Consider the following 144179-nt stretch of genomic DNA (forward strand, 5'->3'; position numbering starts at 1 on the left):
CCTTTAGGAACCCTGGAGACGCACCACGAGGTGATAAACGGTGATCATATGAAACAGCTGAAACCCAGACTCAAGAGGATCTCAGAGATCTGAAACATCAGGGTGACAAGAGAAAACGAACCGTGTTCTCAAATGGGAACCCTAGTAGAGCAGATGCTTGAGAACGGCAGGCCTTGGTTTGCCATAGTGTTGCGACTCACAAGGTCAACTGTCAGGCAGGTGGGTATTTACTTACTGAAAATGATGGAAGGTGCCCCCAGGTGATGCTTGTTTGCCACTTAGTCTTCTGAATGGTGCTGAAATGCGTAGGACGAGCATGGATCTTCTTAACTATTGATACCAGTAAAACATTTCTAGAGATGAAAGAATCCAGGATGACAGAGTCCCAAGACGCCAGGGCCTGGCAGCTTAGGACCTCAGGGTAACCAAATCTGTGTCTCAGTGGCAACCCGGCCTAGGCCCCCTACCCTAGAGTCATGCCCAGAGCACAGGGCCAGAGGGGCGTGATCCTGCAGGGGGCACGGTCAGTTCAGGGCCTCCCAACCAGAGAAGTCTGGCGGGATCTGCTTCCTCGGTCGTGCTCTTCATCCCGCCTCGCGAGGTGAACAACGAAGCGGTTGCGGACCAGAGCGCAGCTGCGTGGGACGCTGCGCGTGCAGACCCGCGCGGACCGGTGCGGCACGGTGGAACCTTCGCAGTTCCACTGAGCCTGCAAGCTCCCAGGATAAGGGTGGGGTAGTGGGCTGACAGTGGGCGGCATTTCTATACCACCCTTCCCCCGACTGTGCCAGCATCCTACTCTGTCCTTGGACCTGGTACTCCCTGGGGCAAGAGGCCGTGCTTGACGTTGCCTGCTGGCTGATAATTCTGCAGACACCTTTTTGAAGAAGCGCCATCACGGAAGCTCCCTGCCACCGAGAATGTTCTACATGCTGTAGTGGGCGCAACACCGGGGAAGAATAATTAGCTTCTTTGGTCTTCAGTTACTCAACAGAGAGGAGATAACACCTGCTCAGGTACCTCATAGGCTCATGCTACAGAACTTTGAATACCGAAGTTATTGTGTAATCTACCAGTGTAATTACTATTTCGTTTTATTCTGCTTAAGTAAAAACCACGAGTCAGATACTGAATTCTCCTAAAGAGTGATTTTCATTTAGGCAGAGATTTTGTCCGATTCCTTGACCTCCGTGTCTACTACCTGCCTCCCTCATTCACCCCTTACACTCTAACCCTTGGCAATGAACTATGACCAGTGTATACCACTGTGCCTGGCACATGGTAAGAGGGAATGAATGAGTGAATGCACGAATGAACTTCAGAGCCTTTTTTTTGGTCTTGCCTGGGATGCCAATACTGAAAGATGTTTGCCTGGGATGTCAATACTGAAAGATGTTTGTTCACTTTCTCTTTCTGCATTTGGACAGCATTTGGTGGTGTCTTCTAAATGCATCTTATGTGGGTCATAGCTGTGGTTCCAGCCCCTGGAGTTTTCCTGAGTGAAATAATTCTGTAACTTAAGACAACCAGATCTAAACTGAGAAAACTTTACACTCAACATCCTCATATAGAAAGCATAAACCAGAGCCATCCATTTTAATGTTTATTTACAGAATGAGAAGAAACAAACATTGAGATGAAGTTTTCTAAAATATGTTTCTAGAAAGCCACTTGAAAAAAAATGGTGATATTCTTCCTTCATTTATCATTAAACTTTTTCATTCTGGACTGAGACCCGATGGTTCTGTTCTTTGGTATGTAAGAAAAGGACGCTCTGGTATCATGGACCTGAGATAAGTGGTATTGGTAAACTGATTATTAATACACTTTAAAAAGTACCCTTATTCTAAGTCATTGAATTTTTCTACTAAATGACTTTCCAAGTTCTTCCCAATTAAATATCTATTCTGACATGGTAGGTGACTTGGTGAGAGAGCATGCAGGGACTCAGAGAAAGGACACAGTCATGTTAAAAGAAACATTACTCATCTCAGCATTTTCATTTTCAGTTTATTCTTGAGTGAGGGTATTAATTCTTTTCTTTTCTTTTTTTTTTTTTTTCATTTTTCTGAAGCTGGAAACAGGGAGAGACAGTCAGACAGACTCCCGCATGCGCCCGACCGGGAACCACCCGGCACGCCCACCAGGGGCGACACTCTGCCCACCAGGGGGCGATGCTCTGCCCATCCTGGGCATCGCCATGTTGCGACCAGAGCCACTCTAGCGCCTGAGGCAGGGGCCACAGAGCCATCCCCAGCGCCTGGGCCATCTTTGCTCCAATGGAGCCTTGGCTGCAGGAGGGGAAGAGAGAGACAGAGAGGAAAGCGCGGCGGAGGGGTGGAGAAGCAAATGGGCGCTTCTCCTGTGTGCCCTGGCCAGGAATCGAACCCAGGTTCTCCGCATGCTAGGCCGAGAGGATATTAATTCTTACTCGGACTCTGAGTCTCTAAACCAGTTCTTGAGTTATCTCATCTCTGGGCAGATAAATCTTCTCTAAAAAGCTGATAAGAGAGGACTGTGTATGTGAGACCCCACGATTTTTGGTGGTGATTTTGGAAAAGAAGTTAATGGGAATTCCCTCCTCCCTTCTCCTTAACCCACACATCTCCGGAATCAACACATATTTTTTTAGTGTTTTTCTTTTTCTTTTTTCCACTTAGGTTAAAAACTAACAACCATCCTTAGTAAACACTAAAAGCCTTGACTAAATATACATAACTGTTTAGTTTTTTAGACAAACTAACCAAATTTAAACTGTTAAGAATTAATGCTAGGCCCTGGCCAGTTGGCTCAGCAGTAGAGCATTGGCCTGGCATGTGGATGTCCCAGGTTTGATTCCCGGACAGGGCACACAGGAGAAGCACCCATCTCCTTCTCCACCCTTCCCCCTCTCCTTCCTCTCTCTCTCTTTCCCTCCCGCAGCCAAGGCTCCATTGGACCAAAGTTGGCCTGGGCACTGAGGATAGCTTCATGGCCTCTACCTCAGGCACTAGAATCTGGTTGCAACAGAGCAATGCCACAGATGGGCAGAGCTTCGCCCCCTAGTGGGCATACCAGGTGAATCCCGGTGGGGTGCATGCGCAAGTCTGTTTCTCTGCCTCCCACTTCTCACTTCAGAAAATAAATTTAAAAAATATATATATATACACACACAGAGACACACTCATATATTATGTATATCTGAAACTGAACCCATCATCTCACACACAAAATAATTCTCTTGTTGTATTTTTCTACTTAAGAACACCATCATCACCCAAATGCCTTGGCTGGGGAGCTGAGAAGCACTTTCAAATGAAAAAAAAAAATCTGGGAATCCTTTTGATATTAACTAAATACATTTAAGTTAGGTTCTCGTTTTCTCCATCTCTTTCTCCACCTCTTACAATTAAAGTTTAGACAGGCAACATTTATAGCATGAGAGCCTCATATTATAACATGGCATTCATTGGCATTCATTTCTATAGTAATTTAATCCCAATCTAGTTTCTTTTTGTGTGTGTGAGAGACACACACACATAAAGAGAGAGAGAGAGACAGAGACAGATAAGGACAGACAGGAAGGGAGAGAGATGAGAAGCATCAATTCTTCATTGCAGCACCTTAGTTGTTCATTGATTGCTTTCTCATATGTGCCTCGACCCGGGGGGAGGGGCTATAACAGTCCAAGTAACCCCTTGCTCAAGCAAGCAACCTTGGGTTCAAGCTGGTGAACTGTACTCAAACCAGATGAGCCCGTGCTCAAGCTGGCGACCTTCGGGTTTCGAACCTGGGTCCTCTTCATCCCAGTCTGACACTCTATCCACTGCGCCACCACGTGGTCAGGGCCAATCCAGTTTCTTGACCCCCATTTTTCACCACTCACTTTCAGAAAAACTGTGGTCCAGCATCATTAATTTACTTACCATTCTGTATTTAGTTTACCATATTAATCTGCAGATTGCTTTGCTTAAATAATCTTTATTTTGAATAAATCTGATAAAATTAAGACTACAGAGGGAATTACCAGAAAAATGTTTTCTTTTAGGTTTTCTACTTTCTCTTGATACTCAGAGACTGCATCTTCTTTTGTACTACAAAAGACCTTTTCTTTTAAAAATGTGCACGCTAGAATTCATTCCAGAGAAACTAAGGTATTGGAAGCCTGATATCTGGATCACTGATTGCCTTTCAGTAAACTTTCTGTAAGTTTTTTCTCTCCATTGCTAGTTTTTGAGATCCTAAAAAACACAATTTTTGGAATTTTTCCCATCTTCTGGTGTTGTATAATTTCTATCATCTTATATTCCACACAATGACATGTTTGCTAGGAGTAAAACCCAATTGTCTTTGGGTTTTAAATGCTTGGATTTATCCATATCCTTTCTGCCTCACCTCATAGCTTGGACCTAAACTTTCCTTGGACTTCCTCTATTCTTCATGTAAGAAGAGCAAAATGTATTTGGACATTTTGCTCTTATTTCCATTCTCTTATTGAAGGAACCGTGTGACTTCATTGTAGTCATTTGTACTTTATTATGAATGAGTTTCAATGGTTATTCCTAACAGATGCTTGAAGTAGAGAAACATATTAACAGGGTATCAATGGCTTCATTCAGGTATGCATGAAGTCCTAGAACCAGGAATATCTGAGAACAGAATCTGTCAGCATCTCCTTTCTCCTTTTCTCTCAATTCTACTCTTTTTCTACTCTAAGACTCCCAGACCCTAGACTTTCTTATCCTTTCTTGTTATTTCCTAAATCTCCCTATGTGTCTGCTCTGGGATGTATGGTTAAATCACTCTCTCAGAATTTCATGCTAACTCTGTGCTCCTTCTAAGCTGTTCTCATGGTTTGCATTGATTCTTAAGGCTGGGTCTGTTGTGAGGGTATAGGTTGGAGAGGGAAGATGTACTTTTCACCAAAATTCTGTGCTTCAGTGATGTTGAGGTCAACTGAAGATAAAGTTCCTTTAGTCATGAAGTAGTAAGTGTAGAGGAAGGGAAAATAGCTTTGCTGAAAATGACTTTTACCATCTTTCCCAATTTCTCACACCAAAATCATGGTTTCTAAAAACACTAAATGTCCTATGCTTTGATATTCAACTTGATCTCTTAAATTTTGACAATTAAAGGTATGAGACTTCAGCATTCCCATATTCTTGTGCCTTTAACAATCTCCCCAGTTTATTGTTTTTAGGGGACTATCTGTTGAATTAAAAGACCTGATTCAGGAAATCATATGCAGAGGCGGATTGAACTGTAGGCGCACTGGGCACGTGCCCTGGGCCCTGACATCTGAAGGGCCCCACAAAACCCCAACCTTATACTATACATATACTACGCTGTATAGGACTGCACAGCTGCGGCCAGGGTCTCAACTGACGTTCATCCGCCTCTGATCATATGCCTTCCATTTATTCTCTTATGGAGTATAAACATAAAAAATCCTGTAATAAAAAACATCTTTGTCTAGGGCAAATTATTTACCTTTAATTGTATAGAAATCCATATAGTGCACAATAGTTAGTGCAGAGGGTTTTCAGCTACCTAGGATCACAGCTTAGAGAAGACATGATTTACACTTAATTCTTATCAAAGTCTTAGTTCTCCACAGGGTTCACTATAGAACCCAGTGTCTTCTGGTTCACCAGGGGAGAAACGAGATACTCACCACATCTTCATTATCTTTCATGCCTTGCTTTTTGTCCCCAGTGGATCACTAAACATGAGACAATCAACTCCAAGGTGATGAATAGGAAGAAATACAGTGAAAGAAGTTTACTACTTCTCTGTTTCCAAAAAGAAAAAAACACATTCCTTAGAAATCTTTATATGTTAACACTAAAAATAAAGGTATAGAAAAATTGCAGGAAAAGAAAATGAAAAATAGAAAAGAAAAACTACTTAGTATATTCCCCACCCCCAACAACTATGGTTATTTATATTATTTGTTGATCATAATGCTAACTGATAATTATTGAGGATCTTTATAAACTGATAAATTTCTGACTAATGGATAATGAATGTCATTGATGTGTTTGTTTTTGTGGATAAGTCCAGCAAATTTTCTTTGAGGCCAATGAACCTCTGGAAAAGATGGAATTGGAATACTCTTGAGGTTCAGTTTTATAGAACTCACTTAATAGAGAGATGTTCACCTGTTGTTGGGAAAGGGCCCAGAAAGGAACTCACTGTGAAAGAAGAGGAAATTTGGGTTTGTGATGTAGGCTCAGCACAAGGGCTTATGTGTCTTGGGGGGTAAGCAGTTTCCTCCTGGGACTGCCCCATTAGACTCATATCCTTGCAGGATACTTGGGTTGGGAACAAGAATACAGAATCTGTAATATTGAAAACCCTAGTCTGAAGGACCCAAAGCACTTTTGTGACAAGGACACCATGAGTTATCTGGATCAGTTGTCATATTGATATCATTTTAGTGACTGAAACCATGACAGTGGAAATGATGGGCATGTTGGTGAGCTGCTGAGATGTTCTAGGGTTCTATCAACTAGAGAGATTTGGAGTCAGTATTGAACCTTTGATTCCCAAATTTTCTGAATAATTTTACAGGGACAACAAGGAAGGGGCCTCAAGAGAAAGCTTGAATTTCTTGGTAATATAAACACTGGTGGTTCAAGAGATGAATTGGATAAATGAGAAAGATTATAATTATACACCAATCCAGTAAAAGGAGACATTCTTATTATGCAAATATACTTTTAAGTAATATCTGGGGGTTTATATTTAAGATTTCACTTAAAGGTACCTTTCAGGGTATGTGTCATAAAATAGTAGCATCCACTATAGTAAAATATGGTTCTTTGATGTGTCATTTACTTGCTTCATTAGGTTTCAATTTTGTGTAGCAAAATAATTTGAAATTTGGACCACCCTCAATTAGAATAAACATTCTGCAAGTGAAGAGCCCTGTGACTATTTCTTTCCTTGAAGATCAAAACTTGCTATAATAAACTTGATCTTTTAAGGCCTAAGAGAACTGGCCTCAGACAAGCAGGTACCTGGAAACAACAGAGCTATCATAAAATATCTTGGTTACCAGGGGGGGGTCAGAATTGAATCTAATGCTAACTCATTCAATATACACCTATTAATATTGATGATACACTTCATTTGGTTACTTGAGGTTTTTGGTGATCTTAGCTTTAGGAATGTAACTTGCAGTTTGAACTACATTTGTAGGAGGTACAGATGCCAAACACTAAACTAATAATGAAGGTACTACCATATCTTGCATGATACTTAAATACTTTGATCATTCACCAAAGAATTTAAAATGTAATTCTAAATCTGTGATGAAATTCTCCTAGAAATCTGGTACTTACGTGTGGCCAAAGGGTACTAGTTGAAATCAAATCGAATAGGAGAAACTCAACAAATAGAAAAAACAGGCCAATTACTGAAACGCAGGCACTCAGGATGTTCACTGCTATAGTACAGAACAACTGGAATAGACAAAAGGAGTCACCTGGTCACCGAAAGTTATCCATATGCATCACTGGCAAGAATATTCAAATAGAAGATTTATATAAAATTCATTCATTTTTTCTTTTTCTTTTTTTTGTATTTTTCTGAAGTTAGAAGCGGGGAGGTAGTCAGACAGACTCCCACTTGCGCCTGACTGGAATCCACCCAGCATGCCCACCAGGGGGCAATGCTCTGCCCATCTGGGGCATTGCTCCTTTGCAGCAGGAGCCATTCTAGTCCCTGAGGCGGAGGCCATGCAGCCGTCTTCAGTGCCCGGGCCAACTTTGCTCCAATGGAGCCTTGGCTGCAGGAGGGGAAGAGAAAGATAGAGAGAAAGGAGAAGGGGAAGAGTGGAGAAGCAGATGGGTGCTTCTCCTGTGTGCCCTGACTGGGAATTGAACCTGGGACTTCCACACGCCGGACTGATGCTCTACCGCTGAGCCAACCAGCCAGCAGCCAAATTCTGTTCTTTTCAGAATTGTAAGGTCATTCTGACTGTCAGAACTGCAGGTTTGTTGAGATCCCAACAGGACTGAACAATTTTGGAGAAAATAAAACGTGTAGCACACGTTAGCTGTCTTTAGTCCTTCACTGGAAGATTATTGCATGTTTATTCTGTACCATGCAAGCTATGCTCCATGTTAGTAGATAAAGAAGCAGAAAGAAAATGGTTTTAGCACTCAAGGGGCTTTTAGACTATTGAACAAACAAATGTAAATAGAGTGTTAAAAATGTTAAAGAATATGTAGGCAAATTCATAGTGCCATACAAGGTCAGATAGCCAGAGCTAATATTCCAGATGTTTGCTATGGTTCATTTTAGAATGCAAGGAGAGGGCTCTAGGGAATTTTGTTGGAAAGGTGCTATCTAGATAGATATTTAGGATTTTACCTTGAAGATAGCAGAGATTTACTTTGCTGGAGGTGCCTACTCTATTTTCAGGTCACACCCTTGTCAGGCTATGTACCCAAACCATGCATATATATATGCACATATATAAAATATTGCTGCATAATTACACTTTGTCCATATGTGAGATCAGGGAGGTAATAAACTATATGATGTTGCTATTGGAAAATCCTTCTCTTATACCTCCTTGTCTTCATTTGCATAGGTAAAATTCTTTCTATCTTATAGGAATTAGATAGTAAATGTGAAAAATTCAACTACTGGATTTCAACTATCTCACTGGGTACATTGTATATTCATATAAATTGCTATTCATTGTTGTATAGTAACCTTAGTTTATTCTTTGGGGACAAATCTCCTGTAAAGAAAGATAACCACATTAAAATAAAATGTTACAGCCTGACCTATGGTGGCGCAGTAGATAAAGCGTCGACCTGGAAATGCTGAGGTCGCTGGTTCAAAACCCTGGGCTTGCCTGGTCAAGGCACATATGGGAGTTGATGCTTCCAGCTCCCCCCCCCCCTCTGTCTCTCCTCCCTCTCTCTCTCTCTCTCTCTCTAAAATGAATAAATAAATAAATAATTTTTAAAAATGTTACATAAGCACGCAACATTATTGTTTAATAATGCAATGCAGTCTTTAAAATGATGGATTTTCAGTTGTATGAACAAATGATTAATTCACAATACATTTTTACTTGGAAGAAGAACCACCTTTGTTGAGGAAAGACATTGATAAGGCCACTTGCAGTAGGAGTTTTTTTTACTGGCAAAGGCTTGTCTGGTAAGACAGAGTACTTGTTCCGGTGCCTCGTCTAGGTTGGGGTGTGTTGGAGTACAGCGCAAGCGAGTAAAGGTGTGGAGGGAATGCAACCCTCATCAGCAGGTGAGCGGGAATGTGATATGGCACAACCACTTTGCAAAACAAGTTGGTGGGTTCCCCCCAAATTAAACATACACATACCACGTGATTCAGGTATATACCCAAGAAAAATAAAAGCACATGTCCATATAAAAACTTATAGAATCTCAGAGTAGCTTTTTTTGGTAAGAGTTCAAAACTGAAAACAGTGCTAATTCCATCAACAACTGACTTGAAAAACAAAATGTGGCAATCCGAAATAAAGAGGAATTAATTATTGCTATACATGGATGAATCTCAAAATAATCCTGCTGCAACAGGATTAAGAACCCTGAAGCCAGACAAGAAAGAGTACATACTGTGTGATTCCATTTCTATAAAACTCTAGAAAACGTTTGATTACATTTATATGAAATTCTAAAAAATGCAAACTAATCAACAGTGACCAAAAGTAGATGAGTGGTTGCCTGGACACAAGGAACTGTGGGAAGGGACCCGTGGGAGGGTACAAGGTTATTGAGAGTGACGGTTATTTCGCTACTGGTGATAGTTATGTTTACTTGAAATCTGTGGAGTTTATTGTTTAATGCATATCAATTATACCTCAATAAGGCCATTAAAAAATGAAAGAAAACCGTGAAAGGCACTATGTGGAAGCCAGAGATGGTGGTAAGAAAAAGCATTAGGCATGAAATAAGCTACTCCCTGTGATCCTGCCATCTACAAAAAAGTGTTGTTGTTTTTTAGTAATGTTTAAAAATAGAGAATGTATAAGTATTTTTAAAAAACACTTGTACTTTTATTGCATTCACAGAAAAGTATTAACCATTGATCTTTACTAAAAGTTCTAGGCTTCCCCTTTTTTCTAAAAAAACTAAAACATTTTAGATAAATGTTTCCTAACGTTTAGTCCAATTTCAGTATAAATATATTAATTCACACACTAATATTGTCAGCTTTCTGTCTCCTCCTCCCTCTCAAACTCTAGTAATTCTGATATTGTTCTTTTGTGGTTTCCCATTGATCATGTTGGTTTAGTTTGCTTTTTTTAATTCTTTTTTTTTTTCTTTGTGCTCCTTTGATTTGGGTAGTTCAAAATTCCTGGCCTCTAACTCACTAACTCACTAGTTCTACCTTCTGTTTCAATCTCCTTGTGTTTGTCACAGTTTTCATTTCATTCAGTGAATTCTTCAGCTCCAGATTTTCTTTTTGGTTCTCTTTCTATTTCTTTGTTAAACTTCTAATTTTGCTCAGGTATTATTTTCCTGATTTTATTGAGTTGTCTTTCTGTGATTTCTTCTAGCTCATTGAATTTCCTCACAGCTATCAACTATCTTGAATTCTTCATCAGGTGAAAATCACAGAATCCCAAGCCTTTTGGTTAGATTACTGAACAGCTTTTGTGATCTTTTAATGATATCTTATTTCCTTGATTCTTCATGTTCCTTGAAGTTTTGTGTTGCTGTTTTCATATTTGGAAAAAGCAGTCACCTCCTCTGATCTTTGCTAGTTGTTTTCAGGTGGGAGACCCATTTTTGGGGCATAAATTTTATTTATTTTTAATTTTATTTAGAAAATTAACTTTAACAGGGTGATATTGATCAATAAGAGTACATAGGTTTCAGGTGAACATTTCTATAGCATTTGAACTGTTGATTATGTTTTATACCCTTCACTCAAAGTCAAATCATTTTTTGTCACTTTACATTTGTCCATCTTTACACCCTTCCTCCCACCCCCTCCCCCATGGGGGACCTTCTTCATTTGTCTTGCTGGGCTTTCTCCTACCTCGTATGGATACACCTGTTCCATGCTTCCTGCTCCTTCTTGTGGCAGGATTCTTTAACTTGTATGTCTCCTCTTGATCTTGCAACTCACCAGGTTGACTGCTGGAAACTTCTTTTTTGTTTTCCCAAAGGTGAGGCTATATCTCAAATTTATGGTTTCTCCCTTGCCATAGACCTTGACCTGTTTTCTGTTGCCATTCCGGTCTACTGGAGCTCAATCTCTCATCACCATTGGGCACATAAAGAGTGTACCTCAGAGTGGGGGAGGCGTGGATTTGCATTTCAGGTGTTGGGATATCTATGGGCCAGATTAGGGAATCTTTCGGTGAAGTTTGGTTAATATCCAGTGTTCTGAAATCATAAATTTTAGTGGGTTTTTTTGGCATTTTCCTTTTTTGTGGAGGGATGAGCCCATGGAGTTGCTCACTCTGCCGTTCCAGAAGTCAATCTCTTAGCATTAACATTCAAAATTACTCTAACTACTTATCCTTCCATTTCACTACCTGTCAACATAAAACTCAACACTCTCTGAAAGAAGTTGACATGACCCAGACTCTACAATATCTCATACCCACTGTCCACTATATAATCAAAAGTTTCTAGACATGTGAAGAGGGAAGAAGAAATAAAGAAGGTAATAACAGATCCTAGGTCATTTCAAAATATTCAAATTTACATGTACCAACATTTGTTTTGCATTAAATGATTTATTATATGGGAATTTAATTTCATGATTAACTTCATACTTCCTGAATGATTTTTATGACTAATGAAACATAACAAAAACTTTTTGAAGTGGCTCCCTTTCTTTTTTTGATAAAAATGCAGTAGAAACTTAAATTTACTCTCTGGCCTGACCAGGCAGTGGCATAGTGGATAGAGTGTTAAACTGGGATGCAGAGGACCCAGGTTCAAAACCCTGAGGTCGCCACATGAGCATGGGCTCACCAGCTTGAGCACAGGGTCACTGGCTTGAGCGTGGGATCATAGACATGACCTCAGGGTTGCTCGATTGAATGCAAAGGTCACTGGCTTGAAGCCCAAAGTCACTGGCTTGAGCCCAAGGTCACTGGCTTGAGCAAGGAATCACTCTTTCTACTGTAGTCCCCTAGTCAAGGCACATATGAGAAAGCAATCAATGAACAACTAAGGTGCCTCAACAAAGAATTGATGCTTCTCATCTCTCTCCCTTCCTGCCTGTCTTGTTTCTATTTGTCCCTCTCTCTGTCTCTGTCACACACAAACACAAAAAATTACCCTCTGAAAATCTGGGTTTCTAGTGACTCAGAGACAAAGCCACCTCTTTATTCTACTTCTTTTGGCAAATGAAATTGTTATCTCTAGAGTTACTGCCAAATTCTGACTTACCAATGACCTTGTACGTATCTTCTCTAACAATACTGTAAAGATTCCTGAGAGGACAAACTAGAAACAAAAATTATATTCATTAATACCCATTCATTATATTTACAGAAATACTTAACGAATAAGAGAATTCTGCAATGCTGTAACATATAAAGAATATCATCTTAATGCTTTAAGGGGATCATTGAGAAAATCATGTAGAAAATAATTCAATGGTTCTCTATTACAGAGATGGGAAAATGCATGAAATCTCTGGTCACTAATGTAACACATATATTGGACATGAAATCTGTGGGCACCTTGGGGTGACTTTGTGGAACAAAACCAGTGTCAAATTTTAATTAGTTTTTGTCAATTTTAATTTATTTATTCCATATGTGAATTATAAGAAAATAGAGCCAGTTAATAAATACTTTTAATATAATGTTAAAACATTTTATTAGTAAAAACCATCATTCTGAAAACATTTAAGCTGCATTTTGCATATTTAAATATGAGAATCACATAATGGCTTTCATGAATAGCTTGTTCTGAGACCTTCCATCATTTTTTAAAACTTGAAAGATGGCAGTTATAGTGTATATCACTAACTTATTTTTTCACTGATGAAACTTTTATGCATTCATGGACTTCCCACAGCATTAAAAAAATTAACTGTTAAGTTAGTAGTAGAGAGAATGAATGTTCTTTCTTTAGAGAAATGAAGCCACTAACATGTCAACATTAATACTTAAGTCAGATTACTTAACTACCATATTTTGTCATGTATAAAGTGCTCCCATGTATAAGATGCACCTTAATTTTGGAGCCCAAAATTAAAAAAAAAAAGTATTACATAATGTTATTGAACTCAAGTTTTATTCATCATAAAATTCATACAACTCTTCATCACTGTCAAAACTCCCATCCATTAGCTTGTCCTTATCTGTGTCTGATAATGAATCACTGTCTTCAACAGCGAGCACAAAAACAAGCGCGAAAAAGCAGGAAATGCAAGTAAAAAAAAATCTACAACCACTGTATAAGACACACCCAGGTTTTAGACCCCAAATTCTTTGAAAAAGGGTGCGTCTTATACATGGGGAAATACGGTATGTTCACAAAACACTGTAATAGCTCCAATTTCACTTAAAAGCCAAAGTTCCTAGAATGACTAATAAAAGCCTGTGTTATCTGCCCCTCTCCCCTTATTTTCTGACCTCTTTTCTGCTGCTCCTGCTCTTTTCCCTCTGCTTCAGCGATCCTGGCCATGCTCTTCTAGGATCTCTGCAGGCCTACCACACAGTGAGGACTTCTTTCTCGCTGCTTCCTCACCTATCCGGTCTTTCTCCACAGTGGGCCCAAACTCCACCTTTGTCAAGTCCTTGCTCAAATGTTACTATGGTAGTTTGAACTACTGGTCACAGTTCTTTACTTCCAGATAATATTATACTTCCATACTCTTGCCACAGTCCCATGGTGCTTGGACTATGTTTCTCTGCCCCTAAACTTAGAGCCAGATAACTTTCTTTGCTTTGGCTGGGATGGTAGCAGACATGAGCCAAACCAAAGCTTGAAATGTTCTTCAGTGACCTCTTGTGTTGCTGCTTTTTATTGTGAGAAGACCATGCCTGCAGTAGCCTCTAGTCAAAGGAGGATATGGAACAGATCTAGACCTGACCTGTAGCTTAAAGCCAAGCCTGGCTAGTCTCAGCCTAGATCAGCTGACTCTCTACTAACTTACAGACATGTAAGTAAGAAATAAATGTAGTGGCCTACTTTCACCATCAAATTTAAAATAATAACCCATATTACTTTCCCAGAAAGTCCACACTCCCTTACCCTACTCCATTTTTTCTTTTTTTACTTCTATAGCCTTATCATCTTCTAACATACTACCCTCTGATATAATAAACTTCCCCAGAACTGAGGGCTTTGTTTCATTTGCTGATATATCTCAGATTCCTAGAACAAGCACCTGACACATTGAAAGTACCCAGTAAGTACTGGTTGAATAATCAAATTTCAAACTTATTATTATTATCATCATCATCATGAAAAGAGTCTCAGATTTTGTGGGGACAATGGCATGTCACCCATCATACTTCCAAACACAGTAAATTTTTTTTTTTTTTTGTATTTTTCTGAAGCTGGAAACGGGGAGAGACAGTCAGACAGATTCCCGCATGCGCCTGACCAGGATCCACCCAGCACGCCCACCAGGGGCGACGCTCTGCCCACCAGGGGGCGATGCTCTGCCCCTCCGGGGTGTCGCTCTGTGCGACCAGAGCCACTCTAGCACCTGGGGCAGAGGCCAAGGAGCCATCCCCAGCACCCGGGCCATCTTTGCTCCAATGGAGCCTTGGCTGCGGGAGGGAAAGAGAGAGACAGAGAGGAAGGAGGGGGGGTGGAGAAGCAAATGGGCGCTTCTCCTGTGTGCCCTGGCCGGGAATCAAACCCGGGTCCCCCGCACGCCAGGCCGACGCTCTACCACTGAGCCAACCGGCCAGGGCCAGTAAAATTTAATTTAGGAACCTCTGTTAAATGCTACCAAATTATTTTGGGGATGATGGTACTGAAATATTTCATTTTTCTTTTCCTACACAAGTTCCATATACCCACTACTTCCTTCGCCTTGGCATTGCTTCATCTCGTGGGCCCCGCTTACACAAGAAATGCCCAAGGGGAAGACGAACAGTCACCAACCATTTGCTGTTTTTCCAAAATGCTCCTTGGGTCTCTTGCATTTTCGGTGACCCAGAGACATGTATTATGAAAGAATACTACTGATGAGAACCTAGGTGTAGTTATCAACTTAAGAATGAGTTCCTTGAGAACAGGGAGTGTGCATGTTTAGTGTTCTATCCCTGGCACACTGCCCGGCTCACACATAGGCATTAAATGTAGTGAGTGAATTAATGAGACACAAGCAAGGAGTCGATTATTTACTCACAAATGGAGCTGACCATAATGTGTATCCTACTTGTGGTAGCATAGGAAGATAAGATTTTCCAAATGCAGGATTTTGTGTGAGGAACAAATACGTCCAGATCAGTCCCAGACAGCTACAGATCAGACCAGTCATCGTTTGGATGACCTGGGAGGAAAGAACACTATTAATTACTTACTACTATTCCAGCCCAACCATCGAAAAGAACGCACATCAAGAAAAAGCCAACATAGAGAAGGACGGTAATGGCCTAACATTACTCAAGGATTCTCAACCTTTGACTCAGATGAGAAGAGCTTATCATTTCACAACAGTTTGCAGAAACAATGACTATTTTACATCCAATTAAATTGTACTAGGAGCCTGTTTGTCTACTTGACTCAGGAGGTCATATGCCATTAACTTTGGAGCCCTGAAAGAATTGACATCCCTCAGTACTACGTGGTTAACAACCACTCACCGGCGGAGGATTGCAGATGATTTCTGATCACAGAAGCTAGGTCAGCCAGGAGAGTTTCTGAGCCAAAGGAAGAGAAAAATTCTGAGTTTGCTATGTAGACCCCTCCAGCATCTCACTGCAGGGTCTTTTCGTTGGTTTTCAGATAGGTGTTTTCAGGCATGTATCCTTCTGCTATAGCTGAGTGAGCCACCCTCCCTGGTCCCCACAACCCCCAAGCACAGGTTAAGTCTGAAAAAAACGAAGGAGTTTTATCGAAGTTTGCAACCTAGCATCTCTTGCCTTACCTCAACTCATATTTCCATGCTGCCTGGGACAATGTCAATCCTTTTTCTCATAGAGCCTCTTAAACAGGGTAACTTTGACTTGAAGTTTGCAATAAGCTTGGTATGGGATTATGAGGAAAGCCAAGGATAACTGGTGTACCTCTCTCACTTGGAGAGCCCAATACAAAACTCTTCACTTAGTGGCACTTCTGACAGGCTGTGGCAGAGGAAGGAGGCAAGGAGACACTGCGGTAGATAGACTTTTCCCAGCACTGCAATGGTGTCGATTTCTGTTCCTTGCTGGTCCTAGGATACACTGACTTTCTCAGAGGTCTGAGTTTAGTGAAGACTCTGCATCCTGAACCTGGATTCTCCCAATGGTTACATCTTATGCAACCATAGTACAATATCAGAATGAGGAAAGTGACCTTGGTATGATGTGTGCTTAGAGTTCTGTGCCATTTTTTCATGTGTGTGTATTTGTGAACCCATCACTGTAACCAGGACACAGAACTATTCCATCACTACAAAGATATTCTCTGTGCTATACTTTTATAGTCACTCTCCCCTCAATGTCCTTGTCCCCTGATAGTCACTAATGTGTTTTTCATTGCTATATTTTCATCATCTTTAGGCTTTTCTATAAACTGAATAATTCAGCATAGAGCTCTGGAGATTGGTTTTTTATTTAGCTAATGACCTTGAGATCCATCTACGTTGTTGCATGTATCGATGCAGTTCATTCTCTTTTATTTACAGGAAGTATTCCATGTTATAGATGACCATAGTTTACCTATTCATCTATTGCGGGACATTTTGATAGTTTTCAGGTAGTTTTAGATAGTTTTGGGGGATATCATAAATAAAGTTGCTATGAACATTCATGTATAAGTCATGCAGATATCAGCTTTCAGTTCTCCGGGGTAGATCCTAGGAGTACACTTGCTGGGTTCAATAGTAAGCATATGTTTAGTATTTAAATAAACTGTTAAACTAGTGACTGTACCACTTTTTATATTTATATTAATAATGTAAGAGAGATCCAGTTTCTTTGCATCATTGCCAGCACTTAGTGTTGTCACTTTTTCTTATTTTAGTTGTTCCAACACATGTGTAGTGATGATCTCCTTGTGATCTTAGCTTGATTTCTCTAATAGCTAATCATGTTGAACATCTTTACATATACTGGCATATTTGTCATCTGTGTATCTTCTTCAGGAAAATGGCTCTTCATGTCTTTTGTCCATGTTAAATTGGATTACTTGGCTTTTTTATTTTGAGTTTTGAGAATTTAAAAAATATATTGTAGATATAAATCCTTTGTCAGATATGTGGTTTGTATTTTCTCCCACTCGGTAGTTTGTCACTCCATCTTCTTACCAGGGTCTTCCACAGAAAAAAGTTTTAAATTTTGATGAAGGCTAATATATTGATTTCTTTTTCCTATATGGATCATGGTTTTGGTCTAAGAATCCTTCATTGAGTCCTAAGTACCAAAGATTTTCTCTTATGCTTCTTTCTAAAAGTTGTTATATATACTTTTACATGTTATATTGAAATCTATAATCCACTTTAAATTAATTTTTGTATAAGGTGGCACAGTTCATTTGAAGTTCTCCTATTTTTGTTTTGTCTACGGCTACCCAATTGTTCCAGCAATATTTATTGAGAAGACTTCCTTCTTCCACGGAATTACTTTTAACAAAAAACCAGTCAGCTTTACTTGCGTGGATGTATTTCTGGATTGTGTGTTCTGTTCTATTGACCCATGTATCTGTTACATGCCAATATGACAGTCTTGATTACTGTAGCTATGTATATAGTCAGGTAGCATGATTCCTCCTACTTAACTTTTTTCAAAAATTTATTCTAGTTCTTTTGCTTTTTCATACAAAGTTTAGAATAGGCTTGTGAGAGTCAGGGCAATAGCTGTGTCCCTTGATTCCCTATCTTTTTTTTTTTTTTGATTCCCTATCTTTATGCTGCTGAGTGTCTCAGCAGGGCTTCCCGGTCTGGCATATCAAGCAACAGGCCCTCCTGGTTGAGCATTTAAATGTATTAAAGCCTGGGGCAGTACTTGAGTCTACCTAGACAAGGGGTTTTACTTGTTAGTAAAATAATTTGTTGCTTTCATGTTCCATTTCTCCTTTTTATTAACCCGGTTTCTTGTGGGTGATAGGGGAGATGGCACTTCCATTCAATGTCATGTTCTTTTGCCCAGTCTTGTATAGCATGACCTTTGAAATGTGACCTCAATCATTATTTGTTTGATGAGGGCATCTGTATATAGTACACACTTTCATTAAACTCGAATGGCAGTGACCTGGTTTGTGCGGTGCCAAAGGAAAGCTTGAGTTAGGCCCGATGCTGTGTCCAAAACACCAGGCCATATTTAGAGCCTTCATTTGCAGGGAGGGGGGTCAGCATAATCAATTTGCTAATCCCTTATCAGTTGGGGACTCCAGTGGATAACCTTAGATTCCTTTGAAATTTGTCTTGGATGTTGTTTAGAATATACATGACATGTTGTTATTGCATTAACCAAGTCATTGCAGTTCAAGGGCAGTCCAGTAACATTGGTAATATGCCATCTCTTCTGGGTACTGTAGTGGCAATTTTTTCTGTCTGGGTTGATATCAAGAAGATAGCACCATTATGATCATTGCCCACAAGCTCTAAGGTCTACACCTTCTCCTAAATACAGTTTCTACACTCTGACCATCTCTTAGGGACTGTGTCATTATCAGTGTAGCTTTAAATAATGTATAGATGTCAAAAAAGGATTTTATACCTATTTACAGACTCAGAGTATATTTTCTAGGAGTATTACTAGGTTGTAGTGGTTTGGGGTTATTTAAATATAGCCGATAGACTCATAATTTCTGCTTTAGCTAACTTTAGCCTGATACGCAGTTAGTATGTTCTGACTGCTAGTAAAAAGTGCAGATATCCATAACCATTTCATTAACCTTCTTTCATTTGGAGAATTCATAATAGAGGTGGTTAAAGTCTCCTCCTTTTTATATTTAAAAATCGCAACACTACAGTCATTGATTCATGCAAGTAGCATTTAGTTCTTACCCCCAAAACTCTTGTTTCCTTTTTTATCCTTAGGAGCACTGCTGGCATTTTCCCACTAGAATGCAATAAGAAAATGAGAAGATAAATGTGTTTCTTTCCTGTAGAGAATATGGAGACAGATTAATATTAATTATTTTCCAGGGTAAGATACTTACAATTGAGAGGGAAATTTAATCCTAGAGCTGCAGTATTTCACTGGTTTTAGTCCCCTAAGAGATGTTTTTCATCAAACTATCAATATCACTATCTTGAAAATATCCTATAACTATTTTTCAAATAGTTATGTTCATTTGCCAAACTTAAATTGGGCAGTATTAAATAGTATGCAGTATGTGCCCCATCCATCAAATCCCACTAGAAATTACCCTGTCCCACTTTCGTGAAGTCAGGAAAATTGGACTTTGGCTTGCTATACTCATTCTCTTACTCTGTGTTATTTTCTTCCAAGTTAAGTCTGGTACAGGGGAGCCTGACTGTCAGGGCCCAAACCACATGCCCACATCAGCTGCACAGGAAGCTGAAAAATAAAGTGCTATATATTCTCCTTAAAGAAGTTGATGATAGATAGATAAGACAAATGAAACTCACAGATAGCTATTATTAAAATTGAGGATAAGCCTGACCAGGCGGTGGCACAGTGGATAGAGCATCGAACTAGGATGTGGAAGGACCCAGGTTCGAGACCCCGAGGTTGCCAGCTTGAGCGTGGGCTCATCTGGTTTGAGAAAAAGCTCACCAGCTTGGACCCAAGGTCGCTGGCTCGAGAAGAGGTCACTCAGTCTGCTGAAGGCCCACGGTTAAGGCACATATGAGAAAGCAATCAATGAACTAAGGTGTCGCAACGAAAAACTAATGATTTATGCTTCCCATCTCTCTCCGTTCCTGTCTGTCTGTCCCTATCTATCCCTCTCTCTGACTCTCTCTGTCCCTGTAAAAAAAAATTGTGGATAACCTTTGGGATTTTGGTATAATTCATATCAGTCCTCCTAGATGCTATGTTTAACATCCATGAGAATTTTTCCTTGAACTTAGCTAATGGGACAAAGGTAAGCATCTAACTTAAGCTGGGTCCATAATACACTCTGAGGTTGTTTGGGCTTGTCTCTTGAAAAGATCTAAAACCCTAAGAGTGGTGGGATTACCATGATTGCCACAGTTTACCCTAATGGACAGAATTGTAGGGAACTGAGTTTGAGAGCGAAGGGCGTAGATAGTAACATCTAAGAAAAGCAGAGATGAGGCTCACCCCTGCCCGCGGTGTCGAGGCTTGCAGCCCCACCTGTGGTGGCAGGGCAAAAGCTGAGGATTATAGACCCGGCATGTGAACACAGCCCCTCCTGTGTGGAGAGGCAGAAACCACAGTGACAGCCACAGCCGGCGGGCCCAGGCAATGCCCATACCCGAATGTGTGAGGCAGCGGCAGAAGGGGTGGCGGGCCTGCAGACAGACCCCACATAAGAGAACACAGAGTCCAGTGGCCACAACCTTCTTATACACAGACAAAATGGGAAGGCAGAGAAATACAACCCAATTGAATCAAGAGAAATCCCCAGAAAAGGACTTGAATGAGTCAATATAACCAAATTACCAGATGCAGAGTTTAAAATAATGATTGTTAGGATGCTCAAAGATCTTAGAACAACAATAGATGATCATAACAACAATTAAATAAAGAAATAGCAAGTATAAAAAAGGACATTGAAATAATAAAAATGAATTAGTCAGGAATGACAAATACAATGTCAGAAATGAAGACCACAATGGAAGGAATTAAAAGCAGGATGAATGAAGCTGAGGATCAAATCAGCGAATTAGAGGACAATATAAACAAATGCACAGAAGCAAGGCAGCAAAAAGAGACTCAAAAAATCTGAGGAAACTCTAAGAGAGCTCTGTGACAATATTAAGAGAAATAACATCCGCATCACAGGGGTTCCTGAAGAAGAGAAAGAACAAGGGATAGAGACTTTGTTCAATCAAATCATAGCTGAAAACTTCCCTAAATTGATGTAGGGAAAAGTCACACAAGTTCAAGAAACACAGAGAATTCCATTAAAGAGAAAACCAAAGAAATCTACACCAAGGCACATCATAATTAAAATACCAAAGCTAAGTAAGTGATAAAGAGAAAATATTAAAAGCTGCTAGAAAAAAAAAAGCTATCACCTACAAAGGAGCCCCCATAAGAATGACATCTGACTTCTCAACAGAAACACTTGAGGCCAGAAGGGAATGGCAAGAAATATTCAAAGTAATGCAGAAAAAGAGCCTACAACCAAGATTACTTTATCCAGAAAAGCTATCATTTAAAATTGAAGGAGAAATAAAAAGCTTCCCAGACAAAAAAAACAAAAACAAAAACCCAAAAAACCCCCCAAAACAACAACAACAAAACAAACCTCAAGGAATTCATTACAACCAAACCAATGCTACAAGAAATGTTAAGGGGCCTATAGTAAACAGATCAAAGTGGGAAAAGAATATAGCAAAAGAGGAATACAGTTTTAAAGAATAAAATGGCAATAAACAATTACATATCAATAACCTTAAATGTAAATAAATTAAATGATCTAACCAAAAGACATAGGGTAGCTGTGTGGATAAGAAAACAGGATCCATACATATGCTGTCTACAAGAGACACACCTTAAAACAAAAGATGCACATAAACTGAAGGTAAAAGGATGGAAAAAATTATTTCATACAAATGGAAATGAAAAAAAAGCTGGGGTAGTAATACTTATATCAGACAAAATGGACTTTAAAACAAAGGCTATAGTAAGAGATAAAGAAGGTCACTACATAATGATAAAGGGAGCAATCCAAAAGGAAGATATAACCATTATAAACATCTACACACCTAACATAGGAGCACCAAAATATATAAAGCACACTTTGATGGATATAAAGGGTGAGATCAACAGCAATACTGTAATAGTAGGGAATTTCAATACCCCACCAACATCACTAGATAGATCCTCAAGAAAGAAAATTAATAAAGAAACAGAAGACTTAAAGGACACACTAGATTAACTTGATTTAGTAGATATCTTCAGAACCTTTCACCCTAAAGCAGCAGATTATACATTCTTTTCAAGTGCTCATGGTACATTCTCTAGGATAGACCACATGTTAGGGCACAAAAGCAGTATCAACAAATTTAAGAAGATTGAAATCATGCACTTTCTCTGATCACAATGACATGAAACTAGAAATCAACCAGAACAGAAAAACTGAAAAATATTCAAACACTTGGAAACTAAATAGCATGTTATTAAATAACGAATGAGTTAATAATGAGATCAAAGAAGAAATAAAAAAATTCCTAGAAATGAATGATAATGAGCATACAACAACTCAAAATTTATGGGACACAGCAAAAGCAATACTGAGAAGGAAGTTCATAGCATTACAGGCATACCTTAAGAAGTTAGAAAAAGCTCAAATAAATAACTTAACCCTGAATCTAAAAGAACTAGAAAAAGAACAGCAAGTAAAGCCAAGAGCTAGTAGAAGGGAAAAAATAATAATGATCAGAGCAGAAATAAATGACATAGAGGCTAAAGAAACAATACAGAGGATCAATGAAACAAGAAGCTGGTTCTTTGAAAAGGTAAACAAGATCAATGAACCTTTAACCAGACTCACCAAGAAAAAAAGAGAGAGGACTCAAATAAATAAAATTAGAAACGAGAGTGGAGAAATAACAACTGATACAACAGAAATACAAAGGATTATAAGAAAATAAATACTATGAAGAACTGTATGCCAAAAAATTAGATAACCTAGATGAAATGGAAAAATTCCTTGAACATAATCTTTTAAAAATCAATCTGGAAGAATCAGAAAACCTAAACAGACTGATTACAACAAATGAGATCTAAACAGTTATCAAAAAACTCCCAACAAACAAAAGCCCTGGGCCGGATGAATTCACAAGTGAATTCTACCAAATATTCAAAGAAGAACTAACTCCTATCCTTCTTAAGTTATTTCAAAAAATTCAAGAGGAAGGAAGACTTCCAAGCTCCTTTGATGAGGCGAGCATAATTCTGATTCCAAAACCAGGCAAAGACAACACACACACACACAAAATTATAGGCCAATATCCTTGATGAATCTAGATGCTAAAATTCTCAACAAAATATTAGCCAACCAGATGTAGCAATATATCAAAAAAATCATACACCATGATCAAGTGGGATTTATTCTGGGAAGGCAAGGCTGGTACAATATTTGCAAATCAATCAATGTGATTCATCACATAAACAAAAGGAAGGAGAAAAACCACATGATAATTTCAATAGATGCAGAAAAAGCATTTGATAAAATCCAGCACCCATTCATGATCAAAACTCTCAGCAAAGTGGGAATACAGGGAACATACCTCAGCATGATAAAGGCCATCTATGACAAACCCACAGTCAACATCATACTCAATGGGCAAAAATTAAAAGCAATCCCCTTAAGATCAGGAACAAGGCAGGAGTGCCCCCTTTCACCACTTTAATTCGACATAGCCCTGAAAGTCCTAGACACAGCAATCAGACAAGAAGAAGAAATAAAAGGCATCCAAATTGGAAAAGAAGAAGTAAAACTATTATTATTTGCAGATATGATATGATATTGTATATAGAAAACCCTAAAGTCTCAGTCAAAAAACTACTGGACCTTCCTGACCAGGCAGTGGCGCAGTGGATAGAGCGTTGGACTGGGATGCAGAGGACCCAGGTTTGAGCCCCGAGGTTGCCAGTTTAAGTGCGGGCTCATCTGGTTTGAGCAAAGCTCACCAGCTTGGACCCAAGGTTGCTGGCTCAAGCAAGGGGTATTTGGTCTGCTGTAGCCCCCCTGTCAAGGCACATATGAGAAAGAAATCAATGAACAACTAAGGTGTCGCAACGAAAAACTAATGATTGATGCTTCTCATCTCTCTTTGTTCCTGTCTGTCTGTCCCTATCTATCCCTCTCTCTGACTCTCTCTGTCTCTTTAAAAAACAAACAAACAAAAAACTACTGGACCTGATAAATGAATTCAGCAAGGTGGCAGGATATAAAATACTCAGAAATCAGAGGCATTTTTATACACCAACAATGAACTGTCAGAAAGAGAAATTAAGGAAACTATCCCCTTCATTATTGCAACCAAAATATAAAGTACCTAGGAGTAAATTTAACCTAGAAGATTAAAGACTTGTACTCGGAAAATTATAAAACATTGATAAAAGAAATCAAGGAAGATACAAACAAGTGGAAGCATTTACCATGCTCATGGTTAGGAAGAATAAACATCATTAAAATGTCTATATTACCAAAAACAATTTATAAATTCAATGCAATACTAGTTAAAATACCAATGACATACTTCAAAGATATAGAACACATATTCCAAAAATTTATATGGAACCAAAAAAGAACAAGAATAGCCTCAGCAATCTTACAAAGGAAAAATAAAGTGGGAGGTATCACACTTCCAGATATCAAGTTATACTACAAGCCCATTGTACTCAAAACAGCCTGGTACTGGCAGAAGAACAGGCATATAGATCAATGGAACAGAACTGAGAACCCAGAAATAAACTCACACCTTTATGGACAACTGATATGTGACAAAGGAGGTAAGAACATACAATGGAGTAAAGACAGCCTCTTCAACAAATGGTGTTGGGAAAATTGGACAGCTACCTGCAAAAAAATGAAACTAGATCACCAACTTACACCATTCACAAAAATAAACTCAAAATGGATAAAAGATTTAAATGTAAGCAGTGAAACCATAAGCATCTTGGAAGAAAACATAGGCAGTAAGCTCTCTGACATCTCTCGCAGCAATATATTTGCTGATTTGTCTCCACAGGCAAGTGAAATAAAAGACAGGATAAACAAATGGGACTATATCAAACTAAAAAGCTTTTGCACAGCTAAAGACAATAAGAACAGAATAAAAAGACAAACTACACAATGGGAGAACATATTCAACAATATAGCTGATAAGGGGTTAATAACCCAAATTTATAAAGAACTTGTAAAACTCAACACCAGGAAGATAAACAATCCAATCAAAAATTAGGCGAAAGAAATGAATAGGCACTTCTCTAAAAAGGACATACAGATAGCCAATAGGCATATGAAAAAATGCTCTACATCACTAATCATTAGAGAAATGCAAATTAAAACCACAATGAGATATCACCTCACACCAGACAGAATGGTGCTCATCAACAAAAAAACACAGAATAAGTGCTGGCGAGGATGTGGAGAAAAGGGGACCCTCCTGCTGCTGGTGGGAATGCAGACTGGTGCAGCCACTGTGGAAAACAGTATGGAGATTCCTCAAAAAATTAAAAATCAAACTGCCTTTTGAACCAGCTATCCCACTTTTAGAAATATACCCCAATAACACCACAGCACTGTTTCAAAAGGAGAAATGTAACCCCATGTTTATGGCAGCATTGTTCACAATAGTGAAGATCTGGAAACAGCTCAGTGTCTGTCAGTGGACGAGTGGATTAAAAAGCTGTGGTATGTATATACGATGGAATACTATGGGGCCATGAAAAAGAAGGAAATCTTAACTTTTGCGACAACATGGTGGACATGGAAACTATTATGTTAAGTGTAATAAGCCAGGCAGAAAAAGAAAAATATTATATGACCTCACTCATTTGGAGAATCCAATAAACAATGTGAACTGAGGGACGGAATTTAGACAGAGGAGAGATTAAAGGGACCAGAGGAAAAGAGAAGAGAGGAAAAGGGGATGATAGGATGGATAAAGCTGAAGGAAAGGGGGGAGGGCGCTATGGGAAGGGGGACAAGGGACATGTTGAGGGGTATACGGGGGAGGGGCGATGCATTTGGGGCAACACTAGAATCAATGTAAACAAAATAAATTAAAATCAATTAAAAAAAAAGAAAGAAAAGCAGGGATGAGAAGGAACAGAACTTTCTGAGTTCCTAGTGGTTTTCAATTATTTAGTTCCCGGTTTTGGAAACCTGGCTGATTTCTTGCCTTTCCATTATGTAAACATATCTGTTCATATGTGATAATAATGTATTTTTCTTTTGGTGAAACTAATGAAAGTTTGTTTTTTGCAACCAAAATTTCCTTCCTTCCTTCTTCCCTCCCTCCCTCCTTTCCTCCCTTCCTCCCCTCCCCTTCTCACAGGGAATCTCCAATGTCTCGTGGGCTTCTTATTTATAGCCATATCTGAAGTCTGAGATCTTATCTTCAGACTCTCCACTTATAAACTTTCCTTCTTTTTACATAAACCAAGAACTCTTACGTCTGGGTTGCCCCTGGGACGGCCTACTGATGCTTGACATTCAGAAACTGTAGCGAGATACAGTGGAAAGAGTCAAACTTGAGTTTATGTCCTTACTGGTTACCATGTGACCTGGCTCATATCCTTTGTTCTTTCGAAAGCTGTGTCCTCAGCAATAAAAAAAAAAAAAACCCGTAGGAGGGTATTGGGGGACGTGTAAAAGAAACTGGTTCAAAATTGAAACTCAAAACAAGAGCTCTACGTTCTACGTTGGGAACGCCCAGCCCACAATGCGACCCCTACCGACCATGGATCTATCTCTACGTTCACGTGATCACAGCACTACAGGGATCTAATCCAGCAGGTGACGCCCCTACTTCCGGACCCTTCTGCTGCAGGGGGTCCTGGCAGCAGCCCTTGGACCTCATCCCTGCTCTCACCGCCCCTACGCCTCCGGACGACGCTGCAGCTGTGGCCGATAGTGCGACTGGGTGGGGGGAGGGTTCGGACGCTGCGTGAAGAGCCCCGCGTGGACACCTCTGCAGTTGGGACCTCGAAGCTCTACTGGGTCTCCAGGCTCCCAGGACAAAGACAGGGAGTAAGAGAGCTGACACAGACGAGGGTAGAAAAATATATATATAATCTTTATTGAATAACTCTGCACCCGGTTTTCTTGGGCTAATACCTGATGTTTCCATTCCCTAACACTAAAACGTCAGATTTTTGAAGACATTAAAATATCTCGCAAAATTTTTTAATTTTTAAATTAAATTAAATTTTTTTTTTTTTTTTTTTGTATACAGCAAAGTATAAAATATAATGCCCACAGATTTTGATGTCCTTACTCCTGTGCCTGGAGATGACACCCCAAATGTCTTTGGTCTCAGGGAATATATATTGAATAAAACAGATCTGAGACAGAAAATCATACCTCTTACCTCTATTTTCTTAGGCTATAGAAAACAAACTTTCTAATTTATGCACAGTTTTGTGTAGGAGTTTTTTTTAAACACTCAAGTTATTAGCCAAACAAGCAAACAAACAAACATAAAAAGAATCCACTTACCCCAGAATTTTTCAGCTTCCCAGGAAAACTGTTTAGGGGGAACATTTTCAACTTTCTAACTCTGTCAATATTCTAGCGTTTCATAGTGGATTTATGTCCTGATTTACCAGAAAGAAATAAAATGCTGACTCTAACAGTACCAGATGATTAAAATGTTGCCTTTAATGGCCAGTGAGATTCTGTGCTCCAAGATGCTGAATAGGAATAAATTATTTTTCCACAGCCTGAAAATTTATAATACTGCACATATATTTTAAGTATAAACAATAATGTGAAGTTACAGGAAGTTTATAAAAGAAAGCACCCATAATAACATGACAAAATTATGAATTATTAATAGGTACTATATATTATGTGAGATTTAAACTTAAAAACAGGTGTTTAATGTATCAGAACTGAAACTACTTTCAGCACAGTGGAACTGTGTACCATTTCTTGGTGTAAGTGGATGTAAAACGTAATTTTGGTGTGTAATTATCTTTTTTGGATTCTTCTCTGCCCACATATGTGGCTACCCAAATTTAAGGAGATTGGTGTCTAATGTACAAAGGGAAAAATGTGAAAGAACTTTTTTTGGTGGGGAGCATGGTGGGGGCTTGACAAACGATGCTTTACATAGTACTGTTGGCAGTCGAGGTGGCTGTTGAAATAAGGGGAGAGAATTTGTATAGAAGGAAAGAGGCTGAAATGGTCCCACATTCCCTTTGAGTTATGGTTACTAGAACCTTCCTGACACACTGACATGATCCCAAATTAGGTGTGCTGTCAAGAAATGTTTCAACTTTCTTTCTGAGATTTTTCATTGCTGGTGTATAGACACATAACTTATTTTTGTATGTGTTGGTCATGAACCTCGCAAATTTGCTGAGTTCACTTAATAGCTTTAGTAGCTTTCCTTTGGCTTCCTTCATATCAGGGGTCCCCAAACTTTTTACACAAGGGGCCAGTTCACTATCCCTCAGACCATTGGAGGGCCGGACTATAAAAAAAAAAACTATGAATAAATCCCTATGCACACTGCACATATCTTATTTTAAAGTAAAAAAAACAAAAACAAAACGGGAACAAATACAATATTTAAAATAAAGACCAAGTAAATTTAAATCAACAAACTGACCAGTATTTCAATAGGAACTAGGCTCCTCTCACTGACCACCAATGAAAGAGGTGCCCCTTCTGAAGTGCAGCAGGGGCCGGATAGATGGCCTCAGGGGGCCGCATGTGGCCCGCGGGCCGTAGTTTGGGGACCCCTGCTTCATATGTTCTGTTTAGAAGATCATGTTATCTGTGAACAAAGACAGTTTTTCCATTTTATATGCAATTTGAATGGCTTTTTTTCCTTTCTCTTGTTTAATAGCTCAGCTAAAACTTCCAGCACAATGTGGAATAACAGAGGTAGAAGAGGGCATCCTTGCTTTAATCTTAGGGGAAAAGTTTTTAGTCTTTCACCATTGAGTATGATGTTGTCTGGTTTTTCATAACTACCCTTTATCATGTTAAATATTTTTTTCTATTCTTAGTTTTCTGAAAGTCTTTCTCCTTCAATTTCATTGAGGAATAATTGATGAATATAACTGAATATATTTAAAGTGTACAACGTGAAGATTTAACACACATACAATTTGTGGTATAAGTACCAAGATCGAGACAATTAACACATCCATCACTGCATAATTAACTTTCTGTGTGTGGTGAGAATGCTTAAGATTTACTCTCGGCAACTTTAAAGTATGCAACACCATTTTACTAACTCAGCCACCAAGCTATATGTTAGAGCCTCAGATCTTATTCTTATAACTGAAATAATATACTTTGACCTACATCTTCCCATTTCCTCTTCCCCTCAGTTCTTGGCTATCATCATTCTATCCTCTGTTTCTATGAAATCAACTTGAAAAACAATTCCACTTATAAGTGAGAACAGATAATATTTGTATTTATCTGTTTGGCTTATTTCATTTATCATAATGTCCTCCAGGTTTATGTAGGTTGTCACAAATAGAAGGATTTCTTTTTTTAAAAAAATAGATGAATAATATTCCACTATATATATTTACATATCACATTTTCTTTATTTGTGAAATGACATTTAGGTTGTTTCCATATCTTGGTTATTGTGAATAATGTTGCAATAAACATGGGTGTACAAATATCTCTTCGAGGTCCTGATTTCACTTCTTTTGGATAAGTACCCCAGAGTGGGATTACTGGATCATATAGTACAGCAGTTCTCAACCTGTGGGTCGCGACCCCGGTGGGGGTCGAACGACCAAAACACAGCGATGACCCCTGTGTTTTGGTCGTTCGACCCCCACTGGGGTCACGACCCACAGGTCGAGAATGGCTGATATAGTAGTTCATTTTATTTTAAGTTTTTTAAAAACCACCATATTATTTTTCATAATGGCTATATCAAATTACATTTTCACTAACCATGTATGAGTCCTTTTTCTCAACCTCCTCACCAACTTTGTCATCACTTGTCTTTTTAAAAAATATATTATTCATTCTAAGAGGTGTGAAGTGATAGCTATTATAATTATAATTTTGATTTTCCCTGATAATTAGTTATGTTGAGCATCATTTCATACACCTGTTGGACAGTTGAATGTCTTCTTTGGAAAAATGTCTATTCAGGTCCTTTGACCATTTTAAAATCAGCTTGTTTGTCTTTCTGCTATTGAGTTATATGAGTTTTTACATACTCTGGATACTAACCCCTATCAGATACAGAGGGTCCTTGGGTTATGATACAGTTTCATTCCTATGACAGTGAAATAACCCGAATTTTGGTGTAAGTTGAAACACACTCTAGCCTAAGTCACTTACCTATCCTAACACAGTTGTAAAATCATAGTCTAGAACATAAAAACACAAACACACCACATTACTTCGTATTCTCCCACTGCGCAGAAGCAAACTAGCTCACCCACATAGTCCATAAGTATGACGCTAACAGGGTAAGCCAAGACACTTATGTCTCCCAACCCCACATATGTAGATATTTTTAACAGCCTAACACACCTCTACTTTAATGTCACTGTTATCTCAAGCTCAACTTATTCATAACAGAATTATTTTATTCAATCCTGCTTGTCTTCTACATTTTCTATCTATGCAGGTGTCACCCAAACCAGACACTGGGGAGTTATTTTAGATATTTTTTATCTCCATACCTTATGTTTAATCAGCCAACAACAAGTTTTATTCCCTCCCTTTTCCCAACAGAAGGGTCATTCTCTTTTCTGTGCTATTTCAGTTTTTTTATACTTCTGCTGATATATGTATCACACTGCAGAGTCTTCATTTCTTACCTGTTTTCTCCCCTAAAATAAAAAGTTTTTGCAGTAAGGTACCTTATTAAGCTTTGCTACTCCACAGTTTAATAGATTCATTGGCACACCGTAGACCTTGTGTAGAACTGATAGACATGAGCTAAGAACTGAAATTATGAGGTGCGTGAAATTTTATTATATTAAGATAACAATTGATGAAGTGTCTTGAGAAACAAGGAAGAAAACAAATGAAAAATAGAAGCATATTTTAAAGAGAGCTATATGTACCCACTGGCTTGATTGATGTTGCTGAGCAAGGCTTTGTAAAGTTCTCCACATTAGAAGAGAGGGTGGTGAGTCTGCATTCAGAACTTACCGTTGGATAATTATCATTGTGGAAAAAGAGCCTGTCTGCTTTGAAAAGCAATTGAACAGATGACCCAAGCAATGATTAAAAACAAAACAAAACAAAAAAACCCCAAAACAAGAAGCAAGGGGAATGAAAGGGAAGAAAGACAGTAGAGACTTTCAGGCCAGAAAGAAACTTTAATGAGAGAAATCAAAGGACAATGAATGGACTATAAATTGGATGTCTTTTTATTCTTTCTTTGTTCAGGTAGAAGCTAGTTCAGGTAGAAGAACTGAGCCTATAATGTACTCTTCACTTGTGGGGGCATAAATTATTGAAATTTTTCTTGAGACTTATGCAATCTCCTGCTCTCAAGTATTGAGGGCCTGCACTTTGGGGACAGTCATGGATCTTCTACGGTGTCTTACACAAGGCTCGCCTAGCGAGAAGTGACAGCTCTTCAGAGTACTGAGAAAGGAAGTTCTTCCTTGTAATCATATCATATTTAAGTAACAAAAAGCTTCCCATTGGGGCCTACAAAAATATGTGCAGAGAAATTTCTTGAATACTGCAAAGAAAAAAACCCCAGTTTGTTTTGTATTTTCATTTGCACAAAATCTGTGGGCTTTGTAGTAACTTTGTTAAACAGATATCATCAGGTCTGGCAGCAGAAAAAAGCTCACATTTCCAAAGTTTTTATCATTTGCTCTGAATTTCCTCTGAAACAGTTGAAATGTCTTCACTACTACCACGACTCTGAAAAAAAATTAATCTTTTATAAATCATGTTTCCTAAAATTATACTTGCAATAAATACTAAGTTTTTTAAAAATACAGTACAAGCAATCTGATATTTATAGAAGAAAATGTCAAAACTGCCCTCTTTCTGTCTGACCTCTAACACAACCCATTCTCATAATTCCTGTTGGGCTACTTGTAACTTTTGGTTTACTTCCATACTTTTATAATAAAAAGTATTCATGGTCTTCCTGAACATGAACAGTTGCCAATATTCCAAAAGTCACCTTGTCATGACATTTCCCAATTATTAGCTATTTCTTCTCTCCAAAACTAACTGTCATTTTGACTCTTAAATGATTATTCTTTTCTTTTCTTTCTAGTTTTACCAACTCCCTTGGATTCTTCCCTGAAAATTATAGTGCAGTTTTGCCTGGTTTCAAACTTCATATGCATGGAATCATAAAGTATGCATTCTTTTGAGTTTGCCTTCTTATACTCAACATTATATATATGAGATTCATTTATGTTGTTAAATGTTGAATGTTGGTATAGTTCATTTTAATTATTATGTAGAATTTTAGTAAAGCAATAAACCTCAATATATTCACCATTATTCCATTTGCATTTTTCCACTTTGGGGCCATTTTGTGTAATGCTGATATTATATATATATTTACTGGAAGAATATCTTGGTGATATGTACACACATTTCTGTCGGGTGTATACTAAGGACTGAAATTATTGATAAGGTATGCATGTCTTAACTTTTAGTAAATAATGCAAAAATGTTTTCAAAATGGTTGCAAAAATTAATATTCCAACTATGAGTGTATGAGAGATTTCTTTTATCTAGTCATTACCATCACTTAGAATTTAATTTTGAAATTTAGTCATTCCGTTAGGTGCTTAGTATTTCATTGTAGTTTTATTTTCATATTATTATTTAAATGATTATTTATTTTAATAACTTATATTTGTTTTCTTGATATCTCATATTATTTTATGTTCTTCCTTTAACTGTTTTTTAAAAATTACTTTCTGGGTACCATCTTAATTTTTTGTTGATTTTTATTATAATTTTTTAAAAGTTTTCTTAGTTATTGGTCTAGGGATTCAATATACATCTTAGTTTACTAGAATTTGCTTCAGATGAATGCTAATTTAATTTCAGTAAAATATAGAAACTTTGTTCTCATATAACTCTATTCCTTCTCCCTTCCTTTGTGCTATTATTTTCCTTTGTGCTATATGTTATTGTCCTGTGTATTATACCAACATATATTATATACACAACACATTGTTATGGTTATTGCTTTTGTAATATTATCTCTCTTAAAATTTCATAGAAGGAGAAAAAATATGTCTATAGAATAGGATGACAAACTATGACATCTGGATGGACCAATTTGGGTCACCACTTGTTTGATAAGAGTTTTATTGGAACAAAGACATATCCATCATTCGTTTATGTATCATCTATGGCTGCTTTCATGCTACAAGGGAGAGTTGAGTATTTGTGATAGATAGAATTAAGGTTGATAATAACATGACTTTAAAATAAAGAGATTGAGATTATCTGGGTGAGCCCAGTATAATTTATGCAACTGTCATTGAAATGAGTTAAGGAAAGAAAGCACAAAAGATACACTTACACTATTTTTATAGCCATCTACATAATTACCTTTACTGATGCTCTTTATTTCTTCATGTGTATTTGTGTTCCATCTGATATCACTTCCTTTCATATTAAAGAACTTGCTTTAGTGATTCTTATAAATCATTTCTACTAGCAACAGTATCTGTCTTTTTCCTCCATGTTTATCTTTAACCTTCATTTTTGAGGGTAGTTTTAAAGCATATAAAATTCATGCTTGACTGTTTGTTCCTCCAGCACTTTAATGTGCTATCCCACTACTTTTAGGGCTTCATTCTTTCTGACAAAAAATCAGCTGTTAAACTTATTGTGGTTACATTGTACATGAAGAGTAATTTTTTTCTTGTTTTCAAGATTTTTTCTCTCATTTTTTTTTATCAGTTTGGCTTTGAGCTGTTGAAGAGTGAATCTCTTTGTGCTTATTGTAACTGGAGATTATTGAGTTTCTTATAGAGTACTACTTTTAATTAAATTTGGGAAATTTTGGGGAGAGACAAGATGGCGCTGGAGTAGGCGGACGTACCAACACCCACATCCCAGAACCAAAATGGATTTTAAACTAATTTTAAGAACTATCATCTGGAAAAACCAACTTTGGACTAAACTAAGAGGACTGTTCAACCAAGGAACACTGAAGAAGCCACACCAAGACTGGTAGGAAAAGCAGAAACACAGAGAAGTACTGCCCAGCTCCCCGGAGTGAACGGCAGCTGGGAGAGACTCGCGTGGCGGGAAGTGAGTTTAGCAGAGAGGGGAGGGTCCTGAGCCCCAGGAACAAAGTCCCAGCCTGCAGTCTCAGAGCCCAGAAGAGGTGTATGGACAGTATTTAGCTGGAAACAAGTCAGGATACTGTTTGTGAGAAAGAGACTGATTTCTCAGACCCAGGATTCTTCTTAAAGGGACCATGCAGAACACCTCTCTCACAACCACACACCTGGGGCTCCAGGGGACTGGGAGAGAGGAGAGGACCAGAGTGGCAGGAAGAGAGTGTAATCTAGGAGGCACAGGGAGAAACATTTTGGGAGACAGCCACCCTAACCCCTGGGTCGAGTCACTCCCCAAATCTTAAGTGAACATTTCCCCTGGAAACAGCAATACCAGCAAAGGGAAGAAGGAGAGCAGCCAAACAAGCTCCCCCATGGCACTCAGAGCAGAGTTGCTTAGAAGGAGGGAGCTTTCGGGCAACAGTAGTGAGTGTTAGGGTCTGAGCTGCAGCACCCGCACCCTACATGGCCTCGCTGGAGGGCAGGCGGCAGCAGGACGCAGAGGGGTGGTTCTGTCGGCAGGGGCGGAAGCCTGCTGGCCGCCACTGGGCTCACGTGTGAGCTCAGTCTTGCCCGGCTCGGGAGGAGTAGGCATGCAAAAGCAGTCAAGCCCAGTTGCCGGCAGCCTGTAATCCAGCCTGCAGGAGAAGGGCGGGAATCCCTGAAAGGGTGGAGACCAGCCCTTGAGCAAGGGGGCAGGAGCACAGCCCTGCCTCGCCCATGGAACCGAGGCTTGTGGCCTGTCTTGGGAGCCGGCTCCTCCCACGAGGGTGGAGCCAAAAGCCCAGAACAGGCGGAGTTCTGCTACTGAGCTGAGCATGGGCACACAGTCCTGCCGGCCAGCAGAGCCAAGGCTAGCAGCTGTTCCACGAGCAGGCTCCTTCTGCAACGGCAGGGTGAAAGTCTGGAAACAGGCGGAGACCTGCAGCTGAGCAGAGGTGCTCGCCAGTGCCCTCAGGACCGAGCATAATGCCACCCATAGGGGCGGGGCAATGGCCAAGGCCACCAAGGCTTGTACACCCGAGCATGTGAGCACAGCCACTCCCGTGAAAAAGAGGTGGAAACCACAGCAACAGCCCCAGTGGGCAGGCACCAGCAATGCCCAAACCCAAAAGCCCTAGGCAGCAACAGAGGAGGGGGTGGCGGGCCTGCAGACAGACCATACCTAGGGAACAGAGGCCATACCCAGTGGACTCCAGGAGCCAAGACCTTCCTTTACACAGAGAAAATGCAGAGGCAGAGAAATGCAACACAAATGAACCAAGAGAAATTCCCAGAAAAGGACCTAAATGAATCAGATATAACCAAATTACCAGATGCAGAGTTTAAAATAACAATTGCTAGGATGCTCAAAGATATTAGAACAACAATAGATGGTCATTACGAAAACCTAAATAAAGAGACAACAAATATAAAAAAGGACATTGAAATAATAAAAAAGAATCAGTCAGAAATGACAAATACAATATCTGAAATAAAGAACACAATGGAAAGAATTAAAAGCAGGATGGATGAAGCAGAGAATCGAATCAGCAAGTTAGAGGACACGATAAATAAAGGCATGGAAGCAGAGCAAAAAAAAGAAAAGAGACTCAAAAAGTCTGAGGAAACTCTTAGAGAGCTCAGTGACAACATAAAGAGAAATAACATCCGCATCATAGGGGTTCCTGAAGAAGAGAAAGAACAAGGGATAGAGACATTGTTCAAGCATATCATAGCTGAAAACTTCCTCAATTAAGGCAGGAAAACATCTCACATGTTCAGGAAGCACAGAGAACTCCATTAAGGAGAAACCCAAAGAAATCAACACCAAGACACATCATAATTAAAATACCAAAGCTAAGTGATAAAGAGAAAATATTAAAAGCTGCTAGAGAAAAAAAGAATATCACCTACAAAGGAGCCCCCATAAGGATGACTTCTGACTTCTCAACAGAAACACTTGAGGCCAGAAGGGAATGGCAAGAAATATTCAAAGTAATGCAGAACAAGAGCCTACAACCAAGACTGCTTTATCCAGCAAGGCTATCATTTAAAATTGAAGGAGAAATAAAAAGCTTTACAGACAAAAAAAAAAAAACCCAAGGAATTCACTAAAACCAAACCAAGGCTGCAAGAAATGCTAAGGGACCTGTTGTAAACAGATCAAAGGGGAAAAAGAATATAGCAAAAGAGGAATACAGTTTTAAAGAATAAAATGGCAATAAACAATTACATATCAATAATAACCTTAAATGTAAATGGATTAAATGATCCGATCAAAAGACATAGGGTAGCTGTGTGGATAAGAAAACAGGACCCATACATATGCTGTCTAAAAGAGACACACCTTAAATCAAAAGATGCACATAGACTGAAGATAAAAGGGTGGAAAAAATATTTTATACAAATAGAAATGAAAAAAAAGCTGGGGTAACAATACTTATATCAGACAAAATGGACTTTAAAACAAAGACTATAGTTAGAGATAAAGAAGGTCACTACATAATGATAAAGGGAGCAATCCAAAAGGAAGATATAACCGTTATAAATATCTACGCACCTAATATAGGAACACCTAAATATATAAAGCAGACTTTGATGAATTTAAAGGGAGAGATCAACAGCAATACTATAATAGTAGGGGATTTTAATACCCTATTAACATCACTAGATAGATCCTCAAGAAAGAAAATTAACAAAGAAACAGCAGAATTAAAGGACATATTAGATCAACTTGATTTAATAGATATCTTCAGAACCTTTCACCCTAAAACAGCAGAATATATATTCTTTTCAAGCGCTCATGGTACATTCTCTAGAATAGACCACATGTTAGAGCACAAAAGCGGCCTCAACAAATTTAAGAAGATTGAAATCAGATCAAGCACTTTCTCTGATCACAATGGCATTAAACTAGAAATCAACCACAACAGAAAAACTGAAAAATACTCAAACACTTGGAAACTAAATAGCATGTTATTAAATAATGAATGGGTAAACAATGAGATCAAAGAAGAAATTAAAAAATTCCTAGAAACAAACGATAATGAGCATACAACAACTCAAAATTTATGGGACACAAGCAAAAGCAGTCCTGAGAGGGAAGTTCATAGCATTACAGGCATACCTCAAGAAGCTAGAAAAAGCTCAAATAAACAACTTGACCCTACATCTAAAAGAACTAGAAAAAGAACAGCAAGTAAAGCCCAGAGCTAGTAGAAGGAAGGAAATAATAAAGATCAGAGCAGAAATAAATGACATAGAGGCTAAAGAAACAATACAGAGGATCAATGAAACCAGGAGCTGGTTCTTTGAAAAGATAAACAAGATTGATGAACCTTTAACCAGACTCACCAAGAAAAAAAGAGAGAGGACTCAAATAAATAAAATTAGAAATGAGAGTGGAGAAATAACACCTGACACAACAGAAATACAACATATTGTAAGAAAATACTATAAAGAATTGTACACCAAAAAACTAGACAACCTAGATGAAATGGACAAATTCCTTGAAACATACAATCTTCCAAAAATTAATCTGGAAGAATCAGAAAACCTAAACAGACCAATTACAACAAATGAGATTGAAACAGTTATAAAAAAACTTCCAAAAAAGAAAAGTCCTGGGCCTGATGGCTTCACAAGTGAATTCTTCCAAATATTCAAAGAAGAACTAACTCCTATCCTTCTCAAGCTATTTGAAAAAATTCAAGAGGAAGGAAGACTTCCAAGCTCCTTTTATGAGGCGAGCATAATTCTGATTCCAACACCAGGCAAAGACAACACAAAAAAAGAAAATTATAGGCCAATACCCCTGATGAATTTAGATGCAAAAATCCTCAACAAAATATTAGCAAACCAGATCCAGCAATATATGAAAAAAATCATACACCATGATCAAGTGGGATTTATTCTTGGGAGGCAAGGCTGGTACAATATTCGCAAATCAATCAATGTGATTCATCACATAAACAAACGGAAGGAGAAAAACCAAATAATAATTTCAATAGATGCAGAAAAAGCATTTGATAAAATCCAGCACCCATTCATGATCAAGACTCTCAGAAAAGTGGGAATACCAGGAACATACCTCAACATGATAAAGGCCATCTATGACAAACCCACAGCCAACATCATACTCAATGGGCAAAAAGTAAAAGCAATCCCTTTAAGATCAGGAACAAGGCAGGGGTGCCCCCTTTCACCACTCTTATTCAACATAGTTCTGGAAGTCCTAGCCACAGCAATCAGACAAGAAAAAGAAATAAAAGGCATCCAAATTGGAAAAGAAGAAGTAAAACTATCATTATTTGCAGATGATATGATATTGTATATAGAAAACCCTAAAGTCGCAGTCAAAAAACTACTAGACCTGATAAATGAACTCAGCAAGGTGGCAGGATATAAAATAAATACTCAGAAATCAGAGGCATTTTTATACACTAACAATGAACTGTCAGAAAGAGAAATTAAGGAATCAACCCCCTTTACCATTGCAACCAAAAAAATAAAGTACCTAGGAATAAATTTAACCAGGGAGATTAAAGACTTGTACTCAGAAAATTATAAAACATTGATAAAAGAAATCAGGGAAGATACAAACAAGTGGAGGCATTTCTGTGCTCATGGTTAGGAAGAATAAACATCATTAAAATGTCTATATTACCGAAAGTAATTTATAAATTCAATGCAATACCGATTAAAATACCAATAACTTACTTCAAAGATATAGAACACATATTCTAAAAATTTATATGGAACCAAAAGAGAAGACGAATAGCCTCAGCAATCTTGAAAAGGAAAAGTAAAGTGGGAGGTATCACACTTCCGGATATCAAGTTATATTATAAGGCCATTGTACTCAAAACAGCCTGGTACTGGCATAAGAACAGGCATATAGATCAATGGAACAGAACTGAGAACCCAGAAATAAACCCACACTTTTATAGACAACTGATATTTGACAAAGGAGGTAAGAGCATACATTGGAGTAAAGACAGCCTCTTCAACAAATGGTGTTGGGAAAATTGGACAGCTACCTGCAAAAAAATGAAACTAGACCACCAACTTACACCATTCACAAAAATAAACTCAAAATGGATAAAAGACTTAAATGTAAGCCGTAAAACCAAAAGCATCTTGGAAGAAAACATAGGCAGTAAGCTCTCTGACATCTCTCGCAACAATATATTTGCTGATTTGTCTCCACAGGCAAGTGAAATAAAAGACAGGATAAACAAATGGGACTTTATCAAACTAAAAAGCTTCTGCACAGCTAAAGACAATAAGAACAGAATAAAAAGACAAACTACACAATAGGAGAATATATTTGATAATGCATCTAATAAAGGGTTAATAACCAAAATTTATAAAGAACTTGTAAAACTTAATACCAGGAAGACAAACAATCCAATCCAAAAATGGGCAAAAGAAATGAATAGACACTTCTCCAAAGAGGACATACAGATGGCCAATAGGCATATGAAGAAATGCTCAACATCACTAATTATCAGAGAAATGCAAATTAAAACCACAATGAGATATCACCTCACACCAGTCAGAATGGCACTCATCAATAAAACAACACAGAATAAGTGCTGGCGAGGATGTGGAGAAAAGGGAACCCTCCTGCACTGCTGGTGGGAATGCAGAGTGGTGCAACCTCTGTGGAAAACAGTATGGAGATTCCTCAAGAAATTAAAAATCGAACTGCCTTTTGACCCAGCTATACCACTGTTAGGAATATACCCCAAGAACACCATAGCACTGTTTGAAAAGAAGAAATGCACCCTCATGTTTATGGCAGCATTATTCACAGTAGCAAAGATCTGGAAACAGCCCAAGTGTCCATCAGGGGATGAGTGGATTAAAAAGCTTTGGTACATATATACTATGGAATACTATTCAGCCATACAAAATGATGACATCGGAACTTTTACAACAACATGGATGGACCTTGATAACATTATACTGAGCGAAATAAGTAAATCAGAAAAAAACAAGAACTGCAGGATTCCATACATTGGTGGGACATAAAAATGAGACTAATAGACATGGACAAGAGTGTGGTGGTTACAGGGGGCGGGGGGAGGGAAGGAGGGAGAGAGGAAGGGGGTGGTGGAGGGGCACAAAGAAAACTAGATAGAAGGTAACGGAGGACAATCTGACTTTGGGTGATGGGTATGCAACAGAATTGAATGACATGATAAGCTGGACATGTTTTCTTTGAATATATGTACCCTGATTTATTGATGTCACTCCATTAAAATAAAAATTTATTTATAAAAAAAAAATTTGGGAAATTTTTGGAAATTATTATTTCAAGGTTTTTTTCCCCTGTCCCATTGTTTTCTGGGATTCTTATTATGCATATGTAGGTGTAATACATGGTGTACCAAAAATCTCTTGTTCTCTTCTTTCTCATTTTTCAGATTAGAGAGTTTATATTGTCCTATTATGTTTGCTGATTTTGTCTTTTGTCAACTCTAATCTGTTGAGCTCCTCTAATGAATTTTTCATTTCAGCAACTCCATTTTTAAACTTCAGGATTTCCATTTGTTTTTTTTTCTTTATTAATTTCTATCTCTTTTTATTTATATTCTTATTTTAAAAATTAAACAGCTTTATTAAGGTGTAAACTGATATGCAAAGAACTGCACATATTTAATGTGTACAATTTGATAAATTCAGACATATGCAAACACTGTGATACTATCTTCACAATCAAGGTAATGACATTGATATTATTTGATGTATTAATTTTTTAAGGATATTTTCCTTTAGTTCTTTGAAGTTTTTCTTTGTAAAGTTCAACATTTGTCTTCCCTTCCTTCTAAGACTGCTTTTTACAAGTGTGTAGGTCACTATTTCCTGTTCTTTGCCTGTCATATTTTGTTATTGTTGCTGAAAAATGGATATTTTAGATAGTACATTGTAGCAACTTTGCATTCTAATTGCTTCTACTTACTTCAGGAGTAGTTGTTATTGTCTTTTGTGACTTGCTTATACTAATTTTTTGGAGCTTATGTCCCTTGCAGTGGGTGAGAGCTGACTTCTACCCTTTGTCAATGAATCAGTTTAGTTTAAGGAATATATTCAAAGTATAGGCCATTTGTAAATCTGCCCACATGTGTTTGCAAGACCTCTTATTCAGCCAGGTGTGAAAAGCTTACTAGGACACTCTCCAGTCTCCTTAATCTTTTGGACCACAGGGATAAGTAGGATATTATCAAGGCCTATGTTGGCCCTTTTGTTCTCAGAATCTCTCTTTAATCTTCTAGCTGGTTGCCAGTTAATTTCTTTTTCTTTTTTTTTTGTATTTTTCTGAAGGTGGAAATGGGGAGAGACAGTCAGACAGACTCCCGCATGCGCCCGACCGGGATCCACCCAGCACGCCCACCAGGGGCGACGCTCTGCCCACCAGGGGGCAATGCTCTGCCGTGACCAGAGCCACTCTAGCGCCTGGGGCAGAGGCCAAGGAGCCATCCCCAGTGCCTGGGCCATCTTTGCTCCAATGGAGCCTTGGCTGCGGGAGGGGAAGAGAGAGACAGAGAGGAAGGAGGGGGGGGGTGGAGAAGCAAATGGGTACTTCTCCTATGTGCCCTGGCCGGGAATTGAACCCGGGTCCCCCGCATGCCAGGCTGACGCTCTACCGTTGAGCCAACCAGCCAGGGCGCCAGTTAATTTCTTGAATCAACAAGTGATTGTGATCTCAATTAAGTTATGTGTTATACTGGCTTTTCCAGTTTGTCACTGAGATCACTATTGTTATAATAACACTGCTGGTCATGGAACTTTCTGTGCTCTGCTCCAAATAAAATCAGCCCTTTCCAGTAGTGAGGTTGCTGGTCCTCACAGTTGACTCACCCAGGTAAACTTCTATAAAATAGAACCTGGGTGGGAATGGGTGCAGAATGGGAAAAATTAGAGCAGCACCAAGCTGAAATGTCAGACACCCCTTGTTTTTATTGAGGTTCAGTAATTTTTCTTCAACACTTCTCAACTGGTGTATTTACTGGTAAATGTCTGGGATATTTAAAGGATTGTTTATTCACATTTCTAACCAGTTTTTTCACTTCTTTTGGGGGACATCTGCCATATCCTCACTCCAGAATTCTGTAGTATCAGAGTTACTTTCGCATTTTAGTTAGTCCCACTCATAGAGCTTTCCCCTACCATCCTGTGTAAAATAATCTTTGCCTTATCTCCTTACTCTGCTTTATTTTACTTCATAACACTTTTCCATTTCCTAAAATTATTTTTTTTTTAATTTATTTTTCTGAAGTTGGAAACGGGGAGGCAGTCAGACAGACTCCCACATGCGCCTGACTGGGATCCACCCGGCATGCCCACCAGGGGGCAATGCTCTACCCATCTGGGGCGTTGCTCTGTTGCAACCAGGGCCATTCTAGTGCCTGAGGCAGAGGCCACAGAGCCATCCTCAGTGCCCAGGCCAACTTTGCTCCAATGGAGCCTTGGCTGCAGGAGGGAAAGGGAGAGACAGAGAGGAAGAAGAGGGGGAGGGGTGGAGAAGCAGATGGGCGCTTCTCCTGTGTGCCCTGGCCGGGAATTGAACCTGGCACTCCTGCACGCCAGGCCGACACTCTACCACTGAGCCAACCGGCCAGGGCCTAAAATTACTCTTTGTGTGTATTTATTGTCTTTCTCTTCCAGTGGAATGCAGGATCCCTGAGAATAGGGATGCTGTCTTGTTAATCACTGCATCCTTAGTGTCTATTATAATGTCTAGTATATGGTAGGCCTACCATAAATATTTGTGAAAGAACAAATGGTAGATATCTAGTCTTTTTTCCCCCTAGATTTTATTTATTCATTTTGGAGAGGAGGTAGAGAGAAGGGGGGAGGAGCAGGAAGCATCAACTCCCATATGTGCCTTGACCAGGCAAGCCCAGGGTCTCAAACCAGCCACCTCAGCATTCCAGGTTGATGCTTTATCCACTGCGCCACCACAGGTCAGGCTGACATCTAGTCTTTTTAAGTTGTGAGGAAATCATCATTTTGTGGTACTGTGAAGTATTACAGCTATTTGGGATGTTATTAAACTTACAATTATAGTTGACACTTAAACAACACAGGTTTATATTACAATTTTTTTTTTCAATAAATATATTGGAGGCTCTGGTTGGTTAGCTCAGTGGTAGAGCGTTGGCTCGACATGTAAATGTCCCAGGTTTGATTCCTGGTCAGGGCACATGGGAGAAGTGCCCATCTGCTTCTCCACCCCCTCCCTCTTGCTTTTCTCTCTTATCTCTTTCTCTGTCTCTCTCTTCTCTGCCCCTCCTGCAGCCATGGCTGGATTAGAGCCAGATGGCCCTGGGCACTGAAAATGGCTTCACGGCCTCCGCCTCAGGTGCTAAAAAATGGCTCCAGTTACAATGGAGCAAAGGCCCCAGATGGGCAGAGCATTGCACCCTAGTGGGCTTGCTAGGTGGATCTCGGTCAGGGTGCATATGGGAGTCTGTATCTGCCTCCCCTACTCTAAATAAAAATAAATAAATAAACTAACGAACAAATAAATAAATATTGAAACATTTTTGGACATTTGTGAAGATTTGAAAAAACTTACAGATAAACTGCAGAGTAGAAATATTGAAAAAGTTAAGAAAAAGTTTGGTATGTCATAAATGCATAAAATATATGTAACTACCAGTCTATTTTATCATTTACTACCATAAAATATGCACAAGTCTATTATGATAAATTTAAGTATATCATAACTTATGCCACAGACTGTACATGGTGCCATTCACAGTTGAGAGAAGTAAAAAAACATAAAGATGTTGTATTAGATCTTAATTGCATGCAATTAACTGTAGTACAAACTATACTACTGTAATAATTTTGTAGTCACATCCCAGTGTCATTGTGATGAGTTCAAATGTTGCGAGTATCCTCTGAAAATGTCATGTGATGTTAATCAACTCCTTGTAAGTTTGTCTCTCCAAGAAATTGCATATTGCAGTAAAAAGTGATCTTCTGAACTTTTCACATATTTTTCTTCATGTTTGGTGTAATACTGTAAACTATGAATAGCACTATTGGACCCTATAAAGTGCCACTACTGATGCCGGAAGTGCTCCCAAGAAGCAAGAAAACTCAAGACATTCCAGGAAAAAGCTGAATTGCTTGATATCCATCATAGATTGAGGTGTGAAGCTGTGGCTTCCCACCATTTCAAGAAAAACGATTCCAGTGTAGGGAGCATTGCAGAAAAGGAAGCTTGTGAATCTGTCGCTGCAGCTATGCTAGCAGGCACGAAACCTTGTACTTCTTGCAAAATACTTTATCATTTATTGAAAATGCAGCTTTTTTGTGGGTGCAAGATTTCTATAGGAAATGCATACCTATAGTCTCTACTATGATTCAAGTGAAAGCAAAGTCATCATAGGACAAATTAAAGCAAAAGGCAGGCAGTGGATCTAAAGCTGGAGACTTAAATGTCTGCAAAGGATGGTTTGATCATTTGAGAAAGAGGTTTGGCTTAACAAAGATCAAGAAAACAAGAGAAGAATCTTCTACTGATCAAAAGAAAGATGAATTCCCAGATGTCATTAAGAAAATAATTAGCCTGACTAGGCAGTGGCGCAGTGGATAGAGCATCGGACTGGAATGTGGAGGACCCAGGTTCAAGACCTCAAGGTCGCCAGCTTGAGCGCAGGCTCATCTGGTTTGAGCAAGGCTCACCAGCTTGAGCCCAAGGTCACTGGCTTGAGCAAGGGGTCACTCGGTCTGCTGTAGACCCCGGGTCAAGGCACATATGAGAAATTAATCAATGAACAACTAATGTTTCTCATCTCTCTCCCTTCCTGTCTGTCTGTACCTATCTGTCCCTCTCTCTAACTCTGTCTCTGCCACAAAAAAATAAAAAAAATAATAAAAAAAGAAAATAATTAAGGAGAAAGGATACCTGCCTGAACAGGAATTAATGTTGAAAAAAGTCCCCTATTCTTGGGGGGAAATGCCACAGAGGACCAGGAAGAAAAGCGAGCGCCAGGATTTAGGGCAGGAAGGAATAGGCTAACTCTACTGTATTGTGCAAATGCAGCCAGGTTTATGATCAGGACCCCTTATCTATAAAACAGTTCACACCGAGCTTTGAAGGGAAAAGAGAAATACCAGCTGTTAGTCTTTTAGATGTGCGACAAGAAGGCCTGGACACTGACAACCCTTTTCCTGAATGGCTTCATGTGCTTTTCCCAGAAGTCATAAGTACCTAGCCAGCAAGAGACTTCCCTTTAAAGTGCTTTTGATATTGACAATGCCATTGGTCACCCAGAACCCCATGAGTTCAACACTGAAGGTGTTGAAGTGATCTACTTGCCCCCAAACATGTTGTCTCTGATTCAGCCTCTAGATCAGGAAGTCACAAGGACCTTTAAAGATCATCATTACACCTGGCAACATGGTACTCTATGGAAAGGCCTGTCAGTGTTGTGGAAGAGAACCCTCATAGAGAGGACATCATCAACATCTGGAATGGTTACAACACTGTCATTACAGAATTACATTACCTTACAGTATGCCTCTCTCTCTCTCATAATTGGAGAAACTGCATATCAGCCTATCATCATAGGTAAATACTTTTTTAAAAATGTGGCTCTGGCCGGTTAGCTCAGTGGTAGAGCGTTGGCCTGGCGTGCAGGAGTCCTGGGTTCAATTCCCGGCCAGGGCACACAGAAGAGGTGCCCATCTGCTTCTCCATCCCTCCCCTTCTCCTTTCACTCTGTCTCTCTCTTCCTCTCCTTGCAGCCAGGGCTCCACTGGAGCAAAGTTGGGCCGGGCGCTGAGGATGGCTCTGTGGCCTCTGCCTCAGGCACTAGAATGGCTCTGGTTGCAACAGAGTGATGCCCCAGATGGGCAGAGCATCACCCCCTGGTGGGCGTGCCGGGTGGATCCCGGTTGGGCGCATGCGGGAGTCTGTGTGACTGCCTCCCCATTTCCAACTTCAGAGAAATACAGGAAAAAGAAAAAGGAAAAAAGAAAAAGAAAAAAAATGTAACAATGTGGCCCTGGCCAGTTGGCTCAGCAGTAGAGCATCAGCCCGGCGTGTGGAAGTCCTGGGCTCGATTCCTAGTCAGGGCACACAGGAGAAGCGCCCATTTGCTTCTCCACCCTTCCCCCTCTCCTTCCTCTCTGCCTCTCTCTTCCCCTCCCGCAGCCAAGGCTTCACTGGAGCAAAGTTGGCCCAGGTGCTGAGGATGGCTCTATGGCCTCCACCTCAGGTGCTAGAATGGCTCCAGCAGCAATGGAACAACACCCCAGATGGGCAGAGCATCGCCCCCTGGTGGGCATGCTGGGTGGATTCTGTCTGACTGCCTCCCTGCTTCTAACTTCGGAAAAATACAAAAAAAAAAGTAACAATGTTTCCAATACTGTATTATGAATATGACTGTAATACTGTAATGAATAATAACTTATTCATTAGTGTATAGGCTAGGTTACTCTGTAGCAATCACATCAATTACACAAGGCCACCATAAAGCTATCGTATTGTTGCTTTTCATTACCAACACATGAATCCTTAAACCTGTACATAAATAGGAATTTTTCACATGACTTTTTCCTTTTTGATGTCATGACAGTAATATGCAGAACCTGTAAGACTATACTGATGCAGGTGCTCACAGACAGACCATTCATCTTGTAAGCAGATGACATCAACTTACGGTATTGATAAATACAGTATTATAAATGTATTTTATCTTCCTTATGATTGTCTTAATAGCACTTTTTTTCTCTAGCTTTATTATAAGATTACATTATATAATATATAAAATATCTGTTAATCAACTATTTAAGTTATCAGTAAGGCTTCTGGTCAATAGGAGGCTATTAGTAGTTAAGTTTTGGGGGAGTAAAATCTATGTGCAGGTTTTGTCTGTATGGGGGTGATTAGTACCCCTAATCCTTGTGTTGCTCAAAGGTCAACTGTACACTTCTAGAAATCAACTACCTACAGAAATACTGGTCTTATTTGCAAAGATATATGTATTGGGATGTTCACTGCATAATTGTTTATAATTCAGAAAATTGGAAAAAAACTAAGTATGCAGCAATAAAGGAATGTTAAATTCTAAGTAAAGGTATGATGCTATTAAAAAGGCATTGTGTAAGTTTGTTTTATAATGAAAAGGTTTCTATGACGGTTGAGAAACATGCATGTGACCAAACAATATGAGTATGATCACACAATTAGTAACAAAAAAACGTGTGTGTGTGTGTGTGTGTGTGTGTGTGTGTCTATGCCTTTTTGTGCAGATTTGCATGTGAGGGTATGATGGTCACATTGATGACAATAGTTTTTTATTCTATAATTTTTTTCACTTTTTATTAGTTTCACATATTCCTTTTGTAATTTTATAAACAAAAAATAAAGAGAAAATTAAAAAGGGAATATTATCACATAGCCCATTTTATTAATTCTAAACAAATTGTACCAGTGCATTTCATCTCCTCATAAAATTCGCTTACTAAAATGAACAGTTGTTGATATGCCAGAGTAGATAATCACTTACCAAATCAACACAGCCGAAGATTGTGTATGTTAATGCAATAACTATTTCCAAGGGGTAGGAGAGCAGTAAAGTACGTGCAACTTCCCTCCCAAGTTTCTGAAAATAGGGAGAAATCTGCATTATTATTTTAGTAAGGGCAGCTGTGTTCAGGAGGGGCTCCCAGATGAGAGGAAAACGGGAAGAATAAACGAGCTTCTTCGCCCTTTGATCTCCCTGGGCATCTCCACTCCTCTGCCTTCTGCTCCAGTTTCCTAGCTTCATTCCCCGAATTCAGTGTTTACACTCTCGATCTTGATCTTCACCACTCCCTCTTTTTTTTTTTTTTTTTTACAGAGACAGAGAGAAAGAGAGTCAGAGAGAGGGAGAGATAGGGACAGACAGACAGGATCGGAGAGAGATGAGAAGCATCACCTTAGTTGTTCATTGATTGCTCTCTCATATGTGCCTTGACCGTGGGGCTACAGCAGAACCCCTTGCTCGAGCCAGCGACCTGGGTACAAGATATTGAGCTTTGCTCAAACCGGATGAGCCCACGCTCAAGCTGGCGACCTTGGGGTCTCGAACCTGGGTCCTCCGCATCCCAGTCCGACGCTCTACCCACTGCACCACCGCCTGGTCTCTCCACCACTCCCTATTCTTGTCTCACTTTCTACAACTCTTCATTTTCATTATTCTCTTCACTACAGATTCCCTGGCACCACTCACTATCCAAATTCTTCTGTCAGTATTTGACTTTCCTGTCTCCAAAGATAAGATGGCAACCGAAAGATTTTACCAAACAATCCTCAGGTATTTTTTTTAAGTGATTTTTAAAAAATTTTTTATTCATTTTTTTAGAGAGGAGAGGGAGAGACAGAGAGAGAAAGAGGAGAGACAGAGAGAGAAGAGGGGGAGGAGCTGGAAGCATCAACTCCCATATGTGCCTTGACCAGGCAAGCCCAGGGTTTCGAACTGGCGACCTCAGCATTTCCAGGTCGACGCTTTATCCACTGCGCCACCACAGGTCAGGCCCAATCCTTAGGTATTAAAACCACTATTCTTAATTACAAACCTACTTAAATTTACATGTGTGATAATAAAAATCACAGAGAAATTGCTTTAATAGTATATGGAAGGGAGAGTAAATTAAGAGTTTAAAGAACAGTATTTCACTGGGAAGTTTTAGGTGTCTCTGATTGCTGGTATATATAAAGCAGACCCTTTCTGTTGCTAGCTGAAAGGTTATTTTCAACTCCATATCAGGATGAATGACATTGGTACTACTCCTGAAAATAAATGGAGTTTTTGTATTGGCTCTGGAAAAACAAGAATGATAGACCTAGAAACAATAACATCATAATTCCCTCTTCTTCAATTCCTTCTCTTCTTTTGTTATTATTTAATACCTTTAAATGAAATAAACTATGAGGTCGTAGGAATTAGATGACAAGAATGAAATGACAAAATATTTCTGTTTTCTCAAGGTTTATATTAAAGACAGAAAGATAATATAAGGTAGCATATGTTAAATATGTCAAAGTGGATAACAATGACAGGGGCCAGGAGGTTCACCACGAGCCACCGTCCATATCCAAGAGGGCTTCATACAAAGGCGGGGCCTCTGAAATAAAAGCAGGACTGAGAAAAATGAAGTGTGGAAGAAGCATTCTAGGCAGCTTTAATTTATTTGTTTCTTTATAAACTTTCTTGTTCCTGAAAGAATTTAATAGCAAAAATTAAAAGGGTGACAAAATAATTAAGAAATGAAGACATAAAATAGAACCAACCAATAAAGCTAAAATATGTATCACATAATCTATGGTTTGATAATGTGAGCAAAAGACTGAATGCAAAAATGAACATGGGGCCCTGGCCAGTTGGCTCAGCGGTAGAGCGTCTGCCTGGCGTGCGGGGGACCCGGGTTCGATTCCCGGCCAGGGCACATAGGAGAAGCGCCCATTTGCTTCTCCACCCCCCCCTTCCTCTCTGTCTCTCTCTTCCCCTCCCACAGCCAAGGCTCCATTGGAGCAAAGATGGCCCGGGCGCTGGGGATGGCTCCTTGGCCCCTGCCCCAGGCGCTAGAGTGGCTCTGGTCGCGGCAGAGCGACACCCCAGAGGGGCAGAGCATCGCCCCCTGGTGGGCAGAGCATCGCCCCTGGTGGGCATGCCGGGTGGATCCCGGTCGGGCGCATGCAGGAGTCTGTCTGAACATGGCCTATTGAGAAAATGATAAAATAAGTTTAACTCAGGCATAGTGTTCATTCGTGTATGCTACGAAAACAAGATAAAGACTGTTGAGCATCAGCCTGGTGTGTGGAAGTTCCAGGTTCTATTCCCAGTCAGGGCACACAGGAGAAGCGACCTTATGCTTCTCCATCCTTTTTCCTCATCTCTCTTTCTCTCTCTTCCCCTCCTGCAGCCCAGGCTCAACTGGCTCAAGTGCATCAGCCCTGGGTAGAGCGTCTGCCTGGCGTGCAGGGGACCCGGGTTCGATTCCCGGCCAGGGCACATAGGAGAAGCGCCCATTTGCTTCTCCACCCCCCCCTTCCTCTCTGTCTCTCTCTTCCCCTCCCGCAGCCAAGGCTCCATTGGAGCAAAGATGGCCCGGGCGCTGGGGATGGCTCCTTGGCCCCTGCCCCAGGCGCTTGAGCAGCCCAGGCTCAACTGGCTCAAGTGCATCAGCCCTGGGCACTGAGAATGGCTCTGTGGAGTTTCCTCCTCAGGCACTAAAAATAGCTTGGTTGCGAGCATGGCCCCAGATGGGAGTTGCCAGGTGGATCCCGGTTGGGGTTCATGTGGGAGTCTATCTCTCGATTTACCCTGCTCTCACTTGGAAAAGAAGAAAAAAAAGAAAAGAAAAAGAAAGACTGTAGGGGGCTTGAAATGGCAAGGTGAAGAATTCTGATTTAATTTTGTTGGCAGAAACACCATTGTACATTTAAGCTGGAAAATACTAGAGACCTCTTAGCAGGTAAGACTGTAAAAAGTTATTTCGCCCAAATTTCTTTATTTTTGTTCATATTATTCTCAAGCTCTCTTCCTGGAAGTGGCAAGATGTCTGACCAAGAAGTTCAAGTAGGAAAACAACAGGGTGACTGAGTCCTAAACACAGGATTTAAGCTTCTGAATCCTGCTCAAGTCATTAAGTGCCCTTTTTGGCTTAAGTCACTTTGGGTTGCATTTCCTGTCACTCACAACCACAGGAGTCCTAATCAACAAAAAGTTAAGTAAGTAATAAACAATATTTGGCAATTGGGAAGATAGCGGAAAGAGAAGGAGGAAGGGTTACAGAAAAGTTTTGAGTTTAGGAGATTGACAGAAGGGAGTTTTAAAGTACAATATTTTTGAGGAGATAAATATCTTTCATTTGCTATCTGTTGAGTTTGTGAGACAGACAAAGCAGTTAACAAATAGGTTGTGTTAACATTTTCTCCGTTTACACAGAAAGAAACTAAGGAACAAGGAAGTTACATGGAGGATGGTGTCTGGATAAAGGCGGTATGGTTCGGGATTTATGCTATTCAGCATTTTGCTACATGAGGACTCTATTTTGCGGCATGCATTTTTGGGGCTGGCTGAACCTATCTGCAAACACTGAGAACTTGATTAGTTTGCAGATTTAGCCAAGCCACTTGCTTATGTTGGCATATGGAAAGTCTTGTAAAATGCTGGCTGCTTTAGTAAATGTAGGTCTATAATACTGTAACATTTCTAAGGAAAGACCGCAGGTTGAGATGCAGGTCTGTCTAAAATACAAGTTCGTTTTGTGTGATGATCATACACAGCAAATAAAGCTGAAATGTATGTTTGGGAGATTGTGAAACTGATCATTAATACTGAATTCAGGTCAGATGGATACAGTCTGCAATGGTTTGAAATAGTGTTTGCTAAAGGTAGGTCCTGGCAATGATGCTGTATTATCTTAAACTGATGATTACAAGCTTATGAATAGGTGTGGTAAGCTAAAATAACTTAAAATAACTCTATACTTATACCTCCTTCCTTATCTTTGGCTCCAAAATTAGAATTAAAGATTTCTAGATTGAATTTCCAGGGCAAGTAGGGAATTTTCTTACAATTTAGAGGGAAAATTCATCACTCATTACACAATCTATTTTGAAGTATTATTGCATCTTCTCTCAACATCTTGTCCTCTAAGCTTCTGTTCCCTGTGCCTGGAGTCCTTCCACCGATAGTCCTATGGAGTGGGGGTGTATGGCGGAAGTAGGAAGTTTATCCCTCACCTACAATAACTCTTCTTCTCATTAGAAATATATTTTAAATTAAAACTTTCAAATTCTTTGTTTTGCTGTGTTGCCCAGGGAACACAGAGGAGCCCCACTCCAATTTGCTATAATTTTAAATGGAAGATCTTTTAAAGTATTGCAGCACTAACAATTGTGATTCTGAATTTAAAGCCAACACAACTGAAAAAAATCTACTGTGATATCAGTAAGGATATTTACATTTATTTAGTATTTCAGGACTTAAAGCAAAATGCATGTGAGATACAAAAATGTGCATTAAATGCTACATGTTAAACCAGGAATTACTAGGTGTCTACAATCCCAACTATATACATCAATAGCAGAATTCTTTTGTGGATTATGGGAATCTAGGTTTATATTTTTCTTTAAGAACATCATCAGTGGTCCCATGCATAATGCAGATACACTTACCACTGAAGCCTTCATTTTATTTACTTGTTTTATTTTAATTGGGCATGTCAAGAACTCAAACACTCTTGTGAGATTTACAAAAAATCATGCTAGAATTATTTTTGAGTTAGAACTTTAAATCAAGAGTTTATTTTTAAATCAGAGAGCTTTGTGAGGACCAATAAAAGCCTTATTTTACCTCTTAAAGCCTCAAAACGTCTGAAAAGAATCATTTTGAAATTGAGATGTTCCTATAGAACTGTCACTTACCGCTTGTCCATAATTCCTATATGACACAGAGTGAAACTGAGACAGTTCAAATACTGTTAAAAATGTTGCAACAACTGAAATAACTATACAGATGATGTTCAAGGTCAAAGCACATATGACCTGTAACAAAGATATAGGGCAAATTTATTATAATCAGAGTAAACACTTTGGTTAGGCAGTATGCTAAAAAAAAATCATCTAGTTAAAACTTTGATCTAGTTTCTGAAGCTTTATAAATGTTGGCATGCTTAAGTAAAATACTTTGGCCCAGGCTGGTTGTCTCATTGGTAGAGCATCAGCCCAGTGTGTGGAAGTCTGGGGTTCGATTCCTGGTCAGGGCACACAAGAGAAGTGCCCATCTGCTTTTCCCCTCCGTTCTCACTTCTCTCTCTCTCTCTCTCTCTCTCCTCCCCCTCTCCTGCAGCCATGGCTCAATTGGAGTAAGTTGGCTGCAGGCACTGAGGATGGCTCCATGGCCTCCAACTCAGGTGCTAAAAAATGGCTCCAGTTGCAACGGAGCAAGGGCCCCAGATGGGCAGAGCATCGCCCCCTAGTGGGCTTGCCAGGTGGATCCCAGTTGGAGCACATGCAGGAGTCTGTCTCTGCCTTCCCTCCTCTCATTAAAATATGAATAAATAAATAAATACTGTAAATCAGAGTAAAATATTTTTTTCTGGTTTACATGAAGCCTAGTTATTCTGGAGAAGACACTAATATATCATCACATCAATAAGCATACAACTTTCATTTTTGCTAAAAAATATTGCATTTTACAATCTTTTGAGTCAGTTGGAAGAAAACCTTATGTGATCGGAACAAAAGGAGTTCCACTGCAAAAAGGATAAAAGAAACAAAATGATGGGGAACACTGCTTGTAGAAATTAACCAAACAGGAATCAATGATTTTTAGTGCTGGATTTTAATTCTCTAGGAAACATCCATCAATAGTTTTGGATATCTTTACAATAATGTACAGTTTTTTAATCTATATAATTATGAGATTAGGTAAATTAATTTCTAAGGTATCATTTAACTCTAAAATTTTCCTAGTATTTTTCCATCTATACTGTAAATGGGATTTATTTTGGACATACCTTCTATTTTGTTACAAGATAAAATCCTGCTCCCAAACTAGATAGCTAGGAAAATGGAGTTTTATAGCAGTATTATGTTTGTATATAAAGGTATTAGGGCCTATTACATTTTTTCTAATGGTACAGTTTATATACACTTAAAAGAAGGTAGAATACCCCCCAAAAAAACTCCCCCAAAACAAAAACCCTATAAATTTAGAAACCTCTACATAATCATGATTCTCACCAGTAGAGCATGTTTGTCTACATTAAATTATATGCTTTTGGACTTTCACTTAATTCCTTCATTGACTTTACAAATAGGGTAGATTCCGTCATTGTTTACATACTCACTATCTTTTTAAAAAGTTTATTTAGCTTTGGGATAAGTGATTTCTAGGAGACTCTAAACATTTTAACTTACCATGCTTTGAGTTGAAAACCTTGCTATTTTTATTAAGGAGATTCCTGAAATGATAAACTGGATATAAAAACATATTTATAAATATTCATTAATAGTGCTCATCAACTTAAAATGTATTTTTAACAACTCTGTCTTCTAAGTCAGTTATTTTTATAATACTAAGAGTAACAAAATATAAAAAAAAGTTTTAGTTGAAAAAGTCAGGACATAGAGTAATGAACTGAGAATCAATAGAAAGATCACTAATAACTGAAATATATAGGAGACAGTGGGCAGACTTCTGTTTGTGGTATATGCCAAAGATGACTGAAGCAGTTCTGAATCAGGGACTAGATCTGCTTAGATCTGTGCAGGCTTTCTGAACTCATTCAATTATTATGTCTATTGCTGTTCTTCCTCATGAAATGCCACTGATTATAATACTGTATACATATCCAGAAGTGAAAGAAGTGGCCCATGAGTCCATTCCACATTGTGTTCATACAAAATATATCTCTTAACTGAGACTATGGCAGTATTAGGGTAACAGCTGCTATTCTTATTTTTGTCTTTGTTTTCAAAAAGAGGTTTCTTTATTTCATACTAGGCTACGTTGTCTGTTTCCCAGAAATATAAAGCAATGCCATACTTTTTGAAGGCATGCTGAACAATTCCCTTGAAATATTCCTTTTGTCTTGTCTGTATTGTTTTAGTGACTCTGATGAAGATCCCAATCAAGGCTAATTTGTGGAAAAACAATATTTATACTGCACCATATATCAAAAGGCCAAATCTCAAGCTTACTAATTCCTCAAAAATAACTTAAATTGACCCTGGCCGGTTGGCTCAGTGGTAGAGCGTCGGCCTGGCGTGCGGAAGTCCCGGGTTCGATTTCCGGCCAGGGCACACAAGAGAGACGCCCATCTGCTTCTCCACCCCTCCCCCTCTCCTTCTACTCTGTCTCTCTCTTCCCTTCCCGCAGCCGAGGCTCCATTGGAGCAAAAGATGGCCCAGGCACTGGGGATGGCTCCTTGGCCTCTGCCCCAGGCGCTGGAGTGGCTCTGGTCGCGACAGAGCGATGCCCCAGAGGGGCAGAGGATTGCCCCCTGGTGGGCGTGCCGGGTGGATCCTGGTCAGGCACATGCAGGAGTCTGTCTGACTGCTTCCCGGTTTCCAGCTTCAGAAAAATACAAAATCAAAACAAAACAAACAAACATAAAACAACTTAAATCTACACACTCAGCACTTCATTTTGCAATAAAAGTTAAGATTTCCAAAGACATACACAGTAAAGATAAGAGCTAATTCAGAATATAAAGTGAAAATATCTTCTGAATTCTAAATGGGAGTGCTCTCTAATGTAAACGACCAAACCATGTGCTTTACAAAATACCTTTTCAAAATTTATGACCTAAATATGAAGTTTTGCATTGTATTAAATTTAACAAAATTTTTAGATAATTTGTTCTAGGATTTGAGTATGCTATTTTTATAACATGAAAGATTAAACACTGAGGGGCGGGAAACATTCATCTGGATTGTGTCTGCAAATTCACTATTTCCTATTGCTTTGCAATTCAGTGCTTTGACACTTGCGAGCCAAGGTATAAAGGCAGAGTGGCTCTTAGAGACCACTGCTTCATCTCTAGCCTCTCAAGTAATGGCCATCTTATCTCCAATAGCCCTGATACCTTTGGTTGTAAGAAGGGTTGTGTCCTTGCTCCTTCTTTCCAACCATTCTCTCTACTCCAGCTTTGAATCAAATCATATCAGATTCTTTCACCCACTATCCCTCCTGGTTAAAGTCCTATGTTTACCCCTTGCTCACTCTTCTCTTTCTAGAGGTAATTTTAATTCTTGTCTTTAGCTCTCTCTCTAACATCTCTTAATCTTTAGTATTTCAATATATACATATAAAATCCTTCTACTACCCTGGGCTTATGGTTCTTTTTTTTTTTTTTTTGGATTTTTTTTTTTTTCTGAAGCTGGAAACGGGGAGAGACAGTCAGACAGACTCTCGCATGCACCCAACCGGGATCCACCTGGCACGCCCACCAGGGGCGACGCTCTGCTCACCAGGGGGCGATGCTCTGCCCCTCCGGGGCATCGCTCTGCCGCGACCAGAGCCACTCTAGCGTCTGGGGCAGAGGCCAAGGAGCCATCCCCAGCGCCCGGGGCCATCTTTGCTCCAATGGAGCCTTGGCTGCGGGAGGGGAAGAGAGAGACAGAGAGGAAGGAGAGGGTGGTGGAGAAGCAAATGGGCGCTTCTCCTATGTGCCCTGGCTGGGAACCGAACCCGGGTCCCCCACACACCAGGCCGACGCTCTACTGCTGAGCCAACCAGCCAGGGCCTGGTTCTTTGAATTTATCTCCTTCAATCCTTTGACTCCATGCTCAGTTAGTTGCTCCCTCCCACAGGCATTCTTTGTCCTTGTTGCTGCCAATAAGTGTAACATTTTTCAAAACTCAATTTTAAGTATCCCACTCTGACCACCAACTTCTATTTTTCTAGCTCATCAGCATTCGTGGTCTCTGCCCACTAGATGCACACACCTGAGCTGTGAAAACCAAAATTGTCTTCACACATCAAATGTCCTCTGAACAGCAAAATCACCTCTAGTTGAGAACCACGTTAAAGATGAACTGTCCATGCTCTTAGCTATTTGTGTATTAAAATTCATCATCACACAAGTACATGATTCTGATGGTCCCCCTCTCGCACCATTTATCTCACATCATCAATTTTCTCCTGATTCAGTTCCCTCAATAAAAGACTTGATATTTCCAACTTCTTGAAACAAATAACCAAACCCTCTCTTGACCCAAATTTTCCCCAGCTACCACCTCATTCTGCTATGCCACAAAACATCAAAGTCCTTAAAGGAGTTGTCTGTGATTATGTTAATTTTTCTTTTCTTCTGTCTCCTTCCTCCTCCTCCTCAGGAGTGTGCATCTAGTGGGCAGAGACCACAGATGCTGATAAACATTCTACAGTACATAGGACAGCCCCCACAACAAAGAACTATCCATTTTTAATGTAAATAGTGTCAAGGTAGGTAACAGGAAGAAAAGGTAGAAGAACAGAGAAAGGAGAAATATTTTGATAAGTAGGTAGATGGAATGTTGGGAGGTTGTGGCTCCTCCTCCTCCTCTTCTCCTTCATCTTCTTTCTTCTCCTTCTCCTCTTTCTTCCCCTTCTTCTTCTTCCTCTTCCTCCTCTTCTTTCTCCTCCTCCTCCTCCTCCTCCCTCCTCCTCCTCCTCTTCCTCTTCTTTATCCTTCTCCTCTTCTTCTTCCTCCTCTTCCCCCTCTTCCTCCTTCTCCTCTTCTTCTTCCTTCTCCTCCTTTCTTCTTCTTCTTCTTCTTCCACAAACTCTAGTCATGCCTCTGCCCCACAATTCAATTGAAACTACTTATCAGTTGATTACAGGCCTCCATATTGCTAAACCCAATGGTCAGCCCTTGTCTTATTTGACAAAATAAAATGTAATATAGGTTATCTTTCCCTATTTCTTTGTTTACTTGCTATCCAGGATGCCACACGCTACAGATTTTCCTATTACATCATGGCTGTGTAGAACCACAGAAGAGTTCAGGTGATGACAATTTTAGAAGATGTGTGAATATAAACTCACTGTGTGAGGAAGCTAAGGTAACAACAACACACATAAAAATTAACCATGCTGATGAATACTATAGTTAAGATTCTTTCTCTTTCACATATTTAAGGACAATCCAACTTACGGTTTTCATTGTATATCCACTCCTATATCTACATCCCTTCCAACAGCACTGGTAAGTTAATAGTGCTCAAAATATATTTGTCAAAAAAACAGAGTTTGATTTTGAATAAATTACCAACCTGACATTTTGTTACATAATTCTCCTGAAAACTTTGTTTAGAAACTGTTCCCTATCTTCCATTAGTCACATGCATATTATTTACTGGATGATTAAATCATATAAATGCAGTCTACTCACAACGATTCCCCATAAAGCACATCCTGTTTTGTAAGTTATAGGCTCATACTTCCCAAAGACTCCTTTAATCTGTCCCATATACAAAGTCAATATTAAAAACCACATGAAAAGATGATAGATGCCAATCAATATCTGGATAGCCTGTGAGAAGAGAATGCCGTTAGTACTGAAATCATGTAATTTATAACAAAATTACAGTAAATAAGAAAACATTCAACACTTTTACTAAAGATAAAAGTAAAACATCAGTACACTTAACCATGTATTTCTTGGATTGGTTTACCCAAAAAGAAGGTTATTTAACTGTTTTAACTTTAATAGTTCCAGCTGTTTGTAAAGCAAGTAGTCTATGTAAAACATATATGCAATTGGCTAATATTAAAAATACATTTTAGAGAAGTAGGGGTTTTTTGCATAGAAAAGTCACTTTTGGGGTTAGCAATCTCATGCATTTTTATAGATTTAGAGTGTAAAGCTGACCAGGCTGTGGCACAGTGGATAGAGCATAGAACTAGGATGCTGAGGACCTTGTTGGAAACCCCAAGGTCGCCAGCTTGAGATGGTTCACCAGCTTGAGTGCAGGCTCGCTGGCTTGAGCGTGGGATCATAGATATCACCCCATGATTGCTGGCTTGAAGCCCAAGGTTGCTGGCTTGAGCAAGGGGTCACTGGCTGAGATGGAGTCCCCTAGTCAAGGCACATATGAGAAAGCAATCAATGAACAACTAAAGTGCTACAATAAGTTGATGTTTCTCATCTCTCTTCCTTCCTGTTTGTCTGTCCCTGTCTCTCTCTCACTCTAACTAAAAAACAAAAATAAAAACAAACAAAAAACAGAGTTTAAGTTACATTATTGGCAACCATGACATATCAATTTAGCCAAAGCTTATTAAGAACTCTACAAGAAAGCAAGGCTGCTGGTGTGTGGAGAAAGACAAGATGGCTTTTCTTATTTAATGATGGTTCCTAACTTAAAGCCAATGAGGGAGTTTCTGGAGAACTTTGTCCTCCCCCAGAAAAAAAAATGCGTGCAAAGGGTTATGATATGTATGTGAGTCTGAGAAGAAGATTCAGAGCTTTCTTCGGATGTTTAAGGGGTCTGTGACTCCAAGTTGAACAGTCAGATAGGAGACTCAGACATTTGGTCTACACAGTAGTCAATTTCAAATTTCAAAAGAGAAGTTCACATCCAGTGGAAAAGTTTTTCTCCTCCAGATGTGAAAGCATGATCTTCATAATTCCTTGCTGTTTTTATCAAGAGAGCTACATAAACTGTTTACAGCTTAAGAAACATATTAATAATCATATTACTAAATAGACATCAATACAGTATTTAAATGAGATCAGCAATAGATTTCTTTCACAGTTTAAAAAAAAGCCACTTTTTATTCCTACTTTGGATTTTATCTATTACCCTGTATATGTTAGTTTAGTCAGTGCGCTTATACCTAACAGACATCTAACAAACACACACACAACCTTGTGTGTGTGTTTATGAGATAGCATGGGATCAGTCAAAATTTATATTAGACAATCAACATTTAAAATAAAACAAGAGCAATTTTTACCCTTTTGACTTAACCAAATCTGACCCTTTCCAGATCCACCAATATTCCTTATTAAATTGAAGTAGTGCATGACCCCAAATTTAGTCAAAGTGAAGTTGTACTTACCCCAAATACAAGTGCATTTGCTGTAGAGATTCTTGAACACACACATCCAGCCATACTGCCAGCATTTCCTCTATATGATTGTCTCTAATCTTTAGTGATATCTTTAGTTAGTAAACTTCTACAAAAGAATACAGAACACGTATACACGCTTTGCTCAAAAGAAAATACGTTAAGTTTGATTCTTTCCTTGTTATTTCACCACCTCCTCCCCAAACTCAAGGCAATTGTTTCCTTCTTTCCAGGCCTTTCCTCTGCCCCTCCCCCCTCGCCCAGCTCCCACCCGGCAGGGCCGGCCTGCTTTCTCTGAGTCTCTCTCTATTGCGCTTGACAGTGGTGTCCAGAGGCGTGCTGTGGAATGGAGCGCCGGACACCTGTATCATTTTCTTAACCAGTGTCACCCCAATAAATTCAACTTAAAATGAAAAGAACAGAAAAGAAATCCCATAAGCAAAGCGACATCATTACCTCTCATTTTACTTGTTGGAGGTCCCAAGGATGGAGCGTGGCCCTTGCAGGTCCAGGCCGGCTAAGGGTGTCTCCACGCGTGGGCCTGGCTGAACAGCTGGGCTCTCAGCCGGCAGCACCGTCAGGATCAGGTCCCCAGACCCTGCCCAGAGGTCATCTCTCAGGTAGCAAGGAGCCAAGGACCCAGGGGGCCGTCAGGGTCCTTCCTGGCCGCTCTGACCTCCAACGGCCAGGCAGTGGCATGGTCCTTGCGCGCCTGCGCGCCCACTCCTAGTGGGGCAGGGCGGGACAGTTTCTGCGCAGACGCACTGGGGCCTGGTGGCCCACGTGGTCTGATCCTCACCCGCTACCACTTTGGGGAATCTCTAGAAGTAACTTCGCCAAACCGCTATTTCTGATGTTGGTCCTTCTGGTGCGTTTCTTGTACGCGTATCTGCTGCAAAGCGACCAACATCACAGATGAAATGTCAACCCCTCACCTTTTCTGTCCTCAAATTTTGGCCGCAAATGCACTTTAGAAGATGTAAATAATGAGAAGGCAAGTAGCTGACTCAGTGGTTCACTTAAGAAAATTTAAAAAGGCCAAATAAGGAAGTTAATGAAGGAAATATTTAGCAAGACACTGGAATAACTTTCTCATCTACCTACTGAGGTGAGTTTACCTTCCAGGCTATACCTGGCATCATGCCCTATTTGATGTGGACAGTGGTTAAAACGATGTTTATAAAGAGATGTGTAAACAAGTAGCGGTACCAGCTGGAAGATATACAAGAATTGGATCTGAGGGGGATGAGGAAGTGGAAAAAACAGAAAAAACAAAACAAAACAAACTCAAGGAAACACTATCTTTAGTTCCCTTCTTGTCCAGTTTAGATCCCGCAGCCCATCACTTTAGTAATACTGACAATATCTTAAGTTTTTTACCTTTCTGTTATTTTATCATCCCCTCTAGCTAAACCTTAACCCTGGGTGAAATCATATAGGTGTTTATGTGGACTCACGTCTGAAGCAGTTTGTCTATAAATTTGTGATCACCCCCCAAATGAGCTCTTGGTGCAGCCTGTCAGTCCTCCTCTGTTTCTTTGATCAGTTTATTCTGTTTCCATTATTTTTCCAGCATCACCCTTTCTGTTCAGTATTCTGACTCTACCCCTGGCCCCTCACTTCTACTCTGACCGGGATGCCACTGGTCATCTAGGAGCCTCCTACAATGGTCGTTACCATTACTACAAACCTGATGGTATCTGCGACATGACATCTTCCTTTCTGTTACGTAGATAAACCACCCTTTCTCATAACTTTGGTCATGTCCTTCATACACTTATTTGACTCCTTGAAACTTACACTGCCGTTTATTTCGTATCGTATCTCTAGTCTACTGCTCACAAACAGGGAATATTTTTAAATGAGTATAAGCGATAAAATATCCCTTAATTTTTGTGAGCAGTGTATATTCACTATCTCTATTACCTGGGTTGTTCCCATGGCCTTTTAAACATGCCTACATTTCTCCCATTTCAAAAACAAGAAAAGCCAAAAACCCTGATAAAAATCCTTTGATGAACCATCTTTGTCCTGTTATTACCCCCATTGCAAATGAGTTTAATGTGTATACTGTACATGGAAATACTCTGTAAATAGCAAAGCTTCATAGATATCTAAAAGACAAGGTGTTTAATGATATTAATGTACAAAATAATATGGCCTCCAACAAGGGCCATTGGGCATTTGTTTTCCAAACAGAAAGGGATGAATAAGGGAACTCTAGTGACTTGGGCACCCTGTAAGTTATCATCAAAGTAATTTTATTGGTCTGCTTTGTCAGAGCAACTGCTCTATAACCAGTATCAAATCCAAAATAAAATTTAAAAATATACCATAAAAGGCTTATTTCCTAGTAATATTTTATTGAGGAAAGGGTAATATTAACAGGACATTTTTAAAATAGTTTTATTTAGACAGTCAACTTTAACAGGGTGGCATTGGTCAACTATAGCACATAGATTTAGAGAAAACATCTCCAGATCATTTTGACATTTGATTATGTTGTATACCCATCACCCAAAGTCAAACCGTCCTCCTTCACCCTTTACTTGGTTTTCTTTATGCTCCGCCCCTCCCTCCACCCTCCTCCCACTCTTCCTTTCCCCTCCCCCTGGTAACCACTGCACTCTTATCTGTGTTAACAGGACATTTTTAACTTTAAGATTGTTGCAGACTTCTTTTTGGTCCTCTCGTCCTTCACCCGTGCTAATGTGGGTGGTGGTGTGTAGGAAGAAGCAGTGGCAGGGAGATGTACACAGTTATCATTAGTGACCAACTAAGAACAAACCAGTCCATTTAAGCTATATGTTCTTCTTTCTAAATTTCTGTTGTTTTTAATTTAAATCACACATCTAATTACTTGGTTTTGCGCTCATTTATATTTTTTTCATTGCAAATATGCAAGCATTTTTGTTATTGGCCAAGACATGTGTTCTCAAAAACAGGGAGTTCATTTTATAAAGAAAGGTACCTCCTAGTGCACCTTCCTTCGACCTTAACACACCACATGTTGTAATGTGGGCCTAAAGGGCTTGACCAGTATGGTCTTTATACCGCATGCAATTTGCTACACGAGTGTGAATAGCCAGAGTTGTCTCTATCAGTGAAATGGTTCGAGGTGAGAGTCACTAAATGCTTTACTCTTGTCTTCTGTGTTTATCTTTTTATGGGTTAGGTTTTTAAAAATGCATATAAAAGGGAACATTCCAGCATTGTTCTGTGGTCCACAGTTTGAGGAGCACCAACTTGTGTCAAGCATCATGGCTCCATGTTTTGCCAAACAGGCTCCAACTTGAAACTAGAGGCATAGAGAGTCAGATCCAGTTTTCTGGGGAAGGAAATGGTGATGGAGAGGTGACTTAGGCTGGAGAGCCCAGTGCAGAAACCAAGACCCAGTCATATAAATTAGGTCAGAGTGAAGGCGGGGGGTGGGGTGGAGAGCCAAAAGGGTTAGAGTTCCTAATGAAATAAAGCAAATTCTAAACCTCAATCACTGGTGATCAAAGGATGGCAATATATTCATTTGATGTCCGTTTAGGATTGGTTTAGAAATAATACCATGTGCCATTTATTGGGCACTATTTGGCTTACATTAATCTCCTTTATTTAATTCTTACGATAATCCTGTAATAGATTTAATTGTCATCTTATGTGTGGAGAAATTGAATCCTAGCACGGTGAGCAATCTGATTGAGATCACACAGTTGGGAAGTGACAGAGGGTCTGTGTGTCTGAATTCAAACCGTGTACTGAAATAGGACCCCTGCAGGGAACTGAGTCAGACTGAGTGTGTAGGTGAAGATAAGCCACCCAGGCAGTGGAGTCAGACAAAGGCGTGGAAACTGTGTGATGTCTGAACTTGAGTAGCAGCCTCTGGTGGCAAGTGTGGTCCAGAGAAGCACTTGTGACACGACGTTGACAGATTTCGCCACCAGATGGCCTTCATGGTTAATCTTTGCCTTAAAAATATTTTTTTATGTATGTTTGAGGCAATTACACTTTCATCTCTTTCTGAAATATCAAGAAATGACTTTGAAACCTGAAGAGGCAAGAAAATGTGTCCCTCTGCTTCTTCCCTGACACTGTGCCACCCTTCAAAGTGACAGATGGTTTGGAAACTTACAACAGTGTTTGTAGAAGATGTCTATTTGAGTCAAATATCTTGAATTATAGAATTAATAGAAAATAGTGTATCTTTTGATGAAGACAGAGATATTTTCTTTAATTCTTAGGAGAGACAGTAGGAAAAAGGATGAGGAATTTGTTGTTAGGCTGATGCTTGAATGCCAGCTTCCCCTTCACTAGCTGTGTGACCTTAGGTAGTGACATTTATTTAAACTCCATTTCTTCATCTGTGAGATGGAATTGCACTGACTTCCTTTTGGTTGAGATGAGGAATAACTAATTCTCTGGATATAATAATTCTACCCTAATCCCTGTCATATGGTGTATATTTAACAGAAAGTAGTTTCTCTTCTTCTTATTCATACCGGTGTATCTATTGTATTAATTTGTAAAACCATTAGCCACAGCCACCATCACAGCCACCTGGCCCATGCAGGTTCACATTTGATTCGGACAGACAGTAATGAAACAACGGAGCCAAGAACTGGTGAGCCATCACCTTTAATCCTAGCTTGCACCTGGTGGGCAAGAAATACACATAGTGGGAAAACACTTCCCTTTCCATTCAGGGCTCCAAAGCTACGGACTTATCCGAGTTTCCTATAATCAAAGGTTTGTACCTCACCAGCCTTATTCACCTCTGTTCCCTATCTCCTTCTCTCTGCACAAACTGGCTTCTCCTTCAGCACTCCGCCATCTTGGCTGCTTCTCCTCTCCTCCACGTGGCCTTTCTCTGCTCTCCTCTCTAATGCTAATCTCAGGAACTGAGAGAGAGCAAGCTCCCGGTCTGCCCCCATTTTATAGTGTAGAAATCAAAACCTTTAATCCAATATACAAACAAGGAAGTCTCTGATACAAAGTCACTTATCTGAGGCATAATGGGAGTCCTCATGAGAGTGCACCACCCCACATCATGCAATCAAACCTTAGGGTATAACAACCCTGCCTGCTTACAGCCTGTCCCCCACACCCAATACAAACTATAAGCGAGCAAACATACATATCATATTTACAAACTTATTTGACCAACATAATTTAAATTAGTTTCATCTTATTTTGGTCCTCTAATGTGTGGATGAAAAAGGGGCCATGTGCTGAACCTGACAAGCTCAGAGAAAGCCTGCAGGGTGGCCTGGCAGACTCAGAGACATAAAGCAGCCACACAGCATGGTCTGAAATTGAAACTTTCTAACTAAAAGCAGTTCAAAGTAGGTAGTCCTGTCCTAGGGCAGTATTTTTCTCTAACAAATGTCCATGCTTACCTTAATCTAGCCTGTCTGCTATCTTTTGCATTTACAATAATGTACCTGATAACATGTAGATAATCTTTTTCTTCTGCCCCTCTCAGGGCAGGCATTCCACCAGAGCAGGAACCAACAAACCTCATTGTTATTATCATGTTAATTTACTATCTTATTCCTGACTATGTAAAAGAAGTTTTAATAGATACACTTTTACTTTTTGTCCAATCCCAGTGATTTCCCCATTTTGCTTTCTCTCACTGCCTAATCTATCACCAATCAAGTTCATGTAACTCCCTTCGTCTTCCCCTTTGATTCCGATGTATAAAGTAAGTGGTGAAACCGCCATTTTCCGAAGCATTTTCTCAATCTGTTGAGACTTTGCTTCCCAACAATTGTTGACAGTTTGGCTAAAATGGACTAATAACCAACCATTAAAATGAGAATATGGAAACATAAAAATACATATGTAAAACTCCATAAATGTTGTGTAGAGAAAAGAATATGCCTATCAATGAATAGAAATACAACAAACAGAACTGAGTTTTCAACCACCATCATTCCGTGAATGTTGGTTGAGGACTGTAGGCCCAGTAGCCATGGCCATCACAACCACCAGGCAGGTGCAGGTTCTCATTAGATTCGGACAGACGGTAGAGAAACTGTGGAGCTGAAACCTGGTGGGCCATACCTTTTATTCTAGCCTCGCAACAGGCTGGCGAGTACACAGAAACACACAGGGCACCTAATCTCACTCACATGTTCTCCGATTCTACAACCAGGAGAATCTTTCCTGGTTTTTCCTAGAATCAAAGGCCCCACCAGCCTCTGTCACCTCTGGTTCCCCATCTGCATGCCTTCTCCCTTCTCAACTCTGCACAAACTGGCTTCTCCTTCAGCACCCTGCCATCTTGGCTGCTTCTCTGCAAAAACATGGCCTCCTTCTTCTTAAAACTTTTTGGTGCAAAACCCCTCCTCCAGCACACATTAGCATAACAAAGCCCCTTCCCAAGCAGGAAGGTAATTAGCAGTAGCACTTGGCAGCGCCATTTTTAACAAAATGAGCATAAAAATCACATTTTACAAACTTATTTGCCCAACAAGGACTTACTATATGCCACATACTCTTTCAAGTGAAGGAGTTTCAGTAATAAACAATGCAGAGTAGACAAGTCCCATCACTCAGGGACTTCTATTCTAGAGAAGAGAAACAAAGATATAAATGATAGAACCATCAGATCGTGACAAGTGAGTTGTATGTAGGCTGAGAATTAACATGAAGTGGGAGGGAGTGTCTAGAGCAGGGGTCCCCAAACTACGGCCCGCGGGCCGCATGCGGCCCCCTGAGGCCATTTATTCGGCCCCGCTGCACTTCCAGAAGGGGCACCTCTTTCATTGGTGGTCAGTGAGAGGAGCATAGTTCCCCTTGAAATACTGGTCAGTTTGTTGATTTAAATTTACTTGTTCTTTATTTTAAATATTGTATTTATTCCCGTTTTGTTTTTTTACTTTAAAATAAGATATGTGCAGTGTGCATAGGGATTTGTTCATAGTTTTTTTATAGTCTGGCCCTCCAACGGTCTGAGGGACAGTGAACTGGCCCCCTGTGTAAAAAGTTTGGGGACCCCTGGTCTAGAGAACACAGTGAAACTGGGTGGTCAGTGAAGGCCTGTGTTATGTTGTTGATTATTCCTGTCATTTTTTCCAAATTCTTGAAATATTGCTTTATAATTGAAACATATATTTCAGAAGCTATTTAAAGTGATAACTATAGAGTTACCTAAATTACTTTAAGGATTTAGGTTTCATAGTTGAAATTTAGAATAGTGGTCCTCAGACTGATGCACATTAGAATTGTTGTAAGACTTTCTAAAAAATAATCCTTATGCCCAAGCTGAGCCCAGGACAATTGGTAGACTTGTTAGGCTGGCACTCAGGCATCAGGAGTCTTAAAAATTGCCCAGGTGATTGATTCTAGTCTATAGCTTTGGCTGAAAATCAGTGGCTTAAAAAATGTTGCATATTCCAGCTTCTAACACTAACATACCCGCATAAATCTCACTTCAGCTTAAATCGACTCCATTTGTTTCCCCATTCAATGATACCCTTTTCCAAATTTGTCTGTCTCAGAGATTTCCTACTGATAAAATTTTCAAGAGGTCTTAGGAAAGAGAAAGTGTTTAAGAGAACCTGTTGCCACTCCACAGTCGCAAACAAAAGGTCTGCAAACGATATATCCTGGACGCAGCTCAGCTTGTTATTTTGATAAGAACCTAATTCGCATTTACTTAAAAGAAAAAAAAAATGTATGTGGGTTTTATATAATAAGTTTTGATAAAGTTTTCTACCATCTTGTGACTTGGATTGCTCCTGTCAGAAACTTCAATATTCACTGCAGTTGTTTCCTGCAAAATGCAAAAGCATAACTTTTACAAGTTTCATTTCCTATAAAGATAAAAGCACAGAGACTTGTGAATAGATCTCTGGGCGCTCTTTCACTGCAGAAACTGATGGAGAATGTGTCAGTTATAGACAGAGTGAGAGGGTCTTGTCACGTAGGTCCAGCCCGTTCTCTCTTGCTTGTTCTCATCTGGTTCGTAGAGTGATATTGCTCTTGTGTTTGACACTGCAGCCCACAGATTTGTTCCTGTCATATCAGCTGAAGTGGTTGTTCCTGTCAAAGCTGAGAAAATCTTGGTTTGATGCTTGAGAACATTGGAAGTCACACACAGTTTTCAGAATGTCAATAAATTAGAAATGGGACAACAGACCCCAGCTCTTAAGTGAACAAAGGCAGCCAAACTTTGCAACATCCTCTTGACCAGTAACAGCAGATTAATATATCTGAATGATATAAACTTCACAAAAGCAGGGATTTTTGTTTGTGTTGTCCTCTCTTATACTGTGTACTCACCACCTAAGGCGGTACCAAGACATGGAAGGCGCTAAATAAATATTTGGATTTTCTAAATGAATGTAGCCTTGTATCTATCTGTACCTGCAGGTTTCAGACCACCCACCTGTTGGGTAATTCCTTTCCCTGCTTCTCACTCAGAATGCTGAATCATCTCTCTTCTTTCCTTTAGGACCAAACATTCCAAAACAGAGTCTGCTCTCACAGTTCTAAAGTTTTCATGTCACATTCATTTTTTAATTGATTTTAGTTTATTGTGTTTACATAGATTCTAGTGACATTCATTTTTTATCGAATTGCAGTCTGTCCTCTCTCATTCATACTTTTCTAAAATTGTTTCCCCTCATGCTGCCAGTGACTCCCAACTGCCTAATCCATTGACCTCTACTCAACTCTCATTCTGTGGGATTTCTTAGCAACACTCTCAGCTGCCTCCGTGCCCTTTGAGACTCTCATCCTCAGTTTCCGAGACAGATCGCTCAGGCTCAGGAAGTCCCTCTCCTGCTTTATTAGACACCCTCAACTCCATCTTCAGGAACTTCACTTTCTCCAACAGCTAAACGAGGTCATTCCTTATGAAGTATCGCCTTCCCCTGGGAGCTCTTATTCGTTCCCATAACCTGCTAGCAGTTCTAGGTGAATACTTCATGCAATTACATTTTCAATCCTGTTCTCTCATCTGATAGTCAAACTATCATTTCCAGATATTGCAATACAAATCATGGTGAATCTTCAATCTACAGTGTAGAACTATAGATCCGGCATTCTGAGATCATGATCCAATTCCCATGCTTCCCCTTTCTCAGCTTCCTTTCTCCTGCTCCCCCCACCCCATTATCTAAGCTCAAAGCTGAAAGATGCCTTGAAGACCCTGCATAGTGTGGTTCCAGCCTTTCTCCACTGTCTTAAGTCTGATTACACTCTGATTCAACCACGATTTATCCGGCTTATTCTATTAGTGCCCCCAAACATAACTAGAATGCCTTTCTTTTCATCCTATGTAGATATTGCTTTTACATTTACTGTATAATTTCTGCCTACTCTCTAAGGTTCAGCTCAATGCTCCCTCCTCCATGACATATTCTTGTACTGCTCTCGTGTTCACCTAGCTCACTCTCATTCTGTAGTATTACTGAGCAATTATTTTGTGGTAGGCACTATGGCATTTTACTGTTATTTAGTCCTTCCTCGTTGTCTAATATCACTGGTACTGTTTTTAAATTGTTTTTATTGGAGTGTAATTCACACACCATAAAACCCACCCTTTTAAAATGTTTTTAATATATTTACAGAGTCATGCAACCATCAGAATATTTTAATCACCCCCGAAGGAAACCTGAATTAATTAGTAGTCACTCTTCACTCTCCTTCCCACCCCCACCAGCCTCTGGCAACCACAAGTCTACTTTCTGTTTCTATGAATTTGCCTATGATGGTCATTTTATATAAATAGGACCATATACTTTATGGCATCTTTATCTGGCTTCATGTACTTTTAACATGGTGTTTTCAAGGGTCATCCATGTTATGACATGTGTTAGTTCATCATTCCTTTTGGTGGCTGAATAATTTTTCATTTCATGGGCATACCACACTGTCTTTTTCTGTTCATCAGTTGATATATTTGGGTTTTTCCCCCCACTTTTTGGTTATTATGGATAATACTACTATGAACATTTATATATAATAAAAGATTCTGTGTGATCATGTTCTCAAGTCTCTTGATATATGTATATACCAATGAGTGGGCTACTGGGTCTTGTAGTAACTTACATTTAGCTTTTTGAGGAACTGCCAAACAATTTTTCAAAGCAGCTACACCATCTTACATTACCACTAGCAGTGTATGAGGGTATCTAACACATTGCAGTTTTGTTTTTTGTTTTTATGGTATTTTTGTATTTTTCTGAAGCTGGAAACGGGGAGAGACAGTCAGACTCCCGCATGCGCCCGACTGGGATCCACCCGGCACGCCCACCAGGGGCTACGCTCTGCCCACCAGGGGGCGATGCTCTGCCCCTCGGGGGGGGGGGGTCGCTCTGCCGCGACCAGAGCCACTCTAGCGCCCGGGACAGAGGCCAAGGAGCCATCCCCAGCGCCCGGGCCATCTTTGCTCCAATGGAGCCTCGCTGCGGGAGGGGAAGAGAGAGACAGAGAGGAAGGAGGAGGGGGGTGGAGAAGCAAATGGGCGCTTCTCCTATGTGCCCTGGCCGGGAATCGAACCCGGGTCCTCCACACGCCAGGCCGACGCTCTACCGCTGAGCCAACCGGCCAGGGCCACATTGCAGTTTTGATTTGCATTTCCCTAGTGACTAATGACATTGAGCATCTTTTCATGTGCTTATTGACCATTTGTATATTAGGAGATACAGTATATATAGTCAGTTTTGGCCACTTTTTAAAATTGGCTTGTTTAACTTATTATTGATTTGTAAGCTTTCTTTATACATTCTGGATACAAACCCTTCTCAGATACATAATTTGCAAATATTTTCTCTAGTTCCATGGGTTGTATTTTCACTTTCTTTGTATTGCCCTTTGAAGCAAAAAATTTTAATTTTGATGGTATTCTATTTATTTACTTTGCTTATGTGTTTGGTGTCATACCTAAAACAGTGTTGTCTAAACAATGCAATCCAGAGCCTAGAGTGTGAGTTAGGGAAAACTAAGACAGATAGAGACATGCCTATGGATAAGCTGTACTGTTTATACAAAGGAAAGTTTGGGTGTTGGCCACTTACAGACTCTCTGATAGGGGGTGGGGGCCCTAAGAATGTACCACAGTGTCAGCCCCATAGAAGGACAGATGGAATAAGCTCCTTATTACACCTCATTGTTATGTTTACTTTCCTTAAAACAGTGATGCAAAGGGGACTCCATCAGAAATGTAGATGTGGAAGGAATTAGAAATAGCTCAGGAATGGCATGGAGCAATCATTTATCTTTCTCATTAGGCATAGTCTCCCTATTGATAAAAAAAGAAAGGAAAAAAACAAAAAGTAAAGAAAAACCTATTGTTGCTACTACTATGGCGTAACCAAGGAAAGGCTAGTGAGAAATCAAATTCTGCGTTTTTTCTTTCTTTCTTTTTTAATGTAAGAAATCTGGTCCAAAACAATCTGCTACAATAGCTACAATAGCTACCTACATTCTCTGAATGAGAGAGAGAGAGGGAGCTGTGGTTACTACATACAAAGACCAGAGAGAGACATGGAGGATACTTGCAGAGTGCTTCAAGAAATGGGGGGAAATGTGCCTCTTGTGAGCTATGAACGAACACTAATGCTTAGAAAAGAAAAAGAAAAGAAAACAAAAAAAAATAGTTTAGAGGACATTATCATTCTCTATTGGTGAGGATTCCTGGTCTTGGGGAGGTTCTGGAAAGTTTATTTCTGCTTCTGCTTTTTCTTCTTCTTCTTCTTCTAGGACTGGAATAATTTCAATGTCTTCTTCATTCTTTGGTTGACTAGATACTTCAGTCAACTCTATCACTTCTTCCTTTATTTCAACTGCCTGTTCTTTTTTCTCTTCAGCTGACAGGAGAACTACAGTCTAGAATACAAAATTAAACAAACTTTTCTTGACTTTTATCATTGGCACAGTTCCCAACAATCTGAATAGTTCCCAACAATATGGAGAGTTCCCAACAATATGGATAGTTATCAAATACCTCCTCATTTTTACGCTATTTATTTTCTATCCTGTGTGCTTCCAAGTGCCAGGGTTGATTTCCTAGGGGCTCAGAGTTTTATCAAATCACTTATCAAGACTCATCCTTAGGACCAGCAGTTTTTGCCACTTTTCCTTGGATGATTACACAATATTGGGAAAGAACACTGCCATAATAGAGGAATTTAGATTTTCACCCTCTGACTTGCCTTTATTGGAAATAATTTTGGAAAAATCATTTCCTGTCTCCAATCCTACTTTTCTCATCTGCAAAATGAAGGAATTAATGATGATTCCTAAATTCTGTTCTAAATCTGACATTCTATGACTCTGAAGCAGTTGATAATAGATATTGCTATCTCCCAGATGTGGAGCTTCTTTGAACCTATTGTTTTGGAAGACTGATTAGATGAAAAGGTGGTGTGTGAGGGTGTGTGCAGGGACAGTGGTCATGGAGAAAGGGGAAGTGTGATAAATAAAGTGAAAGAGCTAATGGCTTTATCAGCCTTCAACTTTCAGCCATTTGATTTTTTTACACATTACGTGCTAAGTCAGGCTGGATGCCTGACGTCGAGCAGAAGTCAAGGTTAGTGAGAGGGTACACACATTACAGAACTGCATCCTCTGTCTAACCTTTAGACTTACTTGAAATTTCAAGACATTTCCTCTCACAGTTGACATTTTCTGCTTTCTAGAAATATGCCAAAGCCATTTTTCATGAAGCTTCTGGGCTCAAAGTTTCATTGGATTACATTCTCCATAAAGGATCCCTGTTTGGTAAGATGTGACTCTCCTAGGACTACTTACAGCTTTGGGTCTGGAGCACAGTTTTTTCCAGTCATTCTCAACCGTGCCAGCTGTCACAAGTTTCTGGAAGATGGTAAATATCAGCATCACAGCGAAAAGGCTCTAAAGAACAGTAGAAAAATGAAGGTGAAAATGTAATAATAAAATATATAAGAAGATGGTGGGTGCTCGGTAAATGACTGCTATTGAAAATTCAATGATTAGAAGATCAATTCTTTAGGTGAGTAGTGACTCAGTGCAAGAACTAGTCGTACCTTTATAACCTTAACCCTCAACACAGCTCCTGGCACACAATAGCTACCGCACATTGCTGATAGAAAGTAGGAGAGCAATAATTAGTTAAAGAATCAATTCTGGGTAGGAAAAAATAATTACTGAATCCTAAATTAAATTGTATCCAGCTTTATTTAGTTGGTATCACACCAAGGAAACCTCTTGACACTTGGGAAAAGCATTTTTCCCCTTCAAACTCTAATAAAAAACTCCTTGGGGTGAAAGATATTCATAACAACTTAGGTAGTTCTTGATGTTTCCCTTAATCAGTAATAATAATAATAATAAATATTAATGCCATTAATAATAATATTATTGTTAATGTTAAAGCAAAGACATATAGTTCTTTATATATACTAGTGTTGGGCAGATAAAATATATTATGCTCACTTTGTTAAAGATGGCGCTGCCCACGTGGAAGCCCTCGCCCAGGTGATATTAATGTGTGTTGGGGGTGGGCGGTGGGCAGGCAGGATCCTTATAGCCTGGGGCTTGGTTTTAGGACTAAGCCTTTCTCACCCTTTTTGATGTGGGGTAGACTTTGTATCAGAGACTTGCCTATTTTATATATTGGATTAAAGGTTTTGATTTCTGCACTATAAAGTGCAGCAGATCAGGAGCTTGCTCTCTCAGTTCCTGAGATTAGCATTAGAGCAGAGAGCAGGTTGGAGAGCACAGTAAGGCCACGTGGAGGAGAGGAGAGGCAGCCAAGATGGTGGAGTACTGAAAGAGAAGCCAGTTAGTGCAGAGTTTGTGTAGAGAGAAGGAGATGGGGAACAAAGGAGAATGAGGCTAGTGAGCTAGAAACCTTTAATTCTAGGAAACTCGGATAAGTCAGTAGCTTTGGGAGTGCTGAATAGTGGGTTTTGGAGCCCAGTGTGTGTTTTTACTTGTCTGCCGGGTGCAAGCTAGGATTAAAGATAATGGTCCACCAGCTCATGGCTCTGTTGTTTCATTACCATCTGTCTGAATCCAATGCGAACCTGCACGGGCCAGGCGGCTGTGATGGTGGCCGTGGCTACTGGCTTCACAACTAGACACTGATCTAAATGCTTTGCATATATTAACTCATTCCTCACAACTGCCCTATGAGAGAAATACTGTTACCTTCCCCATTTTATAATTAAAATTGAGACAGAATGTGGTTAATATTTTTGCCCAAAGCCATGAGGCAATAAGTATCCAATGCAGACATTCTGGATCTAGAATTAATGCTCATAATAAAAATGCCACACTTCCTCTCTGATAAGAAATTACATCTCACACTTACCAAGAACATAGATCGAATTCTGTAACAATATTGTATATATGAAGCATTCTTCTCAGAGGGGTTAGCTGGTTCACAGTTGTGTATGTTAATGTATGGCACAGAAGCTTTAATAAAGCTCAGACTCTCCATTTTAAAAAAATGGGAAATTGTAATATTAAATATATCCATGATCAAAAGAATGATTCCAGAAATGGCAGCAAAGAGGCTCACGGAGTTCATTATCATTTTTCCTTTGACCTGAAATGGAGACACAAAGAATAATTAATGGGGTTTGATTTCCATTCGGAGAATTCAATCTGGCAAGGAATTCCACGTCTTATTTCTCTGGTTCACAGAGGTGCTATACCTAAATCATCCTATACCACACCTGTCTCAGCTGTTTTCACTGTGTCACAGTCAAATCAAAGCTTTCACCCCTCAGCCTTGTTCCTTTCCCAGTCTCCCCCATCTCATTGTATGCCATCACCATCCAATTGGTTTATCAAGAAAAAATTGTAGGAGCAATCCTTAATTCTCGTACTTCTACTCTACTTCTTGTTACTGTCATTGTCACTATCCTGGTAGACATATCATAAATATCTCTTGGTTAAATGAAGATGAATAGTATTCAGACCATATCTGCCTGTGGGAGAAGATAGCGGGGAGAGAGAGAAGGAGGCCCTTCCATCTCAGGGAAGTGGATGGTACTGAGAGTGTTTGTAGAAAAAGAGCACACAGAACCCTCTAGGTCTGGCCCATCGGGTGGAAACCAACAACAGCAAGAATAACAACACTCCCTACTGACATTGGTTGCAATCAGCCCCAGGCAGCCATCTTTCAAAATGCCATTAGGGCAGATGCCTCTGGTAGCATGGATTAGGAGGCTGTTAGAGGGTGTGTTCTACCTTGCAAGGACATAAAAGGTCAGAACAGAAAAAATAATGACAAGTAACATAATGATCTGAGATTATTGATAATTACTTTAAGAAGCACATATTTCACTCCTGACTATAGCACTTACAGAGCACAAGGCAGTAGGGTGGACTGTATTTGGAGAATAAAACAACATGATCTTCATAAACAGTTTTCCCCCCAAAACTGAGTTTGTCTCACCACCTCTAGAGAGGAACATCTCAACTCATGCAGTCCCTCACTGACTGTGGAAGTGACATAAGTTAGTAATAGCTTAGTAGATGTAAAAAAGTTGGGGGAAGAAACCTACTAGTGACCTCCTGACCTGTACAATGTGAGGAGCTCTTCCTGGTGTAAATGCATCCCCATGAGCAAAACCACTCTGTAGCTCTTTACAGCTCCTGAAGCACTTTCGTGCATACTATTCCATTTCATCCTAATGACAATTTCATGCAGTAGCAAGGACTATTATCTCCATTTTACAGGTGGAAACTCAGAGGTACATGGAGGTAAACTGAGCTCAAAGTTACAGCTCATTGTTAACTAAGACTTGAGTCAATCACAGCACTGATTAGACAATTGTCCTAAATGGTGACCTGAGAAAAACAACACAGCTTTTAAAGAGATCTGTTAATGTCACACAGCATGTTCCAGTCATAAGATCATAAATGTGACCTTTATCCATCCGCCTTTAATTCTGTTTCCATGGATGCATTTTTAAGTGGATCTCACTTCCAAATTTTTTGTAAATAAAATCACAGCATGGTAGAAGATCTTTTGTGTTTTCGTGTTGAGAAAACTCAATGCTACTGTGATTCCAATGGCTTTTAAAGGTCTTTGTTTTCAACTGAGAAATTAGATATTTCTCTGACATATAGGAGAGAAGAACATACGATTACTTGCCAAATTCTTCCTGGAGTTTGTGTCTGCTGCTGCCAGGAGTGATCCTGAAATGATGTACTGTAAGAAGAGAGGCAGTGGGTGGAAAAGGGTGTAGGAGATGGGAGGATTGGTGGGAGGAGGGAGGCAGAGAAGAAGATTATTTTTTAACATTGAGAACTGGTTGTAAAAAAAAGCTACCCACACTTAACCACTTTCACTAAACTACCCAGCCACTTTTATCAAATTCATTTATTCTTTAGTGGTCATATTTCTCCTTTATTCAAGCAGAATTCATATTTCCATGTCAATTAATAGTCACACTGTGAATTTAAGTTTTATTTTAGTTTTTCTGTCTTTCAAGAAAAATTTGTAGACTCGCTCTTGGTAGTTCACAATGATTTCCATGACTGAGGCCTGTGAGGAATGGATCATGTAGGAAATACTTGGCCTGGATGTCATAGACATCCCATGAACACATTGGCTGCTACAGGAAGTGATGGTAATTATTTCTCGTTTTTCTTTTCTACTGTTCAAGTTATAAACTAGAGAAAATTCTTGTTCTTATCAATTTCTTCTTGTTCTGAAAATCTCAATCCTAGACCCATCTTTATCATAGAAACTGCAAAAATATACTGGTGATATAAGCACCACTGCCCCATACCAGACACAGACAGATTTACAAGCTTGGAAAGCACATACGCAAAAGAGCTGTAGGAACGGCTGTTCAATTGATAAGCAACAGGAGGTTTATTTGGGATGAGACTAATTTCACCACATGTAATAGTAACTAAACAGGATTGTAGAGAAGAAGGAGCCATTGGAAGTGGGATGTCCCTACCCCTTTTTGCTTTCTGAAGCACCATGCTATATAGTCCAAATGTCTAGTGCTCTTCTCCCTGCCAAGTGGACTTTGGAGAGATCATGCTTTGAACAATCTTCCTTCCATGTGTAGATTCATGAAGGGCATCTTTCTCCGGCTTCACATAAAGCATGCCGACTAACTCCCAACCATGGCATTCATACTCAACTTAGTCAACTCTCTTTCCATTCAATTACTTTAACCAGACAACCTATTTCCTCCGCAACTTTCCTCAACACAGAAATAATCTGGTATATTCCCATGGAACTTTTAAACACTTCTGTCTGCCTCACTCCCTAAATGGTTATGAAGTTTTACTCACCATAATGCCTCCCCAGAGAGGGTACCACACAGTAACACAGATGGGTGCATAGACCTCCACCTGGATCATCAGGAGGCTGCCCAGGGCAATGTGGAAGAGCCCATTCATAATCTGGACAGCCTGGGGAAAAAATAAGCACACTCATGGGTGAACTGAAATTATCTTCAAGTTAAAAAGCAAAGGTAAGTCTGGAAGCCCTGGATTTGGGCCTGTGTAACGTGCCCAAAGGAAATGGTGAAGACACCAAGACATTTGTCTTGTTCAGATACATTTTCTCTACTACCTGGTGTTGGAGACCGAAAAATAAACAGGGTATTTTGCAGTTTGGATATTTTAGGGACAGGGGTGCTGGGAGCTGGCTGTGGGCTGGCAGTCTGCCCAACCCCCCACCTCACCTGCCTAAGTAAGTTAACAAAGGGCTGTGCTTCATTACTCGACCTGCCTGCCCATGTTCCCCAGAAGAAACTGGAAGCTAGTTACTTCTTTGTTTAAAGTGAGATTGACTAGTATGGTGGGAGTTGTCTGTGACTTGCCTTGGAAACTTAATTGAATTGCTAATGGCCCATGTTACCCAGGAATAAAGACGGATGTCTTTCTGGGGGCAGCCATGTTTCTGCAGCAGAACAGTAGTGACTGTTGGCAAGCCATGGCATTCTCCTGAACCCATTCTATGTATCTATATCTTTAAGTCTCTGTTTATCTTTAGTTCAGTTTCGTACCATTTCCCACTCGAGACCCTGGAATAGACTCGTCGCGCGGGACGCAGCAACCTGGGGCATTTCCACAGCAGATATGCCTAGGATGCTGGTGATGAACTGGGATGGGAGAACTTCACATGTGGAAGCCTCAACATCCAAAGGGGATATAAGAACACGGTGATAACTTCCCTGTAAAGCCCTGATTTGACCCACTGTTTCAGACATAAAGAACACCTCAGGTTGGATCAGATACCTTCAAGTTGGATTGCTTCTGTAGGGCATGGAAAGGGGGGCAACTGACTCACCCCCAAAGCCTTAGATTCCCTCATGAAAAAGCTTTGTGTGGGGCCCACCACAGGAGACAGCTTCCTGGGAATGTTTTTTTGCACAGGTTGCATGACCATAGGGCCTTTCATCAGATCTGCTGGGAAAGCTCCACTCATTGAATTTCTGGGTGTCGTCATTTCACCCTCAAAACTCCTAAAAATAAAACAAATAATGAGAAGAGAAAGAACAGGGTTCAATAGTCTTTTATCCTATGTCATTCAGCCTGAATATATATATGTATTTTTCTGAGATGAGAAGCGGGGAGGCAGAGAGACAGACTCGCACATGCGCCCAACCGGGATCCACCAGAAAAGCCCACCAGGGGGCGATGTTATGCCCATCTGGGGCATTGCTTCTTTGCAACTGGAGCCATTCTAGCGTCTGAGACAGAGGTCATGGAATCATCCTCAGCACCTGGGCCAACTTTGCTCCAATGAAGCCTTGGCTGCAGGAGGGGAAGAGAGAGAGAGAGAAAGGAGAGGAGAAAGGTAGAAAAACAGATGGGCGCTTCTCCTGTGTGCCCTGGCTGGGAATCAAACCCAGGACTTCCACATGCCAGGCCAATGTTCTACCACTGAGCCAACCAGCCAGGGCCTGAATTTTTTTTTTCTGTATTCTTTCCATGGGTGTCATTCAGGGTAGACACAGCCTCTTCCTTGCAACTTTAGATCTGAGACATGTTCTACCACTGAGCCAACCAGCCAGGGCCTGAATTTTTTTTTTTCTGTATTCTTTCCATGGGTGTCATTCAGGGTAGACACAGCCTCTTCCTTGCAACTTTAGATCTGAGACAAGGCTTACTGCTATGTTCCAAGACAGCATCCAAGGGGTCATCTCAGGCAAGGACAGTATTCCTGACAACTATGTTTGGGGCATATTTCTCTATGAGAAACACCATGTTCGAAGATCTGCATGTCCTATTTGTCTCTCATCCCTGGTTGCTTTTCTTATGCTTTAGTATTGGAAAATGTATTTTGCATTGACTTCACCTTGTCCCTTTACTTAACTGTTTTGGTCCATTGGAATGGACCAGAGACATCATAATAGAGTATGATGATGACTGTCCTTCGAATCAGGAGGGGTTGACTTCAGTCTGCCCTCTACCACTGACTCTGTGACCTTGAGCTATCACTTCAAAGAGGCTCTCTAGAGTTGCTCATAAGACCATGGCCTCCTGACTCAGATTGCTTTGGTTTAAATCATGATTCTTCTATTTGTTGCAAAACTTGGCGCAAGATTTTTTTTTTAAGTCTCTGGGCCTCAAGTTCAACTGTAATGTAGGAACAATGATAATTCTTGTTTCATAGGGTTGCTATAAGGCTTACATGGGCTGATGATCTGTGGGAGCCTGGTGTCTTTTCACTCAAGTGTAGCTCAAATGTCAGGTCCTCAGAGAAACCTTCCCTGAGGCTTTATCCACGAGGCATCTTCCTGATTACTTGCTCCTGCAACAGCCCATTGTAGTTGCTGCATAGCACTTATCCCTGTGGGAAATTACTTTGATTGTTTCCTTGCTTGTTTATGGTCTGAATCTCATCAAAGCAGAGACTTTGTTCTTCCTTGTCCAGTATCTTAGCAGTTTCTTAGTAAATATGATTGAAAAATAAATGTATATAAAGTACCCATGTCTGTAAGAGTACTAGCTGTTCTTGTTTTTAATATTATTACCTTTATGAGCATTAGTTTCTACTGTTTATATATGAAAAATGAGCATAATACCCCTCTCACAGACATTTGTGAGAAATAAGTTAACCTCTCCTTCAAATAGTTGGGTAACTATAAATCTATTGAAAACAGAATCTCTGTCTGGCCTAAAGGGAAGAGAGGAGGCTTTGACTGGGTGCTTTGCACTTGACTTTGCCTGATCTCTAGATTATCAGATGTCATGTCATGTGGCCTTGGGGATCTGCTTTGTACCACAAACCACCTCACAAGACCCCCACCCAAAAGGAATATATTAATGTAGCCCTCTAGGGAGTTTACAGACTGATTCTGGTCACCAGGCAGGATTTTTAGAACTAGTCAGGGGAACATCAGAAACCATTCTGTTCATTTGAGAAATGAGGAAACTGCAGCCCAGGGGTGAAGTGTGCCTTGTTAAAGACCTTAGTGGCAGAGCCAAGCTGGAAGGCAGTCACCATGATTCTGAGGTTGGTGCTTCTGCTGCACCACAGGCTAGACCACTTAGAGTTGTTCATTGAGCACCTATTATGCACCAAGAATAGAGTATATGCATCTAGTTTCAACTCTCCCAACTCCTTCCTTACTAAGAGGGCATTTCCTCTTTTTTGCAGGCATGGAAAAGGAGGCTCAGGTTAATTTTCCCAAGGCAAGTGTGGAATGAGCTGGGAGCCATCACACTCCTCCCCAGAGGGCTCATTTTAGTGAGGATGACTTAAAGAACAGAGGTTAGCAATTATTTAAATGATTGAACTATGTTGTTTTTAATTTTTCCATATTTTTCAATTGCGTAATGCTGTCTGTATTAGCAGTGAGATAAAACATTTATGTAAGCAAGTTCTACTCGGACTGTGTCTATAGTAGTTAATGGCAGTCATGACCATTGGGGGAATTTTTTCGCTGTTGAATTGATGTCTCGTGAAAATTTCTACAAAGCCTTCAAAAAATATTACTACAAAATGGTGGTTTATAAACACAAACATACTTGTTTCTATATGCTACTTCATTTTTTATGCGAATAATCTCTCTAAAATATATTTATTTTTTTATGGCAAGTAATGAAAAGTTTCATTCTATGGGATTATATAAAACTAGGCTACATACTCCTAAGGATATTGTAGATTCCTGAAGCTTTGCCCTATTAAAAAAAAAATGTTTACAATTACTAGAACAATGTCCTCACAGTTATGTCCAAAGAATACTTAGTACTCTAGTCAGGGTTACTGAACACATTGATCAAAATGTGGCAAAAGTAGGATCTTATTTTCAATAAGCTATATGAAAATGAGGACTCAGTTTACCAGAAATGGCCCTATTTTATGACAGCAACTTCTGCAAATTTCCTTTGCTTTTTAAAAAGCACCACTGTTACTGTCCATCCGCTGAAGAAGAGCTCACAGCCTTCATGGGTTTTGGTTTGAGTTATGACTTTTAGGTCCAATAATTCCATCATTCACTGAGAAGTTTAAAGCTTTTGTTACCTCAACTTCCCCCTTAGTTACCTCAACTTCCTCCTTTGCCACTCAAAATAGTTTTGCATTTTGATCCTTTCTGGCCTCCTGCGTCCTTATCTCTGAGGAACAATGACCTTGCTTCCGTTCCCTCAGCCAGTCAGTCATCTCAACCCGTCTCCTTCCACCAAGATGTAGTCCTTCAAAGAAGTCGGACGTTGCAACATCAATCTCACTGTGAGGCAGTGTACCGGGAGCTAGTCCCAGTCCTACTATTGCTTGCTACTTTTGTGATCTCTCTATTCAAAATATTGTTTCGGGAACAATTGAAATACCTTGCAATTTATAAAATAAGTCACATTCGTAGAATAATTATAATCACCAGGCTGTTTTCTTAATGATTCAAATGTGCTGCGGTGTCCCCCAATCCCAAAGCGCCTTCTTTAATCTGGTGGTGTCCCCCGCCAGCGCCCGGTCTCCCCTGTCCTTTATACCCACAGCTTCTCAAAAGCTCATGGTTCCACTCCCACCCTTCACCTGCTCCCCACCCCATTACCCATCACGCTTTGCAGTCAGTTGCACCTCAGCTGAACCTACTCTCTTCAGGGACCGCTGCAGTCACCGGACTTCCCTTTGGGGTCACCCCTCAGGTTGCTTTATTTCTGTTTCTCCTGTCACCCAGGCTTAAAAAGTTGGAGCCTTCTGTCACTCCAGCTTCTTGGTCTCCCACGTTCAACCCATGGCCAGGTCATGCTGCATCGGCCTCTGTCCTGCAGTTTATCCGGCAGATGGAACTTCTTTCCACCTCCAGTGTCACCTCGTGTGTTCAATTCTCATATCCTTTCTTGTTTTAAGCACAAACGTCTTGCTTTTCTGCCTTTGATCTTTCTCTTTTCTAACCCACCTTCCCTCCATCCTTCTGTGATAGAGTTGAGGCAGGATTTAGGGCTCGTTTTGTTAGCCCTTGACCAGACTCCCTAAATTACTACTTAAGGCATACTCTTTCCTGAACTTGAGGTCTTTCCCCATCCATCACTGCCTACGGGGAAGCCCTTCACAGTTCGACTCTACCGGACCTCTTCCGCTCCAGCCCGCTGTTCCCTGCCAGAGCGGGAGCCTCAGGCCTGGACACACCTCCTGCTGTCTCTCCCGAATCCTCTCCATCGTGAAATGCCCCTCCTACCCCTTCGCTTTCAGCCACACCCCCAGGAGACATTCACACCACCCAAGGCTGTTCCTGCTCTCCTCACCTCTGGCAAGGACCTCTCTTTCAAAGCCACAGCTCTTTACACTTCTTGTCCCCAGCTGTTTTCTTTTTACTCATATTGTAACTTCTTGAATGGGGTGTAAATCCCACAAGGAAAATGTCCTACTAAGATTACATAAGAACCCATTTTGTCCATACTATGAGCTCAGTAGACATTAAAATGAGCATTAAACGGAACCACTTCCTCAGAGCAGGTTGACAAAATGCTCAGGACATCGGACAGAAAGGTGATCCGATCAGTGAGATCAAACCATTTGATGGGAAACCGGAAGAGAGCCACATTATATCCTGGTTTCAGAGAACAGTTATGACATGGTTGCGATTCATTTCTGTTCCCCATTAGAACGTCCTCTCATCTCCAGTGCCCATTCTTTACCCTAAGCCCCTGTGATAGATCGGAGGCAGGATATGGGGCTCCTGCTGGTGTCCACCAGCCCCCTCCAGAATGGTTAGCCTGTGAGGCTTAACATTCACATTTAGCACCAATAATTATGTTGAGGAGGAGACCTTAGGAGACAAAGGCTTTTAAAGCAAGAAGGATGGAGTTATTTTCATTATAACCACACTAGTTACTTTCTTGTTCAGCAGGAGGCAACTGGTTGTAAGAGTTTCAGGAATTTAGCTCGACTTTAATCTCCCTAATGCAGCAGGTGTTACCGTTGCTGAAATTTTATAGGGTTTAGTAACGTGGCTTGAAGTTATATGACTTGTATGTGCTCAAGTGCAGGTTTGAGCCCAGCAGGTTGGTGACTGTGCTCTAATCTACATGCTGCAAGCTGCCATTTGGTAGCATGACTCCCAGTCGACTGGCCAGTGTTGGGAGACAGAAAGAGAAAGAGAGCGGTATTAAGAGAGTGGGTGGGCAGCAAGCCTTGATATCACCCCTCCTCAAGTCATGACACTATCAGAAAATCTGGCCCGGAAGCCCTAGAATTAGAGCCGAGAATCTCCAGGCTCTAGAACCATCCTATACCTTATCTGGTATTCCCTGTTCTGGTCATTTAAACAAAGTAAATTGATTCCTTACCTGAGTCTCTGAGGCCTTAGGGCTCAAGGGCTGAGGTGATGCTTGCTGCTGAGTCCACTTGACTGCTAGTCTCTCGAGTACCCAGGGGTGAGTGCGATAGGCTAGCCTGGGGCCTCTGTGAGCTACCAGGTGACAGGAAATCAGTGGCTTCTGCCACCTTGGGCTTTGCCCTAATTACTTTGGTTTAATACCCATGTACCAGAGCTGAAGGACATACAAAAAAGTTTCTGTCCTACCAGGAGGTTTCACTTCTTGCAAAAGGCCTCAGGGGACCGCATGGCGTACTTCACAAGACCTTAATTAGAAGAATTTTTCAGCCACCACCCTGTAAGCAGGTGTGGATCATGGGTCCCCAAGGGCAAGAAGGGCTCTAGAAATTCTGCAAAGATGGGCTGTGAGGACTTTTACCTTTTTACTTCACTTTTAGGACTGAGTGGGTGGGATGGAGGCATCCATGCAGAGAGAATCAAGAATCACTAAGCCTGTGAGTGTCTGCATGTCCGTCCCCAAATATTGTCTCATTGGCCAACACTTAGGGTTCTAGTGGGACCATGTATGTCTTGTGTCGGATTTAGTCAAAATGGCCTGAAAATAGACTCCCGTGCTATAGAACACATCCCCAGAGACTTGGGGCAAGAGTTTCATAATTGGGGATATAAATTGAAATAGCACTTTTATCTGCAAACCCACCTTTACCTCCACCTGTTTAGATGCCTTGTGTCCCCTCTCTTTTCATTCTGGGCTGGAGTTGTGGCCATCAAACTCAGTGCTAGACCAAGTGAGGGAAAGGAGGAAGCTGGCAGCCAGGAGAGAGCCAACATTTGGAAGGTAAAGAAAAGAAAGTTTTGCCCAAGGACACTGCGTCCCCTGGCCCACTATGTACAGTCTTTGCAGTGGTCCCTCCTTATTCATGGTTTCACTTTCTGGGGTGTCAGTTACTCATGGCCAATTGTGGTTTGAAAATATTAAATGGAAAATTTCAGAAGTAAAAAATACAGTAAGTTTTACACTGCACGTCATTCTGAGTAGTGTGATGAAATCCCACGCTGTCCTGCTCTGGCCCACCTGGGATGGGAAGCACCCCTTTGTCCAGCATGTCTACCCTGTAGCTGCTCCTGCTCACTTGCTGCTCAGTAGCCATCAAGCTTATCAGATCAGCGGTGGTGGTACCTCAGCGCTTGCATTCAACTAACCCTTATTGTACTTCATAATGGCCCCAAACCACAAGAGTAGTGATGCTGGCGACCTGGATATGCCGAAAAGAGGTGGTGAAGTGTTATGTATGGTAGGGAAAAACATAATATATACGGGATTCAGTACTATTTGTGGTTCCGGGTCTCTCCTGAGGGGAGGGTCTTAGAATAGATCCCTCATGAATAATGGGGGACTACTGTATGTTCATATGTTGGATTTAAAAATATTTTTAAAATTTCCTTGTTCATTGCTTTATTTCATTAGAGAGCCAAGGCTGTACTTAGGTAACTGCCTAGTCTAAAGGGCTGAAATAAGGCAGTTCAGTTGTTGAATGAGACGTTAATTCATATCTAATCTCTCCACTACTAGGAAGCACCAGCACCCAGAATTACCTGGTGTCAGAAGGTTTGGTTGCAGGGAATTGGCTAGGGAGATTCAGGGTCCCTTAGAGATAAAACTAATATATAATCTATTACAAATACGTTTTAAAGTTAAATCTATTGGGGTGACGTTGGTTAATAAGATTATCTAGGTTTCAGGTGTACAATTCTCTGATACCTCATCTGTAAACTGCATTGTGTGCCCACCACCCAAAGGCAGATCTTCTGTCACCATATATTTGATCCCCTCCCCCTTTGCTCCCCTCCCAACCCCCTGCCCTCTGGCTGCAAATAGAACACGGTTACAAGTAGGAAAGTCCCAATGTTATACTTATAAATAATTAAAACTAAGGAAAATGCAAATTCGAGTACTTACTTAACAGCTTTGTAGTTGAGGGGGTCTTTTTTCTGTCCTGGGGGACTACTTCACATTTTTAGCAGTTAGAAAAGTAACAATAGTTGAATACCTATTTATATTCCAAACGCCGTCCATAGAGCACTATTGTATTGATGCATTGATTCTGTTTTATAGTTGTAAAAACTAAAGTTCAGGAAAAGGGGGAAACTGACCCAAAGTCACAGAGTAAGTGATAAAATGCTATGTTTAGAGAGTAAGAAAAGAGGGGAGGGGCACAAAGAAAACCAGATAGAAGGTGACGCAAGACAATTTGCCTTTGGGTGAGGGGTATGCTACGTAATCAAATGTCAGAATAACCTGGAGATGTTTCCTCTGAACATATGTACCCTGATTTATCAATGTCACTGCATTAAAATTAATAAATTAAATTTTTTTTAAAAAGGTATCATCTGCACTTTAAGATACCAAAATATATGTGACAATGTAAGCCACTGTGACTCTGTAAATGAAGTTTCTAATGAAGAGCTTTATATAGTAAGAGTTGTAGCTGCATTGTAAAATGTAGTAAAATTGCATGAAGAGATCAAAATCACTTTCCATCTATACTCACACATAAAGCCTCCAAAATTTCCCTATGGTTGTCATATATAATAGCCAAAATGAATACAAGATCATCTCATAAAAGATTCATAAAGAATCCAGGATACAGGTTTGTCTTAAAACTTATATAAATGTTATATATTACATATGTACATGTATACATGTGTGTATATATATATGTATATATATGTTATATCATATTAATATTTAAATCTATGAAATAAAACATACTCTGAACTTAATTATTTAAGTTACAAAAAAAAAAAAGAAAGAAAACCTCAATTTTAAATTTAAAAGAAAACCTACCATTTCCTAAGTGACTTTTAATTTCCAGGCACTGATAAAACCAGTTTACATGGTTCATTTAAGGCTCATGCAAACCCATTAAGAACAATTTATTATTGTTCTTATTTTAGTCTAGGAACTTAAAGCTCACACAGATTAAATAATTTGTTCAAGTCAATCAGCTTTGAATCACAAAACTGACATTTCAAATTATATCTGACTTTGAATGTCCTCACGATGAAATGACGGGTTTCTAACCCTTAAGTATGTGTCTCAACCCCACACATCTGAACGTCACTCAGCCACCACCAAAAAAACCATTTTTTATCAGACCCTCAATCCACTGGAAATAAATATTTAAAAGTAAACATTTTTTTTATCAGAACTTCCCTCCCCCATTCCCTGCCTTCAGCTATGCATCTGTGAGCTGATCTCCTATCTCCTTCCAGCTTCCAGCAGAAATGAAAGCCTGGCAGTTTATTTCTTTGAGTATGCCGAGTTTTTTCTATGCCAAAGGAGCAGAGAATGATGGGATTTGGAGTTGAGGATCTTGCTTCAAATTCTGATTCCAAATCACATTCCCTTTGGGGGCTCAGAAAAGTTAAATACTTTGAATTTCAGTTTTCATGTCTGTGACATAAGCCAGTCATACCTTTCCGGGGGCTGTCGTGACAATTAAATGAAGTGACAGAGGTAAGAGCTCTAATGCTGAGCAGGTATTCTATCTTTGGACACAATATAATAATATAAGGCAGCCATTCTCAAACTGTGGTCTGGGAACCTTCTGTAGCCCTTGGGACCTTTTGAGCAGCTCTGTGACCTCAAAACAATTTTCAGAATAATACTAAAACCTGTTTACCCCTGTCCATGAGTTTACAGTGATATTCTCCACAGGCTACAGAAGATGAGATGTCACAATAGGTTAAGCACAGAAGAAATTAAGAAAACCTTCTTGTCTTGCGTTATGTTAGAGAGAAGCAGTGGTTCCCAAATTTTGAAAAATATTGGTGCCAGTCTCTCATTGCTTTGTGATTCTAATGGTGTGTGGTAGGAGGTGGCGCACTGGGGTTTATAAAAGTTTCTCAGGCGATGTGAATGGACAGTAAAGTTAAATAAGGATTTGTTTTTCAGTGGGTATAAAGGTTTTGTTATGAAGATAAGGAAGTTTTATCAGGTATGTATATACTAAGTGTATACAATCTTTTACATATAAACCACAACTCAATAAAGCTAAAAAAAATAAAAAATTAGAGAATGCTACCTAAAAACAGAGATTTGCAAAACCATATATCAGTGCCGCTCTCCACACTAATTTTTTTCTATTTTAAATCATATAGTTATTTCAATAAAAGGTTATTTGGGCCCTGGCTGGTTGGCTCAGCGGTAGAGCGTCGGCCTGGCGTGCGGGGGACCCAGGTTCGATTCCCGGCCAGGGCACATAGGAGAAGCGCCTATTTGCTTCTCCACCACCCCCCTCCTTCCTCTCTGTCTCTCTCTTCCCCTCCCACAGCCAAGGCTCCATTGGAGCAAAGATGGCCCGGGCGCTGGGGATGGCTCCTTAGCCTCTGCCCCAGGCACTAGAGTGGCTCTGGTTGCAGCAGAGCAACCCCCTGGAGGGGCAGAGCATCACCCCCTGGTGGGCAGAGCTTCGCCCCTGGTGGGCGTGCCGGGTGGATCCCGGTCGGGCGCATGCGGGAGTCTGTCTGACTGTCTCTCCCCGTTTCCAGCTTCAAAAAAAGAAAAAAAGGTTATTTGGGGTAATGTGTAACGAGTCCGCAATAGTTTCTGAGAGCATAAAAGGGCTTTCAAGACCAAAGGTTTCAGAGACGCTGGCATGTTGGTATAAGAGTGAAGACGGTGGGCCCTGCAGCCACATTGCCTGCTGATATTATGGCCGTGTCTTTGCAAGCTTTGGGACCTCGGCCACATTACTTACCTTCCTTCTCTGCGCTTCATCTTCCTTGTCCATCCAATGAGTGTCGTAATGAGGTTTGCCTCCTAGAGTTTTGATGAGGTTAAATGAATCATACACATTAAATATTTTGCACAGTGCCTGGAACATTATAGTGGCTTTCACCAATATTTTCCCTCATTATTGTTATAATTGTAGTGGTTTTGAGTGGATAATATTGATCTTACACAATCAATGTAAAATTTGTGTGCCAAGCCATGCTTCCAACCAACTCATCCATTCACACAGCAGTGGAGTAGGAGCCACTAGATAGGGTCTCTTGGAGAGACCGACAGGCACCAGCATGGACGTGGTCTGCACACCCTGGGCTCTGCTTTGTTTCTCTATTAGAGTGGCGACACCACATTGCTGTCCTCTAGTTCCATGAGTGCATGACTGACAGAGGAAGCGACACCAAGGTGACCATGTGATTTAGAGAGAGGAGGAGACGGCATCGCAAAGAGGCAGGATGACTTTTATCAGCCAAAATGTTTCCCGACCTCACTCCCCTGAGTCACTCCCCTTTGCTCCGAAGAGCTGCCAGCCTTAATTCTGTGTTCCCTTCAGCGTTTCTGCAACGACATAGTTCGTCTCTCCGTGATAGTACAGGGCTTCTTTATTCTCACAGCACTCTTCAGCACCATTCCTCGCAATCACAACAGTCAAAGGATTTACTCAGGACCGAGAAAGACATAGCAATGAGTAATTCAATAATGCTGAAGGCCATCAACATAATCAAAATGCCCTGTAACAGAAGAAGAAGAAGAAAAAGAAGAATCACGGTATTAGCACAATAAGTGTTTTTCTGATGACGATACAGTAGCAATCAATGCCCAGGTAAGAAAGCTTCCCCATGTCTCCAGTGTATCTAATGCTTAGGAAGCAAATTAGCGAGGCTCATCACAGTACACAGCTATTTTAGCACAGTACAACCCAGCACAGCGCAGCGGAGCCCAAGACTCGCAGGCCCTATTTCCTTCCTCCTTCACTGCACTTAGACTGGAATCAGGTTCCAAATGGGCAGCGTCGGCAGATGGCCTTGAAGTGTGAGTAGCTCTGTGGCTCTTTGGCATCCATTGACAGGTTCAGGTTAGGCTTCTATCTGAAAATTGACCCAGGCATTCCAGAAGACTTTGCAGCTCTTCAGGACTTTTAAAGTGGTTTATTTTTTATTTAAAAATTTCTTTTTCTTTTTCTTCTTTTTCCAAGTGACAGGAGGAGAGATAGAGAGACAGACTCCCGCATGTGCCCTGACCAGGATCCCCCCAGTAATCCCCATCTGGGGCCAGTGTTCTGCCCATCTGGGGCCATGCTGCAACTAAGCTATTTTTAGTCTGAGGCAGAGGCTCCACGGAGCCATCCTCAGCACAGGACTGATGCGCTCAAGTCATGGCTGCTGGAGGAGAAGAGAGAGAGGGAGAGAAAAGGGAGGAAGGGGGAGGGGTGGAGGAGCAGATGGTCGGTTCTCCTGTGTACCCTGACCAGGAATCAAACCTGGGACATCCACACACCGTGCTGATGCTCTACCACTGAGCCAACCGGCCAAGGCCAAGGTGTTTTTTTAATAAAAATTTTTTAATGTTGCATTTTTCTTTATTTTTAGGGAAAGGTCGATTTACATATCCCATTTTTCTATTACCAAAACTAATCTGTTTCCTTCTCCCTGTTTTCTGTACAGCCAAATGCTCAATATTCCTTAAAATCTGCCATATGAAACATTTACTTCTGTTAGGCCCCCCCCTTCCCTTGAGCAATTGATTTTTAACTTTCTTAGCAATTTCTTGATGGGTCTTATTGGCTGTTTTTTCTTTCCATGTAGATTTATATTTTTTACATGCTTTTACACTAATTTTTGTGAGATGTTAGAAGAGCAGAAAATAAATGCTTGTTTTCAACCTATCATGTTTTATTAGAAGTACAGTTTAAATGTTAAAACCAAAACCATAAAACTACTCTACTCATGATTCTAATGTACATTTAGGACTATAACTACTACTGTACTGCTATACCTGGTTTTTCTTTTGGGATATCACAGTTTTGTTTTCTTTTTAGTGTTACACTCATCAATGTACGTTTTATTTCCTCTACTCATCTCTGAATTCCTAACGTTGGGGGTAAAATATTTATTTTTCTATTCTACAATGCCTGGTATAATGTCTATCAGATATTATGACTTCTGTAAATGTTTGTGATTATAAAAATAAAAGACGTGGATGTGCAACATTATTTGGTTAGTGCTGATTAGGTGCTAATACATAGTTATGATTAAACCCACTGCTCTTCACCCTAAAAGTGCAGCATACTTACAAGGAATAGAATGTTAACAGCCTTACACTCACTAACTTCTTTAGAATAGCCACAGAGATAGTTTCGATCTAGAATGAAACCAAACGCAAGGAGAATGATTCCAGCTGTTGCTGCCAGGACACTAAAACAATTCATCGTTCGGTTCACCTTCACCTGAAAGAGAAGAAGCCCATAGCACAATGAGCCAGGCCAGGCCTCCATCTATAGACAGAACTGGGTGGGGAGCTCGGAGAGCAGGATCTAGTCACAGCACCGCAATGCCGCGAGGCAGCCATGTCGTCGTGTGTGTGTGTGTGTGTGTGTGTGTGTGTGTGTGCGTGACGTCACCTCTTTGGGCTTCCGGCCCTCATCTACAGAATGAGGGTATCCCGTGGACTTTTAATAACCCTTCCATCCCCATCATCTGTGCCTTAGTTAAATCACATTGAATTGAGGGAGAAGGGTACACACTGGACAGAAAAGCCTCTTAGCACATTGCAGTTTGATGCTCTGGTCAAAGTCATGTCCTATTTACATTTTTGTTCTATGACTCTGTTTAATTAAACCTATATTTTATTTGCAATTTTTTATTTATTTTTAAATCTGCAAACCTGTAGGTGGCATTCTTTGCTGAAAATAATTCATTAGCTTATTAGTATCTCATATCTCTGATTCTTTGATCAAAGTAAAAATACTCTACTTACAATTTATCTGTAAGTTAACATTCTGTATTCACTAACACATTATTTCCAGATTCTGCTTATCAGGTGTAGTTATGTTTTCTGCATCGTGTGTCTATTATATGAGTGTTGAACTACTGTCTATCCAAGTGTCTAGCATTCATTAGGCACCAGAAATGCTCACAGAAATAATTGAGTGAGTTACTGGAAAAATGAGACCCATTCTGCAACTGAGCTAAAGAACTTGGATAAGACATTTAGTCTATACCTCGGTGTCTTTATATATAAAATCAGAGTTAAACTGGATGACCTAGATCACTCGCTTTGGGCACTAATGTTTTATGATTCTATGAAAGAAAAAAACAACAAATAACATTGATTGGCATCAGTAACTGACTGTGGAATTATAATGGCTTAATAATTTTCCAAATTCGTTTTCAAGGCTCAAATGAATTATCTCAAAGTTATGAATAAATTTTTAATAAAGGGAGAGTATAGCTCACCAGTGTTTCTGTGCCTCTTCTTTCCAATGCAACTAGGAGGGCTCCAGAATTAATAAACTGTTAAAAAAGAATACATATCTTAACGATGGGCTGAAACAGTTCTCACAGAATAGACTTCTGTACGTTTCCTTCGTAGACCTTCTTTCATACATCACATAATCCTCAGGGGAGTAAAAAGGGTGAGATGTTTTGTAGGGATTGTCCATAAATGGATAGTGGACAAAATACTGGACTAGAAATTTTCTCTAGCCTTAACTATTTAATTGAACATGAGAATTTTTTTGAACTTTACTGGGCTTTAGTTTTCTCATCCATCTTCCTTTTATAGCTTGTGCAGACTCAGTTGTTACATCACAACTGGTGTTAAATCAATTTACAACCAATAAGATCGGGTTCCATTACTCTTATACCAGTGGTCCCCAACCCCCGGGCCACAGACCGGTACCAGTCCGTGGGCCATTTGGTACCGGTCCGCAGAGAAAGAATAAATAACTTACATTATTTCCGTTTTATTTATATTTAAGTCTGAACGATGTTTTATTTTTAAAAAATGACCAGATTCCCTCTATTACATCCATCTAAGTCTCACTCTTGATGCTTGTCTCGGTCACGTGATACATTTATCCTTCCCACCCTAAAGGCCGGTCCGTGAAAATATTTTCTGACATTAAACCATTCCGTGGCCCAAAAAAGGTTGGGGACCACTGTCTTATACCTTCATACCCATTTGCAATCCAATGTGTTCTCTTGGATGGGAACATTAGTGGAGTTGCTGCTAATATTCTGGGAATTCTGTAAAAATCCCAAGAGTTTTCATAGACCTGAGTTGTATCAGTAACGTCATTGTCGGGTAGAAACTTCAAATCTCAATGCAGCACATCCATTTTTAAATTTATTTTGTTTGTTTTTTAAAAAAATTATTATTATTATTATTTAGAAAATTAAATTTAACATGGTGACATTGATCAACAAGAGTACATAGATTTTGGGTAAACATCTCCACATCATTTGGACAGTTGCTTATGTTGTATACCTATCACCCAAAGTCAACTCATCCTCTGTCACCTTATATTTGCACCTTTTTATATATTTAAATTAAATTATTTTTGGGTGACATTGGTTAATAAAATTATATAGGTTTCAGTTTTATTTATTTATTATTATTTATTTTTTACAGAGACAGAGAGAGAGGGACAGATAGGGACAAACAGACAGGAATGGAGAGAGATGAGAAGCATCAATAATTATTAGTTTTTTGTTGCAACACTTTAGTTGTTCTTTGATTGCTTTCTCATATGTGCCTTGACTGTGGGGCCACAGCAGACCGAGTAACCCCTTGCTCAAGCCAGCGACCGTGGGTCCGAGCTGGTGAGCTTTTTGCTCAAACCAGATGAGCCCGCGGTCAAGCTGGTGACCTCGGGGTCTCGAACCTGGGTCCTCCGCATCCCAGTCCGACACTCTATCCACTGTGCCACCTTCTGGTCAGGCGATTTCAATTTTATGACACATCATCTGTGTATTGCATTGTGTGCCCACCACCCAAAATCAAATCTTCTTCTGTCACCATACATTTGACCCCCTTTACCTTTTACTAACCCCCACCCTTCTTTGCTTCCACATATGAGTGAGATTATATATAATAGTATTTGTCTTTCTCTATCTGACTTATTTGACTTAGCATAAAGCTCTCAGGTTTCATCTATGTAGTCACAAGTGAGAGGATATCCTTCTTTTTTATGGCAGAAGATTTCAGTGTGTGTGTGCATGTGTGTGTGTGTGTAAACTTCTTTATCCATTTGTTTGTAGATGAACAGTTAGGTTTTTTTCCATGTCTTATCTGTTGCAAATAATGTTGCTGTGAACATGAGGGTATAGATATCACTTTGACATAGTGATCTCATTTCCTTCAGTTGCAGTCTCAGAATGAAATTGCTAGACAGTATGACAGTTCTAGTTTTAATTTTTGGAGGAATCTCTATACTGTTTTCCATAATCAGGGCCCATGTATTCCAAACCTTTGGATCCTCATTGCCTTCTTCTATGTATCTAGCTTATGTAGTAACTCATTTTGAATGAGGTAATGGACAAATAACCTCAAAATCCAATGAAATATTCATATAGTGGGACATCAGTAACTCTGATGAATTAATGGAGACATAACTTCAACAAGGTTGATTTTTACTTTGATGTTTCAAAGCCTATCATACTGAATGGAGCTCGTTTTGTAACTAAGAATTCTCTAATATCTCTGTTGGCATTGCTTCATATTGAACTTGATTGATTGTACTCACCAAAATGGAGCCCCAGAATGTATAGCCTGTAAGAAATATAAAGGGAAACCTTGGAAATGGGTCTGCAAAGGTGAAAAGGAAAATAATTCCAAAAGAAAAGGTCATCAGTCCAAGCAGGATCTGGATAGTCTGTAAAAGAGAGGGGAAAACCTGGTGAGGAAAAAGCAAAGTCGTGGGTTCACTTTTCGAAAATTTCATCTCCTTGTGACAAAATAAAATTAAATTAATTTTAAAAAATTGGCAATTATCTTCTTTTATACACAAGCGAAGGATAGTAGAAGCTGCTATCTGTACCCAGTTTTTTTCAGTTCCCTCTATCTGATATTTGGTAATAAGCAAAACGATCTCAATCAATGCTCCTGAAAGAATACATGTACTCCCAGGTCCATTGCAGCGTTATTTACAGTAGCCAAGATCTGGAAACTTCCCAAGTGCCCGTCAGTAGATGAGTGGATAGAAAAATCTGGGGATAAAAGTACATTTGCACAATGGAATACTATGCGGCCATAAAAAGGAAGGAAATCTTACCTTTTGAAACAGCATGGTTAGACCTGGAGAGCATTATGCTAATTGAAATAAGCCAGTCAGAGAAAGACAAGTACCATAAAATTTTATTCATATGTGAAATTTAATGAACAATATAAACTAACAAGCAAAATAGAGACGGACTCTATTTTGTGACTCTATCTATAGAGAGCAGGCTGACAGCTGTCGGTGGGGGGAGTTGGGTGAGGGAGGTAGAAGGATGGAACAAAAAAGGATATAAAAATCTCATGGACACAGACAACAGTATGGTGATTGCCAGTGTGGGGGGAGGGGGAGGGGGTACTGGGGAGACAGATGACGATTGACAGAATGGACAAAGACTTGACTTGGGGGCGGAGTGAACGCACAATATGATGTACAGAGATGTGTTGTAGAACTGGGCACCTGCAACCTGTGTAACCAGTATCACCAGTGTCACCCCGGTAGAATTCAGTTTTTTAAAAATGTGGTCCATGGATTGGCGGCAGCCTTAGGATCGTGTGAGAATTAGAGATGTAAACCATCAGGCCCAATCTTATACTTACTGAATACAAACTCCAAGGTAAGATTCAAAATAGCACTACCTACAGTCCAGCAGTCCCACTTCTGGGCGTATATTCAAAAGTACTGCAATCAATATCTCAAAGAAGAATCCGTGTTACCATGTTCGTTGCACTCTTCACAATAGGTAAGACATGGAAACAATTAGGTGTCTACTGACAGATGAATGGATAAAGAAAATAAAATACTGTTCAGCATAAAAAAATAAGAAGGAAATTCTGCCATTTGCAATGACATAGACAGACCTTGAGGACGTTATGCTAAATGAAGTAAGTCAGAGAAAGACAAACATTGCATGATCTCCTTCATATGTGGAATCTAAAAACACCAAACTCATAGCAGCATAGTAGAAGGGTGGTTTTAGGGGCTGAGGGATGGAGAGAAAGGGCAGATGTTGGTGAAAGGGTACAAACTTCCATTATAAGTTCTAGGATCTAAGGTACAACATGGTGATATAGTTAACAAGACTGTATTATAGCCTTGAAAGTTGCTGTGAAAGTTGAGTTTTAATGTTCTCACCACAGCAACAACAAAATGGCAATTATGTGATGTGGAAAATGTGATGACTAACCTTACTGTAGTAAAGATATATTGCAATATATATTGTATCAAATCATCACATTGCACCCCTTAAACTTACACAATGTTATATGTCAATTGCACCTCAATAAAGCTGGGGGGAGCCCTGGCCGGTTGGCTCAGCAGTAGAGCGTCGGCCTGGTGTGCGGGGGACCCGGGTTCGATTCCCGGCCAGGGCACATAGGAGAAGCGCCCATTTGCTTCTCCACCCCCTCCCCCTCCTTCCTTTCTGTCTCTCTCTTCCCCTCCCGCAGCCAAGGCTCCATTGGAGCAAAGATGGCCTGGGCGCTGGGGATGGCTCCTTGGCCTCTGCCCCAGGCGCTAGAGTGGCTCTGGTCGCGGCAAAGCGACGCCCCAGAGGGGCAGAGCGTCGCCCCCTGGTGGGCAGAGCGTCGCCCCTGGTGGGCGTGCCGGGTGGATCCCGGTCGGGCGCATGCGGGAGTCTGACTGTCTCTCCCCGTTTCCAGCTTCAGAAAAATACAAAAAAATAAAATAAAATAAACAAAAAAAAATAATAATAAAGCTGGGGGGAAACCTCCAAGTCTATGACACATGAATGCTAAGGTTTGAGAAGCACTGAATTCTAAGTCACCCTGCCAGCCTGGCCTCAAGCAGCAGTGGACTGTCAGAAAACCCTTCTGCTGATGACCAGTCCCCTGAGCCTGTGGAGGTATTGTGCCATCCCAGGGTTCACAGCACGCCCCATCTTTTCTCCCTGAGCCACACTTACAGTGCACTACAACACCAAGCAGCTGTTTGACAGCTGCTAGGGAAGACTGATGAGAACAACACGAAGAATGGAAGGTATGCAATGTATGAGTCTGTGTCCTCTGCCTTCTTTTATTCCCGTCTACCTTCTCGGTCTGAGTGAGCTCATTTACTCCCATAGCAACAATTACCTTTAAGTAGTTGAGTGGTAAACAATATCATCTTCCTCCACTCTAGACCCACATTTTTCGCTCTTGTCAAACATCCCCACTTGAATGTCCCATGGTTCCCACCACCTTATGAGTTGTATGTCCAAAATCAAGTTCACTTTTCTCCCTTCAAACCTTCTCTCTGTGTTGTACATTCCATGGGGTTTTGGCAAATGTATAACATTATGTATCGTCCATTATAATACTGTACAGACTAAAGACCCTCTGTCCTTCACCTATTTGTTTCTCTCTCTCCCCTCCTTCTCCTAGAAGCCGCTGATCTTTCTACTGTCCCCATGGTTTGGTTTTTCCAGGGTGTCATATAGCTGGAATCGTACAGTGTGTAACCTTTACTTAGTAATGTGCATTTTAAGTCTCTTTTTGGTTTTAAGTAACAAATGTACTTTGAGCAGGGAGTAGTAATATTCCATGGTATGGATGTACCACAATTTATCCATTCTGATGGTTCTTATTTCTTAATTTGTATTTTTAATCTTTTTACATCTTTTAAGTCTGGCTTGGTGTCTCCCAGGTCTCCTTTGCCGTTAGCAAGCAACTCGACCACGAGCATTGGCTACAATGACAGGTTTCTCCATCTAGAACATTCTGACTCCCTCTTCTCCCTCCATTTCCACTTAGTAAAATCCCATCGCTTCCTCAGAGTTCAGATTAAATGCCAAATTTGCCATGCACCCACCAACACCATTTATGGCCCTTAGATGCTATGTTAAAGTGTAGTTTTTAATATTTTCACTTTATTACTTTGAAATCACGTATTTATTCTTCTCAGTCAGAAAAACTAGGTTGCATTTATTTCTGCAACCCCCATGGTGTATAAATAGTTTTTTGCACATAGTTCAATACACATTTGTTAAAAGAATTTGAGCCCCTTAGCAGAAGACTGCATACCATTATATTTAAAACACACTGAAACAGTTTGGACTGATGGACTTCTTCTGCCTGTCAGTGGGCCATCTTTTTCTAATTCTGATTTTATTTCTGAAAAAAAATTTTTTATAGTTTTTTTTCTTGGAATCTGAGAATTCAAAGGACAAATATTTTCTAAGCTATGGGCAATATTACGGCCTCAGACAAACTGAATACCCATGTTGTCTGAAAGGAGGATTGGTAAATAAGAGATAATATTCACGAAATAGAGAAATGGGTAGAGGGAGAGATGAGCACTTCTAATATTAGGGGATTTTCAACAAAAGTCCCACATATAAAAATATCACACCATGTTTCAAACCAAAGTGATTTTTTTTTGTTGGGGAAACACAACACTGTAGAACTCAATAACCCAGGATATAGAGTCTAGTCTATTGACTTCTACTTGATTTTCTCTTTCCTTTGATTTCTCTGAGTTTGACTGGAAAAAATCTCCTAAGTGGTCAGTTTGGAGAGTTTTACTTTGTGACCTTTAAGAGCCAGGAACCTTGTTTTATTCATTTTATGTTTTCCTGTCCACAGAGTCTGACACACAATTGGTAGAGAAAGGTGATATGCACTTCCTGATTCAAATGGAAATAAAAGTTGGAATTGGCTCCTACCTTTAAACATTGGGCTCTCAGATAATTTCCCTTCTCCTTCTCCTCCCACCTCCTGTTTTAGTTCAAGCTTCTATAACAAAGGATCATAGACTGGGCAGCTTGAAACAGCAGAAATGTATTGCTTACAGTTCTGGAGGCTGGAAGTCTGAGATCATGGGGCCAGCAAGAATGGATTCCAGTGAGAACACACTTCTGGTTGCAGATTGACAACTTCTCCATTGTATCCTGACATGGTGGAAAGAGGGCTAACTAACTCTGTGGCTTCTTCTTGTAAGGGCACCAATCCCATTCCTGATAACTCCACCCTCATGACCTAATTATTTCTCAGAGTACCATCTCCAAATACCATTGTATTGGGATTAGGGTTTCAGCAGATGAACTGGGGGGAACACAAGCATTCCATCCATAACATTCTGTCCCACGTCCTCTCAAATTCATGTTCTCACACAGGAAATATATTCATTCTATTATAATAGCCTGCAAAGTCTTGACTTGTTCCAGTGCCAACTCTAAAATCCAAAGTCTAATCTAAGTACTATCTAAATCAGATATGAATAAAACTTGAGGTACAACTTGTCCTGAAGAAGAATTCATCTTTGGTTGGAAATCTGTGAACCAAACTTGTTTTGTGCTTCCAAAATGCAATGGTAGGACAAGCATAGAGTAGACATTCCCATTCCAAAAGATAAAAATAAGAAAGACCAGGTGGTTGCGCAGTGGATAGAGTGTCGGACAGGGATGCAGAGGACCCAGGTTCAAAACACTAAGGTTGCCAGTTTGAATGTGGGCTCATCAGACTTGAGTGTAGGCTCAACAGCTTCAGTGTGGGGTTGCTGGCTTGAGCGTGGGATTATAGACATGACCCCATGGTTGCTGGCTTGCGCTCAAGGTCACTGGTTTGAGCAAGGGGTCACTCGCTCTGCTGTAGCCCCCCAGTCAAGGCACATATGAGGAAGCAATCAATGAACAACTAAGGTGCTGCAATGAAGAGTTGATGCTTCTCATTTCTCTCCCTTCCTATCTGTCTGTCCCTATCTGTCCCTCACTCTGTCTCTCTCTCTCTCTGTCCTTGTCTCTCTCTCTCTCTCTCTCTCTCTCTCTCTCTCTCTCACACACACACACACACACACACACACACACACACACACTAATAAATAAGAAAGAAGAACTCTTGGGGTAAGGTTCCAAAGCAAGTCCAAATCCTAGCAAGCCAAATTTTATAAGGTCTTAAGGCTTGAGAATGATCCTCTTTAGCTGGATGCTCTACCCTCTGGATCCACTAGGATGACGGTCTTGCCTTCAGAACCCACAAGGATAGTGGTCTTGTCCCTCCAGTGCTACTGGACAGAGGTCAGACCTGCAAGGCTCTGCTTGGTCCTATCTGTGGGTTTGGGTGGCTCTCTCCCTCCCTGGCTGTTAGCAGAGGTCATCCGGCCTGCTGAAACTCAGGTGATAGCCTTGATGGTCTCTGACTCACCTTTGGAATTCTTCTTCCCGTATCTTGAAAAACAATGCGCATTTAACAGCCTAATAGCTCTATTGTCTCATCCTGTTAAATCTAAGAAACCTTTCTTCAGTTCAAACTGATAGTTTGCCTGCTTGAGTGACTTTGAGTGACGGATGAAGTCCTTGGTTCACACCCACACCAGTCCAGTCTCCTTATCAAATGGCCCCTTGGCCACTCCTCACATTCTCTTCCCAACACTCTCAGTTGCTACAGTATGGATAGGCTGAGAATTTTTCAAATCTTTAAGTTCTAGGTACACTTTTCTTAATAATTCTGTACTCAAGTCCTTTCTCTCCTCTTGCATTTTACTACTGGAAGCAGTCAGGAGGAACCAAGCCACTTCTTTTTCACTTTGTTTAGACACCTCTTTAGCTACATATTCAGTTTCATGGCTCACAATTCTACGCTTCACAGAACCCTAGCATGTGCACACGCGTGTGCACACACACATACATACACACACACATCAACAAAGGTCTTCGCCACTTTATAAAAAGAATTTCCTTTTATCCATTTTTGGGCAGATAAAATATATATATTATGCTCACTTTGTTAAAGATGGCGCTGCCCACATGGAAGCCCGTCGCCCAGGTGATATTAATGTGTGTTGGGGGGGGGGGGGCGGCTGTGGGCAGGCAGGATCCTTGTAGCCTGGGGCTTGGTTTTAGGACTAAGCCTTTCTCACCCTTTTTGATGTGGGGTGGTGCAATCCCATCATGCCCCAGATAAGCGACTTTGTATTAGAGACTTCCCTATTTTGTATATTGCATTAAAGGTTTTGATTTCTACACTATAAAATGAGGGCAGAACGGGAGCTTGCGCTCTTGGTTCCTGAGATTAGCATTAGAGCAGAGAGAGCAGAGCAGAGAGCAGAGAAGGGCCATGTGGAGGAGGCCAGGAGAAGCAGACAAGATGGTGGAGTGCTGAAGGAGAAGCCAGTTTGTGCAGAGTTTGTACAGGAAGGAGGAAGGATATGGGGAACAGAGGTGAATAAGTCTGGGGAGCTAGAAACCTTTGATTCTAGGAAACTCGGATAAAGTCAGTAGCTTTGTGAGCACTGAATGAGTGGGTTTTGGAGCCCAGTGTGTGTTTTTACTTGCCCGCTGGGTGCAAGCTAGGATTAAAGATGGTGGCCCATCAGTTTTTGGCTCCATTGTTTCTTTACTGACTGTCCGAATCCAATGCAAACCTGCATGGGCCAGGCGGCTGTGATGGTGTCCTTGTATACTGGATTTACATCCATTTTTCAGTAACATATTCCTCATTTTCATCTGAGATCTCATCAGAATGACCTTTATTATCCATATATTCTATTCAGGATGACTTGAGTATTCTCTAAGAAGTTGGAGTCTTTCTCTACAGCTCCTCTCTTTGCTTTCTGAGCTCTCACTAAAATTGCCTCTACAAGTTTGTTGGGCAAATAAGTTTGTAAAATCTGTATTTTCTGGTTTTGCTCACTTTTATTGTTAAAAATGGAACTGCCCATGTGAGTGGCCATTGCCCAGGTGATGCTGTTAACTGCCTTTCTGCTTGGGAAGGGGTTTGGTTATGCTAATATATGCTGGAGGAGGGCTTTCACTCCAAAAAGTTTTAAAAGGAGGCCCTGGCTGGTTGGCTCAGCGGTAGAGCGTCGGCCTGGCGTGCAGAAGTCCCAGGTTCGATTCCCGGCCAGGGCACATAAGAGAGGCGCCCATTTGCTTCTCCACCCCCACCCCCTCCTTCCTCTCTGTCTCTCTCTTCCCCTCCCGCAGCCAAGGCTTCATTGGAGCAAGGATGGCCCGGGCGCTGGGGATGGCTCCTTGGCCTCTGCCCAGGCGCTGGGGTGGCTCTGGTCGACGCCCCAGAGGGGCAGAGCATTGCCCCCTGGTGGGCAGAGCGTCGCCCCTGGTGGGCGTGCCGGGTGGATCCCGGTCGGGTGCATGCGGGAGTCTGTCTGACTGTCTCTCCCCGTTTCCAGCTTCGGAAAAAAAAAAAAAAAGTTTTAAAAGGAGAAGCTAGGAGGCCATTTTGGCAGGGAAAATGACCACATTGTTGCACAGAGGGAGACCACGTGATTTCAGAAGAGGCAGGCAGCAAGATGGCAGGGAGCTGAGGGGAACAGAGGTGAGGGGCTTTGTAAGCTCTGCTGAACTGGTGAGGTGGGAGCCTTTGAGTCTAGGAAAACTCAGATGAGTCAATGGCTTTGGGAGCCCTGAATAGAATGCAAGTGTTTTCCTGCTGTGTGTGTTTTACTCACTTGCTAGGTACAAGCTAGGATTAAAGGTAATGGCCCACCAGTTCTTGGCTCCACAGTTTCATTACCGTCTGTCCGAATCAAATGTGAACCTGCATGGGCCAGGCAGCTGTGATGGTGGCCGCAGCTACTGGCCTTACAAAGTTCCTTCAGGACAATCTCAGCTTCTTCTAGCACACATCTCAAAACTCTTCCTGCCTTTATACCCATTCCCAGTGCCAAAGCTGCTTTCATATTTTAAAATATTTGTTAATGCAACACTCCACTCTGTCTTAGCTTGGGCTGCTATAACAAAGTATACTAGGTGGTTTATGAACAACAGAAATTTTGTTTCTTACAGTTCTGAAGGCTGAAATTCTGAGATCAAGATGCCAGTGTGGATGAAAAAAGGGCCACATGCTGACCCTGACAAGCTCAGGAAAAACCTGCATGGTGTTCTTACAGACTCTGGGACCTAAAGTAACCACACAGGATGGTCGGAAATTGAAACATTTTTACTAAAAGGGGTTTATGGTGGGTAGTCATGTCCTAGAGAGTGATTCTCTATCTGAACAGAAGGTCAGAGTTTGCTTTGAAGCCTGTTGTTTTTTGCATCTGCAATAATGTACCCGATCACATCCCTTGGAGGTGCTGGGGTAATCTTTACTGCCCCTCAGGACAGGCATCCTGGAGCAGGAACTAACAAACCCCTTTGTTGTTATTGTTATCATGTTAACTAACTTAAACTTGTGTCTCCCTATGTAAGACAGGTTTAAGTGTATACATTTTCACTTTTATCCAATCCCAGAGATGTTCCTTCTTTGCTTTCTCCCACCTGCCTCCTTAATCTATCACCAATCAATTTCATCTTTCCTTTCCATTCTAATATATAAAACAAGTAGTGAAACTGCCATGTTTTGGAGCATTTTCTCAATCCGTTGAGACTTTGCTTCCTGGCAATTGTCAACAGTTTGGCTCAAATAAACTCACAATGAATTCTTATAAAAAACTAAAAAAAAAAAAAACCTCATAAAAAATTTAGAAGCTTTTTTTTTCTTTCTTTCTTTCTTTTTTTTTTTTTTTTTTTGTATTTTTCTAAAGCTGGAAACGGGGAGAGACAGTCAGACAGACTCCCACATGCGCCCAACCGGGATCCACCCGGCACGCCCACCAGGGGCGACGCTCTGCCCACCAGGGGGCGATGCTCTGCCCCTCTGGGGTGTCGCTCTGCCGCGACCAGAGCCACTCCAGCGCCTAGGGCAGAGGCCAAGGAGCCATCCCTGGCGCCCGGGCCATCTTTGCTCCAATGGAGCCTTGGCTGCGGGAGGGGAAGAGAGAGACAGAGAGGAAGGAGGGGGTGGGGGTGGAGAAGCAAATGGGCGCTTCTCCTATGTGCCCTGGCCGGGAATCGAACCCGGGTCCCCTGCACGCCAGGCCGACGCTCTACCGCTGAGCCAACCGGCCAGGGCCTAGAAGCTTTTTTTTTGTCGACACCAGAATGATCAGATTCCAGTGAAGACCTTCTGGCTTATATACTGTAGACTTTTCTGTTGTGTCCTCACAAAGAAACCTAGTTATCTCTCTGATCCTCTCTTGTAAAGGCATTAATGCCAGTCATGAAGCCTCCACATTAATGAGGTAATGATCCCCTAAAGTCTCCACCTCCAAATACCATCACATTGAGGTCACGGTTTCAAATATGAATTTCAGAGAACTCAATTATTAAGTTTATGATACTCCTTCAGTAGTGTTTACATTGAAGCAAATCTTACTTACCCCGAAGACTTTCATTTTTGTCGTAAATAATTTTGGAAAGGGCATGGTAGATTCGAGCGCTGTGTCTGTCCTGTCCGCGGGAACAGTGACTTCTGGAGGAAATACCATAAACACAGGACTGTGTGCAGTGTTTGACTTCATGATGATGATGGTGTACTTGATATTTTGAAGTGTAAGATAATTCAGTTGGTACTTCAGTCTAGACCATGCTGTTATCCTGTCCTAAGGCTGTGTGGAGCACTGGCATTGTTGTGCTTTGTCTTGGAATTAGAGAATCATAGAGTCACAGAGTCATGGAATCTCAGGACTGGTCAGGATCTCAAGACGGTGAGTGAGTAAAAGGCCTAGGACGGGGTGGGGAGGTGGGGGCAGACCAGAGGTCCTGGCTGGTAGTCCTGGTTCAGTCAGCCCATCACTATGACCTTGAGAAAGTCACAAAAGTGTTTATGATGTCAAGAAAGAAGGAAGTTGGTGAGAAGTCCCCCTGGAAATACTTCCTTTAGAAATTTTGAAACAGGGAGCCAGCAAAGGTGATGAAGACTGCAGAAAGAAAGGATGGTTAACAATGCCAAATGTATCAAAGTGATCAAGGACAAAGAGGGTTGGAAAAAACGTAATTAGGCTTGGAGGTCGGAGGGTAACTGATGGCTTTCGTTCACACAATTTCTTCTGACCACTCAGGATGAAATTACGTATCATGAGGGCTGAAAACTTAGAAGCCGTGAGTGTAGCTAGAGCTTCACTCAATGTATCAGTCTTTCATACATACTTTCTTTGATAACACCTGCATTCTCTAACCTTCCCTGCCTCCTGCTTACTTTCCCATCTCTTGGTATATTTTATTCTCTCCCTCCACCACGTTCTGTCCTCATGGCCACATTACCCCAGCACTAACTGGACAAACTTAGAGTATATACCTGCAACATAGATTTATGGAGGAAGGATTAAACTAGATGATTGGAAAGAGCAAAACAGAGAAATGGTAGAATTGATTTTTTTTAGTTCTTGAGCCCTTAAAGAGCCTGCACAGACTCTTTCTGGTTAACATACTAAGCCCCTATGATATACAGAGGAGGTAGCAAGAAACATCAGCACCTTAGAAAGGTAGGATTGCTAAATATTAAGTTGTAAAATGAATTGCTGATCATGAATGGAAACACTAACACTGATGACCAAGAGTTTAAATGTGAATTATTCCTTTACCCCCATAAAGTTCTAAAACAGTGTTAACATTTGTTGTCATTTTATTTTATTTAAGGATTTAAGGACAAATCCTTTGAGTGTGCTGGATGCCCTTCATCTTCTGTTGCATAAGTAAAGTAGCAACAACATTTGAGAATATAGGTTGGAGGTGATTATATTGTATTCCCCTCATTTGGTTCCATAATTGGGAACAGTGTGTATTTGGGTAGATTCTGCAAGTTAGTCAGAGTCTTCAGATGGCTGTTGATCCTTTGGATAACATGTGGTTACAGTTGGATCTTCTCTGTATGAAGTGGAACTAATTGAAGTGTTTTGTTGCACATCTTGTTCTGAACCTACATTAGACAGATAATAGGAGGAAGATGCATCATATACTGAGCTTTGGCAGGAGGAATGATGAAAATCTGGCTTCATGTCTTCTGCTGACTGCAGGTCACTTCTGTTTTGGCATAGACTTTTCATGTCCGTTAGTTTGATGTCTTTTTTTGGTAAAGTGTCTATTTGCATATCTTCATTTTGGATACCTGTGGATCGAAGGTCTTTTTGCTTCTTGTTTTGATTCCGACTGTCTGAAAGTGGGACGTCTTCTAATTGCTGATCAAGGTGATGTGGAGGTATGGCATGCACAATTTGGGCTTCTTTGTTTAGAATTTTTTTCTTTAGGAATTCTTTGTCTAATAGATCTTGGGTTTGCCAGGCTTGGGGTTTCTGGATTTGAGATCGAAGATGTTGGTTTAGCTGCTCTGAGGACGGCTCCTCTTGTACCCACGGATCTTTAGTTTGTTGGTTTGGGATCTGTTCTTTGGGGGATTCTTCCTCTTTTCCCTGCTGGTCTTCATCTTGCTTATTTTGGTATTGTTGCTTTAGTGATTGCTTTTCTTGGGTCAACTGATTTTCATCTTTCTGATCTGAGAGTTGCTTAACTTTGACTTGTTTATCTATGGAGCGCTTCCTTGGGGATAACCAGCCTTTGATACGCTGGTCTAGGGATCTCTTCCTTGGGGATTTCTGGCCTTGAATTTGCAAGTCTAGTGATTTCCTCCTTGGGGATTGCAAGTTTTTGCTATGCTTTTCAAAGGAATGCCGCTTTAAGGATTTCTTGATTTTTTTCTCATATTTCCATTCTTGGCTCAGTAAATTGACTTCTGATTGAAGGTCTTGATATGATATTTGTGTAAATTGCTGGTCTTGAGGTTGAAGATCCAAGGATTGCTGTTTTAAGTGTTGTACATTAGGGGCCGGCATTGCATGTAATGGTTGGGTTTCAAATTGCATGACTTGTGCTGGCAGAACTTGTGCTTGGGGAAACATATCTTGCAATAGTTTATCTTGGGAATGTGTGTCTTGGTATGTCAACTCTTGGTCTATCAGGTCATGAGACTGTGTGACATTAGATGCTGGAGCTTCAGAAAGCAGAGTTTGTACTGACAGAGTTTGAGACAGCGAGTCAGAGGGTGGTAATTCTTGAAGAAGTTTTACAGAACGGGGTGGAATAATTTGGAATGGCAAGGCTTCAGCCTGCAGTGATTGGGTTTGCATTTTTGGGGATTGTTCAATAGCAAATAGTAGATCTTCACTATTTATTTGGTCAGTGTGTGTGACATCTTCTAAGGGCCTTTTCACTAATATGGAAGACAAAGGTTTCAGCTCATCCTTTTTCTCATGTTTTAAAGGGGGAGGCATATTTTTCTGTTGTTCATCTGACCCAGATAAAGAACATGTGTCGAAAACATAACTGCCTCTTTTCTCTGAACGATGGATGGTTAAAGGACTTTTTGAAGCTTTTAACTTGAAAAAAGTATAGCCTCCAAAGAAAACAGGTTGTATGTTTCTTCTTGAGTAATTACTGGAAGATTCTTCTTGAAGGTCAAATTGTATCACTGCATTGTGTTCTGGCATAGCTAGTTCACTCTTTTGGGTAACATCCAAAGGTGAGAAAAACACAATCTATAAAACAAAAGGGTGGGGAAACATTAATATAACAATCATCTTTGATTTTTTTCTTCTCGTATTCCCAAATTATTTTCATCTCTGCCTTAAAACGGTAGATAGAAAATAACAATTACATGAAGAACAAGAAAACAAATACCATTACTGCCTTTACCATGAACTCACTGATTTCCTTTTGGACAAGTCATTATCCTCTATTATCCTAAATATGAAAATGGGGAAATTTGATTAAGATAGTCTAGAAGTCTTCTCTTTATAATGTTATAAAGCTTCTAAGATAGTTTAAATTATCCAGTTGTTATTAATTTATTTATGATTGGTCACCTACTAGATGAACTAGATGCTGGAGGTCAAAGATAATTAGATGTGATATCTCAAAGAATGTAGCAGGCCTTCAATTTTAAGCTTGTACCTCCTTGAGACCTTTCTAAACTTAAAAGATTTAGTTCAGCATCTGAAAATATTGTTCAGTAGACATCACATCAGAATGGCCCAATGGGAATCTATTCTCATAACAACATTGGACATACCTCATTTGACTTGGTCCAACACTTGCTTCTAAAGGAGGCTATAGTCACAGAGATGCTGAGTTCTGCTATGCTGATTATCAATAAGACTGACAAAATTCCCTGCAAAAAAAAAAAAATGAGGATCAGTAAATGGCATTTGGGATGAATGCTAAAGACCACTTACACTGTATGATCAAGTAAAGCAAAACCCGTATTTTAGATCTGAAGCCATCGGTAATCAAACAATTTTCAGCCTATGTCTGCCTGCTAAGCAGGGGAAACAAACTACAATGCCCATAGGGACCAGGTGGTCATCTTAAATGAGGTAGGGAGATGGTGGAGAGTCAAAGTATTTCTTGGATTCATCCATTATACAGTTCCACGCAATAGTTACCATGTGATAATATGAGCCCTGGGATGCCTGGTCTTTTTTGTGTAGTAAGGAAGCCTGATATACATATTTTTAATGTGAAATTTTCCAGTTATTTATTTACTTGTGTAAACAGACTAGAACATATCTTCAGGGTGAATATAGTCCACAGATTGCCATTTTGCATATTATGCTTTAAGGTAACATTTAGATCAAGAAGCAGAGTAAAATAACTGGTATCCAAAAAACTTAGACCCTGGAGACAGAAAAACCTGGGTGCAACTGGGTTCAAGGTTACACGTAGCCTCAAACAAGACCCTGGGTCTATCTGAATCTTGATTTTTCTGAAACACATTCATACGCTTGGGTAGACCCCATTTGTCAGCAAACTAATAGGTATGAAGTGCTTACAGTAAATTTGCTGGCTTCAGCTGCTGAACAAGAGATACCTGATTTTGGCTGTTGTGAAACTTCTATTATAGGAAGCAAGGCAGACAGTATGAAATAATTAGGCCATTATTTACTTAACCAAATTGTGTTACATGCTCTGAAAAATTATTGTGAGTTGTGCATGACTATCATGGGAGATCTGACCAGGTCTGCACTGGGGAGGGTAGAGGTACAATCAGGAAGGACCACCTTTAAAAAGTGATGTTTAAACTGAAATTAAAGAATAAGGAAGAGTTAATTAAATAGGTGGAATAGGATAGTCACTCAGCTGGGGAACATTTGAAGCAAGAAAAAGTTGGTCTTATGGTTCTGAGTCAGTGAGTACTTGATACATTAAAGAACTTCAGAAAGTGGTAGGATCCTGATGAGGTGGTGGCACAGTGCATAGAGCATCAGCCTGAGATGCTAAGGACCCAGTTCAAACCCCCAGGTCACTGACTTGAGCACAGGCTCATCCGACTTAAATGCGGGCTCACTAGCTTGAGTGTGGGATTGCTGGCTTGAGCATGGAATCATAGACATGATGCCTTTGTCACTGGCTTGAGCAAGGGGTCACTGGCTCCGCTGGAGCTACCAGTCAAGGCACATATGAGAAAGCAATCAATGAACAACTAAGGTGCTGTAACTATGGGCTGATGCTTCTCATCTCTCTCCCTTCCTGTCTACTTGTCCCTGTCTATACCTCTCTCTCGCTTAAAAAAAAAAAGTAGTAGGAGAATGGAGGGATAAAGATAAAGACCTGGAATAACGTCAAGAAGGTAGGCAGGATAGGTTCTAGAGGGTCTTACAAGCCTTTTAAAATTAGGATCTTAATTCTGTGTTTAATAATGTCCTCAGATTTACCTTTTGAAGTGATGACTTTGGCTAAATTGTAGACAATGGATGGTCTTTGGAACAGAGGTCAGTCCAAGAAATGTCTAAAGCCCTTTTTCAGTTTATGACATGTGAGTTATAGCAAGGAATCATGGAGCTATACAAGGAAGGTCTCAGAATAAACTCTCTGTGATTCTGTACACAGGAACTAATCCTGTAGTACACAACTGTGTGGGGCAGGAAGTAGATGGCAAGGTTTCATTTACATGGAAATATAACCCTTTCAGTATATAATTTCTTCCTGGTTTATATTTATACTAAAGTAACACATAGTAGTAGCTTCCTGGCCACTCAGAAAAGAGTAAAGATTATAATGTCATATAATATTCTTGGTCTCATTAGGACAAGATTTTGTCCCTTATATTGATTTCTGGCTTTCCTTAGTAACCTTTTATGAGTCTAAGTCTAGAATTTATCTCAGAACATATGGGAACATCCTTAACTCACTTTAATGTATGACTGTGAGGATTAAATAAGATGTCATATTGAGTGACTGATAGCTCTTCTTCCTTTTCTTCTTCATTGGAAGGAGACAATTTCCCATTATTCCACTTTACTTCCATTCAAATGGGTCAAATTCATTGACATTCTAGGACCAAAGCCATCAAAATGTGGCTGGTAGACAGAGAGTGAAACCCCAGGATTTGCTTGGGGAACTAGAGGGAAAGGCCTGCTGGATTTATTAACATGTGTAAAAATAGTCTCATTGAGTATTTTTTAGATAAATACATAGTATGTGTACAATTATATTTCCTGGTAAAGATACATCTCATCTGCTTTAATGAATAAAATTCCTACATTTATATAAAATGATTTATCTTCTAAGATTATTAAAGTACTTTATTAAGTGTCTTAACCCCCCCCCCACTGTATTTTGTTTATAGTATTGAGTAAAATTTTTAGATCATTCTGTTCCTTACTAATGCTGAAAAGTTAAAATTTAATTCAATCCATGACAACCCTGATGGTAATAGCTAAAATCTATTGACTGTTTACACTGTACTGGGCAGTATTCTAATGTAAGGAATCCTCTCAACAACCCAGTGAGGTAGGTATTCTACTTTTCTTCAATTTCCACATGAGGACAACTGAGGCTCGGAGAAGACAAAATGGTAGGCCGAGGTTACAAGCTTACTAAGTGACAAAGTCAGGATTTCAAATCCAGACACTGCGGCTCACTCATCACAACTGGCTTCTCAACAGTCAGTTCAAATGCAAACGCAACATCAAGTATTGAAATCAAAATGAATGAATCGATGTATCGCAACTAGAGCTCTGATAAGATGACACAGATTCATCGTATGAACAAGAGCACTTACATTGAAAAGGATTCTGCCTATAACACATATTCCCTCGAAGGACGGCAGCTGGCAATACTGGTCCTGATGTTGAAAGCTAATAAGGGTCAATGTGATCCCAGCCACCGCAGCCAAGGAACTGATCACATTCATGGTTGTGACACCTTGCCCCTGGAAAAGTGTTTAAGATATAATAAAATAAATTAAAAGCCAAGCCAAAGCAAAAATACCTTCTAAGAGATTCTTGGTGCATTTATCTTTCCAGATGCCCCTTTCAGGATGAACTGCTCCCTCATCCGTATGCTTGAAAGCTTTGATAGATTACATTTCGATTCGTCCGAGTCAGAAGACAAACCGTTTTAGAGTGAGCCAGAAAACCAAGAAAGAGAACGGGTACAGAAGGGTGCGTGGTGGTTCATGCTTAAGAAAATGTTCATTTTATCTTGGGACACCACCTTTCACAAATCAATAAGCAAAATAGGGTTTTAGAAAGTCTCTTAGCTTTATAGTCAGACTTGCTTTTGAGTCCTAGTGAACTAGGCCCTCATACAAGATAGGGAATCTCTGGGAACCTCAATTGCTACTTTTAAAAATGAGAGTGTTCACCTAATTTTAGGGCAGTATCCATTTATTCATCTATTTGAATAAATATCTGACTAGGTGTCAGATACAGCATTTGGATCCTGGGACACAAAGATAAATAGGGCAGACAAAGGTCCCGCCTTCTTGTGGCTTTACCATTCCCCAGGGGGGTTCAACCAGCCCACCAAATCACTGGCACAATTTACAGATGATAGCAAATTTGGACTGGGATTTAAAGATTTCCTTTCTTGATTTTAGTGCTCCATTGTGGAAGGTGGACGTTTGTATTTCCCCATCAAATTGCCTTTACTCATCCCCCCCCCTTTTTTTGGTATATATGTCTGAATTCCTTCGCGGAAAGGGGAGTATCTTCTGCATGCCTACCCTCAGCAACGCTATTGACCTTTAAAGGAAAAACAAAGAAAAACCTCCTATCTCCATTTGGCAGGCGTTTACTATACTGTGATGTAATGGGAATGCCGTGGGAAAGCAGTGATGCATGGGCACAGCCTGTCCCGTCCAGGCCAGGAGCAGTCTGTGTCTTAGTATGGCAGGACTAGGAAGTTGCCCTATGCCTTAATGTTCACTCCAAACACAGGTCCTTACTCCAAGCAGGCATCTCGGTAGAAACCGCTCAGGGGCAGTTGGATGGGCCAGCTCTCTCAGTCCTCAGTTCTTTGCTCTTTCAAGGCTAAGCTTGGGCTCCCGGGGGATGTTGAATGGACTAGAGTCTTGAAAGCAGCACTCTCTCGTGTGTCTTGTGCTTCACAGTTTCCAAATCTCATGCCCAGCCTTAGTCTCATCTAATCCTCATTACAGTTTTGTGGTGCAGGCCAATCACTTGTTATCCCCACACCGGCCAACAAACCGGGCTCCTGGATCAAGTGATTGCAAACAATCCCGCAGTTTGGCAGAAGAGCTGGGTGGCAAGCCCGAACTTCTGATGCCCGGTTTAATTTTTCTGCCCTCTTGACATCCTGCCTGCCTGCACCTGCCAAGCTCTCAGTGAGTCAAGGGTAGTTCATCTTATCCTTAGGATAGTCCTTAGATCAGAAAGGGAGTCAGTGCAGAAAAGTACAGCATCTGGGGCTTCATCTCCATTGTCTCGATTTATGTTCACAGGTGGAGAGGGACTGGGGCATTCATCCCCTACTGGAGTTTTAGAGTTTTCTATGGCTTGCAGCTACTTATGGAGGGAATTTGGCAGAGGGCCATAGAAACAGATTTAAAATGGGTTTGAGAGAAGGCCCACATCTCCAGGGCCTTAAAAAAAATTAAACTGGTTAGAAGGGAATACATTTCAGTATCATCATGCCTTTTATATGTAATATCTTATGAAATGCTCAGAATCACCCATTGAAGTAGGTGTTTTTTCCCTTCGAGTTGATGCAGCAAAGAGCGGTCACGTTGATTCAGTCCTAGAATGATCAGGCATCAGTGCCGTGACTCCTCCCTCCAGGGCGTGGCCAGGCCCCAAGGAAAAGCCTCCGCTGTTACTGGCGGTGCTGGAGGAGGGGCTGCCGGGGTCCTGAGGCTGCTGGTGGCGAGAGCAGGGCTTCTCAGCCTCCGCACTATGGACATTTGGGGCCGGATCATTTTTTGTCATTGGTTTGGGGACTGTCCTTTACATTTTAGGATGTTTAGAAATCTTCCCGGAGTGTCTAACCACTAGATGTCAGTAGTGCTCCCCTCTCCTGTTGTGACAGCTCGGAATGTGCTGGGACCTTGTCAAAGGGGGCAGGTGTGTGGAGTTGGGGCGGGGGCTGCAAGCTTGCTCCTGATTAAGAACCACTGAGGTAGAGCAGTGATTTTCAACATGTTTTTAATCTCATAGAGCACATAAACTACTAACATTCTGCAGCACACCAAAAAATATATTTTTTGCCAATTTGGAAAAAAAAAGGTATAATTTTGACTCATTCACACTGGACAGCTATTGTTGTGTGGATTGTTCTCATTTTTTTTTTATTTGAAAGGTTAGTGCTCCTGACTAAATAGGTGTCGCATGTTTAAAAACTTCTTGGGGCACGAAGGTTGAACCCTGCTGAGTTAGAGGAATGGAGGAGGGTTTTTGAGAAGCCACTCTTTCAGTTTAGTTGACGAGGGAAATGGGAACGGTGGAAGGACACAGGGCTCAGGGGGACACTGACAAACAGGAATGACTTGAACTGTAAATTTGACATGTAAAGATTTTTTTCTGGGAGATTCTAGATTACTCGAGTCTTTATACACAAAGATGAGATAAAGCAAGTAGAAGATATTAAATGACACAGAAGTCACGAAAGTGACTTACCAGACATTTTTCTTTCTTGTTGAGTCCTGTGAGAGATCCTGTAACCATAAACTTTTAAGAGGAAAAGAAACAAACGTTAACAAGCGAGGGATTTGACCACCTTACAATAGAATTTCCTTCCTAGGCTGCACTGTGATTGATCTACATGCGTGTGGTCCTCCTGAGCCTCCGACTCGCTCCGCCTGAGCGTCGGCGGAGGAGGGCGGCACTGGGGTAAGAAACACCGTGCTGGCTGCGCTCAGCGCAGACCGAGACCTCTCTGCCAGGGTCAGCTGGCAGAGGCAGTCCCTCTTTAATGTCCAAAGGATGCCACTCAGATGTTTGGCCCAGCTGGGCTCCAATAAGGAGACCTTCTCAGGGCAGAACTCTCAGAGGGCTGCTGATACGGGGGTTGGGATCTAGTGTAATGATCTCAGCCACATTGTTTTTTTCATTTTTGAAATTGCATATAGATTTTTATTATCCCCCCCACACACAATAAGCCATTTCCAGTTATTCTGTTGAGAATTTCTTTCCATGATTTTTCCCATTAAAGTTTAGTTTTCAAAGCAACCACCATGACAAGGGAAGCATCTAATTAGTTCATTTTCTTCTCATCCAAGACTGCTAAACATTTCCTGTCCCATCTGTACTTGTATCAGCAGTATAATAAATAGTTTATATTAGTTAACTATTTTTTTTATTTATTCATTTTTTTTTTTTAGAGAGGAGAGGGAGAGACAGAGGGAGAGAGAGAGAGGAGAGACAGAAAGAGAGAAGGGGGGGAGGAGCTGGAAGCATCAACTCCCATATGTGCCTTGACCAGACAAGCCCAGGGTTTCGAACCGGCGACCTCAGCATTTCCAGGTCGACGCTTTATCCACTGTGCCACCACAGGTCAGGCTATTTAACTATTTTTTGAACTCCAAGAACTGTTGAAGTCTTTTCTGATATTCTGAAGATGCATGCACAGCATTCAGATGGTCACCAAATGTAGTGGTCATTCAATAAATGGCAGATTTTAGTGATGCTCTAAATGCAAATCTGAATGTTTTATAATAATAAGTGTCCATAAAAGCCTGACCAGGTGGTGATGCAGTGGATAGAGCATCAACCTGGGATGCAGAGGACTCAGGTTCAAAACGCCGAGGTCGCTGGCTTGAGTGCAGGGTCGCTAGCATGAAGCCCAAGGTCACTGGATTGAGCAAGCGGTCACTCACTCTGCTGTAGCCCCCCAGTCAAGGCACATATGGGAAAGCAATCAATGAACAACTAAGGTGCTGCAACAAATCGATGCTTCTCATCTCTCTCCCTTCCTGTCTGTCTGTCCCTATCTGTCCCTCTCTCTGCTTCATTATCTCTCTCTCTCTTGCTAAAAAAATAAATAAGTGTACACAAGGATTCCTGAAATACAAGGTAGTTTACTGGAAACATGAGGTAACTTGAAGTACTTGTCAACTGCCTCTTGCAGTGTCAACAAAGTAGTAAGAATTGCTGGTAGTGTAGTCTGAACAACTCCAAATCTATCTTCTGTAAATGAGGCTGCTACTAAATGGGACAGACCTTCCCAATATGCATTTGCATATCTGAAAAAAAAAACCCAGCCTGAATGGAAGCCTCTGGGTGCTTATCGGGAAACAAAAAACAGAACAAAAAACATTTTATTGACACCCTTTTGACAAGAAATTCCTATTCTGTTTACATTTACTCTGAATCCATGAAAAAATCACGCAGTGCTGTCTCATTGTCTTGCCCTCAGCACTAATAGTACATGGAAGATTAGAAAATTCATTCATTGGCTGATCAGAAGCAGAAGTCTATAATATTGGCCCTTTTTTTTTATTAGCTGAGATCTTTGAGGTGGCCCATGGCAGGCGTTAACATCAAATATTCCAGCCATTCGATTCATTACACTAGAGCCGAACGGGGACCCAAGGGGACTTGCAATAGCAAGTGCAGGTAATTTTGAGGGAAATCAGGAATGTCTTAACTAATGGTGACAGTGAAGACCAAGGCATTCGGCAAATTTGGGGGGGGGGCTGAAAAAGTAGTTTCTCTTGGAAAATTTAATTTCTTAGATTCTGCTGGGGACGATGAAGACATTACTCTCCCATTCATAGCAGCATGGCTTCTTGGTAGAAAGCCAGTTTCTGTGTCATATTTAAAAGATTCAAACCCTCCCCTGAAATGGTTGTCTAATGGTGGCATGTCCACCTGGCTGGCTGTGACTACAGCCTTCACGCCTTCCCGAAGGAGACTACTGAGAAAGCAACATCAGGTCTCATGATGGGGTGCAGGTTGCTTTTTAAAATTTGGGGAAAGCATTTGTCTGACTCCTCTGCAAATGGTGGTTGACAAAGGGACAGGTGAGCGTCTGTGATCTAAGTGTTGAAGGGTATCCATGAGCTGCACCAAGTCACCAGCAGGAAGGCTGCACAAAACCAGACACGGTAGAGTAGTAAGAGGTTAAAGAGGCCACTCGCAGTATCAAGAGGCCTGTGAAATTACTCATCTCTCTAGCAGTGCTAATCCATGCTTTGGAAATATGGCCAAGAAAATAATACACAATGCAGAAATTTCTAATCAGGAAAGGTGATTCCACAACTGTGCTCAACCAGTAAGCACAAAGATCTCCTAAAGCCCAAGAACTTATATTGTTGTCTGATGGGAAATGAATGATCATCCTGTTAATAAAATACAGGAGACTCACTATAGTCCATAAATGCCCCAGCCAGTAGTGGGGGGAAAGGTGATATTCATTTAAGTAGCTCTCATACCAGTGCAGGAAACCACAAGAAAGTGATATCGATCCTTGGTTATCTCTGCAGCACTCCAAGCACGATCATTCCCATTGAGATGTGAATAAATGAGTGTGTGAACTGCTGAAGGTGATTGGTTTTCCCTATCAGTGCTGGTCTGGAGCAGGGAATGGAAGGCTCAACTGCATAAAACTCCACATTGAGAATACTTATTATTACCACTGACAGCAGCAGGAGGTAAAAAGTTACAGTGGAACTATTCAGATCACCGAGAGAATCAGACAGCCACTGTGTAGGATGAAATAAACCAGTGCTGCTGAAGACTATAAATACTGGCCCTGGCTGGTTTGCTCAGTGGTAGAGCATCGGCCTGGCATATGGATGTTCCATCTGCTTCTCCATCTCTCCCTCTCTCACTTCTCTCTCTCTCCTTCTCTCTCTCTCTCTGTCTTCTCTTCCCCCACACCCTCCTGCAGCCATGGCTCAAATGGTTTGAACAAGTTGGCCTCAGGTGCTGAAGATGGCTCCAAGGTTTTGCCTCAGGCACTAAAAATAGCTCAGTTGCCAAGCAGTGGAGGAGCAATTCCAGATGGGCAGAGCATTGCTCGGTAAGGAGCTTGGTGGGTGCAAGTGGGAGTCTGTCTCTCTGCCTCCCCACCTCTCACTTAATAAAAAAAAAAGAAAAATTATATTCAATATTATATTATTTATATTTAGAGATGAAAACTCTACTAATTATCTTTGAAATTCAGATTACAGAAAAGGCATGGGATATTTGTGTTCCTCTAAAGAGAGCAGGGATTTTAACAGAGACAATAGTCCCATTTATTTTTCATTCCATCCATTTGTTCACTGAATGATTTATTCATTCTTGCCTACTGTGCATTTGCATGAGTCTAGGTCCTGAGAATGTAACAACAACTAAGACAATAATCTTGTCCTCTTGGAGTGCATGTTTTAGTGGGGGAAATTGTAGTAAGTCTACCCTTAAATATTGTGACGTGAGAATAGAAACCAAGGCTGTGGAGATTGGACGGAAGTAGCACTAGACTCAGAGTTTTATTTAGGCTCCATAACTGACTAGATGAGCGACTCTGATAAAATTGTCTTTTGGAATAACAAGGGGATTGAACCATAATAATCATCTTAAAATTTTCCTAAAGCTATGAGAGCCTGTGATTCTGTGAGTGCTAGCTAGATATGCTTAAATTATTAACTCCTCTCAAACTCAGTTTCCTTGGTAGCAAAAGGAAAAGCAGAATATTTTCCCATCTCATCTCGCAGACTAGTAGAAAGGAGCCAATGCCTCACTCTCCACACATGTCTACAAAAACACTGCACATTAAAGAGTAGTTATTACTGTGCTGATGGTAGTGCAGTGACAAAATGGAGTCACCTCTCTCATCGTGGAAGGGACTGGTCTCCCTGAGGACCATATTCATTATCCCAGGACTTGAGGCAGCACAGATTGGTCTCTGTAGTAATTTCTCTGAATCTCCTGACAGTACTCACAATAAATGCTCCCCAGAATGGATATCCTGTGTAGAAAACAAGTGGAAATCTTTGGGAGAAAATGAAGTAATTAAATGCAAATATACTCCCAACACTCACGATGATCAAGGCAAGCAGGATTTGGAGAGTCTGTGAGGAGAGAAATGGGTACATGAGGTCACAAGGGTGCCAGTGTCTTTGGACTGGGTCACCCAGGTCACTTGGGCTTCTTTCTAAGCTTCGGTCATCCTTCCCTCTGTCTGAATGCCTTTCTCTTTCCACTGACCAACCACTCTCAGATTTTCAGGAGGCCCATTGTCTCTCTCCTCATTGTGCTTGCCTGGGTCCTTCAGGTTCAAATCCTTTACTGTCATCCATCAGTACCTGCTATACTCCTCGGTGTTACTAATTTATCTTGTGTCAGACAAATTTGAGTAGATGTCTGACTCTACCCGTAGACTTTACACTTCCTGAGGACAGAGACTACAAACGATTCACTTGACTATTCGCCCTTCAGTAGCACCAGCACACTGTTGCTATCCACATTTACTGGATGCTTTGGGGATTGTGGCTCAGCCCCGCTCACTGAAAGTTTATGATGTTGGCTGATGCAGAGCAGAGAAGCTGGAGTGAGGTTGTCTCATCTCTTCAGGCAACGGCCTGACTAGAGCGGAGAGTAACCTAGTGGGCTTATCTGTACAAGCAAATGCCTTTAAAGTATTTACGATTAACCAAGGAGGATTCACTATAGTTGAAAGATGGGGGCACAATGGGGGGAGGGAGTCCACTCCCTTCCTGAAAAGCATCTCTGCAGACATACATGGAGAAATCACTTCTTTTCCCCAGTCCCAGAGGACCCATGGGTGGGGGAAGACTCACCCCCAGGACTCTTGGCTCTCCCTTGAGGAAATCGAGCAGAGAACTGTGCGGTCCATAGGGAAACGCAGTCAATACAGTTTCATTTGGTGGTACAGTGATGACATGGGTCGATCTTTTGACCTCGGATGATGACACCATGATTCAATGGCAAAACTCTATTAAAAGAATGAGTGAGTGAACATTGCAGCCACAATCATGGTCCTCCCTCCATCTCATAGTGATTACTCTGCTCAGTACTATAGAACCACAGAATCACAGTCATTGAGTCATAGAGTCTTAGAATTCTAGAGCACGTCCAGCTCCCTATCTTCCTGGTGAAGAGTCCAGTTACCCAGAAGACTTACTTCCCTGTCAGTATGTAACGGAACTAAGATGTATAGCATATCCACTATGCTCTGAGCATTGCAGAAGCTGTTTTAACATGTATTAAATTTCTTAAAACAATTCTACAGTGCTGAAACTGAGGTATAGAAAGGGTACATCCCCAAGGTCACAAACAAAGGGACAAGGAGAGGAGTCAAACTTCATTTGTCTGTCTCCAAAATCTGTGCCATTTCTATTAACCATGCTTCCGTCGTCTTCTGGAAGGAGGTTCCCCGCATAGTTAATGAATTGTCTCGTGTATTGTTTAACTGTATTCCTCTGTAGTATAAAAATCAATCATGAAGAAGGTATAGGCCTAGATGTAGTTGCCACTTTAGTAGAGCTCATTTTAGCTCGCAGAAAGACCAGTAAAACGAATTCTACTCCAGGCCTTCCTGGTTTAAATTGTACAGATACAATTAAGACAATACAAGCCTGACCAGGCGGTGGCACAGTGGATAGAGCTTCGGACTGAGATGTGGAAGGACCCAGGTTCGAGACTCCGAGGTCGCCAGTTTGAGCGCAGGCTCATCTGGCTTGAGCAAAAAATAAAAAAGCTTGGACCCAAGGTTGCTGGCTTGAGCAGGGGGTTACTCGGTCTCCTGAAGGCCCGCGGTCAAGGCACATATGAGAAAGCAATCCATGAACAACTAAGATGTCGCAACAAAAAACTGATGATTGATGCTTCTCATCTCTCTCCGTTCCTGTCTGTCCTTATCTGTCCCTCTCTAACTCTCTATCTCTGTCCCTGTAAAAAACAAAACAAAACAAAAAAACAATACAAAGTGTCTCTTTGAATTTTTCTTTCTACATTAATCCTCCATTTGTTATGATTTTAAATTACTAAATCATAAAGGCAAAATGATTTTAGAAAATCAAAAAATATATACACAAATATCATCTTGAGGCCCTGGCCGGTTGGCTCAGTGGTAGAGCGTCGGCCTGGCGTGCAGAAGTCCCAGGTTCGATTCCGGGCCAAGGCACACAGGAGAAGCGCCCATCTGCTTCTCCACCCCTTCCCCTCTCCTTCCTCTCTGTCTCTCTCTTCCCCTCCCGCAGCCGAGGCTCCATTGGAGCAAAGATGGCCGGGGCGCTGGGGATGGCTCCTTGGCCTCTGCCCCAGGCGCTAGAGTGGCTCTGGTCACAACAGAACGACACCCCGGAGGGCAGAGCATCGCCCCCTGGTGGGCAGAGCGTCGCCCCTGGTGGGCGTGCCGGGTGGATCCCGGTCGGGCGCATGCGGGAGTCTGTCTGACTGTCTCTCCCCGTTTCCAGCTTCAGAGAAATCCAAAAAAAAAAAAAAAAAAAATCATCTTGAATATTTTCTAGTTTGTGGCAACCGTGCACAGCAGTGTTCCTCACCTCAGCACTGCTGGAGAGGCAGTGGGGAGTGGGGAGTGGGGAGTGGGGGCGGGGGGGGGGGGGGAAGGCTTGACAATACTTTGCTGTGGGGAACCCTGTGCATTGAAGGATGTTTGGCGGCAGCATCTCTGGCCTCATTAGATACTAGCAGCACATCGCCAATTGTGACAATCAAAATTGTCTACCAAATTTACTCCCTGGGGGTGGATGGGTGGGGGTTGACAAAATCATTCCAAGTTGAGGTATAGAAATAATCGCAGTTTTTTTTGTAGAATGCCTCCTTGTATTTCACATCCAAACATCAGAGAAGGTATGTATTTCTCAACCCAACATTTTTCTGCCAATGTTTATTCAGGTAAATTTTAATTTCTGTGCCTAAAGTGCAATGCAACATTAAGATAAAAAAGTGTGGGACAAGTCAATATTTAAATTGTAAGCAGAACTGATAGACCCTCAGAATCACTGGGAATTTTGAAAGGCCTGCTGTACAGTAAAAGGGAAGTGCACCCCCTGGTGGTGCTGACTCCAGCTGCAGTCACAAACTGCAGACAAAGCATCTGTTTGCAAGGATTGTGATTATTTGGTGAGCAAGCAATTGCAATATTTTAAGACTTTTAGAACCTGTTAATTTACTTCTTGTATGTAGATAGTTTACTACCTTTTAATTACATTTTAGGAAATTGGGTGGGAGTTTGGATTGAATAACAGTATATAATCTTTCCCTTTAAAATGATGAAAAAGAACTGTCTTCATGCAGAATCTCTGATTTTTAAGAAGGAATTGCTGATATTAAGCAGGAGAAGCTTATAATTCTATCTGCCTTGTTTATTTCAAAATGTGTCTCACTTTATCATTTTGGTTGTCAGCCTCTGCCTTTTCTTCCTGCTTCTGACTTTCAAGCTTCTTAAAGATTGGCTCTCTACTATTTCAATCTGTGGACTCAGACCAGAGGGCAGGACTTAAGCTATTTCACGGAGAGTTGAAATGATGGAATCCTTGTAGGGCATCCATAAGCAGGGTGATACTCACTGACTAGATATAATGTTCCCTCTTGCTTTCAAGCTATAGAAGACTTCTCTCTTTTGAGTTCGACAAGTAATGTTTAGCACTTAGTATGTGCCAACACTGATCTAACTAAAACAAGATATTTACTCTATTATTGAAGTCATCCTTCTGCCCTGGACAGGTAGCTCAGTTGGTTAGAGTGCTGTCCCAATATGCCAAGGTTGTGGGTTTGATCCTCAGGCAGTGCCAATACAAGACCCAACCAATGAATACATATTTAAATGGAACAACAAATGAATATTTCTCCCTCCCTCTCTCTCTCTCTAGCGGCTGAAATTTGAACTTGACTTTTTCTCTTCCATTTCCCATGCAACAATCCAGTGGTTATTAATTTTCTGTTGCTTTGCATCCACCACAAATCTAGTGACTTAAAACAGCACACCGTTACTAGCTGTCAGCTTTCAAGGATCCGGAGCTGAGGCATGGCTTAGTTGGATGCCTCTGCTCAAGGCTTTACACGGCTGCAATCAAGGTGCCAATCGGGCTATATTTTCATCTGGAGGCTCAACTGGGGAAAACCCACTCTTGAGCACATTCAAGTAGTTGACAGAATTTGTTTTCTTATGGTTGTCTGAGTAAGGACTGTAGGTGTTTCTGGCTGGTGGGTAGAGGCTGCCATCCAATCGATCTTAGAGGGTGCCCTCAATTCTTGCTGCCTCACATGGCTGCTTATATACTTCATCAGACCAACAGGGAGAAACTTTCAGCCAGTTAGGTAAGAGCACAGGAAAAATTGGCAAGTTGGTGATAAAGATCTGAGTAAGTATGATTCAGTCACTAATTTTGGATTACTGTTTGGGGGAAGCTGCATTTAAAAAAAAATTTAAGAGTGAGAACTCAGTGTCCTCATGTGTATGTTAAAGATCTGCAATGTCTGCTTGGACTTGGTTGAAACCATTCACTCTTCTGGCCATGAGTTTAGTAGACCTTCCTGTTAGCAGTCTTGCCTGTTTTCCCAAAGGGAATGTGGTAGCCAGGCAAAGGAAGGGGTCAAGAAGGACTCTTAAAACTTCTGACTTTAGTATCTGAGTGGGTGGTCACATCATTTGTGAAAGGCAAACAGGTTGGGGGGTGGAGGGAGTAGAGGAGAGTTACAAATGAAAGACACAACCTCACTGAACCTTCTGTCAGTTTAGAATATTATTACAGATTATTCTGAATATAATTCTCCAGACAGAGAAAATTTTTTATTAACAGAAAAAAGCAACAAGAAATGGATCCTGGATAAAATATAATTATATTGCATTGTTTGACTTATGAAATAAAGAGGAATCTCAAAACTTCTACACCACATTTTAAAGTATTCACACACACACATGCGTGCACGCACACACTTAAACACATTCAAATAGGGGCTGAAACATCAGCAAGTAGTAGTAATTGAACACCTTAATGTAGGGTACAGACTACTGAAAGTAGACAGACAATTGACAAACAGATAAAATGTATAGTAAGTCAGATGGTAGTAGGTACTGGGGAGAAAGAGAAGCAAGTGAAGGGGAAAGAAGATTCACATTTTCTGTAGGTTGGCAGGGCAAGATTTCATTGCGGCTGAGAGATTTGACGGAAAACCTGAAAGAAGTGAGAAAACAAGCAAGGAAAATAGTTGGGGAGAAAAAGCATTCCAGACAGAGGGGCTTGCAAACGTAAAATTCCTGGACAAAGGGTATGTGTAGGGACAGCAGAAAGCCGATGGGAAAGGAGGCGGGGAGCCGGGGGAGAGAAGTCAGACAGGACAGAGGAAATGAGTTTCGAGTTTGTGAGAACACTGAAGGACTCTGGCTTTCATTTGGAATGAAATGGGATGAGTTTGAGCAGAGAATGACGTGATATGACTTTAGATTTTAAAAACTCTCCCTGTCTGCTCTGTGGAAGAAAGGCTGAGTGCGGTGGGTGACCAGCTGGTTGCTCACGACAATCGTGCCAGCAGGAACTGTTGCACCAGAATACTTGTGAGATGGTGAGAGGTGATCGGGTTCGATATATTTTGACGTTAGAACTAGCAGGTTTTAAGTATAGAATGGATATGGTCTGTGAGAGTTCTAGGCAAGTCAAGGATGACTTCAGGGTTTGGGGGAGATGATGCTTTAAGGGAATTCCTATGGAGGAATGAAGGATGCTCAGTAACTAGACGGGCTCAACAGGTCAAGAGTAACTGTTTAGACATGTTCTTATTCCATTATAACATAGAAATAAGAGGACAGGCTGTGTATGCACAGCACCAGCATCCAGACCAAGGCAAAGAACATTTCCAGGACTTCCCAGGACTTCTGGGTCCCCTCCCAATTATTACTCCTAAAGGTAACCGCACCCCTGATTCTAACACTCTATAATTCGTTTTGCTTGCGTTTAAATTTTATTCTATGTAAATGGAATAACATAGTATGTACTCTCTATACATAACTTTGGTTCCTCTGAACATTATTTTGTGGATTTATCTATGTGGCAGCATGAATTATAGTTTGTTTTCTCAGTGCTGTATAGTACTCTATAGTCTAAATATACAACAATTTTCATCTGTCTCTTCTACTGTTTATTTTGATAGTTTATCTTTGGGGACTATTATGTGTATGACTTTTATAAACATTTTTGTACATATCATTTGAAAAAAATACATGTGTACTTCTGTTTCATATTTCCTCTGAGATAAGACCCAAGATCTATACCCAGGGACAATCTTTGAAATCTCTATAGTAGATATATGTCAGGTTGTTTACTCTAGTACAGTAATGGAGTTGATATTATCTCTCTATGTCTTCTTATTTGGTCTAGAACTCAAATGGGAGAGAGCATTGTGATTAACTATCTTAGAATCCAGATATTTAATAATAACGTCATGAAATGAGACAGAACATTGAGCTGTATTTAATTGACAGAAATTTAATTCATTCAATTGACAGAAGTTGAACCATATATTTTTAAAGTATTTTTAATTAAAATGTTCTTGCAATCCTAGTAACTGTTATTTAAGCAATATGCATGTAAAAATAATACAGAACAGTGTCTTGACAGTTAGCCAATACACAACTTAGCCAATACACACTCGCGCAAGAGAGCACTTTTACTCCTCTTCTGTACGGATGGACAACCACTTTCTGTCCAGTTTATCCAAAAAAGTTTATAAACTTTATGGCCACTTTGGAAGATAGGGTAATAAAATTTTACTGACTTGGGCTTTTGAGAAATTATCTTCAAGAGCAATAAAATTACTCATACTGACAAAATATAAAACAAAAGCTATTTTTAAAACAGTTTCTTCCCAACTCTAAAGTAGCTGAAATGTCAGCGAAGTCTAATGACACTTTTCCGTGAGCACGGGGTTTCTTCTCTTTCTTCCAAGGCCAAGAGTTACTCAGATCCATGACCTTGAAGAAATCCTACATGTTTGATAGGATCTTGTGACTGAAGTGAGAAAAATGAGCTCTAGGAGAGAGAAAATTTGTTAATCGTCTTTAAACTCTCATTTTGGAGGCTTTTCAAATACGTGTTTCTAACGCATTCGCCCTCAATGTGGTAGGGTAATAGCTCTACCAACTTTCCCATAATATATAATTGCATCAATATTAGTTCCCACAAATGCCGTTCTGATTGTTACCATTTCCTGATAAGATCATAATTAAATCATAATTTATCCAGTCCTTTTAAATATTCTCTTTTCTTTTCTACTAAAGCTTCAGAAGAATATTTTTAAATTGTAAATGTCAAGACCTAAGAAGAAGGAAGGAAGAACAGAGGAAAGCGTAAACAGAACAGAGATGCCCTAGTAACATCTCATCACGTTAGCAAGGGAACTGGGCTAGTGAGGCTGGCGGCTGTTCATGGCAAGGGGGAGGGGACGCAAGTTCTCAAGTCTGGATTATTCATTCTCCATGTGATTTTATCTGAGCCATGGTGCTTTTTTTTTTTTTTTTCTAAATTTTTCTGAAGCCGGAAACGGGGAGAGACAGTCAGACAGACCCCCGCATGCGCCCAACCGGGATCCACCCGGCACGCCCACCAGGGGCGACGCTCCGCCCCTCTGGGGCGTCGCTCTGCTGCGACGAGAGCCACTCCAGCACCTGAGGCAGAAGCCAGGGAGCCATCCCCAGCGCCCGGGCCATCCTTGCTCCAATGGAGCCTTGGCTGCGGGAGGGGAAGAGAGAGACAGAGAGGAAGGAGGGGGGGGTGGTGGTGGAGAAGCAAATGGGCGCCTCTCCTGTGTGCCCTGGCTGGGAATCGAACCTGGGTCCCCCACACACCAGGCCGACGCTCTACCGCTGAGCCAACCGGCCAGGGCCCATGGTGCTTTTTTTTTCTTTCTTCTTTTCCAAGTGAGAGGAAGGGAGATAGAGAGACAGACTCCCACATGAGCCCTGACTGGAACCCATCCAGCAACCTCCATCTGGGGCCAATCCTCTACCCATCTGGGGCCATGCTCACAACTGAGATATTTTTAGCGCCTGAGGTGGAGGCTCCATGGAGCCATCCTCAGTGCCCAGGGCAGATGTGCTTGAACCAATCAAGCCCTGGCTGCAGGAGGGGAAGAGAGACAAAGAGAGAGGAGGGGGGGTGGAGAAGCAGATGGTCACTTCTCCTGTGTGCCTTGACTGGGATCAAACCCAGGGTATCCTCATGCTGGGCTGATGCTCTACCACTGAGCCAACCAGCCAGGGCCTGACTTGGTGCTTTTACAAGGGACTGAGCCAGGTAATTTCTAAAGTTGTCTAGCTTCATATTAAGTGATTCTCTAAATGGTTTGCTACTCAATAAACGCCAACTGATCTCAGATGACCAGAGTGTCATCATAAAGAAGCCTATTAATCGAACCCTTTTCCCACTATAAAAGTTGTCTTCTATGTGTACCCAATAATTGACTTCTCCTGTTAGACCTGGATGATTATAGCTCAAATCTTGGGACCCAGCAGGTATCATGTGACATGTCAGAGTACTCACGCCAGGGTTGTTGGAGTAGACTTGTTTCCACCAAAGGACAGAAGAGTATGCAACTAGTAAGAGCTCCAGGACAGTGAAGGTGACCATCATCACCAGCACACCCTGCAAATCAGGACAGACAGGGACGGTTGGTGCCATCAGCCAGCCCTTGTGCCTGACTGAGAGGAGGGGGGGTGTGCAGGTTCCAGCAGTGGAGAGAAAAGGGGATAGCGGAAACCATTTCATTCTCTCTTCTGCTTTCTGCTTTGGATCTCTTAAGAAAGGAAATGAGCAGTTTCAGCTAAGGCCCCTGGTGGCCCACATTCTGAGATAAAAGTAATCTTTCATTTATCTCTAGTGGCTCCCCTCCCCTCCCCTCCCCTCCCCTCCCCTCTCCTCTCCCCTCCCCTCCCCTCCCTTCCCCCCCTCCCCTCCCCTCCCTTCTCCTCTCCTCTCCTCTCCTCTCCTCTCCACTTCTCTCCTCTCCTCTCCTCCCCTCTCCTCTCCTCCCCCTCCTCTCCTCCCCTCCCCTCCCCTCCCCTCCCCTCCCCTCCCCTCCCTTCCCCCCTCTCCTCCCCTCCCCTCCCCTGCCCTCCCCTCCCCCCTCCCCTCCCCTCCCTTCCCCTCCCCCCTCCCCTCCCCTCCCTTCCCCCCCTCCCCTCTCCTCTCCCCCCCTCCCCTCTCCTCTCCTCTCCTCTCCTCTCCTCTCCTCTCCTCTCCACTTCTCTCCTCTCCTCTCCTCCCCTCTCCTCTCCTCCCCCTCCTCCCCTCTCCTCTCCTCCCCCTCCTCCCCTCCCCTCCCCTCCCCTCTCCTCTCCTCTCCTTTCGTGCTTTTTATTGTCATGATGTGTTTAGGTGTGGATTTGTTCTCATGTATCCTGCAGTGGTCTGGGTGCGTTCCTTCAGCCCGAAGCCTCATGTCTTTTTTCAAGTCTGACAGGTGTTCAGTGATGCCTCCACATACTTCCTCTCTCACGCGCTGTCCCCCGTGGTGCTCAGATTAGACAGGTGTTAAACCTTTTCACTTCACTGTATCGTCTGCGTGTTTTCATTTTTCTTTCATATTTTTTAAATGTTTATCTTAATCTGTTGTGTTCTGTGTGATTTAATCAGACCTATATTTCATTTCACTGTTTATGTCTTCGACCATGTTGTCTCCGCTATTTAACTGACATGCTAAGCATTTAACACCAAATATTATAATTTTCATTTCTAATTACACCAGTTAGTTCATTTTCAAATCTAGTTGTCCTTTTTTTCCTTACTGTCCTGTTCTTTAATTTTGGATTCAATTCCTTTCTCGTGTGTTTTCAATCAATTAAATATATTTTCATTATCGCCTTTTTCAAATTATTATATAATCTCTTATTCTTGGGCAACTGACTTTTGTTTGCTCCATTTGCTGCTGTTTCCCATTTTTTTTCTTACGTTTTACAAAATCTTTTTATTCTTAGATTATTTCAGTGTGTGGGTGGCATTGGGGGGTTCTTTGATGTGTAGGAGGCCCAGAAGTTGGGTTTATGGGCGTCTCCCTAGATAATAATTTTAGGTTTAACTCTGATAGAACCTTAGGAGTCTCACAGATCCAGGAAGTTTTCCAGTGAATTCTTTTATTCGAGGTCCCTCTCTTTTATCTGTAATTTTGGATTTGGATGCCATATCTGCACAAGACTCGGTGAGATTACTTCCTTTTAGAGACCTTTATGGCAGTTTCTTAAAGTGTCTTAGTGCGTTGGGCAGAGCTGTCCTTGTCTTGTTGTCACAGATATTCTGTCCCAGCTTTGCCAGCCTTGCAGGGCGCTGTGTGTGCTCTCTGCTTTCTGTGGAGCCTCGAGTGCTGCCCTGGGCACTGGAAGTCCATGGCCGCAACCCCTGCCACCTATGGTCTTTTCTGCTCTTAGCTCTTGCTTGGCCATCTGGCTTTGGCATTTTTCTTACATTCTGGGACCTACAATTTTTTTTTCCTTGATATCTTTCTTCCTTTCACCCTCCCTTCCTTGCTCCTTCCAACCTTGGGTCTCTATAACTGATACTCTTTAATGTTACTTCTGGCCAGGTTATCTCTGCATTAATAAAGAAAGAGTGAGCCTTCGAATCCTCTCAGTCTACCGTGGTGCAACTCCTCTGAGATTGCAGGAAATTCTCTCTGACTCCAGTTTGAAATACTAAGATGAGTTTTCATTAAATTCAGCTGCCACCATCCCACTGAAGAGGCTGTTCTCTTGCCCCCATGGCTTCGCCTAATGTCTGACCTGCACCAGGATTCTATGATCTCCTCCGCATCCTTGTGCAGGTCCCTAACCAGATGGTTCTCTGTGCTTTTCCTCTTCCTCAAGCTCCTGAATCAAAGGGGTTGCTATGGACACCTCTGGGTCACACGGGCAGAGCCACGGAAGGCTGAATCTGGAAACTTGGTGCGCAGTCTCTGAGATTCACGAGATAGCTAGGTCCCCGGGAATGAGAGAGAGTGCCCTTATCTCCCTCGCTCCTCCCAGGAGGAGTCACAAGGGAGGAATTCTTTCTCCTAAAGAGCCAGAGTTGATGATTCTAAACTCGGAGCCTGTATATAGAGGACTGACTAAGCCAAGATTGTCACCAGCAGCAAGTGGGTGGTGACAATCAAGTTTGGAGGCAAGGAGGCAAGGAAATGCTGCCCAGAGATGGCGTTTCTGCTAGGAGTTGAATCACAGGCCATCTCCCAGCCTCCTCTCGTTCTGCCAGCGCTATAAGGCTAAAGTATAATAATTATTTGTTTGGGTTTCAGGTTCAAAATCCGTATCTAACTTAATGTAGGATACATTCATTCCAAATCAAGTGAAATTCAAATAAAGAGGGACATTTCTATAATATTTCATCGAGGGGGAAAATGCCTATCAAACAACGGCACTTTAAGAGCTAAACCTACTGAGAATAGGATAATTATTGTTATTATTTTATTTAAGAAGCACTACTCATGTGGACTGCCCACATCCCTTCCTGGTTTCCTTTTTCAACTTTGCACAATGCATTCCCCGTATTATGCAGTCTGCTGATGAGCCTCCTTCAACCGTAATTTTTTTTCTTCTATCTGCCTCCAGGCCTTCAGACCAACAGGGTGAGGGACTACGGAAAAAGCCAGACTTTGCAAAGTGGAAACAGAGATTTCACATGACTGGACAGTCAATCTGAAAGTACTTACTCTTAGACTGACGCCATCCTGGACACAGTCCTTGACTTCAGACACTGAATAATAGTACCCCGAAAAAGGCAACGAGGATAGATGCTCCTTTTCTAAGTCACACAGTTGAGAGGCTGCCCTCAGGGTTACCAGGCCATCAGTGAGGAGGAAGAGGCCCGTCCCAGCCACGACAGAACTCAGTGCGTTGGAGATCAGGCTGCTCACGGCCTAGAAGAGAAAGCCTGCACTGGGATCTCACGCAGAAGCAGCCCGTGATTCTATCTCCCTCTTGCCCACTGCACAGCCACGGAGCTTCCCGGGTCTGCCTCCCCTCTAATCTGCATACTCCTAGTGGGCACATACTCATGCCTCATTCATCTCTGTAACTCTCCTCACTATCTAGAATTAGTAATGTCTGTTGAATGAGAGAATCGATGAATAAGTCCGCTTTAGGAGAGAGGTTCTGGCTTCTTGACTCTCGGCAGCACTAAAGACAGAAGTGGTATTGCCAATATCTCCCTTGACTTCCTCAACAGACTTAGAATCATTCTAGAAGCTTCTGGAACCTGCCTTTGGTCCCTCCTGGGAAGACTAGTCTATAGCTTCTTCCATTAAGAACTAGCTTCAGAGAAAAGGCAGAAGCAAATTGGAGAAGTAGGAATTCATTCCATAGAATCAGGACTACGAGGACCTCATTCACCACACTCACTCCTGGGTCACAGTCTACGTTTTGGAGAAAGGGGTTTTCACAGGATGTGATTCCTCTCCAAAGACACTGATGTGCCAGGTTCTGTCCCAGGGTCCCAGTGCACGCTCTTTCCTGTCTGAGCATCACTGGAGGCTACTGTGTGTTGGAGAGGGTGGTTGCCCTGTCCTCTTCTCCCTGGGCCCAGTTGCTATATGGGTCCTGAAGTCCTGAGTCCCGGAAGGAAGAACAGAGTGAATGGACAGCACATTGGCCACAGCTGTCATGTATGTGGGTAGTGAGCCCACATGTGGAGCCCATATAATATCTGGTCATCCCAAGTACAGTTTTTCCTTTCAGTGTATTCAGGGCACTTGGGAAGCCACCTCTGAGATCCACTTGTTCATCTTCTACATTTTGTACATAAGAAAACTGACACCCAGAGAAAGCAGAAACCTTTTTTTGTGTGTGACAGAGACAGAGAGAGTCAGACAGAGGGACAGATAGGGACAGACAGACAGGAAAGGAAAGAGACGAGAAGCATCCTCGTTGTGGTATCGTTGCGGCATCCTAGTTATTCATTGATTGCTTTCTTATATGTGCCCTGACCGGGGGACTACAGCAAACCAGGTGACCTTTTGCTCAAGATAGTGACCTTGGGCTCAAGCTGGCGAGCATTGCTTAAGCTGACAACCTTGGGGTCTCGAACCTGGGTCCTCTACGTCCCAGTCCGATGCTCTATCCACTGTGCCACCGCCCGGTCAGGAGAAAGCAGAACTTTTCCAAGCACACAGAAGGATCAGGGACAGAGCTGGGGCAGGAGTATAAGCTTCCTGATCCCAAGTCCAGAATTCTGACTCCATCCAATGCTGTAAACTCTTCAAAACCCTGTGCACTGGTTTTGGGGTTCAGACTCCACCTTCCAGCATCAGGAGCATATACCAGCCTCATACGCCTTATATGCTCTCATCCATGGCTAACCAACCAGACCCTGGCTCTTCCTGAGGCAGGGTGCGGCTCTTCCCGAAGTCATCCTTGTAGGTGTGTGTCAGGGGAGAGGGGAAGGTTGCTATGGAGAAGATCAAAGACCTCAGCTGCTTCCACCCCCTCCCCTCCGACTCCTGACCTTGATCCAGAAACTGGCTATAGTCTGACAATTCTTCGTTCCTGGCAAGTGGAGGCGAGAACCGGGGAGGATCGAAGCCCACACCTCTGCCCCTGGCCAGGCCATTTAAGGAAACCGACTCGTTATTGGGTAGATTTTTCTTAAAAAAAAAAAAAAAAAAAAGAACCTCTAGGATCTAGTTGGGATGGTCATCTACACTATTCAGGGCCAAGAGAACAAGTTTTAAAGCAGGGGTCCCCAAACTACGGCCCGCGGGCTGCATGCGGCCCCCTGAAACCATTTATCCGACCCCCGCCGCACTTCCGGAAGGGGCACTTCTTTCATTGGTGGTCAGTGAGAGGAGCATAGTTCCCATTGAAATACTGGTCAGTTTGTTGATTTAAATTTACTTGTTCTTTATTTTAAATATTGTATTTGTTCCCTTTTTGTTTTTTTACTTTAAAATAAGATATGTGCAGTGTGCATAGGAATTTGTTCATAGATTTTTTTATAGTCCAGCCCTCCAATGGTCTGAGGGACAGTGAACTGGCCCCCTGTGTAAAAAGTTTGGGGACCCCTGTTTTAAAGAGTCCTGGTACATGTAATGATTTCCATTCTTTGCAATGGAAGTAACCTCCTCCAAGTCTGGCCTACGATCCAGGAGCTCCACATTGTAGGGGGAAGAGCCCTGGTCCAGAAGGCAAGGAATCCAGGCTTCCCTGCGAGTTCTGCCAGTGAGCCAAAGGGGAGAGCTTGGGCGCCTTCACCTCCGCTGAGACTTATTTCCCTAAATGGCCAAATGGAGGCCATTGAACTAGAATCATTAATGCTGAAGTTCCTTTTACACCAACCAGCGAGATTCGATGGTTCTTATACTTACAAAGGGTGAAGTTGGTTTTTTCCCAGAGATAATGGAGAGGAATCCAGACATGGCAAACTGCTCAGAAAAGAGAGATATAATCAGCCCATCTGCTTTGTGCCAATGTGTCAATCACTCAATGAGTCAGTAATGTGGAAGTTTTAGGAAGATAACACCGTAGGAATGGTGTGGGTCCACATGGGTAGAGAGGCCTGGTTTCTGCCCTCGGTGGGTTTACATTGATTTTGAAGAATCGGCAGCTGCCCAAGAGACTGGATTCATGCTAGTGGCAATTACTAGGAGCTGAAAAAGCCTGGAGAAGAGGTGTTCGTGGAGGAAAGAGAGTGTAATAAATTACGAGGTTGATACTAACCCATGCCTTGTGTCTGATCTAGAAATCTCTGTACAGCAGAGGTTTAAGGAAGCTAAATGGTTGCAGCAGGCCACGGTTGTCTAGAGCAGTGGTCCCCAACCTTTTTTGGGCCACGGACCGACTTAATATCAGAAAATATTTTCACGGACCGGCCCTTAGGGTGGGACGGATAAATGCACAGAATAAAATTATGCGACTGGCGTAAAAACTGTGGTATTTTTAAATATAATTGTTGAACTTACGAGACAAGCGTCAAGGGTGAGTCTTAGAAGGATATAACAAAGGGAATCTGATCATTTTTTAAAAATAAAACATCGTTCAGACTTAAATATAAATAAAACAGAAATAATGTAAGTTATTTATTCTTTCTTTGCGGACCGGTACCAAATGGCCCACAGACCAGTACCGGTCTGCGGCCCGGGGGTTGGGGACCACTGGTCTAGAAGCTGTATGTGCAAAGCACTTGATGTGAGATGGAAGCATCGGGAAGCTCCCTGCTCAGAACCAACTGTTTTCAATAGATGGGTGTTTTTCTTCATTATCTATATTGTTAGGGCTCTGCTTTTTCATCACAGAATCGGACTGTAAGTACAGTGTATGTGTGTGGCTTTTCTTCCTTGAATTTGATTGTAAATCATGGGGTGTTTTTGTTTGTGTGTGAATGTGTTTTACTAAACATCATCTTATAAGTTTTTTCTCCTTAAATCACCTTTATTCTTGCATTTCACCGTTTGCAATGTTTCACCATCTAAAGTAATTTCATGTAAACATCATTGTGTGTTTAAAATAAACTTAGAAGACTAAAAGACAGGCAGTTGAAATGCCAATGAGTAGAAGGGATAGACAGATGGAAGCAGCCGTCAGAAGCACTTGGCGGAGCAAGGTGCACAAACGCGAGGGCTTCTGGCCACTGGAGTAGGTAGCCTGGGTGAGACTGGGGTGGAGAAAAGCGGGAAGTACAGGGTCAGATGTGAACAATCTTTCATCATAAAGCCCCAGAAGTCAGTATTTTCCCAGTGGTGTTGAGGATCCAGCTTGTGGGAAAAGCGTATTCTGAGAAGCTAACATGTTGGTGAAGCCATGGCTTAGGAATCTGGTTGTCACAAAGAGGGTCCAGCATGAGTTAATTCTAATGTAGAAACCACAACTACTGACTAGATAGAAAATTCGAGGACAAATTATGCTTTGGATGCAGGAGCACGGCCTCTTGCTTCGGTGCACATTTGTGTCCCACAAGGATGGTGTCCATACAGAGGTGATGCTTTGGTAAAATTCATCTGCCCAGAGCGTGTGCCTTTTTATCCTTTGTGCGGGATACTACATAGAAAAGAAGTGTGTAGGGGAGGTAAGACTAGGTCCTCGTGAGTGTCCAAAGAAAGATCCACTGGGCCTTTCTTCATGAGTCATTAGATGGAAGAGAGCAAAATTCATTTTCCAAGCGCTCAGGATTGCCCTGAACACAACAGGAGCACCCCTTGTTCCCAAGAATGTTACCATTGCTGGCTTAATTTTCTGCAAACCCGTGGAATCTACCAGTTGTGTTCATTTTATTTTAAAAATGACCTTTTCACTTTCTACCTGACAGGTAGAATATTCTTAAACTGGAGGGAATCCCACGGCCTTGTTGAAGGCTCAAAGAAGAATGTGAAAAATCCTCCTCTTTTCCAGAGGCCTGCTTGAAAGCCAGGCAAGAATTTCTGGTGTGTTCATTGCATTAGTCTCTTGCTTCCCGTCCTATCCACTCACTCCCTGGGACGCTCACACAGGATGGCAGATTAAGCCCCTCGCTGCTCTTCCTGAATTGCAGAGACAGGATGTGAGATGATAACAGAGAGGAAAAGTTGAAGGCCTTGGCCTTTTTCCCCTTCCTCTCCACCTCTTGGGTCTAAGGTGCTCCATGACTCAGCATCCTATTAATATTTATAAAGCATATCCCCTCATTGAGATCCCACTCTACTCACAAAGAGAGTTCCTACAAATGGGTATCCGGACATTAACATGGTGCAAACTGCTGGCTTGAGGTGGGAAGAGTAGGAAGCAAAAACAAGAATGGCCCCCAAACTTGAAATCGTCAAGCAACACAGGATCTGGATGCTCTATAAGAGACAAGAGAGAAAATTCTAGAATATACTTTAAATAGATAAAAGTACATTGTGAATTATGAAGAATATTAAAGTGTTATAATTTGTTATATTAAAAAGGAAAAATGTCTTATAAGGAGCCAATAGATATTCTCTAAGAGAAATTCATGTGTAACTAACATCTTTTGTTTTCTGATCTGATTATTGAATTAGCAAATCAAGGAGTGATTAACTGCACATTTGTAACTTTATTTTGAAAAAGATAGTTGACAAAATTCTTAAGGGTTCTAAGAGGAGCAGATGAAGAAAATTTTTTCTGAACAACAGTTTGGTTAGATGGATATAGACAGAAAACTTACCAACGGAATGCTAATAAAAGGCTCAATGTCAATGAAAAAAAAATAGAACAGGAATTCTTTAGTGCTATAAATCATCTTATCTTATTCACCGTTGGAATGTAATAAGAATTACTATTTTATGGCACCCATGATACTAATAATAGTCTAGATTTGTTGAACACTTTCTACATTCTGGCTTTAAATCTCATCTTATTTATAGATAAGAAAAATGAGGCACTGGGAGTTGAAATAATTCGTACAAACCCTCACAAACGGCCAATTACCTAATCGGATGACTCGAAACCCTAAAGTAGGAGTAGAGACGAGAGGGAAAGATTGATCTAGAAGTAGCAGGAGAAGCTAGGAAAACACTGTCGTCACTTTTGTGCCTAGAAGTGAGGTTTGCAGTGGGAACAGTCCCCTCGGGGTTAGATTTCTCTTTGCACAATGGATAAAGAGGCCTTTGAGGAAAACAAAACAAAACAAGCAAACACAAAACAAACAAAAACAAAAACCTGGGGCAGAAGAGGATTACGCTGTTAACTGCCCCGGAGTCCCAGAAGGCACAGCCAGGCAGGTTTTCAAAGCTGGCGATGAGTAAGAGCTGGATCTTTAGGGGGATAGGATATCCAGAACCATGTGGGAGTGAAAGTCCTGAATCTGATGGATGATGGCCCAGGACATGGGGGCATCACTCAGGTGAACAGGGAGAAAGTGCATGGTAAGATTAGTCCAGGCTGTCTCACCTCAAAGTACTTAAGAAAATAAGCTCAAAATAAGATTTGATCATATTGAGTAAAAGCGTATGATTAAATCAATATCTCTACTATATATATTAAGGACAATTTACAAGAGACTTTATTGTGTTGATTTCAGGTGGAAAAGACCCAGTGGTTTTTGTCGGTTTACAGAAAGGCCTGGGAAGACATCGCCTTCCCATAAAGCCCCGTTCCATGTCCCAATGAGCATGGAGTCAAACAGAAAGAAATGAAAGACTACCTCCGATCCATTGTAGATCGGTAGTTGGGATACATTCACAGTATTTCCCCAGTGTGCTCCTTATAATGAGGTGTACTTACTCCAAGAACTGTAGCTTCCTTTTCTAGATCATTCTGCAGTTTATCGCCTCTTTGGTAGCTGTGTCTGGGGTCCTGTCTTTTGGGGATTATCATGTCCTGTGGAGTGAGGCAGCCAAAGGCTTTCTTGGTCGTGGGAGGTGGTAACATGCTGCTGATGGCTCTGGAAGAGTGAATTCAGTGAATTCAGTTAGCACCCAAGGTTTGATGTCATGATATGAAACTCCCAGATTTTGCAGGATTTTTCTCCATTGCCCAAGGGGTGACCTGTCCTTCAGGAACAAAACTGAATATGGGAGGCAGGGGAGGCGTCGGAAAGCTAGCAGACTTTCATCTGAGGTCTGCAGATTAAAAATGAAGCTTAAACACACCAGTTAGTTTGCACAAGATGGTACACCTAGCCCAGTGATGGGCAATCATTTGAGCTTGGTGTGTCAAAATTCACCAAAAAACCGAGCATAACTCAGGTGGTGTGTCACTTCGAGAAAAAAAACCATAATTTTGCAATATTTATAGTTTAAATAACAAAAATGTATAATTGTAATATATAACTATTTGATAAACCAAAAACTAATTATTTAACTTACCTGCTTAGTGACTTCTTTGTTCATTTGTCAGTTTCTTTTGTTGGTCTTGATATTATTTAACTTGTGTGGGGTGCCGTGAGCTAAGATAAGTGAGGGGAAGGGGGAATTCTTTAACTAACCTGCCTATTAGTGACTTTTATGTTGCTGAATTTCATTGGCTAAATCTTCAATTGAAGGTTGGTATTTTGTACACTTCAAGCCCAAGCAAGTGCTGCTAACTTCATCTGTCAATCTGTATCTTTTGCTGGTTTTGCTATTATTTAACACTGAGAATAAGGTCTCACAGAAGTATGTAGAGGGAAAAATTGTGAGTAAAGCCATTGCCATATTTTTCAGGGTGCTAAAAGTGTCTGGTAATCGGTTCCAGGCACTCCAAATTTCCTGTTCATAGTGGCACTCCTCTTGATTCTCCAAGCGGCACCTTTCCAGATTCTCAAGCTTTGACCTCAAGTCGACAAACACCTGAGCCCAGATGCTGTCTTGAAATTCGGCAAGTTGCATCTTATGTAAATTAAGATGGCTGCCGCTATTTCTAATGGCAGGAAATGGCACCCATAGCACAGGCCCTCGCCTCTCCCAGCCTCCCCCTCACTTATCTCAGTAATGATGGTCAATTAGAAATCCACGACACCCCAGAACAGTAGATTGGATGATGGTGCTGTGGTTATGTGGTTGCTGGTGATGACGGTCACAGGGCCCCCAGAGATGCGTCCCCCACAGCATTCCCCTGCTCCCTGCTCCGCCAGCCAGAAGTGAGGTCAAAGATCCCCTAACGGCCTAACCGGAAGTCCCAGAACTAGACGCTCTGTGCCGGAGTTCTGTTGTTTTGGCCTACAGACCTCCGGCACAGAGTGTCTACACTACAGCAAATGTTTTATCCTCAGCTACAGCACCTGGCTGTGCAGGAGCCGAGGATGAAATGTCCTTCTCTGGTATGCGGCCACATGTCATCAAAAATGGCTACGCATGTCAATGCTGACATGCGTGTCATAGGTTCGCCATCACGGACCTAGCCTGTAGTGAAGGCAAGATTGAACCTGGGCCGTCTAATGTCAGAGCTCCTCTACATGCTGTAGGTTTGGGCCTGCCATCCAGCTGCACATGATCCTCAAGCCCATATCCTTTCCTTCCTCCTTTGGAGCTGAAGTCCACTGGTTGTCACTCATCAGCTCCATGTTGACTCACAGTGCCACTTCTGAGCTTAGAGAATGTGGGTTGATGGTCTCTCACTCCAGAGTTGTTACCATATTCTGGTGACTTGGCTTCTGTCTTGCTTCTGTAGTTTAATATGCATTAGGCCCCTTCTCTTTATAGTATTAATAACCAGTCTTTCAAGGTGCATCCATATGTCACATATTGCAAGATTTTCTCTTTCTTTTAAGGCTAACATTGAGGATGTTGTGCTAAGTCTAATGAGCCACTCACAGAAGGACAAATACTGCATAATTGAAATTATGTAAGGTATGGAAAATAGTTGAACTCATAGAAGCAAAGGTGAGAATGGTGGTTGCCAGGATCTGGGGAAGGGAGAAGTGGGGAGTTGCTGTGCAACATGTATAAAGTTTTAATTACACAAGATAAGCTCAAGATCTGCTATACAACATTGTGCCTATAGATAGCAATACTGTGTTGTACTTTTAAAAAGCTGTCAAGAGGGTAAATATTACACGAAGTGTTTTTACTACAATAAAAAAATAGAGAAATAAAATTGGGAAGAAAGAAAACTAAAGATTGACCCCAATCTAAAGATTTTTTAAAAGTCTCAGTAGTACTTCTGAGTTCCTTGCTGTGTTTTTCGGTTCCCATCCCCAAGGACTACAGAATGTGCTTGAGTCTAAGCCTGAAGGTGGGACCTGGAGGCCCAGCTGAGTCTCTAGCTCTCTGCGCTCTCGGATACCATGGACATTTCTCTTCTTTTATTATTTTTTGTCTGTTTTGTTGAAAAGAATGCATAATACAGTATAGCAAATACAATAAAAAAGGAAGTAAGGTTCAAAGAGGAAAACAAAAAGTGCCCTTATATCTTAACTGCCATGCAGTGACTACTGGTTTATATACGTCCTTCCCATTTTCCTTTTCTCATTTCTTATCTTGCTTCCTCTTTCTTCATATATGTTTATATACATTCACAATTCCTCATAAACAAATCATTCTATCCATGTCAGTTATAAGTCTTTTTTGCACGCAGCATTAATCTGTGGACATTGTTGACATCAGTACGTATAAACAATAACAATCCTATATTTAAAAGCCACATGGTAAGTTCTGACACATGCTACAACATGGATGCACCTTGAATATAATATGCTAACTGAAATAGGCCAGTCACAGAAAGACAGATATTGTTTGGTTATACTTCTGTGAGGCACCCAGAATTCTTAAATTCATAGAGACATATAAAACTGAAAGCAACAAATGAACAAACAAGAAAACAAACAAACAAAAACTCACAGACACAGACGACAGGATGGTGATGACCAGAGGGGCGGGGGTGGGGGTAAAGGAGGTCAAAGATATGGTGATGGAAGACTTGGCTCTGGGTGGTGGGCACACAGTGCACTATACAGATGAGGTATCAGAGAATTGTACATAATTTTATTAACCAATGTCACCCCAATAAATTTAACTTAAAAAAAAGCCATAGAGGAGATGACGTCAGAGTAATGGTGGGGTAGGAACCGATTCCGATAAATCTCCCCCAAAACTCAACAAGATCTTCAACCAGAAACAGAAAAACCTATACTTGGAGCCTCCAGATGCTTCGCAATACACCCAAAGATGCCATTAAGGAAGAGAAAATCGAATATCATGGATACAAAAGAAAGAGAGGTAACACAGCTAGATGAGGAAAAATCTATGGAGAAAAAATTTAATATATTGGAAACCTTGGAGCTAAATGACAGAGAATTCAAGATAGAAATCCTAAAAATCCTCTGAGATATACAAGAAAACACAGAAAGACAATTTAGGGAGCTCAGAAAACAACTCAATGAACACAAAGAATATATGTCCAAGGAAATTGAAACTATAAAAACAAATCAAACAGAGATGAAAAACTCAATTCACGAGCTGAAAAACGAAGTAACAAGCTTAGCTAATAGAACAGGTCAGATAGAAGAGAGGATTAGTGAAATAGAAGACAAGCAACTTGAGGCACAGCAGAGAGAAGAAGAAAGAGACTCAAAAATTTAAAAAAATGAGATAGCCCTACAAGAATTATCTGACTCCATCAAAAAGAATAACATAAGAATAATAGGTATAACAGAAGGAGAAGAGAGAGAAAATGGAATGGAGAACATACTCAAACAAATAATAGATGAGAACTTCCCAAGCCTGTGGAAAGAACTAAAGCCTCAAGTTCAAGAAGCAAACAGAACTCCGAGTTTTCTTAACCCCAACAAACCTACTCCAAGGCATATCATAATGAAATTGACACAAACCAACAGCAAAGAAAAAATTCTCAAGGCAGCCAGGGAAAAGAAGAATACAACATATAAAGGAAGGCCCATTAGATTATCATCAGATTTCTCAGCAGAAACTCTACAAGCTAGAAGAGAGTGGACCCCAATATTTAAAGTCCTGAAAGAGAGGAACTTTCAGCCACGAATACTATACCCATCAAAGCTATCCTTCAAATATGAAGGAGAAATAAAAACATTCACAGATACAGAAAAGATGAGGGAATTTATCATCAGAAAACCCCCACTCCAGGAATTACTAAAGGGGGTTCTCCAATCAGATACAAAGAACAAAAAAAAAAACAGAGCCACAAGTAAAAGCTCCAAGAAGAACACAATAAAACCAAATTTAAACTGTGACAACAACAAAAAGAAAGAGGGGGAGAAGATGGAGATTAACAGTAGCAAAAGACGATGGAGTGCAAAAGTACTCACAAAATAGTTCGCTACAATGAACAGGGTAGGGAACCTTTTCATTACTCAAAGGTAACCACCATTGAAAAAACCACCACAGAAGCACATGAGATAAAAAAGATAGCAACAGAGGAAAGATGTATGGAATACAACCAAATAAAAACAAAAGATAGAAAAACGAAAGAGAAGGATCAAACAAGACACAAAACTAACAGAAAGCAAGATATAAAATGGCAATAGGGAACTCACAAGTATCAATAATTACACTAAATGTAAACGGATTAAACTCACCAATAAAAAGGCACAGAGTAGCAGAATGGATTAAAAAAGAAAATCCAACTGTATGCTACCTACAGGAAACTCATCTAAGTAACAAGGATAAAAACAAATTCAAAGTGAAAGGCTGGAAAACAATACTCCAAGCAAATAACATCCAAAAAAAAGCAGGTGTAGCAATACTCATATCGGATAATGCTGACTACAAGACAGGAAAAGTACTCAGAGACAAAAATGGCCATTTCATAATGGCTAAGGGGACACTGAATCAAGAAGACATAACAATTCTTAATATATATGCACCAAACCAAGGAGCACCAAAATATATAAGACAGCTACTTATTGATCTTAAAACAAAAACTGACAAAAATACAATCATACTTGGAGACCTCAATACACCGCTGACGGCTCTAGATCGGTCATCCAAACAGAGAATCAACAAAGACATAGTGGCCTTAAACAAAACACTAGAGCACCTGGATATGATAGACATCTACAGGACATTTCATCCCAAAGTGACTGAGTATACATTTTTCTCCAGTGTACATGGATCATTCTCAAGAATTGACCATATGTTGGGCCACAAAAGCAACATCAGCAAATTCAGAAAAATTGAAGTTGTACCAAGCATATTTTCTGATCATAAAGCCTTGAAACTAGAATTCAACTGCAAAAAAGAGGAAAAAAATCCCACAAAAATGTGGAAACTAAACAACATACTTTTAAAAAATGAATGGGTCAAAGAAGAAATAAGTGCAGAGATCAAAAGATATATACAGACTAATGAAAATGACAATACGACATATCAGAATCTTTGGGATGCAGCAAAAGCAGTAATAAGAGGGAAGTTCATATCACTTCAGGCATATATGAACAAACAAGAGAGAGCCCAAGTGAACCACTTAACTTCCCACCTTAAGGAACTAGAAAAAGAAGAACAAAGACAACCCAAAACCAGCCAAAGAAAGGAGATAATAAAAATCAGAGCAGAAATAAATGAATTAGAGAACAGAAAAACTATAGAAAAAATTAATAGAACAAGGAGCTGGTTCTTTGAAAAGATCAACAAAATTGACAAACCCTTGGCAAGACTTACCAAGGAAAAAAGAGAAAGAACTCATATAAACAAAATCCAAAATGAAAGAGGAGAAATCACCACGGACACTGTAGATATACAAAGAATTATTATAGAATACTATGAAAAACTTTATGCCACTAAATTCAACAACCTAGAAGAAATGGATAAATTCCTAGAACAATACAACCTTCCTAGACTGAGTCAAGAAGAAGCAGAAAGCCTAAACAGACCTATCAGTAGAGAAGAAATAGAAAAAACCATTAAAAACCTCCCCAAAAATAAAAGTCCAGGCCCTGACGGCTATACCAGTGAATTTTATCAAACATTCAAAGAAGACTTGGTTCCTATTCTACTCAAAGTCTTCCAAAAAATTGAAGAAGAAGCAATACTTCAAAACACATTTTATGAGGCCAACATAACCCTCATACCAAAACCAGGCAAGGATGGCACAAAAAAAGAAAACTACAGACCAATATCTCTAATGAATACAGATGCTAAAATACTAAACAAAATACTAGCAAATCGAATACAACAACATATTAAAAAAATAATACATCATGATCAAGTGGGATTCATCCCAGAATCTCAAGGATGGTTCAACATACGTAAAACGGTTAATGTAATACACCATATCAACAAAACAAAAAACAAAAACCACATGATCTTATCAATAGACGCAGAAAAGGCTTTCGATAAAATACAACACAATTTTATGTTTAAGACTCTCAACAAAATGGGTATAGAAGGAAAATATCTCAACATGATAAAGGCCATATATGATAAACCATCAGCTAACATCATATTAAATGGCACTAAACTGAAGGCTTTCCCCCTTAAATCAGGAACAAGACAGGGTTGTCCACTCTCTCCACTCTTATTTAATGTGGTACTAGAGGTTCTAGCCAGAGCAATCAGACAAGACAAAGAAATAAAAGGCATCCATATCGGAAAAGAAGAAGTAAAGGTATCACTTTTTGCAGATGATATGATCCTATACATCGAAAACCCCAAAGAATCCACAAAAAGACTACTAGAAACAATAAGCCAATACAGTAAGGTCGCAGGATACAAAATTAACATACAGAAGTCAATAGCCTTTCTATATGCCAACAATGAAACAACTGAGAAGGAACTCAAAAGAATAATCCCCTTCACGATTGCAACAAAAAAAAATAAAATACTTAGGAATAAACATAACAAAGAATGTAAAGGACTTATATAATGAAAACTATAAACCATTGTTAAGGGAAATCGAAAAAGATATAATGAGATGGAAGAATATACCTTGTTCTTGGCTAGGAAGAATAAATATAATCAAGATGGCTATATTACCCAAAGCAATATACAAATTTAATGCAATTCCCGTCAAAATTCCAATGACATTTTTTAAAGAAATAGAGCAAAAAATCATCAGATTTATATGGAACTATAAAAAACCCCGAATAGCCAAAGCAATCCTAAAGAAAAAGAATGAAGCTGGGGGCATTTCAATACCTGACTTCAAACTCTATTATAGGGCCATGACAATCAAAACAGCATGGTATTGGCAGAAAAATAGACACTCAGACCAATGGAACAGAATAGAAAGTCCAGAAATAAAACCACATATATATAGTCAAATAATTTTTGATAAAGGGGCCAACAACACACAATGGAGAAAAGAAAGCCTCTTCAATAAATGGTGCTGGGAAAACTGGAAAGCCACATGCAAAAGAATGAAACTGGACTACAGTCTCTCCCCCTGTACAAAAATTAACTCAAAATGGATCAAAGATCTAAACATAAGACCTGAAACAATTAAGTACATAGAAGAAGACATAGGTACTCAACTCATGGACCTGGGTTTTAAAGAGCATTTTATGAATTTGACTCCACAGGCAAGAGAAGTGAAGGCAAAAATTAATGAATGGGACTACATCAGACTAAGAAGTTTTTGCTCAGCAAGAGAAACTAATAACAAAATAAACAGAAAGCCAACTAAATGGGAAATGATATTTTCAAACAACAGCTCAGATAAGGGCCTAATATCCAAAATATACAAAGAACTCATAAAACTCAACAACAAACAAACAAACAATCCAATAAAAAAATGGGAAGAGGATATGAATAGACACTTCTCCCAGGAAGAAATACAAATGGCCAACAGATATATGAAAAGATGCTCATCTTCTTTAGCTATTAGAGAAATGCAAATCAAAACGGCAATGAGATACCACCTCACACCTGTTCGATTAGCTGTTATTAGCAAGACAGGTAATAGCAAATGTTGGAGAGGCTGTGGAGAAAAAGGAACCCTCATACACTGTTGGTGGGAATGTAAGGTAGTACAACCATTATGGAAGAAAGTATGGTGGTTCCTCAAAAAACTGAAAATAGAACTACCTTATGACCCAGCAATCCCTCTACTGGGTATATATCCCAAAAACTCAGAAACATTGATACGTAAAGACACATGCAGCCCCATGTTTATTGCAGCATTGTTCACAGTGGCCAGGACATGGAAACAACCAAAAAGCCCATCAATAGATGACTGGATAAAGAAGATGTGGCACATATACACTATGGAATACTACTCAGCCATAAGAAATGATGACATCGGAACATTTACAGCAAAATGGTGGGATCTTGATAACATGATACAAAGCGAAATAAGTAAATCAGAAAAAACCAGGAACTGTATTATTCCATACGTAGGTGGGACATA

General features: G+C 40.8%; 5 protein-coding genes and 1 pseudogene across 5 annotated transcripts in view; all 6 read right to left on the bottom strand.

Annotated features, from left to right (window-relative positions):
* Positions 1–26828: 26828 nt before the first annotated feature.
* MS4A13 (membrane spanning 4-domains A13) lies at positions 26829–59838 on the bottom strand. The gene is made up of 6 exons (XM_066360012.1): positions 59785–59838; positions 58112–58252; positions 54153–54209; positions 52656–52775; positions 47749–47844; positions 26829–26960 (listed from the first exon to the last, which is right to left on the bottom strand). The coding sequence occupies exons 1-6, from the start codon at positions 59836–59838 to the stop codon at positions 26829–26831; spliced, it is 600 nt and encodes a 199-aa protein (XP_066216109.1).
* A 10533-nt stretch (positions 59839–70371) lies between these two features.
* Positions 70372–83630, bottom strand: MS4A1 (membrane spanning 4-domains A1). Its single transcript, XM_066360400.1, has 7 exons — positions 83497–83630; positions 78050–78224; positions 77047–77166; positions 75887–75943; positions 74093–74329; positions 72550–72651; positions 70372–71625 (listed from the first exon to the last, which is right to left on the bottom strand). The coding sequence occupies exons 2-7, from the start codon at positions 78206–78208 to the stop codon at positions 71398–71400; spliced, it is 903 nt and encodes a 300-aa protein (XP_066216497.1). The 5' UTR covers positions 78209–78224; positions 83497–83630; the 3' UTR covers positions 70372–71397.
* A 5268-nt stretch (positions 83631–88898) lies between these two features.
* Positions 88899–103792, bottom strand: MS4A5 (membrane spanning 4-domains A5). Its single transcript, XM_066360013.1, has 5 exons — positions 103652–103792; positions 94025–94153; positions 91734–91790; positions 90572–90724; positions 88899–89009 (listed from the first exon to the last, which is right to left on the bottom strand). Exons 1-5 carry the CDS (start codon positions 103790–103792, stop codon positions 88899–88901), a joined length of 591 nt encoding a protein of 196 aa, XP_066216110.1.
* A 1281-nt stretch (positions 103793–105073) lies between these two features.
* On the bottom strand, positions 105074–118425 carry MS4A14 (membrane spanning 4-domains A14). Its single transcript, XM_066360014.1, has 6 exons — positions 118288–118425; positions 117430–117558; positions 113180–113230; positions 110326–110475; positions 107335–107433; positions 105074–106801 (listed from the first exon to the last, which is right to left on the bottom strand). The coding sequence occupies exons 1-6, from the start codon at positions 118423–118425 to the stop codon at positions 105074–105076; spliced, it is 2295 nt and encodes a 764-aa protein (XP_066216111.1).
* On the bottom strand, positions 114070–117359 carry LOC136389654 (nucleoporin NDC1 pseudogene; annotated as a pseudogene).
* Positions 118426–124298: 5873 nt separating the features above from the next.
* The window catches only part of MS4A7 (membrane spanning 4-domains A7), a 21374-nt gene continuing 1493 nt past the window's right edge, over positions 124299–144179 (bottom strand). Inside the window, 7 exon segments of the mRNA XM_066360401.1 lie at positions 124299–124455; positions 124458–124500; positions 126010–126111; positions 129167–129373; positions 131816–131872; positions 134129–134263; positions 135666–135825. Coding sequence (XP_066216498.1) covers positions 124430–124455; positions 124458–124500; positions 126010–126111; positions 129167–129373; positions 131816–131872; positions 134129–134263; positions 135666–135812 — 717 coding nt within the window. The 5' untranslated portion in view covers positions 135813–135825 and the 3' untranslated portion in view covers positions 124299–124429.

Source organism: Saccopteryx leptura, chromosome 1 (genome assembly GCF_036850995.1).
Source record: "Saccopteryx leptura isolate mSacLep1 chromosome 1, mSacLep1_pri_phased_curated, whole genome shotgun sequence".
Lineage (NCBI taxonomy): Eukaryota > Metazoa > Chordata > Mammalia > Chiroptera > Emballonuridae > Saccopteryx > Saccopteryx leptura.

Coding starts and splice junctions, on each gene's coding strand:
- MS4A13 (XM_066360012.1), bottom strand. CDS start 59,838: ATGGCTGGATGTGTGTGTTCAAGAATCTCTACAGCAAATGCACTTGTA. Junction 58,253..59,784: donor CAAATGCACTTGTATTTGGG/GTAAGTACAACT, acceptor CTCTTCTCACAG/GCTATCCAGATATTGATTGG. Junction 52,776..54,152: donor GGTTTTCAACTCAAAGCATG/GTAAGTTAAAAT, acceptor TCTTTGTTACAG/GTCATATGTGCTTTGACCTT.
- MS4A1 (XM_066360400.1), bottom strand. CDS start 78,208: ATGACGACACCCAGAAATTCAATGAGTGGAGCTTTCCCAGCAGATCTG. Junction 74,330..75,886: donor CAAACTCCAGGAAGAATTTG/GCAAGTAATCGT, acceptor TCTCCATTTCAG/GTCAAAGGAAAAATGATAAT. Junction 72,652..74,092: donor GAATTCGATCTATGTTCTTG/GTAAGTGTGAGA, acceptor ACTGTTCTTTAG/AGCCTTTTCGCTGTGATGCT.
- MS4A5 (XM_066360013.1), bottom strand. CDS start 103,792: ATGAAGTCAAACACTGCACACAGTCCTGTGTTTATGGTATTTCCTCCA. Junction 91,791..94,024: donor CATTCTGGGGCTCCATTTTG/GTGAGTACAATC, acceptor CTTTTTTAACAG/TTTATTAATTCTGGAGCCCT. Junction 90,725..91,733: donor GAAGAGGCACAGAAACACTG/GTGAGCTATACT, acceptor CTTCTCTTTCAG/GTGAAGGTGAACCGAACGAT.
- MS4A14 (XM_066360014.1), bottom strand. CDS start 118,425: ATGGTGTCATCATCCGAGGTCAAAAGATCGACCCATGTCATCACTGTA. Junction 113,231..117,429: donor CATTCTGGGGAGCATTTATT/GTGAGTACTGTC, acceptor TCCTCTTAAAAG/TTTATGGTTACAGGATCTCT. Junction 107,434..110,325: donor TAGGCAGAATCCTTTTCAAT/GTAAGTGCTCTT, acceptor TTTTTTTTGCAG/GGAATTTTGTCAGTCTTATT.